The sequence below is a fragment of the Pseudopodoces humilis genome, chromosome 8 (assembly GCF_049639895.1).
Source record: "Pseudopodoces humilis isolate 2021_Gansu_Grassland_sample_001 chromosome 8, ASM4963989v1, whole genome shotgun sequence".
Taxonomy (NCBI): domain Eukaryota; kingdom Metazoa; phylum Chordata; class Aves; order Passeriformes; family Paridae; genus Pseudopodoces; species Pseudopodoces humilis.
In genome coordinates this window covers 29,903,354-30,022,427 of record NC_142207.1, presented here as the reverse complement: position 1 = coordinate 30,022,427, position 119,074 = coordinate 29,903,354, and the positions used below count along the sequence as shown (strand labels likewise).

The following is a 119,074-nucleotide window of genomic DNA, read 5'->3' as shown; positions in this document are numbered from 1 at the left end:
ATTGTTGCAGTTCAGATTCATCATTTGTTTCCCTCCCCAAGCCAGTGAGATCCAGAAAGGAGTCATGGCAGAAGGTTAAAACCTGTTGTACAACTCGGTATTTAAGCTGCGTGCCTTTTGCATACAGTAAAAGCATCAGGGATTAATGAAAGCATTTTAATGGATTTCTGTGTTCCTGAATCATAGCAGAACCATGAGATCACTATGGATAGCCTGACTACCAGATTTTTAGGCTGGGTATATAAGTGATCCTCTATTTTATTGAGTAAAGTTTTTCCATGCATTTGAAAAATTACCTGGTGAATAAATGGTGGTTTTATGTTCCCCCCCCTTTTTTTTTTTACACTGTATAAGATACATGATAAGGCTAATCAAAAGAGCTTTGACAAATACAGAATTCATCTTAAATTTTATTACAGATTCTATCTTTTTTCTGAAAAAGTGAAGCCACTCTAAAATGTCATTTCACACCACCTGTACTCTCTGGATTCACATTCATTCCCAACTGATGATAAAAATGTGCCTAGAAATACATTCAAGAAACACCATCAAAGTAAAATAATCATCTGTTTATTTGAAGGTAAGGTCAGAAGACCAGTTACATCTGTCTGTGACATGTAGGTTATCTCTTAACATGTGGGACAATTGCTCTGAGTGATGCCTAGAGCCAGACTGCTCAGTGCACTGAAAGGTGATGTAAAAAATGGCTGGAAGGGTAGGACAGAGCATGGTCTTGGCCATGAGCAGTTTGTGACCTCTGCAGCCACTGTGTTTCAGTAAAGCAATTTAAACTAAGCTGAATCGGAAAGAAGTTAATATTTCTAGTCATTCTTTTAACAGCTTTAATATACTGACCTGATTTATGATCCCCATCAGATTTCTCTAAGGAGAAGCTGTAGGAAGCTTCCTTTACCATGGTTCTTGAGGACTGCGGGGACCATGTTGTAGGCTGGACAAAAGGGGTTTCTTTTATCCCGTATCTCGTATGCCATATCTGTATCTTACCCATGTGGCTTTATACAGCCTTATTATAAAAATGCTGCAGTCTGAATTAGCTTTATTCTGCCACTAAATTTCCAGTGACGAAGGCTTGGAGTAAAAGATTCTTAAAACTTCCCTGCCACAAGTCCACTACAGCATTTTGAGTACAGTGGGCTTCGGTTCTGAACACAAGACTTGAAAGCTGTTACTTAATGTTGCTAATAAATTTATTGATGAAATGTCACCATATGGATCACTGTTGTGCATGCAAAAAATAAAATCAGTGTGTATGGCTTGTAGTTCTCTTTTCTTCTCCCTTTAAGTGCTAAGGAGCTTGACTTCTCCCTTGGTAATGAGACCCCAACTTCTTCCTTAGTAATGAGACCCCAACTTCTCCCTTGGTAATGAGACCCCAACTTCTTCCTTGGTAATGAGACCCTTTGACTTCATTCTGGCATTGTCCCTGGGCCTCAGGCTGAGTTTCATATGGTTCCTTGAAAGTGCTCTGCACTGTGGAGGGAGCCATAAGGAGTATTTAATGCAGATGCAAATCAGATGCAGCAGAGCACAATAGCCCTGTTCATTGCTCTGTTTACAAAGTCATTAAAAAATGAGTAGAGTGACTTCAAAATAGCAGAATGAGCAGAACGTGTCCAAACTCCATTAGAAACTGGGCAAACTGGACAGAAATTCACATTTTCTTATAGAGTGATAATTGTTTGTTATAGGGACCATATGGAGCTGGACAAGAATAGCTGAGATGAGACTAACAGTTTTAGACGTGAGCTTTCTTCAACCAATCATCAAATTGGTTAATGGCTTTTCCCCCCCACCATAATCAAGATAAAGCAGCTGCAGTGAAACACTGCAGTGGATAACTCCAGGAAAGACTTCCCATGTGCATGTAAGTTTGTCCATTTTGCAATGACAGCAAAATGTTCAACATTGTTCTAAAGCAAAGGGCAACACCTGCCTTTAGGCAGACCTTGGTTAGTGGATTGCAATTCTTTGTACAATCTTTGACTGTTTGCAACAGATTCAGGGCTTGTAAAAATGCAGGCCTGGAGCATGCAAGATTTAATACCTAGCACTGTTCCAAACAGACTGTTTTAGGGAACTGGGGAGAATTCACATCTAATTACTACTATGCATATCTTTTTTTCAATTTTCCTGATTTAGTTTCAAAGCATAGAAAACACCATTTCCCCAGCCGTTTCATTGCCCAAGTAATTTTGATTGTTAAAATACATTTTGTATAATTTCTCCACTTAGCCCTACAGTGCCCCCTTTGAGCATCTCTTTTAATTATACTGAATCAAGCTTTTACTGGCTTAAAATACCCAAGACTGAATGCCAGTAGCAATGTGTTTGGCTACTGCTTTACTCTAGTTCTGCCAAAGCAGAAATCCCCTAGGCTATTCACTCCTGATTTTTTTTTAAAAGTATTTTGGGGGGTATCAAACCTTAAAACAAGAGATGCATGATTCAGTGTTGGCTTTGATTGACTGTCAGACTCATTCATCAACACATCTTTCTTCCTATAAGCAAAAATAGTATAGAAGAGACCCAAAATAATGGAAAAAAGAAACAGTGCTTGCTTTAGTGATGAGAATAGAAGGGATTGGAATTGGCTCAGCATGGAAATATAATGGTTGTGAATTGTAAGCCTTGCAGATAGTGTTTACAGCTGTAGAGGATGTTTTCTTGTAATCTCATTCTTGCCTTTGTAGTTATTACATGGAATAACTTATTCTGTTTGCTCAGGAGATGTCTGTGTTTGGCATCCTGCGGAGTGGGAATACGTAATGCTTTTTTCATTTTCTAGGAAGCATACACTGAAGGAAGAGAACAAGACAATGTTTAGCACATCCTTTGTGCCAATAAAATGAGTTACTATACATTAGTGTTGTGTTAGAAAGCAGCTATAGATAAGTGATTAACAAGGGAAGGGGCAGAATAAGGAAATGCTGCTCAGGATTTCTTAACACAGATACTGGAAGAGAGCAAGCAAATGAGCAAGGTTTTTATTTTTTAAACAAACAAGAAACCAACCAAACAAGCTTGTTTTTTGGTTTACTTTTTAAAAGCCTGAACTGAAAAAATGTGATATCTAAGATCAGTCATCAGCTTTACTTAAAGAAAAAAAAAAAAAAAGGGAAGACTGTAGGTATGTATGGTGTCCCTAGTTAAATTACAACTGTTGTAATATTAAATTAAATGGGTGATTATGTCTCAAAACACCAACTCTTAAGGGAACACCTGAAGTGAGGATTGAAAGATGATTTCAGCTTGTGGTAGGAGTCCTTGTTATGCTCCATTCCACCCTGACTGTTGTCTTGGCCATATCAAAGGAGGTTCAAGAGTCATTCTGGGGCTCCCAGCCAGCATTCCAGCTGCTGTAGCTGGTATTCTTCCAAGTTTACAAGTTTAGCTGGCATCTGGAAAAAGGGATGCCCTTCCCCTTCCCCTTCCCCTTCCCCTTCCCCTTCCCCTTCCCCTTCCCCTTCCCCTTCCCCTTCCCCTTCCCCTTCCCCTTCCCCTTCCCCTTCCCCTTCCCCTTCCCCTTCCCCTTCCCCTTCCCCTTCCCCTTTATTTCTGTGAATAAAATGGGAAACTACAAGTTGAGGAGAGCAGTTTTTGCAGCCGTGCCATGGTCTTCTGCTAAAGGGGACAGCTGAGCTGTGTGTTCCAAAGGAAAAATTTGCTGTTTCAGTGATACCTGGATGTTCTTCTGCTGGATAACAGTGTGGTGGTGAATTTAACCCTGTATGAAGCAGGGGCATGGTCTTGCACTTGGGCTTGGGCTTCAGGAAGTTGGCCTTGCTATATGCTTTACCTGAAGTACAGAGATAAAATAGTTCTAAACAGAATGCTCTGAAACATGTGTCTGCTTTAAAATATCCATCTAATGTGTAAAAGGGATGATTATGGTAACAATGACATTTCCATCACATCTTTCTGTAAGCAGCTTGGAATCTTCGTGATGTGTTTTATTTGGAGTGATGGCAGATAAGAAGAGCATCAGAAAAATCCCCAGGCTTTCCTGAGGAAGTGTTAAATCAGCCACAGGATCAAGCTAAAAGGCAATGTCCTTCATCACCTGATACCTGCAAAGCCCCAGGGTAAGTGCATGATTTGCAGAAAGCAGTTTATTTGCTGAGTAGGAATTCTACCAAATTTCCTAGAAGTCTGTTTGGAGTGAAGACTGAAAAAGCAAGCAGGATGACAGGCTGCAGAAACAGCTTGAGTATCACTGGCAAGTAAGAGTGCACTTGCCCCCTAATTAGTTGAATCGTGCTTGCAGAGTATAAGGTTTTGTTTCTGCAGATTGCTAAACATATTAATTACTATTTCATACCCCTTTCCACACACATTTTTCTGTTGCAACCCTTTTTGAAAAGCTTCAAAGATTTAACTGCAGTAGTATTACTGCAAAAGTGAATAATACAGATGCTGAGGGATCTGGTGCAGTAAGAAAGGATTCTTCCCCGAGGGGAGGAGTGGGGAGCTCCAGTGTAAAATATTGAATATTTCAAGTGATGTGTCCATGATTAATTCGTTCATGAGGAGCTGTTGTGCAACAGGACACTGAACAGGTCAGTGAGTAAGCATTTGAAAAGCCTTCCTTTAGTAGACTGGTAATTATTCAGGGCTATTATAATTTTGCAGGAGATATTTCACTGTATCAGCTAAACCAGTAGATATGAAAAGCATAAGCTCAAAAGGATTAATAAAAATCTAATGCTAGTAGAAATAGTTTCATTATTAAAAAATTGCACAAAAGCCTTTTTATTTTAAATTAAACACCTGTATGCTTTTTGTAACAATATTGCAGCTGTAATTGCAGCTCCTGGCATAATCAAAAGACAATAAAATAACTAATCAAAGGATAAAAAGAAGCTCTATAAATTCAACTCATAAATGAGGTGAGCGGACTAATTTTCTGAAGGGGTTGTTTTTAAAACTGATGTGATATTTGGTTCTGGCTTTCAGTATGGCTTCTAATTTGGAATCCTCTTTCCTAGCATGAACAATAGCAAATCAGTACCTCCAGTTGTCTTTGACTTGTTACCTTTGGTACAAAGCTTCAGCATCTCTTTTTATCTTTAAATATACAAGCATTTTAGAGTGAGGATGTGCCTTTCTGTTTTCCAGTAAGAGTTGAGGACAGCTTCCTTTAGTCTCTGGGTTTACAGTGACAAAGCTCAACATAGCTGGCTGAGGCAAAATTGCATCAAATCCTGAACATTTTGCAATCTAAAGTCCAGAATTCAAGTCCAGCCACTGCCACTCAGGGTAAGCTCATTCCTTCTGGCCTAATCAATGCTTAGCAAATAAAATCTGGCTGTTCAAAAGATTGAGGACATGATAAACTCAGACGCTTGCCCATATCACAGTGTGGGTGTTTAAAGAAGACTGAGTTGTTCATTAACATTGATAGCCTTTAAAAGAAATCCTTCCTTGTGTCTAAGCTTGATTAAGGCCTCTTGCCTCTCACACTGCACTGTCTAAGGGTGAGCAACTGTAAAGTAATCAGGGTTGATATCCTTGTTTCTGCTCTGGGGGAAAAAAACCAATTTTCTTTATGAGCTTTGAAATCTCACAGTGGCAACAGTTGGTGAGTGTTTGTATGAAATGTGCAGTGGTCTCTGCAGTGCTCATTTGTTCCTCTGAGCCCCTGTCTTCTGGAATTTCTCACATGGAGAAGTTATCTGCTCTTTAAACAAGAAAATGTAAATTAATGTCTTGTAGGAAACGTGCTGAATAAGGATCTCCTACAGACCTAGTTCTGTATGTAGGCTGAGACAGTTCCTGGACTCGAGCCATTCATTTTTCTCTCTACAGTCAAGAACATTCATTATAGCCTACGTAGCTTTACTGAAGTCTAACAGCTTTGTTTGCAGTAAAGATTCCAGCCTTTTGGAGACTTTGCTATCTTTTCTGCTATGCTATCTTGATATAGATACCAACCCTAATGCTTCCAATGAGAAAAATGTGTTTTAGCCATCCTTTCACCAGATCACAGAATCTTCCTTGCTAGATATGGAGCAGTACAGCAAAGAATTTTGACTAGTCTGGACTCTTATTAATTTTGTGTTGAGTAAATGGGTTGGGTAAGAGGAGAAGGCAGTTTCCCTCATCAGTTTCCCAATATTTATAAAATGTATGTCAGGAACAATCTTTGTGCTCTCTGTACAGCTCATCTAACTCTCACTGGAATGGGTGATGTGCGGGAGGTTTTTTATCTCTTTCCCTCAGGACCCCCACTGCCTTTATTTTTTTCAAGGCAAAAAAACTAATTCATCCCTTAAGCAGCCACTTCAGAGCTCATGGACAAATTATGCAGAAGAACAAGCAGCTTTTAGCTGTCTTCCCTCTCATCTGTGCTTTCCTGAAGAGAATAATCATAAAAACCATAAGGTCATGGCTGAGCCCTTTATAGTGGTGTGTGTTATATTAAAACAGTAAATCACTCTCATGAATGAGCTTTTTCTGTGTAGAAGCTGTTGGGTAATTTAGTCCAAAGTCAGCTGAACATCTCTAGTTACTTCAGAGATAGCGTGTCCTACAGATGGTTTCAATTAATACTTGTTCAGGGCTGTCTAAAGCAAGTAGCCAGTCTGATTGTTTCGTAGGGGTTAGTTAGAAATATCTCTATATATGCACATGAAATGTGACCTTCAGACCAGTTGTAGTCTGCGGGGTAATACCCCCAACATGTGTTGGCATGGGGTTTTAATTTATGTTCTCTCTTCACCTTTTTCATCCCATATTGGAAGTGGGCACAATACCTGGGGCTTTTGTGGGATTGTCAGCGCAGAACCTGTGCATCTGTTTGAGGGAATAAACAGTAATCTGTGTTAAGCAGTTATTATGGATTTTACAGAGAGTATTTTCAGTTCAAAGCCTGGCTCAGGCCAATTCTTGTTCTTCAAATGAGCAGGCATTTAGGAATAGCACTTGAACATGTTTTAGGATCTTCACTGGCTGGAAGAACTTCTCTGGAGAAGTAGCAGGGCCTTTTTAGTTAAACCAGTATTGGAAGTAAATGTGGTTTATTATTCACATGATAAAGATGTTTCTTAATAAGTGAATATGAAATAAAGTGAATGTATTGAAGAAAAGACAGGCTGTAATAATTTATTGAGGTGATCTATGAAAACAAATGGTTTGTAATACATATTAAAGGACAAGACATGCATAGGACTAAACACCATAAATACATAGAATTTGATAATAATGTGAGAATGAGAATCTATATATTTCACAGAATAATAATCACAGAATAGCTAAATCATACACAATCAGTGAATCAATGGAAATGTTCCTATAAATTACACTTTTTACAGAGAGAGACTGTTTAATTTGGTGACATTTAATAAAGTGTATTCTTGGAATCAAGCAGGCTATGGAACAGCTCGGTAGCAGCATTGATGAGGACGCAGTTTCATCTCTGTTGCCTTGCTTCTTTCAGCAGAGCTGCAGTTGGTTCCCACTGGCCTGACTGGGCTGGGCTCAAGATCCTTGCTTCAAGAAAGCTCTAAATAGCTTCTCTTACAAGCACTGCATTCACCTGTGATGGAAGCAGAAACACATACATATGTTATGAATTTGCTGCTTCTTGGCAAAAATTTGCACTCCTAAAGAGTTCACCATGTTGCAATAAAGCTAGAGAACAAAGAAATTGCTCTTTGCCCGCATATAAGACATGCGTAATCCCCAGTGAGGAGTTAACATTTGGGGAGCACAGGAGGAGCTCTGCTGCTGGCAACATCTGCCTGGCATGTGCAGTCACATCCTTCACAGCTGAGTTACCTTTCATGGGCATTTCTTGCAATGAAACTGGAAGAAATAATTGTTCTTACGTGTCCTAGATAAGTTGATCTCTTTTCTTTAGCTGGCAGGGGAAGTGGAAGGCTCTCAGGTTTACAGAATTAGTAAGCAGGGACTTCCAGAAGCATCTAATTTTGAAGTTCTTTAGCTGTCGATTTTTCCATGCTGTGATTCTCTTTCTTATTCCTACTGTTTCCAGCATTGCTGCCATTTATAGACTGGTGCATAGCCAGCAAGGAGCCTGGCTGAATTGTCCATCTGTCTACACTTTTGCTTGGACTCAAAAGGGTTTGGATCCACAGCTTAAAACTTGCAGTCAGTTCCCTTTTAAACCCTTCTTTAGGAAAATCACACAGGTGAGGGAATCATGCATTAAAGAAAGCACGTGCATCATAACTTCTTTGTCTGTAAACTTCCTGGATACTACTCAGTATTAGTATTTAGGATGAGACCTCTTAAAAAGTCATTTCTCTTTTCAGCTTCTGTTGGCTAAAGTACTGCAGCTCCTTTTCTAACACCCCCTTCTGTCAATTACTTATGTAAGGAGTGGGTGTGCATTTAAAAATTTCTAGTGGAAATTGCAGACCAGTTTTAAATAGTGGGGAAAATAATAATAAAGCATAACTCCTCAACAGAGTTTCACATCATTTCACACTACCACACAAGGATGGTCATTCCTAGACACTAGCAACTTGTTACACCTCAGTATGTGGCATGGTATTATAGTAGTATTATAAAATATACTTGGGTTTATTCTGAAAGTAAGTTTGCATATACCTACAGTTCAATTTTAATGTCTTTGTGTTGGGTAATTTTGTTTGCAAGAAGAGACATTTCCCTGATGCTCTGTGCATTCAAACTGAAGATTTTTCTCTTGCCACTTAACTTGCTGAGCGATCTGCCATGAACTTTTGGATCTCGCAGGACACTGGGTCTTTTCCTTTCCTAATTACAGTTTCTATGACTTGCTTGAGGAGATACTTGTGAATGGATGGATGCAACTATGTCTCAAAAATATTTCTTTTGCAGAGGGAGGAAAGATTAATTTGTTCTACTAGGAAAAATGGGACTTTCTCCTCTTCTGTAACATCAATAATAAAATCCTTTGAGGGAGTGGGGAAATATTACTTAGGAAGTCTGCAATTTCAAGACTTACCTCTGGTAAAACTCTTCCTTGAACTCTTGAAATATGTTCTAAGTTTACAGAATTAGCAAGATGGCAGTTCAGAAGGTTCTTGCAGCTCTCATGTTTGTAATTCTTTATTTTTTTGTCGTTTTCATAATTTTACTGGGTGTACTTATTCTTGAACTGAAAAGCAGAATTACTAAGTGAACACTGCTTCTTAGATCCTGTGCTTAATTCTAACACACAAGGTAAAATCTCCCCTGGGGTGACCTCTTCTCTTAAATTCTAGTTCTAGATCTTCAAGCTGTTGTATACAGGTCTTTGCTGCAAAGGAGAAAAATACTGTGCTAATAGGAGGCATATTGCTGCCTGTGGATAAAAAGCCAAAGTCCCTCCTTGGCAAAATGAGGAGACATTATGGCAAAATGGAAAGCTGACAGTGTTTTGACAGGTGAAAATACAAATCCTGTATGAGATCCATCTCAGGGAAGGCAGATGATCTGCCTCAGTTCTGAAAGAACGGATGTTTTCCAAAGCACCTGAGAAGCATTCCAGCGAGTGTCCACTGCTTCTTCTCCTAATTGTGTGCAGTTTAATTTGCCACAGGTGGGTGAAGGATGAGCTGTGCTTTCTGGGTTTCTTAGTCCAAAACCTGGAATTCTCTGGAGCACTGGCAGCTTGTTTGTTGAATCATTCACTTGTGTACAGCCAGAGCTCAAACCTGTGGCCATTTTCCATGACAAAGAAACCAGAGACTGTTGTTGTTAAATCTCCTGCTCAGTCTTAGAGTAAAACTTTCTGTTGTTTTATGACTACCGGGGTTTTTTTTGCCTGAAGGAGAAAAGTGTTCTAACTGCTGTAGAGTATATTCCCACCAGTCCTGGTACACTTAGAACAGAGGTGTAGCTGCCTCTGTAATGTAAATGCCATACATTTCATGAACATGAAATTTTTTTTCACTGACTATAGGAAAAATGGCTAAGCATGCTCTTGTGGCTAAGAGTGGGATTAGAAACATGGATATCTAAACTGCTGTATTTATGTTTTATTTTTTTGTTGAGTTATTCTTGCTGACTCAATTTCTTCATTTATGAATAGGAAAAAAATTGATCTTGCCTAATCTCTCCATATATGAAAATTGTATATCCAAAGAAATATGAAATAATAAAATCATGTAAATCAGTAAATATCCTTTTGTATGAAAGAAAGATTAAGAAAAACAAGGGTTGATATATTTTTCTTTTCTTTTTAGCTATTGCAAACTAATTTTGATTGATAAATAGTAATACCTATCTTAAGTACTGATTTGTTAATTCTGGTATTTAAATTCATAGTTCAACCAACTCAATGCATTTGAGAAACCTCCCATCCAGTTTTAATTGCCATCACTGTGTTTCTGGTGAGCTATCCTCATCCTAGCACCATGAACTGGGACTAGGTTCCCCTCCTGCCTTGCTGCAAATCCTGACAGACTGTGCAAATTGCAGTTCACTGTCATTTTGTTCTCTGAGATGGCTGGGTCAGCTGTTCTTTGCCTCTCTTCCTGGCAAGGTTGGCTTGGAGGTGCTTCCAGACATTGACTAGTGCTTTTCTGATTGCCAGGGGCTATCAGAAGCCATTCCAAGGGCTGTTGTGTGTTTGATTGATGGTTTGTCACCCTAAACCATACCTTAAATCTCCAGAGTTTGGCCCTTTCAGTCTCAGCAGCAGGCAGTTTCACAGTGGGTTTTATACCCAGCTTCTTGCCTTGTGAAGCTGTAGACTTTAAGGCTGCAATTAAGAAGTAATCATCCTGTGGAGACATCCAGAAAAAGAAAAGAAAAAAAAAAAAAGGAAATTTGTAAATAAGCAGCTCTTAAATTGTTCTGACGTACATGGATGTCTGTCACAGCTTTTGGTAAATTGTGATGCAGGACCTGCAAAAAAGGGAAGCAGACACATTCCCATTTTCTCTCTGAAATGGCTGTAGGCTGGTGGTGAACAAAGCCTCTGCCTCTGCCCCTTCAGGGTGACATCTGTGTGCTAAAGAAAGCATATTTAATGATTCAGTAGTTGGAAATTCCCCTTAAATATCCTCCAGGTTATACCTTGTATTTGAGAGAGACCCGAATATGTGCTGAATACTGATTATCCCTGATCTCTTACATGGCTCAGGATTTACTACCTGGCTATGAGAAATGAGTCATATCTTACAGAAAATAATTCTTGGTCTAACTGATCATCTGTGACCAGGCATGTCTTTTAGTCTATTTTAGATTTTTTTTTTTAAATTTTTTATTATTATTTACTGCAGATTGTTTCAGTGGTAATTATGTAGTCCAGTAGATGTAGTAAAATGAAAAATATTCTAGATGGAATTGGACACTCTTTGCATTGCACTAACTTGCTTTAGGGGAAGAAGACAGGTTTTGGGACCTGTTTCTTTCCTTTGCTTGCTCTACAAAGCAAAGAATGTAAGATACAGTGATAGGCTGGTAATTCACATTTTATACTGAAATTGGAAAATTGTCTGCGCTTAGGGATGGATAATATCTTCTTTCATGCAAACCTGAAACACGGTGGGGAATGGAGTGCTGGAAGGCTGGGGAAAACTCTGGATAATTTTTGTTTAGTTTCCTGGAGGACAAGGCAACTTCACAAAGGTGCTTAATATTATCTGTGTTACAAATGCTAGAAAATATCACCAGCTGTCATGGATGGAAGTTCTATTTACAGGAATCTAAGCATCAAATGGGTATGAAGAGTGCACCTGAGAAGTAACTAGTGTTACCCCTTTTGGAGCACAGTGGTAGGAAGGAAATCGTGGAAGGAAAACTGCACTGCTTTATTCCTGTGTGACCCTTGGATCAAACAGAGAATTTTAACCTCTGAGGTAGAAAATTTTGCATTTTCATGCCAATGTGATGACTTACAATAATTTCAATGTGTAAAGTTGAAATATGTACATTCTGAGTGAAATGCTTGCAGTCACTGTCTTATGATGTTTCTTTTTATTCTGTGTGTGTTGTAGATAAATAGTGTTGACTGGGCAGTAATTGCTTTCCTTATAAACTTGAATTTCGTTTTCATTTAGCTTTGGAGTAAAAGGAAATTGCTTTTTTTTTTAATATATTAATATTGTTTCCCTTTGTTATTTGGGAAAGAATGCAATAACTATCTCCCAGAAAGTAAGTTGAGTCATGAGCAAACCACTTACCTGAAGTAAGAAAGAGGTGAAAAGACAGGGTCATGGTGCTGCTCAGGAATGGTTCTTACCTGTGCCTTTTTCCTAAAGAAAAATTAAGCTAAAAGCTAAATTATCCTCCTGAGAATACCTGCATCGGGCTGTCCATGCAACTGAGTTTTGACCAGACCCTCAGCTCTTCAGCAGGAAAAATATTTTGTTGAAGTAGTTTTTGACCACTTCTAATGAAAGCAGTAATTAATTTCACAGATACAAAAAATTAATGGCAAGACAAATCTTAGGAGCTAAGCATCTGTGCTGAAAATAATAAAATAGTGATGAGTCTATAGATCAGCAGGGCTTCAAGGCTCTAGTACCTGGGATTCACCTGAGAGCTCTCCAACACTTGTACAGTTACAGATTTGAAAATTATGTGAGAACACAATCTCTCTCTATAAACAGAAGGACTACCAAGGAGATGTGTATCTGAAAATATAAGTGTTGACTTTGAAATATCTGAAGTGTTTTAATGAGGAAGGCTTTTAGAAGGCATATGACATCTTCACTGTTTGGTTCTAATCACGTTGAATCTGGTGATACAAGCTGGATTTCTTCCACATGCTAAGGAGTTCTGGTTGTGTATCCGCAGTTCGGGTCCTCTTCTCACTGTAGGTTTAGCTTCGGGTTGAATGGAAGCTTATTGCTGTCTAAAAACAACCCAGCTTGGGAAAAGCCTGCTTGCAAACATGAGAAAGTAACAAAATGTGCTAATTGGTTTCTAAGGAAAAAAGCACCAGCAGTGAAACTTTTCACACGGAGTATTTTGCCAGGAAGTGTGTCAGTGTAATACACAGACCTACACTCTCTGCATCATCTGTGAATGGGGAGTTTTCACGGGGGTGGGGAGAAACCTCTGTCCCTTGCCCTCAGTCCCTGAAACACGGTATGAGCCCCTCTAGGGTTTTTTCTTCCCACCCCCGCCTCTCTTTTCATACGATGGGGCAGTCGCTCTCCATTGTTGATGGCTCCTGCGCTTATCGGGGCAGGACTGGGCAGATAAGCTATGTTATGTCAAAGCTTGCTGTAAATACTTTCGGGCGCTTACACTCAATTGAGGAAATACTGAAAACATTATTGCAGAAACCGTGTGGGAGATGTTTGGTTTCACACCAAAACAGGCCAATTTCTCTTTCTGCGTAGTTTTTGACGGCTTAAGGTGAGGGTGGAAGAAATGAACTGGAGAACTGCAGAGCAGGCGAGTCTGAAGCGCGGGAGACCAGGTGAGGCGGGCGGCGGCACGGGGGTCGCGGGGGCTCCGTGCAGCCCGGTGTCCCGGAGCAGCCCGGTGTCCCGGAGCAGCCCGGTGTCCCGGAGCAGCCCGGTGTCTCGGAGCAGCCCGGTGTCCCGGAGCAGCCCCGGGAGCGGGTGCAGCCCGGTGTCTGGGAGCAGCCCGGTGTCTCGGAGCAGCCCGGTGTCCCGGAGCAGCCCCGGGAGCGGGTGCAGCCCGGTGTCTGGGAGCAGCCCGGTGTCTCGGTGCGGGCCGGGGTTCGATACAACCCCGGGAGCGGGTGCAGCCCGGACCCCGCGCACGGAGCGGTGCCCGCCGGGCGGCGCTGCGGGCCCGGGGCGGGCGGACGGGCGGCGGCGCCTCCGCCCCTGTCGGGCGGGCGGGGAGGGGCCGGGGCTGAGCCCCGCTCGCTCCGCTCCGCTCCTCTCCGCCGGCTCCTCGGCAGGGCAGCGTCCGCCGGCGGCTCGGGGCGGGAGGCGGCGGGCGGTCGCGGGACGGCGGGCAGCGCCCTTCGGTGGCAGAGGTACAGCTCCCCCCGGGAATCCCCGGCTCCCTTTGTTCCGCAGCACCGGGGGCTCCGGCAGCCGCGGGGATGGGGAAGGGGAAGGGGATGGGGAAGGGGATGGGGAAAGGGATGGGGTGGGCGCTGCAGCGGGTTGGGGCGGTGGTGTGGCGGCTCGGAGCCGGCTCTCCTGTGAGGTCGTGCCGGCGGTGCTGGGTGCGGGTGCCGAGCGCGGCAGCCCCGGCGCCTCCTGCGCGCCCCTTCCCCGCTCTAAACTGCGGCTTCGGGACGCTCTGCGAGCGTGAGGCTGCGAGAAGCGTCTGGCGGATGGCAGCGGGCTTGGGACAGCTTCATTGAGGCATGAACACGGTGCGCACACACGCGGGGACGGCCCGGGGCTCGCTCCCTCAGATATGAGAGTGTGTGTGTGTGCGTGCCCTTTGTGGGAAGAGAGGGTGGCATCTGTTTCTTCTTGTTTAAAATAATTACCCTGTGTGCGCGGCTTCGCTGAATTCAAAAGAGCGGGCTCGGCTGTGGGGCTCAGGGGAACCGTGGGAAGAGTGCTTGGTAACTTGGAGCAGGATGATGGATTCTGCTGTCGGGTAACACTTGGAGAGGAGACTTGAGGAAGGGCTCTCCAGGGCAGGGTCATTGTCCCAGAGAACTTCCCTGAGAGGACGGCATGGTAGAGCCTCCCAAGGAAGATCGCCTGTGTGCGCCCATGGAGGCTGTTGGGATTCGGTGTGGGACATCTGCTGTCGCTGTGTTTTGGGAAGGGCATCCCTTTGTTCCTCGGAGTGGCCAGACTCCCTGCTGGAAAACAATGGCCTTCCTTAGCAGAGCCACAGGGAGCGGGGCTGGCGGCACAGTCACGAAGTGGTCCAGTGCTTGCCTTGCCCATGGTACCTCTGTGCTCACGCGTCCGTGCTCACACGTGCTGTTTGCTTTTGCCGGTAATTTAAAGCTTTGAGATTTCAGACCATGTCATTGAGTCACTTGCTGTGTATTTAGGGCCGCTATTCTAGGGGACAAATGTAACAGTAACGAAATAAAAGCTAACTGCTCTTAAAATTTGTGTCAGAGAAACTATTTAAACTATATCCAGATTGGAAATGATCACTGGCGTAAAGGTCAGGTAAAACTCCTGACTTTGCGATTTTTGTGTCGAATCATGAGCCTTCCATATCCGTCTGTCCTATTGTTAATTGTGAATTAAGGCTGGCAACAAGCTGCCCATCCTTCCCTGGATGAATCATCACTTTGTCAAGCTCTGTGTCAAAAACAAGGCATTCCCCAAAAGTGTGCAGTGTTAGAGAGCAGAAATAGTCCAACCCATCTGGTAAAGTAAAGTTGAGTCCCTGGCTGATTTTAAACATATGAAAAGTAATGACATTCTTCTCATCACGTGCTTCTATTTCCAGTTGTCCCAGACCCGAGTTTAAGAATGTCTTCAATTTAGTGCTTAATGCAATGTGCTGCCTCCGGCTTAATTTTGTGTGAAGGTGTAAGGGTTGGAGCATTCCCATTCTTCCCAAAGTAAAATAAAGTGGTCACTGCTTATGTTGGCTTGTAGCAGTTACTGGCGTGTTAGGCTGCCACAAGTTCCTCCATGTCCTTAGGATGTTTCTGAAACACCTATGTGGTGTTGGATATCTAAAAGGCTTCTGGTGCACCTTATGAGCACCATAGTCAGATAGATGTGAAGGTGAAAGAACTCATGAAAGTATCTTAAAACACAGAAGCTTGCCTTTTTATCTGCCTGGGGGTTTATTGGTTGTTCTTTTGTTTGTTTTTTGTTTGTTTGGGTTTTTCTAAATTTTTTTTGGTTAGACACTTTGTTAAGTCACACCTGTGGGGAGGAACTCTGTGGAAATGATGACAGGGGCCAGTAGTTTAGCTCTGTTGTGTTAGCCCTTGCACACATTGTGCAAGACTTGATCTAATTTGCATTTAGAAGGGCAAATGTACATTGCAAACCTACTAGTGCTTCTGGGGGAAGGGAAAATAAAAGTCTGGCGAATGAGGAGAGGAAGTGGGAGAGAGCAATTGGAAACATAAGCCATTAATTTTTCCCACTGTGCAGTCTTAAGAAACTGCTGGCAACATACTGGAGATACTCTGCCTCATGGAAGTGTCAGGGACTTGCTTCACATGATTCTCTGAGATCATCTGGTTTCCCTGAGCTCTGTGGGAACAGAAATTCCTCATGTTGGAGTCTGATCTCATCTTCCTTCGGCAGCAGTAGTAGCAGCAGCTTGGGAATTGGAGAGGAAGGTGAAGAAAGTGCCAGTGGGACAGTTTGGAGAAAAGTTTAGTTCTGGTGTAGGCCAAGCTTGGACACTGTTTCCTCCTTTCATTTGCGTTGTGTGGTCAGAGCTGGGATAAATGCTGACATATCCACTAAAGTTCAGTGCCCTTTCTGACTGCTGAGCTTACTTAGCACAGCTCATATATGGGACTGTCCTATAAATCTTATATTTCATTCATCTTTTTTTACTGTACTAATGAACAGCAAACTGAAATGGAAAGTAGTGACTGTATGCATCAAGCTTGGGGAATTTCCTGAGTTTTATTAAAGACAAAAATAAAGGGTTTTTCCCTCCCTTATAGCTACATACTTAGTCTATTAAATTCTCAGAGCCTTCTAAGTAGCCTCTTCTGTTTGTTGTGAGACTACTGGCAAAAATTTTAGGAAGGCTGAAGTAGCAATGACCAGCCCTGGAGTCTGTAACTTGATCTACAGCTTTTTCTCTTCAACTGGGAAAGGAAGTAACAGCTCTTGTTACACCCTTATGTAACCTCTCCATTCATATCCTCCAAAAAAGAAGGAAACCAGAGTTTGATTTCTGGTGTATAAGCTAACATCAAGGCATGCTTTGTCATAAAGAAACAGTAAAGAATAACATTAATTTTCTTCTGTTTTGCAGTTCCCAGAATGAAAAAAAGCCCCAAAACTCACAACGCATTCAAAAGTTAAATATTTTGATTTTGCACTGATGGGATAGTGGAAATCTCTGCAACTCTTTGTCATATGCTGTGAAGCAGCTGTTAAAGAGGATACTAGAACTGCAACAAGGGTCTTTTTGTGAATCTTTCCTGGTCTATTTGAGCATTAGTCTCAAAACATTCATCCTTTGCAGTTGTGCCCCAGTTTGCTTGTGGTTTGGGAAAGCTTGGGTCTTCTGGTGTGTATTACTCTAGATTTCGGTTCTAAACAGTGTGGAAATCAGGATCTCTCTTTTTTTTTGTTTTTTTGTTTGTTTGGTTTGTTTTGCTTTTTTGTTTCCTGATAGCAGCATGGCTTTTATAGAAAACTGTACAGGAAGTTAATATTTTTGCCTCTCCCAACTCCATTTTACTTGGAAATTTCCCATTTGGTATCACCAATTAAGCTTCTATCCATTTCTTGATATATATATTTTAAGTCTGGTAGTGAAGTCACTGTGGGGTTGAGACAGTTTCAGTGAGAAAGACTAGTACTTAAAAATACAGTTTCAGAGGCAAAGAAGAATTATCAAGTCCTCTTTCCAGATGCAAACTGGTTGGGGAATTCTCCTATGCAGACTGTAAAGCAGGAGTTACAGACTCCAGAGGCCAGAACAACATCTTTTTTCCAGTGCTCCAGCTTTTGAGAGGTAAGCAATCGAGAGGTGGTCTCCAGCCTAAGTGACCAAATTTAACACTTCAGCAGACAAGCTGAAGGCTCAAGATAAGGAATCCAAATATCCGGAGTCCCAAGGAGTGAGGGTGAGAAATGTTTACTGTCCCTAAGATTTTCTTTCCTTTGCAGGGGTGGGGAGTGGGTTTATCTTTGGCTCAGGTAACCGCCTTGTCTCTGGCTTTGTGAAGTGCTGCCCTGGAATTGCTTCTTCGGTGTGGGTGTACTAGTAAACTTTTTCTTGTTCTCCCTGTCTTGGAGAGGCAGCAGCCCTTCCAAGGGTCTTATATTGGCAGAAGTCTTTATGTTGTTGGGCAGGAGGACCATGAGAGCAGAAGACTCCAGGAGGAAAGTAAGAGCATATATCAAGGAGAAAAAGAGGAATAAGTTGTGAGGAATAGGTGCTGAGTAACAGAAGTGTCGGTGGGTGTTGTCCTATCAGAAGTGCTTGTTGTGGATTTCTTTATTTTCTAAATGGAGGCAGCAAGGAAAGACTCCTTTTTCCCTGCTGTAAGCAGAAACCAGTTTTTGAAAGTCTGTGACCACAGCCTGGTCAACACTGGTACAAGTTTCCTGGGCCCACAAATATGTGTTGTACGTCAGCTCTCTTGCTGTTTGCTTTATGCTTCCTTTTCTGTAATATTCTATAATTTTTATAGCTTGTGCACTCTAAAGTGCTACTGGGGGTACTTTGAATTGCAATAAGAGTACAAATATAAAATTACAAATAAGAATAGTTAAACTGTAGGTTTTGCCACAATGGAAAAAAAGAAATAGCAACCCATTACATCCTGAAATGTTTTGTCACACCCTGAAAAGTTTCTACTCTTTTATATGCATTTTCTTTATGGAGTCTGTTCTCCTTTTGTCTACAAGTGTGTATTGGTGTTTGAAGATCTTTAAAAAGACTGGGCCTTAAGGTAACCATCAGTTTTTATGCACAGTGGAGCATATGCAGTGTCCTGATACTGTGCTTAAATCCTTGCCAGTAACCTCAGAAATGAGGAAACTGCTGGGTGATGAAGTGTTGTATCTTGGGGAAAGCACAAGCAAAGAAAGTTACGCTTACTCTCCATGTTTTAATGCCTTTGTGTTAAAACAATTTGAAGCACAATTAAGGGTATCCTTTTAGATCAAAGAGGTATCCTTAAAGCCCTTATTGCATAAGGACTCTGTGGATGGCACTGCAGTGAGAAGTCAGCTCTGCTTTTAGGAGATCTGTTAAAGGGAGTGAGTTGCTATTAATCCTCTCCACTGTTCCTCTATGAAAGCAAATAAACAACTTAATGTAGAGACACTGATGAAGAGATGAAGTGCCATTTTTTCTGGGTCTCTGGGAACCAGTTCACTGTCCACTTAATAGCTTGGCTAGATCTTCATGTCTGAGGGCTGAGAAAAAAGCTTCTCCTAGCAGAGCTCATGCTTACCTGATGTGAAAGAAGGGATACCTGGCATGTCTAACTTCCAGCAAAAATAGCAGCTGCTCTACCTTTTCATCAAGAGAGTCTTAGAGACAGGGCAGCAGAAAGGTGGTAGAGGTTAAAAGGCAGATTGTTTTTGGGAATAATTAAGCCTACAAGATAAACACGTGGTTGCTTGAGTGTCTGGAGACCCTTGCTAACTTTTATGTGTGTGAGTAAGTCTGTGACTGATGGAGAACTTCAGGTTTGTTGTACAGAGTAAGTAGGGAATTCCCTGTGAACCTTTGGAGAAGGAAAAAGACTTGTGGAGGGGGAGAAAATGAATCCCTTTCTCTATGAAGGAATATTCCTGTAGTGATGAGGAAATAGTGCTGTTATGATGTACCAGGAATCCTCTGTACAGCCTAGTTTAATCCCTGCTCAGCCAAGATGGGCTCAAATAGGAGAGGGAGCAGAAAAGGGTGATTGGGATTGTCAAGGGGGATGGAAAAGCCACTGAGAGGGAAATAGGCAATACTGGCTATGCATTATTTGGAATGAAGTCCATTGAAATGAACCTCTATCAATACTTCCCTGTGAGGAAGAAAACACATTTAAATTTAAAAACAAAACTAAACCCCAGCAGCATTAGCAAAAGCAAAAAGTGGGTATTAGCTGATTAGGAATAAATTTAGTCTAGAAATAAGGCATTTCTCATGGAGAAGGCATGAAAATTAAATTAAAAATGAAATGAAAAATGAAAAGAAAAGTGGCTCTCTGGAGCAGTGCAATGTAGTAGTCATGGCTGTAGGATGTGGTGGGTTTGAACAGAACAGATACAGCTACAATTGCCATTGTTCAGCTCACAGGCTGTCAGGCTGCCCGAGTTAAAAGGGCTCTGGAGATTACCTTCAGTGATCAAAGAGTGCAGGGCTCTGTTGAAACAAAGTTCACGCCAGGAGAAACCCTGGAAAATCTTTTGGCAAGCAAGGTTAGAGCTGGACCTCGTTGTGCCTTGTAACAGGTTTCTGGAACACGGGGAGCTTGTGTGTATCTCCTGTGAATAGAACTTTTTCTTCCTAAAAACTGCCAGATGATAGTTCTCACTGAAACACAGCGAGGAGAGACTTAGCTGTGAGTGTGCGCTGAGTTTGCCTGCCGTGGGACCGGCTGTTTTCTGTCTGTGGAAGGGAGTTGCTTTCTATTGATGTTTTAAGAAGGTGTCCCTCTCTAAGTCTGTGAAGTGTTATATTTTATTTGGAAAATCTCTGTTTATTGTGCTAGTTGTTAATGAAAACACCGTCTTGCTGGATTTTAACTTCATGGATATCTGGGCAAGAGTGATTACCACGTGTTGAAATGCAACTTCATGAACACCTCTCATTGTCTGAAATATCTCTTGATACAGTACACAGGAAGAGCTGGAGATACATTGATTTAGAAATTGATGACTTTTATCCTCTGATTTCAGGTGTCTATCTGAAAATTAGTGTTGAGGATGAAAATGACAAAATTGTGGATATAGGTCAACTGCTTGAGACAAACAGAACATGTAATTTATTTAAGCCTCGTCTTCCCTTAATTAGATTTTTTTTTATCTTAGGGCAAATAATGTTTCCTGTTTCTGCAACACTTGCATCCAAATTCTTTTGTTCCCTTCCTTCATTAAAAAATAGCAGTGTCTTGCTGGACAGAAACTGATGTACAGAATAGACAGTGATGGCAAGTGGTAGGGTAAAACCTTGCACTTCTGTTTTACCTTGGCAGCTACTCCTGGGAGAAATGGGACTAGTCGGGTCTGACTTCCTGCAGGTTTTTCTCTTGTGATGGATTGACTTGCAAAGAAGTAATAATTTCCACTTGAAGCTTTTTCTGCAATCAGGGAATTTTGCAGAGCAATTTTTCTGCTCTGTGGTACTTAATGAGGGGTTTGTTCTCCTCGCAACCCATGTCTCTGATGGAGTGCTTGTGCTCAGATCTCTCCTGCCTGCTTTTGTGTGGAAAATCAGCTGTTCTGTTGTCCTTTACTCCGTCCTTTCAAATAAAATTCAACATTAGACGTGTCTGAGAGAGTAGATGCATAGACCAAGAGATGTGCAGCTGGCATAATTTGTCTTATTTTCATAAAATACTAGGCTAAAAACATTCCAAACTTTATTTACAAATATTTCAAGGACCCTGACGGTGAGGTTTTCGGGAGGGGAAATTGCAGTAGGCTAGAAGATCATCTTTGGGGTGGTATTTGGGCAACTTCTTTTCCTCCTGTTTTAAATGGAAAAGGACGGGGAAATTTTTGCTTTACCCAGACTTTTACTGCTTGGAAGACGATGTGAGTGCATGAAAGCTGTGGAAACTGTGAGTGCTGACTGCTTTAGGAGTTAGGGTATGCTCAGTTATTGTGGCTGACTTGATGCTGGGTAGATACAGGCACCAGCGCCTCTTCTGGGATCTGGATTTCCTGAAGCTCCTGATTCGGTCTGTGTTCATCTGTGACCGGTTTTAAGCCTGGTTCAGCGACTGTTGTGACAACTTTCTGTAGCTGCTTTTCCATCTGCTGTTGGCAGCTGAGTGAAGCTGTGGTGTTACCTGGCCTGCTATTTCGTTTTCTGCATATCTGCAGGGCTTATCACCGACTGCTTAACAGGCAACAAAGCATTTCAGCAGCAGATTAGTGCTCTGGTATTTTAACCCTGTAGTATTAGGACATCTCTTAGTACCTGCCTTACCAAGGATGTACATTAGTGTTCACTCCAGTTGCTCCACTCTGAGCAGATCTTTTGCCTGGATCAGGGATGTGTGGTTCCCGTGCTCACTGCAGGAAAGCAAGGCTTGCTTTCTGCCCGTGTGCTTGTGTGGAATAGAAAGTAAAAATCCTGTTTTAGTCAAAGACCTCGATTACAGCTGATTGCTGGATTGTTCCCAAGGCACCGAAACCTCAGTTGAAAGAAGTGATTTGACTTTGTGAGGGCTGATTGATTGCAAAAGTGTTTTGTGGGGATCTGCTACTGAGAGCTCTTTTGAATCCGAGCTCTGGTGTGGTGTCGTGACAAGCTACTGGTGTGTGACATACAGCAAACAAAGAAGATCCCCTAATATAAATAAATGTTACCTTGGTTTTCGTGCCCCTGTTCTGCAAACGTAACCTTTGTATTGGGCAGGATCCCCCAAAATTGGCAGAAAACCTTAAGCGGCAGCTTGAAAGGTTAAGATAATCAGTTTAAAAGGGCACCCACTGCTTAGTGGAGTTTGGGTATCCAGTAGTAAAAGATTTAAATTTATTTTTTTTCTGAAAGAATGAGTGTGTTTTCTATGTGCTCATATCCTGTACTGACAATTTTTTGAAGGTTGTGCTGTCCAAAGAACACTGCCAGTCTGAAATCTAGTCTTTGGTTTAGGGGGAGAAGGCACGACCTTTGACAACTTTTGGCTTTGCAGTCACATTTTGTTCCTTATTTTGAAAAAGTTTTAAGGAAATCTTAGTAAGGTGTATGTGCCAAAAATGGACCCCCTTTGTTACTGAATACTTTATCCCTTTCTGTAGATGTGGACCTGGAATGATTATAAAACTCTGTGGCTAGGCAATGACTAAGAAAAGCCTAAATATAAGAAACCGCCATGGATCCTGTTTCTGCTGAACTCAGTGGGAATTTAACCAGAATTTTGGATGGTAAATAGCCTTGGAAATGAAGACCTAGATGCATTGAAAATGCCCAAGGTGTTTTCCCCATTAAAAGAAAAAAAAAAAAATAAAAAAGGACTCCAGAATAACCATTTACAGAAAAGGCCACTTCACACCTATAATCTTTGAAGCCTCTCGATATAATCCAAGATGTAAAGGAACATTTGCAGGATAAAAATGGAGTAGCAGACATATTTTGACTATTTTCACAGCTGCTAAAGAAGAGTGCCTTAGCAACGTTGAAAGACCCAAATGTTTTTCCCAAAACCTGGTGTGACTGTGTGACTGACCCAGATGAGTTAAAGCAAGGCAGAAAGTTGACTTAGGAAATAGATCAACCCCAGAGTGCGATTACTGGTGGCAGTTATTGTGTTGTGGTTGCAAAATAATTATCAGAAGTAATTTGAAGACATGTACTGCTGGGACTGTAAAGGAGGAATAATAGAATAGATATACCCCACGGTCTCGTAGAGCAGGTAATATCCATGCTAATGTTATTCAAAACTACTGGGGAAAAAAAAATAACAGAAAGTAGCCTTAGAGAAATGCAAACACAGCCCCCTCAGGCTGCTGAATTCGTATTTTTTTTTAAGGAAGAGAAGGAGGGCAAAGCTGTATCTTCTGCATACATGGCTCATTTGATTTTGGTTTTGTGGTAAGGTACTGTGCACCTTTTCAGTGATACCAGAGTTGTTCATAGTCTCATCATAATATGAATAGAAGCATGAGAGAGGCATCTCTCTCACTTTAGGGGAGATTACTGCTTAGTGTGGGTTGTAACCAAGCTGATGTAAAAATAAAAAACACCTCACCCCCACACCAAAACAAAAACCCCAGTACCCCTCCAACAAGCCCCAAAGAACTTCAGCAGCAACAAAACCTCTCAGTTCTGCATTTATGAGGAACCCGAGTCCTGGTCATGAAGAAAGTTTCATCCACTGTTAAGGTCACGAGGAGATGATGTTCCAGCAAACATTTTGTACATGTCTTAAGGCAGTCTAATTATCACACTATCAGTTTTTCTAAGCTGCAGTTAAGTCTCCATTGTTAAACTATTAAAAGATGATATTGCCTCACGTGGTTCAGCTGTTTGTTCAACAGTACCTTAATTGGCCTGATTCTTTCTTGAAAATTACCCAATCTTTAGATAAATGCGTGGTGTTTGGTAGCAGAGGCCAGCGGAACATTTGTTTCTCCTATGGAATTCTCTGGTCAGATCTTCTGTCATCTAAATTGCAGTCACTGGTGCGAAACTGCCCTAATCTGATGTTGCTGAAGGGCTGTTCCCTGTTAGCTGATGCTGAATGCAAACATTCTTGTGGTCCCAATACAAATACACCCCCTAATGATGCATTTTACTTTTGTAATTCGCCAGAGCTGTTTTTTGTTAAGTGCTCAAGGAATCCGGCACACGTGTGCAATGTTCAGTGCCCACGGAAATTTAAGAGATGTTGCACAAGGCTTCAAATAACAGCTCTTGCTTGGTAGGTAAGATGTGAGAAACATTAGCTAACTCAAAAGGTCCGAATGATAAGCTTTTTCAGTTTGGAAAATACTGATTTGTTCAGTAGGACTGCGAGAAAGAAAGGAATTCAGAAGCTATTCAGACACTGGCGAAACCAAAAGGAAAGATGGAGAGTCAGAGGAAGCATTTTAGTTCTCTGAATGCTTTTACTGATGTTGTAATATCTATTAACATTCCAATCCTGCAATCTGTCCATCACATTCCTCAAGTCCATCTTCTTGCAGGACAAAGTGGTGGGCTGCAGCATGGGGCTGTTTTCTGCATGTGCCTTTCCACAGGGCATGGATGTGTCAGAGCAACAACTGAGAGCAGTCACAGCTGGGAAGGAGGGTGCAGGTGTTCCTGGCAGACCGTGGCCAGGCAGCAGATGGGAGGGGTCTGGAGGGAAAGCAAGGGTTTCCTCTGGATGATCTCAACGTTTTTTCACACATGCTGATGTCGGGAAATGTAGCTCTGAGTGAAAAGGGCATTGTAACAGTTCAGCTGCAGAGTCTGCCTGGGTTTGCCTGGAGAACCAGCACAGGGTGTTTCCAATGAACTTGCACCTTTGGGGCATCAGTCAGAGGCTGGTGAGTCACAAGGTTTGCTGGGCAGCAGAACAGGATGAATTTAAATCCTGCCTCTTGCTAAATTGGTACTTAGGCTTGTCATGAGCAGCAGCAGGAGATGATGGTTGCGGCCCCTCTTGGTTTTGTTTTGTTCGAGTAATGACATTGTATCCCTGGCTGCTTTTTGCAGTGGCCTGTCAATGTCCCCACTCTGTGTGGGCTGATGATTGCTCCTGGACAGAGAAAACTGGGAAGGGGTGGGCAGGCATAATTACAGCCTGACAGGGGCTCAGGATCAGACCTGGCACATGAAATCAGTTTGAACTCCACTACTGAATTACTGATGTTGCACATTCTCCCTGTTAAGACTTATAAAAGAAAAATCTACAGTGGTTGCCGTGAAACCAAAGGCTTGGTGTTTTTAAAATTATTTTTAATATTTTTTTAAAAATTTTTGTTTTTAATTTTCAAATAATCAGAGCTTGAAGCATACATGAGTGCATCCGTGTCCATTTTGATAGTAGGGAAATTGTCCTCTTGCTACAATGCCTGGAAAGAAAAAAACAAGCCACCTCTGCAGACAGTGATAGTTCCAGAGCACCAAACTCTTTAAGAGTGACCTAAGGACCGCACAGCTGTAGGAAGCTGCTGACAATTGTTGCTGTTCTGCTGTTGGAGGGTGATGTGGAAAACCTTGGACAATTCCGTAACGTGCTGTATGCCAATAACAGGGCATTACTTCATTTCCCCTGCAGAGAATGTGTGCATTTAAATGTGCAAGGCTTTGGGGGTTTTGCCTATTCTCTGCATTCTCTTCTATTTATAGTTGTCATTAACCCTTGTTTCAGAATGGCCAGTGATAGGGTTGCTGTGGCTGTGGGAAGCTGTGGTTTTTAATTTGCCGTCCTTGTGCCCATAAGGGGCAAGAGGTTTTTAGATTCAACTGGCCTGGCTGGATGGCAATCCCAGGCACTGCAAGCAGTGGATACAACAGTCTGTATTTTAAAAGGCTCTGTGTGGCGTGGGAGTTTGTGGATAAAAGCATTTTAAAGACATAGCCTGCCCAGCACTTCTCCTCCCAAGCATGTTGTCCAACATAAAACAGATCAAACTGTGAAGGATTACTGAATAGGCATTTAATTTTTTTTTTTTCTGAGAATTGAAACACGTTGCAAATGTTCTCACTCCATTGAATTAAGGCTTAGATATAAGACCAAAGGGAGGAAGAACAGATTTGACAACTGCCTACAGAAAAAGGAGGTATTTTGAAGTGCTGCTGATCTTTCCTTTAGGGACAAGAGGGTAAATTTAGGAGAAGCCTAAAGTGGTAAATGGGTATGGATGAGACCAGGGAATGTTGAAGGAAGAATCTGATCCTCCTGATTCCTTGGGCACTGGGAGCAGGTTCTGGTCCCATCCTTCTCATAGATCTGGTTCTTGAAAATGGTTCTTGAGAAGCATTCATCTTTTTAAAGGTATACAAATACATCCAAAAGTAGAAGCCACTTGCTTTTATGTACTGCTCTCCAAACTGTGGTGAGCACGCTGTCAGCAGTGCTGATGTGAAATACTAACAGCTGCAAGGCATCTGAGTATATGGCAAATACTTGGACATGGATTTGGATTGAGTTTCTGGGCTTTTTTTGATGTTTAGCCATGTAATGTTGCAAGGATTTGAATTTTTTTTCCCGTGTAGTGTGCTGATTTTTGACATTTTTTATAAAGCTACTTCTAAAATTAGCATTTGGTATTTTGAAAGTGCTATATATTGATCTTCTACTATATTCTTCTAGTAGATTAATTTCAGTTATTAAGTCCTATTTAATTGATTACTATATGTTTAAACATGGTTGTTTTCTCTTAGCAGTGCTTTTTTCCTCCATTTTTTACCTCAGATAGACAACCAAATTATCTCACAGGCTGGATTTTCTTTTGTTAGCTAAACCAGAGCAGGGATTATGATTGGATTCCACCAAAGCAAAGGCTAACAATGCTGGTATGGCAGAATAATCTTGAATCATATGTAAGTGCAGGAGGTGATCTTTGATGAATTGTTGCAAAGGCTAGGCTATTGAAAATGGCTTTGAGCAATCAGTGTTAAATAATTTGTCTCAGCCTGTTCAATTTTTTCACCAAAACTAGGGTTTCTAGTATTTTCTAACTCACAAGTTAATGAAAAATATTTCAATCATAGAATGCTGTAAATTATTGTGGAAAAAAACAAACTGAAAATTAACCTTTGACCATAAAATTGAACTTTTCCAATATATTGATAAGTCAATATATGTTTACAACTTTTTGATCCAGTTTATAAAAGTATAGTGTCTTCCTACCCCTCTTCTGCAAAACATGCCACTTTGGGAATACATGGATGTTTTTGATGTGTTTGGCTGCTCTTGCTCTTAAAATTCCCAAGCAGTGATGCATGAAGTGTGGTAGGTGGTATGTAATTTCACAATGGTAAATGAGGTATTGTACTTAGAACTTAAATTCTAGGTTTAAATTGCCCTTTTTAGAATTTTTGTGTTGCCTTTTTTAATATATTTGGCCACAAACCCATTATTTAATAAGTTCCATACTTTAGAAAGGCTTTATTTTTTCAGCCTTCAAAAATTATTTGAGCATTAGTTGATGTATGGGAAGTAATTAGGTCACTGAAACAAGATTGGTAGTTTAAAGAATTTGTCTTAATAGGATGCAGAAGTTGAAGTGATACCTCTGAAAAGATTCTACAAATGTTTAAAATTTTTTTGGTGATTCGGAGAGGTGAACTTTTAAGAATGAAAGTCTTTTTCTCTACAAAAATATTTGTCCAGTGTTTCTGTTTAAAATAAATGCTCTTTTGTTTGTTTAGCAGAGTTGACTCAGCTTTGGTTGGTTACCATAGTTCAGCACTGTTTTTGCATTTCCATGTGAATTTCTAGTAATTCCCAGGCTTGGTTCAGGTTTTGGGGATCTTTTTGTATCGCTTTGTTAGCTGCCTGTGGAGCTGCACTTCTCTTCGTTGAATTTGGAAAAACATCAAGCCAGACTTAAGTCTTGATCTGAAATCCCTCAAACGTCACTCACTGATGAAAAACATCAAATAAATTTTTGTAAAGTAGTGGCTGCAGGCAAAAGGGAGAGGTAAAAGACTTTGCTTGTTTTAAATTAGTCATCTGATGGAGGGGTACCACGGCAAGGTAGCACTGATTACATAAGTAATAGCTGCTCAATGGCATTTTGGGAAACAAGGAAAAGTATTTAGAACTAAAAAGTGCAGGAGTGGTAGGCGGGACCAAGGACAGCCTGATAGCATTCTGTAGCTGGGAGGTGACAGCTGACTGGTGAAGTTGAGCTGTGCTTTGTGTAGCTGTGCAGTAGCTGGTCCTTGGTTTGTGTGGTCAGCAAAGCTGTTCTCTCACCTCTGGTTCCTGGCTGTTTGCTGGCTGCTGCTGTGAGTCTGTCCAGTTTTCAGCCTCCTCACGAAAGCTGAAAGCAGTAACTGTGTGCCCAGAGTTCTTGAGGAGCTCAGTAATCTCCAGCGTTTGGATTGGAGGGACAAAAGGCTGGGAGGATCAAATAAGTGCCAAGTTTTAGCCTGACCTTGGCTTCTTTGTCTAAATGACTTCCTTTATCAGACTTGCTTACTTTGTTTTGTTTGATCCTGGTCCCCTGTTCAAGCCCAGCTTCTGGCTTTTGCCACTTTGGTTATATTGATTCAGTGTCTCCACTTGTCAGCTGGATTGTTGCTGCCCCATGAAAATATTCCCTCAAGCAATAAAATTACAGGTAAATGAAGTAATTTGGTATCTTCATGTAGCCAATACCAGCACTGTACTGGAATACAGGCACTCCAGAGCCCAGGGTTCGTGAACTAAAATCAAATACTGTGTTTTTTGTCTCTGAGTGGGTTCAACAAGTTGGCTTCCATTTCAGTATTAATGGAGTTGGAAAAATGCAAGTAAAGGTGAAAAAGAAATTCAGATTAGGGTTATTGACAAATTCAAACCCTAGTTTGGAGATCCTGATGAAGCTTTTGATAAAACACAGACTTGCATGCACTCAAACATTGTGTTGAAGTTATCCAAATACTCTGGTTGGGATGCCCACTGGAATCTTCATTCCTGTTTCTAGGAGTTTCATGTATAGTGGACCAGAAGGCATTGTTGACTATTTTAAGTTAAATTTCAGAATCATGTGGACTACCTGGATAGATGCAATGACTGAGAATGTTCCTTGGAAACACAGTTTTAATGTGGTGTTCTTTTAACTTTTATTCCTGAAGTAGTGTTACTAGATAATGCCTGTGAATAATGAGAACAACCTTGGGCTAACCTTTGGTGTTTGTAATAATCTTTTTTATTTTGTTTTTCCCAGGACAAAATGGCCAAAATGGAGGTCAAGACATCGCTTTTAGACGACATGATAGGGGTGGGAGATATGGTTCTCCTAGAGCCACTTAATGAAGATTCCTTCATCAATAACCTGAAGAAGCGCTTTGATCACAATGAGGTTTATGTGAGTATATGTTAAGTAATAACATCCTATGGGGAGCTGTGCTGTCATTCTTAAGATATGTTTATTTTTAAGGATACACACTGACTCAGTGCCTGAACATTATCTATTGTATTAGGGATGTTTTAAACCTTGTGCTGTAGTGTCTTTCCTGTACTGCATTCTTTGCATTTGATCTTTCCCATCTGGGATATTTTTCCTTTTTTCTTTTTTCCCATTGCACGGCATGGGGGACCTCTGATTATCATAAAGAACAGTTCCAGAACTGCTGCTGACAGTAACTTTGATGCTCCTGTTGTTAGAGGGCATTGCAGTTATAAATAATTCAGTTACAGGGAAGGCACTTTCAGGATGTTTCTGCTGAAGCAGAAACAATGCATGCTTGGAATATGCTAAGGGTAACTTAAATATTGTCTACTATCTTTGATTTGCAAAAAGATTGTGTTTATTAAAATGGTTGGATTTTAAACTAAATACAATGAGCTTGGATATATGTGGAAGCAATCCAAGTCTTGAGGCATATTAATCTCTGAGTGATGATCAGTAGGAGAGATGTTGTGAACTGGCAGTTGAAACACAGGCAGGGAATGAAGAGGCAAATGGTTATTCCAGTTAAACCTTTCATTTCCTGCTTCATCTCTTTGTTCCACTTTGGCTAAAATGTGCACGGTGTTATATCTGTTATACTGCTTAGGCTGCGTGAATTTAATGGTTTGTAGAGACTTTCCAAGGCTGCTGGCAAGCCTAAATATTTAAGCCAAAGTATATCTATGATCTGCAAGCAATCATGTCTGCAGCTTACTAAAATCAAATAGGTGTTCTTTACTTAATTATAATGTAGCATTCTATTTTTCATTCTTGCTAAGCATTTGAACCATCATGGTTTCATTAAACAGAAAGGAGAAGGTATGGGAGGATCTGTGCTATTTTTGTTTGCTTCTTCTGTCTCTTAGTTATAGTCTGTGCTTTTGTACCTCTGCTATCCATTGTCTGCCACATCTCAAACAATTTTCTCGTTCATCCACGCCTGCTCCCTTTTCTGGAGACATTATGTTGGTAACACGCTGTTGCTCCTAACTGCTATTGTATCATCTCCATCAGTTTGCTCCTTCAGGTTGTACTGACAAATTAAACAATAAAATTAGAATAAGAAAAGGCTCTCAGTATCCATGAAAACCTTGTTGAAGATGAAACCTAAACAATGTATATTTGTGGAAACATTTCTTCCTCAATGTTTAAAAAAGTTAACTTTTTTTTTTTTTTTTTGTTTTTAAACTTCTGTTGTACCTTTGAGAGTTACATTTGCAAATCTTTGTGTCTTAAATTTTCCTCGTTCCTTGAAGATGGGTTTTGTTCCCTATGGATAACCCTTGGATGTTAATAGAGGCAAGTAGATATCAGACTTCTCTTTTCTGCTCTTTCATCTTGCTTCTGGTAAATCCTACATTCTCAACAACTGCAGTGGCTGCCTCTTCTGGGATTCAGGGTTTTTTTTCTCCAGTCAGTGGCTTGTATACTTAACATGTTCCACATAAATTTTAGGGTTAATATTCTATTCCTGATGCCTACAGTAACAGTGGGTGATACTGAATCACCTCATTCCATTTAACTCAAGAAAATATGAAGGAAAAGAAAAGGAAAGAGAGCTGTTTGCCTGGAGATTAAAGGAGGCAGTAGTACCCAGCCCAATCTTTGGATCATACTTGAAAGTTTTATTTAAAGCATTAAAGGCCTTTTAAATAAAGGCTTTAAAAGGTGTGAGGGCACCCTGGACTTGCAGTTTCTTAAGAAGGATTGCTATAAATCTTATGGGAGTGGATTTCTCAAGGGGGCTTTTTTTGTTGTTTTTTTTTTTTTTTTTTTTCCTGTAAACTACATCTTTCTGCTTAATTCAGACTGGATAGTTTTTTCTGGAAAGAAAATGGGATGTTTTAATGGCAAATGGGTGTTTTGTTTTGTAATTGTCTGCTGTTCTGAGCTAGCTGACAATGTGTGTTCAAACACACAGTTCTTTGAGATGGTGACAGAGAAGTTTGTATTTCTGCCAGTTTCTGATTCTGCTGCACCTGACACTGATGGGCAATGAAATTGTCTGTATTATGTGCTTTGGTAGGTGATACCAGGTGACACATTATCCTAGCAATGTAGGATCCTTTGGCTTGCAGGTGGGAAAAGCTGTTTTTTCAAGGATTCACTGTGTGTGAATCTGCAATACAAAGGCCAAATGTTGCAGATCTTTGCAAGTATTAGAACATTCACTACATACAGTGGTGGAGAAAAAGAGATGTTCATGCCTGTGCCACATGCTGCTACCAAGTATGCAAGTTACTTAGCTTGTGATTTATTTACCAAACCACTTGAGGAATATTATCTTCTCTCCATATCAGCTGAGTTTTGCTGTCTTGCAAATTTTCACGCCTCTGTTGCATATTTTAGAAAACTTGTAAAACAGTAACAGTTGGAATAGTGCTCACTGTAACAACCATGTTTATTTTCAAGTACAAACTCTTCTCTACCTTCTCTTTGTTGCCACCACTCATGGCAACTACACTTTGCATTTCTGGTTTTAGACTTTGATGAGGACAATGGAGCCTCTGTTACACCTGGAAGTAGGGCTTGTTTTACTGTGTAAAATCTGTAGTTTGCATCCTGGGGAAACCAAATTGTGCTATTCAAGAGCTGCTGCCGGTGCTTAACCAAGACTGCAGATTTCTGCTGCTCCAACAAGCTACACAGAGAAATTGACCTCTCAGGATCCTTTCAGAGGGCAGTAGGAATGGATTTGTCCTTTAATGGCTCAGCTGTGGGCTTAAGTTCAGCCCTCATGTCAGTGTTCCACTGCAGGCATTGCCAGAAGTTGTGTCCAAGTTTAAAGAACAAAGTCAAGCTGCAGCAAACCAGGCTTTACCCAACATGGTTTTCTAAACTGTTTCCTGCAGACTGAAGGCTCTGTCTGTGCTGCATATGTTAGTTTTAAAAAGGAGTTGCAGTTGTGTCCTTCAGAAGGGTTTGTTGTGAGGAATGAGACCTGTAACATGGATAGCTTTGAAGAGGCTGTAAGGTTGGCCAGATGCTGTGCGGTCGTGTCAGCCAGTCTTGGTAGGTAAATGCACAAAGGGGACCCAGTGGAGAGATGGGCATAAGCCCTTCAGTAAAGCCTGTTGTGACAGGGTGAGGAATATTGGTTTTAAGCTCAAAGAGTGTAGATTTAGACTAGATAATAAGCAAGATTATTTTTTTTTTTATGATGTGGATAGTAAAACATTGTAACAGGCTGTCCAGGGAGATGCCCCGTCCCTGGAAACATTCAAGGTCACCATGGAGATGGACTCTGAGCAACCTGATTTAGTTGGAGATGTCCCTGCTCACTGCAGAGGGGGTTGGACTACAGACCTTTAAATATGCATTCCAACCCAAACTCTTCTGTGATTCTATGAAATGTGAGAGTCAGATCGAGCCATCAGTGAACAATGCCAAACCTCTCCCCTCCCCACAGCCAAAGATGACAAGATAGTTGGGCTCATTCCACTAGAAGATTTTTTGCCTTTTCTAGTCTCTTTCACAGTTGTTATGTTTGATATTGGAGATCTTAGTGCCAGCTCCATTTGCCCCTTTGAAACTCTAGATCTACTCCATAAGAGCTCCCTTTACAAAAGCATTTAGATCTGCATCCTCTGATGGTCCTTTTGTATCATCCCAGGCACGTTTGCTGTAAACCCTTCAAAAGCATTGGCAAAGTTTCATGCCATGGTGCAAACAGGGCAATGAGTTCCCTTCTAAGAGGAGGGAACAGACTGTGGCTTCATTGACCTGTTGTTCAATTTTATGTGTATTTGGTGGAAAGTTTAATAGACTTGGGTGTTGTGTTACATACTAGAGCGCAAAGCTGGAGGCTGTGCCTATAAAAATAAGCATGAAGGCTGGTGGAGCTGGAGTTAGGCCAAATATTCTACTAAAGACCATCAGATTCTGCAGTAATCTCATGCTGAGTGGCTTTGTGCAGGGGGAAGGGTTTGTTGGGTAACACGCATGTGTTAATTGGAAATGGGAATCTTAGAGTTTAGTCATGTCTGGAAATGTCTGAGGTATGTCTGACCAAGAAAAATCTCATTAGAAAGCTGTAATTGTTTATTATATTGTTTTTGCAACTCTTAAACTTTACATTGATAAAATTTGCATTGCTGTTCCACAAAAGTTCTTTTCTGTAACTGTTGGTAACAAAAGCCTGTGGGAGTATTTCGTTAACTTTATGAAGTAAAATGTGGCTCATGGGCAATGCATTAGCAAGTAGGAAAGAATCCCACAATGTTGATTATTTGAAGGTTTCAGGGAGCAGTTTGTGTGGTTAAAATGTGTGACCTGCAGACCGCATGGAAAACTTTAAATACATTCGTAAAGTTCAGTTTGTGTGTGATTGATGAATTTTTGACTTGTTCTGTTGAACTCCCTCTCTTAAGGTTTTTTTTTTTAAGTTGGCTGAAATATGCTCACCCAATCCAGTTCAGCAATTACTTTTCCTTTGCAGTTTGGGATGCTGACAAATGTGAGGGGGCATATGCATTTACGGTGACTCATGAATGGTAGAGATTTTGGATAAAATATAGTATTTGTATTGGTCTGAACTTATTTTTATGTTGTTGGGTTTGTTGGTTTGTGAGACATGTGTAAGTGTCAAGGGAGGTGTGAGGAGTCTGGAGGGGGGGTGGAGCTGTGTAGGCTCGCAGGAGTCAGACTTTAGAGGTCAGATATGGCTTTTTTCTGCTGCCCTGCACATTTTTCCCCACAGTTATGTTGTTTCTTGAAGTCTTCCCAAATTTGCAGAGGTCAACATTTTGTTCCTTACAAGAAAATGTTTGTTTGCTTTTTGTTCTTACAACAAAACAGAATCTTTCTCTGATGTCAGCATTAAATTTGTATTTTCTGGTGCTTGGAGTTTGTGGGCTGCTTTGGGCAGCAGCAGTCTTATGTTACTGAACATTTGTTGTTTTATCACTGAAACATTAAATATTTGGCATTCCAGGGTAATAACTCTGTTTTATCTGTTTGAGGTACCATCCTTGTGGCTGCCTTCTGCTGGCATGGCTGTTGTGGTGTGCTTTTTTCATAGACTGAGCTGTTTCCTCTTGATCTCAATTGTTTTAATATGCTTTAATATTTTAGGGTTAGACTTTTTTTAACCTGCCTTTACTCCACTCTGTGTCTGTCTATACTATTGATTCATCCCATTTGCAGCTACCTTAGATTGTTTAGTACTTCACTGAATTGCTGTCAAGCACAGTGGCTTTGTTCCTGCTGTACTTGTACCTGGTATTCCAGATGCTACATTTGCAAGAACAGGGTAGGGAATTGAATTATGTGAATGAGACCAATTGTCCTGGTCTGCATCAGCCTTGTGTGACCATCCTGTTGATGCTGTGAAGAAGAGAGACTTTTGGTATTAGGAAACACAAATGCAGCTTACTGGGAAGTTCTGTGTCATAGTAGTAGCTGAGTGACTGTTGAAGTTCAATTTTATTCTCACTTTCATTACCTCCTGATGCCAGCATGATCATGTTCACCTTCAAAATGTTGTTGTTGAGGCCAGGTGGGGTCCTTTGTTGGGTTTTGACAAGGGTTGCTCTCCCCTGTGGATTTTGGGTACATCCTAGCTGCATGTGTGCTGGCTGGTAGCAGAACTGTGCTTTGCAGGAGTCATTCCTCCTGCCACATCTGACCCTGCTCTCTTGTACTTTCATGTGTTTACTTGTGTTTATCCAGTGAGTCCAGCCTGGGCTGCTGACCTTCCTTTGGGAGTTTGAGGAGTGGCAGGTGTGGCGGCTGACCAGTTTCTTAAAGGCAGGAGGGTTTGAGGGCTGGATCAGAGCAGCCATCCATCCGCCTGTGATGGGAGCCCAGGGGACCTGAGTTTCCTCCCATCTCCTTCTCTTCCTCCCTTGGGGAATGCCTGTGTCAATTTGAGCAATTTTCCCATCAGTGCCTCAACAGTTTTGCCCTTTGAGGGAAGCTACTGGGTTGTAGTAATAATATTGTTGCAGCTGCCGTAGGCTAGGACCTTGAAGCCTGCTGCTTCTTCAGATGTGAAGAAAGGCTTGTGTGCCCAAGGCACATCTTTTGCTGTGATAGCTTGTGGCCTAAGAAGTATTTGGCCTCCCTGCAAATCTTGCTTTGCTTTGTTATCTAGATAAAAATCCTGTAGGTCCTCTGGCCCTCCACATCAGCCTGCTCCGGCAAAACAAACTGTATAACTTGCCCAGAGTCAGGAGTAAAGATTTTCACAGCAGGTTGGCTGCTTTCTACCTTGAAGTGCTTTGTGGGAGGAGAGTTATTTATCTCAAGGCAGTGCTTTGTTTCCTTTCCTTTTTGTACAGCTCCCACGATTCTGAGCCTCATGTTTGAGGCACTGTTTGTAGGGCTCCATGCAGTATTTGCGTAGAGGAGTAACAAAACAGTAATGAGGATCAGAGAAAACTGAATGCATTTGGTGGGTTGTGTGTAGGGGTCTCCTCTCCTACACACTTTTTTTTTTTGCCTCTGATGTGATACTTTGAAAAAAGAGGAGAAAGTGTAGGAAATGCCTCCATTTGTAGTGTTAGCTTTGCCTCAAAATACTGTGTATTTCTTCACTAAGGTGATGATGACATTTGGGGCATTTATTGATGGTTTCTGTGCATGTTGTATGAAACCAAAACACTAAAGGAAGATTAATGGAAGACTGATGAATGAAAAGTAGAAGCAAGAGTGTCCAAGGGCTGTAAAAACGTGGCTTTCACCCTGAAGAGCATAGGTTAGCCTTGGCTGCAACATGGCAGAAGGTTCCCCTTCTCTCCCCCCACATTTCACTCATACAGAAATAATGGAACATTTTGGAATGAATGCTCTCACTAATGTTTTCACCAGTGGTTTCTTGGCACAAACATATCCAATCTACAGCTACTGATTGCTTGTGAAAACAAGTCTTTCTCTTTTGAAAGGTGGGCAAGCACTGATGTTCCGGGGTGTTTGAACACAGTCTTGAAAATTCCTCATGCCACCTTTGGATCGACTTCTTCATTGCTTATTTTCAGGTTTTTCCAATATCTGTATCCTGTGTAGGAACTCTTTTTGTTTCTATAAATCATCCCAATGTAGCCAGAGAGGAGACCAGCAGAGAGGATTAGTCTGCTTCATTAATAACAACACTCAAGTCCATCATAACGATATTGAGGTTAGCAGCAATGTTCCCTGAGCAGGGCAGAGATTTCTGTGCCCTCAAGAAGCTCAGAAGAGAAACTCAATAATCTGCGCTCATGCATCCTCTTCACGTACTTGCTCCAACTTGCAGTGTGGGTGTCTTTCCCTGGCAAATGATCTGCTCTTACTTCAGGGCTTGGATCTCAAACAGGCTGCAGTGTGGTTAAGGGCTTGGTCCTGGCCAGTGTGGGCTGCCCACAGCTTGTCCAGGCTGCTGCTGCTTGCACGGTGGCTTGCAGGATCAAGCCCATATTGAAGAATATTTTAGTAATGTGGTTATTCTCTTTGACTTAGGTTGCCTGTGTTGTGATTGTTTGCTCTGGGATACAGATATAGGCTTCTGCCTTTGTGTGACCTCTTTGAGCTTTCTTTCTTGAGTCATTATATCAGCCATTAATGTACTTTGTACAGGACTATTATTTTGTCTCCTCAGTTTCTTATTTTCCTTGATAGTTTTTCCCTTCTCATCACTTCAGGACCTCATCCACTGCTCTTCTGGGTAGTTTTTTTTTACAGCCTTTACTGTTCTGTCCAGGTTTCACAGGGCTGCCTGTGCTGGTTAATAAATGCATTGAGCACATAGAGTAGCTTACCAGGATTGGGGTTTTTTCTCTTACAACATACAGACTTTGTCCACTATATTTCTGGGACTAAAATGCTGTTTCTGGGAAGGTGGGCTTGAGCAAGAGGAGAATAGTCTGCATTTGTTCAGAAATCCAGTGATATATTTCTCTGCTCAAGCTCCCAGCTCACTGAAGCACAAGCAGTGTTAGCTCAGCATTGCATCAACATTGAAGTGCAGCTGCTCAGCTTGGATCACAGGTAGAGTTTATTTTGTGTGTGCTGCTGTGAAGAGGTGCTGGCAAACCTTGGAGTGTTACAGGATGAAATCCATGTCTGTTTGTTTGTTTGTCTTTTTCAAGTACCCAGCCCATCCCTCTCCACCAAGCAATGCAAACACCTCCATTGCCGTACACAGGAATACAGTAAATCAAAGCCCAGAAATATCAATGGGCTCAGGTAGTTTTGCTTTTAGTGTTGATGTTGTTCTTTTCCTTACTCTTTTCAAACATAGTCTCTTGCAACTTTGTGTTTCCAACCTGAAAAAACACAAAGCACCAGAAGCACAGTGCATTTAACTATTTTGTTGTGGCCAGCCACAGTGTAAAACAAATTTGATCTCACAACATGATTGTTCAAGTAATAGGTGATATTTTAATACAGTACTGATCTGGCTGGTAAAATGGGACCTTTCATTATAGAGTAAAGTCTTAGTTTTAAATTTGCTGGGCTTTGTTTGAGATTGAGACAGCACAATAAACTTAGGACGTGTAAGTACAGGCTTCCTCTGCCATCTCCTTGGCCTCAGCTGTTCCGAACATGCAGCAGCACATGTGCTTATGAGTTGGCAAGATCCAGAACTGCAGTAGGTCAGGCAAATACAAAGGAAAATGAGTATTATATTAGAAATATAATTTTCATGTGTCACATTAAAAAAAACCCCACAAAACCAAAACACAGCCATGTTTATCACAATAAAAACAGTGCTGGGCAAGTCTTGGTTTTGGATTAATTCTAATAAAACCTAGTCACATTTTTCTTTGATCCTTCTTTATTGTCTCCTATTTCAATAAATTGTTTTGGTAGCATGATCTGAAACTCTTCAAAGTTGTATGAACCAAATGATTATTTGAGCATAGCCATTACTAAAGGAATGTGCATTATATACACCTGGAGTATTAAAACTGGCCTGCATAAATGGAAGAATCCAAACTAGCAACCTTATTTTACTAGAATTTGTTTTCTATTTCTGTGCTCCAAAGTTCAACAAATTAAATAAACAGAGAGAAACCTTGTTGCCCCCTCTGAATTTAGTGCACTTGCCGGGTACATTAGCACTTGGGGCATTTTACAGCAGGACTGACTTGTGTGCAGCAGCAATTTCTCTGGGCTGTTACAGGCTACAAGATGTAAGAAGCAGTGGGTTTGTTTTTTAGCAGAGCTGACAAAAGGGATGTAGGGTACAATTCCAAAAGGCTTGCAACAAATCCATGTAGATGTTTAATGATTTTAACCTCTGCAGAGGGTTGCTTTGCAGAGATTGCTGCAGATCCAGAAAAGCTTTTAAGGATACAGAGTGGGCTTTTACGATAGCCCCAGCTGTACAACTACTGTGCTGCAGCCTCAACTGGTGTCAGTAGTGTTCCCTGGTTTCTGCAGATGCAATCTCCTCTCTTCCGGCCCTTGGGGCATTGCAAGTCTAACCTTGACAGGAGGAAAAATAGCTTTATTAACATACTGTATCCCAGGGTGTGAAATATTCTCCCATAAGTTGTACTAGTGCTCTTCTGAAGGATCCCCTTCTTGGGTTGGCCTGCATTGCCTCTGTCCTGTCTATCAGATTTCACTGCTTGTGCAGATTTCACTGCCTGGCTGCAGAGGTGTCTGGGGGCCTTTCACTGGGCTCACTGTAATGTTTCTGCAGCCTTCCAGCTGGAAATGTCCAGTTTATAGCAATACCTTTCCCTAGCCCTTGACTGGGAAGAGGCTGCTGCCTGTATATTCCTCACACGCAGCGAGAGCCTTGTTACCACCTTGCTATTTGAGGCTTTTTCTTAAGCCACTCTGCTTGGGTGAGAAAGGCTCAGAAGGCCTTGCCTGGTGCCTGTAAACTTGAAGAGGCCCTAATATCTTGCCCCAAGTGCTTACATTGGCTTCCAGTCATAGGGGGAGAAAGTTGGGCATCAAAGAGTCTTGGTCATTGCATCTGGACCAGTGTTTAGAAGTGATGTGTAACAAACATTAACAGCTTTTCCAGCTGAACTGGAATTCGGAATTTTCTTCCTGCTTAAGGTGTTAACCCCTTATCTGAACAGGAATGAGTTATATGTGTTGTTTTGGTGGAGAATGCAGAATGTGTTGTCATTTAAGGTGACAGAAATTTGAATGCTCTGTTCTGAAGTTGATGTTTTAGCCCCTTGCAGTGTTGCCACATGAGAGATGCACTGAGAAACTGAATTTTTCACACAGAATTTGCCTTTGTGAGTTATAATAAAGCAAAGTAAAGTTGGGAGGAAGGAGTATTATCAAGAGTCTAGTTAGCAAAACTTGAGGATACAGCAGATCTCATCCTAACTTGCATAATGAGACCACGTCAAACCAAGAAAGAAATCAAATCTCTTGACTTGTATTCTGTGCATCCATCATCACGAGGCCACTCTTCTTTCAGTTTTGTCCTTAAGCAGGGAAATTCAAGAACCTCTTTTGTCCCTGGGGTGCTGTGGTATGGTCTCCCACTACTCTTGGATGTTCTGCTTTCAGCACTGGAATGTTTCTGTGCTTGTCACTCGCTCAAGGATTTAAGCCATTTATTTTGTTTGTTTATAATAGAGTTCTGGTGGGAAGACAGATGTTACGTGGGAAAGCTATTTTCCGGATCTGTTTATCCCTGTTATGTGGAATCTCGCAGACCACCAGTAGCAAGTAGCTATTAGGCATCAGCTTTGAGAGATTGGCATTTTCAGAAGAGGAAATGTATTAGTTCTTATAAGCAACTTTGCAACAAACCAAATGACTTCTTGGCACACTTTGGCTTGGTGTTTAAAATGGATTGGAGTATGTCTTTGTTTCAATACAGCCATTTGACCTTTTGAAATATTAGTATTTTAGGAAATGGCTCGGATTTGTTTGTATCTGGCAGTAAAGAGCTGACTTGAATTCTTAAAATATGTTGTCTAAGCAGCATTTAGCTATGAAGACATGGTTCTAAATAAATCTCATTTAAATGCCTCTATTCAAAATTAAAAATCAAGGTTTTCACTTTCAGCCATCTTTCTTTGTCTTGATGTCCCAGGGTACTTCAAGGAGCTTGGCAATTAAATTGTATGCTATTATGGCAGCAGAATAGGGACAAGTCTTTGTGTTCCAAAGAATTCATGTTTCAAAAGATAATGTTCAAGATTTGTCCTTCATCTCTCTTCTGCTTGATACTTTGCAACACTGGTTTCACAACAGGCTGAGCTCACAAATTCCTAAGACTTAGGAGGAAACAATTTATTTATTAATGTTTTATCAGAGAAGAGTCCTAATTGGGGTATCCGTGCACTTGGGAAGACCAGAAAGCTTCTTACTCTTGGGCATTTGTTACTCTTGCCAGGAATCTGTAGACTTCCAAATTGCCAAGGCCGTATGTGTTGAGAGAGAGCAAAGTAAACCCTGTAGAAAGGCAATTTTAGCAATTCCATCTTGTTCAGCCAAAGAGATTAGACATAGTTGGAAAATTATTTCCTCCATAGGGGGAGGATGACCACAAAACTGGAACAATTTTTTTCTTTATTTGAAGAACATTTTCATGAGCACACACTGTGGAGTGTGCTTGACAGAAGCAAAAGCACTTTGGTTGTTTCTGAGCCATCCCAGGAGTAGGAAACACTACAAGGAGGAGTTGCAAGAGTTTCTGGCGGCTTCATGGCCACTTGTTTTAGCGCTGCAGTCTGTCTTATTCCATTCAGTTTGGGACAGAAAATGCCATGTGAGTTCACGGTTTGCCTGTACATATGTGTGCAATGGAAAATAGGAAATATTCCTCTCCTTGCTTTCTGCTCAGGACCAGATTTAGTAGCATTTAGCAGGAAATTGCTTTAGGCATGGAAGTTAGATCTGGAAGGGTTGCAACAATTAATATTTTTCATTTTTTTTATTGCAGCCATGGCTGTAATTTGGCTCTACTGAATCTGCTGATCAGTAGCTTGGGCTCCTCATGCCATTCTTGCCACTTAAAAGTGCAGAATACAGTATTTTCTCTAAGAAATGTCATGGGGAAAAATCCAAATAGTGACTGTCAGGTGCTGAGATACCACTGCACAGAAGCCCTTTAGAATCATAGCACATTTGAAAAACAATTGTTTTGTTTTTCGTTTCTTCTGCAGTTATTGCAAATATAATCCAATGGGAACCTGTGGCTTTTGTGTAGAGCACATACATCTCCCAGGGAGCACTGGTTACTGGAAAACCATGTTTCATCAGGTGTTATTTATTTGTTTCACAGTTGTGGAAAGAGATACCAAACACTTGGGGTTTTATTAATCTTTGGTCAGTAACTGCAGGCAGGATGGAATGGAGTTTTGGCATTTTTTGCCACTCAGTGTATTTGATTGGAGCTGGAGGGAGGCACAGAAAGCTGTGGGATATCTGACAGTAGGCTTAAGGATTCAAGTTAATTGTGTCATGAGCAGACATGGGAGTCATGGTGTACAGAACTGGTCTTTCTTCAGGCCAGCAGTGCATGGGATCTAACAGAGTGAAACAACACATTTTTCCCTTTGCTTTCCAAGGGTGGTGGTGAGTACATTTAGAAACTGGAAATAAAAATTGCACTTTGTGTCTGCTGAGGAACCATGGCAGGACTTTGGCTTGAGCCCTGACAGTAAATCTCTCCTTTGACAGAAACCTGTCCGAGGCTGTTCCCCTTCAGGTTTCTTCTGTGCCTGAGGCTTTGACAAGGTGACATAAAGTTCCTCCTTGGGAAGAAGGGCCCAGTCTGATGCCAGCCTTGCCTTGTGGGGTTTGGTGTGAGTGGCCAAGGGCTGCAGCAGAGCTCCTGTGACATTTGCCATGCAGATGGAGTCAGTTCTTCGTGAACATGTGTCCTTTTGCCAACTGAATTAGTCACAGAAATATAGTACTTTTAGAAAATATTCATAAGAGGCTTTCAGTTATGCAGTAGCAGCTACTTGGTACCCAACAGAGAGAATATCTAAAAGGTGTTTCAGAATTTAAAATCATATTTATTCATTGCTACAATTAGGCCCTTTTTGTTGTTGTTGTTTGTTTGTTTCCATGAAAGTATTAAATAGGCAAATAATATATAAGCAGCAAAAGTATGTTAAAAAGAAAGACCTGCAATGATTTTCTCTTTTCCTTCAACAGACATACATTGGCAGCGTGGTGATATCAATAAACCCCTACAGATCTCTACCCATTTATAATCCAGAGAAAGTGGAAGAGTACAGAAACCGAAACTTTTATGAACTCAGTCCTCACATGTAAGTACAGCAAAGAAATTTTAGTTTTCATTCTGTCCGGGAACAGATGGTACCAGCTGTCTCTCTCCTCAAAAGATCTGTTGATTAAAGCAACCAAAATGAAAATCACACCACCACTCCCCCAAAATGAATTTTTATTAGCTCAGCCATATTTTAAAGTGAAGTTAAAATGAGTTACTCTTTTTCTTTCATGCACTTAGGCCCTGGTATGTGCATTTCAGAGCATTTCCCACCCCTCTAACTGTTAGCAGTAGCCAGCATTACAGCGCTGTAAAGTAAGCAATCTGTTTTCAAGGAAATCTGTTTCTTTCAAAGTCCAGACTGCCTCCTGGAAGCCTCGAGGTGTTAAATATATTTGAATCATATAGTGTTACTTTTGATATCTGAAACTCTTTATTTATCTTTGTGCAACACAGAAAAAAAACCAAAACCCCTCTAATGATGAATGCAGGAACATGTTGGATATGTCTGAATGGTAACTGTAGGAAAATTAAAGCTTGGTCTTCTCTGTGCTGGGTGGAAATGAGCCCATTCATAGAGGAAAGCCAGAGCACCATAAATGCATAATGCAAACTTTAAGACTAAAATAGGATGAATAATAGGACAAGGTGCTGTTTGCAGGTGTGGGTAGTGTGGCTGAGAGTAAGGTACGAGGTCTTCAAGGTCAGCATGTTGCAGTAATCATTTTATCTTTAGTAGGGGTCAGGCTGAAGCCAGCTGTTCCTCACTCAGTGCGACACTGGGAAGAAGTGTTTCCAGCTGGTTGTGAGGTTGCACCTGACTCTTCAGCCACAAATTCAGGAGGCTGACTTGAGCAGTCAGTGGCTGGATAAGTGTCTAAACAGGGCCATACATTTATGCATCATCCTTCAGTGTTAACTTTTAGGTTAAATGAAAATTATGTGTAGAAAGTGTTCTGGAAGTTATTTGGTTCTGATTAATTTTTTGCCTTAACACTTCATCTGTCATTCTCCCAGATGCATAGTCTGAAATGCAATCAGACCAATAATCAGATCAAATAAGCTTCTAGTAATTCTTGGACCTCTTGGTTCTGAACTCTGGCTAAATTGAGGTTTTCTTTCTTGACAGTTTTGTTTAGCAAGCCCAATAGCTTGCTAAATTGACACAGTTCCTTGCTAAAAGAACTTTCTGCTCTGCTAATTTTGTTCAGCTGCATAAAATTTGCTGTCAAATGATGGAGTATTTTAAAAATTAAACTTGTAAGTTAAAGTTTGTCTGACATTCTGGAAGTCAGTATGTGTACTTGCTTACACCTTGAATCAAGTACGTAGTAATATATTGATCTCCGCATTTTTCTGTCTCTCTTGAAAGATGGTTTTCCAGAACAGAAATGGTCAAGAGTCATTCTTGTGTGTATTATGAGAGTCTGAACTTGGTAGAAAAGTATTTCATAAACATCATTCATAACCAATGACAGTAATGGTATGGTCAGGTTCCTACTTCACAGCAAGGACTTCTGGAGCCCAAACACTAGAAATCTACTTTTAGAGCAGGTGACTGAAGTGAGAAAATATTGACTTAATTTTTGTCAGGATATCTCAATTGCTTGATAGTAATGGATTTTCCTTGCAGTTTTGGATGGAGTCCCAAGTCAAGAAAAGTGTAAGCCTAATTTGTTTTGGACAGATATAATCTCTTCACAAATTTTCTTTATTTTGTGTTGCTTCTGTGTGAAAGTTTTGTCTTTTGACACTTGCTAAGTGGACAAAATATCTTCAATAATAAAGGATTAGGAAATCATCTTTGTCATGGTTTCTATTACGGATACATAATTTCCAAACTGTAGAAATATAAAATGATCTTTATGGTGACCTTGCTTCCCTTACCACCTGTCTCTAGATGCTTATGAGAATTGCAGAATCAAGAGAGTCACTTTTGGCTCTGCTAAAATTGGTAAACTTCTCACCATCTTCAAGAGATATTTGGATGGTACTGTAGGTGTATAAAATAAGAGCTATGTAGGATGCCTTATGGCATCTCTGGCAAGCTTAAACCACTTTTCATCCCCTCTAATGTGGCATGCCTCATGATGTATCTAAGGATTTGTGCCAGTCCAGTTGTCCACTCTGCAAATGTGGAGCTGGTCCTTGGATGCTGGTTAACAGATCATGAGTTGAGCTTGCAGGGTGGCTTGGGGCCAGGCCTGGGCTCTTCACCAACGCTGTGCTTGCCTACCCTGCTGGTCAGGACAGACTGAGGACTGACAGAATTTGGGGTAGAGCTGGCATCATCCCGTCCTTGGAGCTTGCAGCTAATTCTAGGGTTGACTGCTCTGGCAGCAGTAGGCCACTGCTAAAAGCAGGGTTCAGGCATGTCTAGGGAGATTGCTGCACTTCCACAGAGACCTTGCAATCTTCAAGCTGTTTTTTTTTTTTTTTTTAGCTGCTCAGGAACTTTAATGAGGAGATGCTGTGAGACAAATTGCAATTTGTGATGTTTGTTCTGCCACGGGGGTAAAACCCCCCATTGATTTGTGGAAATGTACATACTTGTTTCTCTTTGATGTGTAAATCTCTGTTGAACCATGGACTCTTCAGAGGAATTGATTGTGAGTAAGTCCACAGCACCATTTAGGTGTGCCTTGGGAAAGACTTTTGGCTCCCATTGTGTGATCCGGAGCAAAGTAAAATTCTTGACTGTTTAGAAGGAAACTAATGCATCCAACCTAGAAAGCGTATCTAGAAATAAAGTAAGATAGACTGTGTTTCTTATTTCAACATCTCTTTTGTATAAATAATATAATTTTGGTACTAGCGGTAGCTAGAAAAATGCAAGCAATTAACTAAAACAAAATTTCTGGCAGTGGTTTGATTGGAGATTGCTATAGAAACCTGGTCAGTATGGCACCAAAACTCTTCTATCTCTGTTGGTGTAACAGCTCAAGTTCTCTGTAGTTTTGGAGAGAACATTCAGGTTTGGGGAGCCCAGGATTTAAGTGTCAGCATCTCTAGAGCAATCTGCCATGGTATGTTCCCAAAGATACAGCTCTGGGTAGGAGCTCCTGGAGAACCAAAATCGCATTTTATTTATTTTCCAGAGGTTTTGTGTGAGCCTCTGTCTAGGCTGGAGCTACTTGTGTGTGCCTCAGTGTGATGGGTAGGGAGGCTGTGCTTGAGAATGTCAGCTGTCCCAGTTAAAGAGCAGGCTTGGCCAGCACAGGAAAACAGAAGGAAAAAGAGAGAGAAGTTTATAATGACAGGAAGGAAATCCATACCTGTGGATTTCCTGCCATGTATGGTCACTGGAGGAAAAACACTTGAGGGAGTGAAAAGTCTGTTCAGGTGTTTTCTTAGCCCTAATCTGAAAGAGGAGGGAGGGAACACCTTGTCCTCTGTTCTGTGTTTCCTCAAGAGTGTCTGTGAGAGTGACTGATGCTTTCAGTGACGCCAGTTAATACTTAATTGCAGGGCTTGGACAGAGTTTGTTTTTCTGGTTTTTTCTTAATTTCTTTTTTTTTTTTTTTTTTTTAAATGATCTCTGGAAACTAGAGTAGGGCCACAGTCACACTTTGAATGGGCAGCCAAACTGAATTGCTGAAGGAAAGTTTCTGATCAGGTGATTTTGGATAGCGTTGTAGCTGATAAAATTTGATCCAAGAGGTTTTATTTTGATAGTTCATTCCTCCCTGAGTGCACTACTGCACCACTGTTGTTGCGGCACCGTGTAATATAAGTGTTATTTTTCTAGGTCTCCTGGAATCCTTGTTTTTATACTCTGTGGCTATTTGCATAGGTGTAATAGGAAGTTTACCAGGCTTTTTAATTGCTGGCTTGTTTTTGTTTTAATGTTGGTAATCTTGCTGGTTTTGTCTTTATCTGTAAGGCAGGATCAAACTTGTCTCTGACTTGGCAGGGCAGAGTATGACATTTCAGTGTTCAGTTTGCTGCTTGATTTGTGCAGCTCTTACACTTCTGTTCTGCCCTCTCAGTCCATGTAATTACTCTTTCAGTTGATATAATTGCTGCTTTGCTTACCTTGTGGCTGAGCTAGTCATGGGAGCAAACCAAGCTGTCTGTCTTGCTGTTTTACGTGGATTGTCACTGGTGACAAAGGCAGCTGCTGCCATCTTTGTAGTGAATGCAATGGGAAATCAAATAGATTATCGTCCCACATATTTGTAAACCATCATGCTGTATCACTTTCCTACCAGTAACAGATTTGCATTAAGGGGTTGGAGAGTAGGTGCTTTCTTGAATTTCCTGTTTTAACCTTGTCTCCTGGCTACTAAGAGCTCTCTGTCCCTGGCAGGGAAGGAGGCACGTGGCTTTTTGCTCCCCTTTATGGTGTGAGATGCCCTACCTGCCTGCTCTAGAAGAATTACAGATTATTTTGATTGACAAAGTCAAATTGGCAGCTGTACTGCTAATGGCCAGCTACATTTAAGTAAGAATTCAGTCTCTGTGCATTTTTTTGGGCTATGCACTGAAGTTTTTAGAGTGACATTAGCAATCTGGAGATGACTTTTATCAGACACTTACTGAATTCCACTTAGGCAATTCGCAGTATATTTTATTTACTTATAGTTAAATATTTAAAATGGACATTTCTGAAGTTTTCCGAATAGTTTTGCATGTAAAACTTTCAAATTTAGACTTAAATGTATGCAGGCAACTCCAGAAAACCAGCTTGCCTTTATATGGGATACAAGCACATATATATCAATGTGATACCTGTTAAAATGCAATAATGAGGAACTTATTAATGTTCCTCATTTCAGGTATTGTCATGTAGATAATTATTGGGATAAGTCATTATCCTGTGGATGTCTGCAGTTACTCTGACAATGGATACAATTTGGTGTTTCCTTTTCAACTTTTGAGCCAATGTAAATGCTGAATATTGAAGTTTTATTTTTGCTTCTGGCTCTTTTTATTTTTTTTTTTTTTTGCTTGTGTTAAAGGATTGGATTTCTTCAGGAACACCAAGGTTTCAGTAGCTCTTTTTCCTCTATGGTGTGAAGCAAATATTTTTGTCTGAAGGGTGTGATAAAGCCCCAGCTGGGAAGGATAATTTTTACATTTAATTTGTATGTAAAACTAAGTTTTTACCCATAGGTAGCAGAGTAGTAAGATGAATAGTAGCTGTCTTTATTTGATGAAGATGATGGTGGGGTGAGAGCCTGTGACATATTTAAGTGTCCTTTGTTGCCCCAGTATGTTTATTTTAACATTTCCGTTTCAGTTTGTACTTTCCCAATCTTAATTTTCTTTCTTTTTTTTCCTTTTTTTTTTTAACCACCCTCTATGGCTTTCTTCACCTTGCAGTATCCGATTTTACAGACATTTTGTTTTTATTCTTTATAATTCCCGACTTCTCCAGGGACTCGGTCTTTGGACTTGTTCATGTGGCTCAGCAGAGTTCTGCTCTCGGAAGAGATTTATGGCTGAGGGAAGATGGTCACTTCAGAGGTTAGCTGGCAGAATTGACCACTGGGCAGGGAGGGAACATCTGTGACTGGTGGAAATAATAAATAGCAGTTAGGGAGAACTGTCAGTACCTAATTGTTAAACCCATGCTTGGAGTGAATTGAAAGAAGAGGGGGGTGGAGCCCTACAGAGAACCTTGAAGTCTTATTTTGGTAGGGGTCAGACTTGTTATTTTCTTAACCTCTGTAGAGAGGCAGAGCTGGGTGTGGTGTGCCCATGAATGCAAGTCCCTCAGGCATAGAGGCAAAAAGGGGATGAAGCATCACACTTGCTTCAAGAGCCAGAAAGACTTCATGCCTGAGAAGAGCTTCTTCTATTGCCGTGTTCTCTCACACCAGTCATGGCATGCACAGTTTCCTACGTTTTACACTTGGCTGGAGACCTCAGGAGTTTTGAGGAAGGCAGTTGTGATGTGGCCATATGGAAGTGAATGACCTCTGAAGAGCATTTTGCCATCTTGAGGGCTTAGGGTATAAAGCAGGGTTTCTCCCAAATGCAACAACAAATTTAGCTTTTTCCTGAAGTTTGAGCAGGGCTGTTTTAGTGGGTTTGGACAGCGCATAACACAGCCAGCTCATCCCAGTGCTCCAGAGTTGGATACAGTCTTATTGACAAGAACAGTAGTTGCTTGTCTGCTGCTGGTTTTAGATTGCATGAAATTTTCTAATAATGCAGAATAATACAGGACCTGATTTATGGCAGGATGTGTGGTTGTAAGGAAGCTCCAAAAATGCACCCAACAGCCAAAAAGTATAAGCAGCCTGAGAAAGCAGTGTACATATGAATGTTGTGCTTTATTTCAATTTTCAGAATATTCTGGAGTGACATTTAGACTGGATTCCAAAGTTTGGTGGAATGAGCCTTTCTGTTGGTCCTCTAAGTAGCTCAGCCTAAATTAAGAAATGAAAAGGCACTTTAAATTCTTTTTGCACGGTGCTGGTGCTGTCATTCTGCCTCTGCTGTCCAGGACATGGGATGTCCAAGATGGGAACAGACGATGCTGGGTAGTGGCAGAGCTTTGTGCAGGTGGGCTGGGGCTGACAGCACTGCTTGCACACAGGCTGTGTGGAGCCAGGCTGGATTTCTGTGCTCTTGTGGCATTTAAACACTTCCTAGCCTAGGAAAGAGTATATATAGAGACCTCAGGGGATATAAAAAGCATCAAGGCAAAACTGCCTCCCAAAATACCCCAGAAGATGGAGAGTGCTGACTGCCTCTGGTCCCACCCTCCCCCATCTCTCGGTCTCTCAGAAGCTGCAGCAGCATATTCTGCCGTGACAAAAGTTTTCAAAAGCACCAGTTCTGCTGGCTCACAGACTGTTTGAGTGTCCACAGCCACAGCAGCTGGCAGTGCTGTCAGTCACAGCTCCTGAGGTCCCACTGCCAGAGGGCCCCTCTTTGGGCAGGACTCACTTGGCTGCAGGAGAGCCTGCTCATCCATCAGTGTCTCCTTTGGAGAGCTGTGTGTGGTCCTAACCAGCACTCACCTGCCCAGTGGGCTTCTAGAGGAAGAGGAATGCAAGGATTTGGGTACCTTTAAAACATAGTGAGTTTGTAAGGGAAGCACTTGAGATCTGTTCCAGATGCTTCTGTAACTCTATAATTGTTGTCATGGTGTACAAAGGAAAATAATCTTGGAGCATCCTTCATGAATTAACTTCTGGCTTAGAACTGCAACAAAATAACTTTGTTTTCAGAACTGTTTTCAAATATTTACTCATACCCCTGTACACAACATATTTCACATTTGACTTCAGTCATGTTGGGGATGGAGAGTCAAATGGTTTTGGTTATCTGTGACAATCTCTCTCTCTCTCTCTCTCGCTCTCCTTTTTTTTTTTCTGCATGTGAGTGTATTTGTTATAGTCTGTGTTTATTTGTAAGCACAGAAAAATTTGGAACTTGGCTAGATTATTAGACTGAAGATAATTAAGAAAAAAAGGAAAAAAAAAAAAAGTGCCTGAATATATGTTGGGGATGTGTGTAAATTCTTCAGTAGTTTAAAGTAATGGTAACTTTTTTTGCCAGGTCCCATTTCTCCCATTTTCTTGGAACTGGATTGTTCTGTCTACCGTTCATATTATGCCATTGATATTTTTAGGACATAAAATAATGAGATTTTTTTAAAACTACTTCACATTGTCACATGAAGTAGAATGTTCAATGGCTTCATTTTTCCTTTCATTAGAATTGTGGGACTTTTTGCACACTGAAAATAATGAATTGTACTTAAAAAGGAGACATTGCTGCGTTTCCTTTCTTAAGTGCAGTCTGAAAAGTGAGGACAGGTAGAGACCCTGTCAGAAAGGAGACAAAATCCCATTTTATGCACTGTGCATACATGGACCAGATTTCTCATTATGCCTTTCCTGCACTGGCAGCCTGGTACTCTCTTTAAGATCTGGGATTTCAAATGGCAAGTAAGAACAGCTGTTGTTCTTTCATTGGAAGTGTCTCATTGTGTTTAATGGTTGTCTTTTTTGCTTCTTTTTTTTTTTTTTTTTTTTTTTTCCTTTAAGCAATTCAGAGTGCACCAGAAAATGCCCATCTGCTCTGCTAGGAGCCTTTGTCATGATTTTTGATGCAGCATAAACAAGATTGATGTTAAAAGCCTTAAAAAAATGCTAGTCAAATTTCAGATATTGTACCACTGTTAACAGCAGATCATTTCCTATTCAATCTCTTTTTGTCAGCACCATTATGCAAAATACTGTTTTATTCAACTCTGGGTACAGCATGGTTAATGTAGTTTGGGTTATTAAGGATAAACTTTTTCATGTTAGGAATCAGGAAATACAGTCTTAATATTTACAGTCTAGCACGCTGAATAATCTTGTACTTATGTTTTGAATAGATAAGAGAGCTGGGACTCAGGTTTACAAACAAAGGTCTGAACTACAAAGACAGTTTAATTGTGGTCATTTCAGTAAATTAGTTTAAATCTGCATTTTTCTTCCATATAGTTTCCGCTTTACGTAATGCAGAAATGATTTTTAGTTGCTAAACCTTATGGAGTTCAAGCTGCAACTGGTCTTAATTACTCCAAGATGATTCTTAGTGAGGATGAAAACAAATATGTGCAGTTGACATCCTCTTTGAGCATCAGCATTCCAGCCAAGGATGTAGATGCAGTAGATTGTTGCTGGAAATAGTCCACATGGGAGGAATTGAAGTGTGTGAGCAGTCTAAAGGAGGCTTTTCATTTCTTGCTTTGGCCATTCATAGAAAGATAATTTTGGACATATGTCCACAAATCTCATTCACAAACTTGAGCAAATGCCATTTAATAGACTAGACAGACATGTTAGCTCAGTGTTGTACCTGAGCTAACAAGCTCTCAGAAGCTCAGATAAGCTTTAGTGCCTACTTTGCCCAGGGGTTCATGGCAGGGACTATTTGGAAAAAGAGAGCTGGGAGGCAGAAATTAAGTTGTGTCAGGCTTCTTAACTTCTTAACAAACTACTTGGTTTGTTAAGAGAACTTAAGAGTTACTTTCAAAATCAAAAAGGATTCAGTAACACCTCTGAGCAGAGTAGCAGCATAACTATGTAATTACATAGCGTTGACATTGCCTTTCAGATGTTTTCCAGATAAGTGAATTACTTTTATTTGCAGTTCTGTCACTTGTCTCTGATAAACTTGTGGGCAGCTGTGTTCTAGCCTTTATAACAGAGCCTAGCTTTCAAATCTGGTGGTTAGCAACTTAGTTTGGCTTACAAATATATTTCTTTACTTTAGAATAAAGGAATAAATTTATTTTTCTCTCTCGAGTTAGCAAAGTAGAACGAATTTGTTTGGAAAGCACTGATAGTTCTGCAATAAAATTATTTGCAGTGAGAGAAGTCCCTGCATGAACACATGGTATCTATAAACCCTGCATGGTTCCAAAACTTGCTGTATCTCTGCTGTCACTGCATCAGGAGGAAATGACTTATTTCTGCCTTTTGGCTTCAGGATGCTTCCTGGGGCTGCAGGAAAGAAAAGCAGGATTTACTATTTGCTAAGCAGGAGAATGTTTTTTTGAGGCAGAGACATGGAACACTATTTGCTAAACATTTTTTCATGTGAAATCATAAGAGCAGTGCTCTGCCCTTCAATGCCCCAGGAAAACTCCACAACCAGTGAAACTGTGAAACCCTATTGCGGTTTCATTTGTGAGATGAAGAAGTCACTGGAACTTTTGAACAGAGCAAATCAGTGCTCTGCCACTGTCTGGGAACAGTTCACACTGTAAGTCCCAAAGATACATCCTACTTAGAAATTAAAAAGAAAGGAGAAAAGTGATTCATTGTCTGTATAGGAAGAAACAAGTTATAATGATCACTGTTCCTATATAACCTATAGGATTATATGGGATTATAGAGTCTTGTCTTCTAAGTATCCTACTTAACCTGTAGTCTGGGCTTGTTATTTCTGAATATGAGATAGTGAATAATTTTATGGACCCCTTTTTAAGCACTATCTGTGTTTTTAAAATGAGGAATAATTGGTTTGCATTGTTTTATTTTGATTTAAATCTTATTCTTTGTAGCCAGCTAAGACAAGATGAATTACATTTTTTTGGGGGGAGTTTACTGATACCATGCTATTCTCATGGTGTAGCAGCATAATCAAAGCATTTCTTGTTCTGCAGAAAAAGATTTTGTTTATGTAAAATTTGGTCAAAGCTGAAGTGAACACGTGTGTTTGGCAAGTGAACTTCCCTGTGTTTCAGACACATGCTGTATTAGGTACAGAAATTAATTCAGTTTTCTGTAAAAATATTGAGAATCTCTACATTTCAATGCAGAAAGAGAATGACTTTTCTCCTGCCCCTTTTCTCTTCTCTGTCCCACCAGCCATTCATTTTCACAGATATGCAAAAGCTCAGAGATGCAATTTAAATCTGCTTCTGTGTAGATGAAACAGTAAACTGGGATTTTAAATAATTTTGTGCCCTCTAGGTAATCTCTGTCAGAAGCCAAGCATGGCAAATCAGTTTGCCTCTCTCTTCCCTTACTGTTCAGCTGTCTGACCCCTTGCTGCTGCATTTGAACCAGGGAAGTGGAATAAATCCCAAAGTTTTCAAGCCCATCCTCAGGGACTTCAGAAGCTTCAGAAGGTCTGTGGATAAAAATGAGGAGCTTGCCATCAGCATTTCTGCTGTGCTATGAAGCTGCTTCTTCCCTGGTGTCTGCAGGTTCCTGTAGTGCATTTGGGGTGGCAGTTCAGGGAAAAAACCTGCAGCTTCTGATGCAGAATAGGGTACCAGGAAGCTTCAGCCTATAGTTTTGCAGTAAGAACACAGAATGTAAGGACTTGGCTGGTTTAGGCAGTAATTAAATCAGGCATGCAATTGCTGATTCATCCTAGCAAATAAACATGTAATTAAATCTGATTTTTGATTAAACAATAGAAAACACTTCCTGTATTTCCCTTCAAGGATATCCTAGCCCAGTAAAACTATTGACTTTGTAAACAGGAATGCCTTTTCCCTCAAGAAACCTGACATCTTTGCAGTGCACATGACAGCAGACTGACTTGGGGTGGGTGTGTGGGAGGCCTGTCTGTGTCTCCTGTGTGACCGTGTAGGAGCTGGCATCTGCCTTGGCTAACACAGCCTGGTGTTTGGGGTGAGGGAGTGTTTGGGTGACAGACTCACCTGGTTAATGCTGTGGGACTGGGACTTACTGGTTCCTGCTGGACTGAACCCACAGCGTGTTAGTATGGGTGAGGAAGTGATGGTTATGTTCCATCCAGCTGGCTGGTGTAATTTCAAGGAAAAGGAGACTAATCAAGAGGGAATCCAAGCCAAGCTGCTCTTCTGAAAAGCAAGGAGATACTTGCTTCCCTGCCCCACCTTGACTTACGTGTATCTTCATTTTGGCAGCGTGAACCTGCTCCAAACAGGAGTTTGCTATTTTGGTTCCCTTCTTTAGGCAAAGTCACGAGTCATGTTTGTGTGCAGCTGCAGGTGTTTGTGGTGTGTACAGCTTGGTCCATGACAGCTCAGTTTGGTGTGCCCAGCTCAGCCTGGTGTTCCATGGAAACGTGTCAGGGGACAGTGGATGGGCCTGTTGCCTTGGCTATCTGCAGCACCAGGGTTCTGCAGGGTTCTGCCTGCTGCTCCCCTCTGCCACCAGCCTGCGTTCCTTGGGGGACCCAACCTTGGGCCCATGCCCACTGCGCTCTCCCTGTGGTCTGCTGGGTGTATTTCACTGCAGCTGACAGGGCTGAGCTGCTGGGATGTGGCCATGTGTATCAGGCTTGCTAAAACTCAGAGAGAGACCTTATTTTGTAGTCTGGATTGGCAAGTGGCATGGCCATCCTCAGTTACAGAGATCCTGTTTTGCAGTGGTTGAAGGAAAGTAAGGCAACAGCTGGGTCACAGGCTCTTGGTAAAAGGCACTTCTTGTTTTCCATCCTATTAATGTGAGCTCTAACAAGATGTCTTAGATATTGTTAAAATAGGCAGAAAATCAATGGCTGCATTTTTGGCTTTTCTCTGCAGTGCTGGAGAAAGATCACTCCTGGTTTAATTTTTTTTTTTTTTTTACTTACAGTAAAAGGAAATTTATCAAAACTGATAAAGCATCCCTTAGAGTGGAAATGTGTACCATCCTTTAAGAGGAAAAAGAACCAGTCTTGGTGAGCTGGGAGCTTCTGCAGGCACAGTATTTTGGGAAGAATCATTGTCTGAACATTGTCTGTAGGGAGGTTTTGGAGTTGAAGTTCATTGAACACATCTTAAATCTGCTTCAGTCTGAGAAAGACAAGATTTTCAGCAAGAACTTTCTTCTTTTTGTCCAGACCTCAGATTATTGGTCTGAAACAAGTCTTCTGCTAAATCTGCAGTGTGTGTATGAGTATCAGAGGTTATATGATATTCCCAGTCTACTAGAAAATAAATCTTTCTGGCTTAATATGTTATTAATAATAGCCTGTGTACTGAAGTGTTTTACTCATGAAAATTGAGTGGCTTTGTCCTCTTCCCCCTTCCTTTTTCTCTGTCCTTTCCCTTCTGTAAATGACGGCTGCTTCTTACAAATCAAATGGGCTGATTTGCACAGCTTTGGGCTTTATTCTGCATTTAATAATGTCACAGTGGCTCACGTGAATAACCAAGTGGGAAGGCCTGTGCAGGAGGTACCCTTCTGCTGTGTGTATTACCACACAGTGCTGTTGATAAAACAGGTGTCTGTGCTCACCAGGAAAATAAAAATGAATATATGAATAGGAGCAAAGGCTTCCCATCTGTCTTAGTACACCTCTTTATCCTGGTGTTTAAATTTGTTGCATTTTTTTCCCCCAATCGGCGTTTCTGAAAGAGCAGCTGCTTGCCTGTGAAGGTCTATCCTAGCTGATGCTCCATCAATTCAGCTGTTACTTTATTCACTCCAGTGGCAGGCTAATCAACCTTTTCTTTTCAAGTGTGTCAAAGTGCTGAACATGAGACAGTTTGTAATTATGGAAAATGGGAGTACACTTTTTTATCCTTAGGGCAATTAAATGATTCTGCACTATGAGCTAATACTATAAATAATCTCTTACAGTTGTTTTTCCTGAATGGTGAATTTTCCACTGGGCTTCAATGGGTGGGGGAATATATATTGCAAATAGTGATGATTTACAACGTAAAACCTCAAAGCACTTTATAAAATCTGCTTAGACTCTTCCTAGCTTAGGATTTTCATATTGAAACAAACTGTAATTCTGGTGTTTTCCCACTGCATGTCATGAGAGAAAGAAATAATTTCTTTGCCTTTACCCTGCTACTGAGCAATTCTGTGCATTCAGAAAGAGAAGGAAGGAAATTATATGATGATCTTAAGTAAACTTTAAATAATTAAATTGCATTTTATGTAAAATTTATATTAATAGTGCATGCACAATTTAAGTATTACTGCTGTTCTTTTTAGTCTAGCATTGTTTATAGTTTTTGATAAGCATCCTGGCCTGTAGCATCCTGCCAGTGTGTTTAGACATGTTTGGGCAGAAATGAACCCTGGTACCTGAGCAGTTGAGCCCTGGTACCAGGACTCTGCTTCATGAGGAATTGGAGCAGTCAAGAAAAGAGGTTTTCCTCATTTCCTTTGAAAGTAGCAAACAAGTTGTCAGCCAATAGCCAAGATTAAGCAATAGATGTTCTGAAATGGGAACCAAGGATCTCTGAATCAAAGCAACAGCTGGTGAAGAAGTGAATTCACTCTATTAATGCATGAGAAGAGCAATTGGAGAGAATTTAAAATAGTGTTTACTAGTTACTTTTAATTGAGAATGCTAGGGAAAATGAAAGAAAGAATGAAAATGGTAGCACAAAGTACCAGTATCTGGCAAATACTGATCCTGGTGAGTTTGGCTTATAGGAAAAAGATGGTAGAAAAGCTGCTCCTGAGAAGTAAATTTCTGACTATAAGAGTGAGATTTTTATGGCTTTTGTAACTGTGAGTGCAATCTGGAGTGTTCAAGTGCAGCACTTGCTGTTTGTTTCAGGGTGAGCAGGTGGGAACCTTGCTGTTGTGTCTTCCTGACCCCAGCGTACTGTTTGAGCACAGAGATGCTGTTGAGATGCTGGAAATTGCTAGAGCCTTTTGGAAATCTCCCTTGGAGGGCTATGCTGCTTCCCGTTGTTAAATTTTTGGGTTAGGACTTTGCGAAGGATCTGGCCATCTGGAGCCTGTGGCTGAACTTTCTATAAAGAGGCAGAGCCTTCTTACTGAGCTAGGTGTGGGCGGCATTTCGATTTCAAATTGCTTCTATACTTAAGTCTTAGCTAAAAGAGAACTCCAGTAAATATTTCTGTGTTTGTTGTGGTAAGAGAATGTCATCTTCCTCCATGAAAACCTAAAAATCAAAGGAGAGCTTATTATAAGGTATGGTAACTGATGCTGCTGACGCACTCATCAGCTAATTCGAAACACATGGTTTATAACTGCTTTTTAAACTATTCTAAAATTTTACTTAGGCTCTGTAATTGTGAGATGGCCCGAAGAGTGGTATGTGGTTTAAATTCATGGTTGCAAATGTTGACTTCACAGAGCCATGTCTCTTCATGTTGCTAAAAGGAAAAGGCTAAGATTCCTTGTGGTCTATAGACCATTAATATGTGTTCAACTTAAATGACCTTAAATGAAATTATTTTTTTAACAAATAGGGAAGAGCATGAAATTCTGTTTTTTTAACAAGAATTTGAACTAAAAGACTCAAATTTGGTTTTGTTTGGGTTTTCTGTTACTGTAAAGATAGATGTTGATAATAGATAGGAAGGACTGTGAGGTGTAATGTTGAGCCAAGACAGTCAGCATGACATCTGAAGAGATCTCTCTTTTTCTTTGAGATAAAGATCTTTGTTCAGACTGACAGAAATGTGCTATTGCTCTTTCGCAGTGCCAGACAGACGAGTCTTAGTTGTTTAAATGGACTGACTCTTGGTTATTCCTTCTCCAACTGGATTGTTGGAACAGTGGTTGAAATATCAGTGGTAGATTTTGCAACACTTCTACTGGGTCACTTTTGATAAGTACTTATGCAAAACTGCTTTTGAAATGAGTTGACTTATTTTTTCTCTTGTCTGTAGTAGATAATATTTGATACCCTGGTGGAATATTAGGCTTTGTGGGTTGTGTAGATTGGATAAAATGGCACAAAATCTCTGACTAGATTGGATTGAACCAGAACTGGATGAAATCCCCCTCTTTCCTCCAACTTCAGAAACCTCATTTCAGTGTTAGGCTCTCAGTGTTTCTGTTGAGGAAGGAGAAAAAGCATGATTTTGTGTCTTTAACTATGCAGTGCAGGCAGAGTTAATAAATACATCACACAGTTAAATACATTTTGACAGCGGCTGTTGAGAAACTTAAATTCAGCGTATTAGAAAAGATGAATGGGTACTAAGCTGATTAACTCGTAACTCAGTATATCAACAGAGAATACTTCCTCTGTGCTTGATGCTGATTTCAAGTGTGAAACTACTGCCAAGAAAATTGTTTCAAAAGTGAAAAACTAGTTGATGGCCAAGCTTGTTTGAAGGACAAGAGGCACAGAATGAGCCATCTAGTCTGTAAATTTGAAAAGTGTCTCAGAGTCTTATCTTCTTGCTGAAAGACAGTTTCCCTCAGTCAAACATGTGGAAATCACAGCATTATTGTTAAAGTTTGTCTCATGTGGCCCATGAATACTCAGTGCTGTTTATTTCTTTCATCTTCATCCTGTTGCTTTTAAGTTTTTTCCTTGCAAAAAGGAAGGTGATCTGTGCTGGAATAAGTTTTTCTGAGTGTTGTTGTACTTTTCAAATTGCAAGTATATCTGCAGCAACTTTCAGCAAATATTATTAATTTCCTAAATGTGTCCCGTAACAGCGTCTGGTAAAGTGTTATTGCTACTGTAGTTTGGATTCCAAACAGTAAAATGGGTGCCAGAAATTGTGTCATGGTCTCTCAGCAGCAGCAGCAGAATATTTTATAATTTTTTTGCTAGCTCTCCAGCATGTTGGCCACATCACAATGTGACTTTGTTGCAATGCTAAAAACATTACAGCCTGCTACTCTCTCGTAAACACATTTTCACCTCCAGCTGAACTACTGAGTTCAAGTGCTTCAATCAGCCAGCGGTGTTAGGGTTTGAGAGATCAGTCTTGCTCCGGGTTCGGTGGGATGCGTATCAAAAGGAGTTAATGACCTTTGATCACGGGTGTTAAGTGGATGGTCCAGCCATCTGTGCAGAGGGGAGAATGGTAATTTAGTGCCTTGGACAAAGCAGGCTGGAGAAAAGCAGTGAGAGAGGTGGAGCCCTGGGCGGGTCATGGAGCTGGGCAGGCAGATGTGCAGCAGGAGAGAGGATGGGAGGGACACAAAGAGGGTGGAAACCATGGCGTGAGCATCCTTGGCAGGCCCTGGAGAGGGAGGGGAGGGTGTTATTGCTTAGGAGCAAAGGAGCTGCAAGGTATTTCATTTCCCTGTTTTCCAAATCTTTCAGAATGCCGCTTATTTGGTTACCTGGGTCCCTTGCAGGGGGGCTGGGCTGGTAACTGATGTGACCATAAAGCCAAAGAGGAAAACAAAACCAAAACCCAAATAAGCAAATGTGAGATGAGTCTGATACAGGTGAGGGATGAGGAAGTAGAAAAAATGGTGTTGCACATGCACCTGATAATAAATTGGAGACATGTCATGCTCTTCATGAACTCTTTGGGGAGAGAAGCCTGAAGCTAAGGGACAGTGGTAGCTCTAAGTTGGGACTAATTTTAGTATTTGTAGGTTTAATATTTGAAACTTTCAAACGGCAGCAATAGGAGCCTCTAGAAGAGGCCCTGTGTGTCTCCCACTGCTTGCATTGTGAAGTTCCTGCTCCCCATAACTGCTGTCATGACAGAGCTTGCTCTTTTCTTGCTTGTAAAGGAGCTGTGGATGCCTGTGGAAAAATAAAAAGCACCATATACCTATGTTGTCCCAAACAAATACATGATCTGTTTGTTTTATCAGCTGAATGCAAAGCTCCTGAACTGTTGTAAAATAAAGGATCAAGTTTCTAAAAAGTGCATTGAACCTGCAATGATTCTGCATCTTATGTTGACCTGAGAGTTCATTTCTGTTTTTCATACGTGGTTTGTTTGCTGTAAATAATAAACAATATCCATTTTTGGATATGTATATATAAACACTAAATATCTGACTAGATGCAGTAATCTAACAAAGCTCTTGGTCTGTTGAACATCTGTTTATTTCATGTAAAAGTATGCCGTGTTTGGATATCATATTTTTTCTTTAATTGGGTTATGCACGTGTGCCTTTTTATTTGGATTTTGTTTTCATGTCCTTTTTCAGATACTGCTTGTTTAAGTTTTTCCAAGGGAAAATGCTTAGTTTCCAGAGTACCTCATTCCATTAATTGAAAAGTGCAGTTGAAAGACAATCTTTATTATGTCTTAAAATTACTACTAAAGAAAGCTAAATATAAGTAAAACATCTGCATTTCTCCAAAGTATATGTTGCTACATGGCAGCAGAGCACATCTGGATTCAAACTGCAGCCCAGGACTTTCAGAGTCATGATATCCTGAGCTCCAGGAAAATACATTTTTGGTACAGGAAATCTGTTGGTTCTTATTATATTCTTTAGGTTCCCTACATGACATCACGCTTATTGGATTAAGAACACAGTTAGTAGGAAATAATTCTTCATATTCATGCACAAGTCCAGCTCTATCCAAAGGCTTAAAATGCTCAGGTTGTGAGATTTATTCTTACTGAGTAGAAATTGTGGCTTATGGTGTAATTATTATTCAGGGTTCTCTTTCCTTTATTTTAGAGATACCTTCAGACAAGCCATGCCCTGATGTTGCATTGACATTTTTTCAGTGGAGAGTATGACATTTTGTTCAATGAAGAAGGATAGCTACACTTCCATTAAATTCTATTATTTTGTTTTGACTTGGCTGTCTTTAGGAAAACTTCAAGATTCTTTGCTTGTTTCTGAAGGTCTAAGTAAGCCTCTGAGAAATAGTATCCATTTGCTTCAGAGGGTCTTTATATTCAGAAAAGTGAATGCTTCACCACTTATGGAACATTAACACTTGGAGACCTTTGGTTTTTTGTTGGTTTTTTTTTCTTCTCCCTAGGTGTGTGAAGGTCAGATTTTAATTACTGTCAGTGTTTGGTAGGGTTTTTGTTTTGTTTTGTTTTTTTTTCCTTATTCTCAATTGTCTCTTTCTTTCTTTGCAGCTTTGCTCTGGCTGATGAAGCTTACAGGTCTTTAAGGGACCAAGACAAAGACCAATGCATCCTTATTACAGGAGAGAGTGGAGCTGGGAAAACAGGTAAGGAGCAGTGAGGATCTGATTAAAAACCATTCAGGGTTGTTCAGAGTCTTGCAGAGGGAAGCTGGAGTGCATAGGAGTTTAGAGATGTCAGTAACTCTTTGTGTCTGGGCATTGCAGAAAGTCAGTGCTGCCACACTTGCTGCTGCAGCTATGGACTTGTGTAAAATAGTGTTTTTTCACACTGTCACCACGTTGAAGTCCCATGTCATGTTAGTGCAGTGTCCTCATCAGTATCCAGAGTTGTACCAAAGCAATGCTGACTTGTCCCGGAGTATTGCAAGGGCCAAAAAACATCTAGGCTGTCCTGGTGGGAAACTTGAAGACATGGAAAACTGAATGCTCTTGAATTTTCTAGACTTGATACTTCCACTTGTCTCTCAATAAATACATGCCTTTAAAAACTGGATTATGCTTTTTATCTAAGGAAAATAAATAACTGTAGCTGATTACTTTGGAAATTTTATCAGCCTTTTGCACACTGTGCTCAGCTGCAGAGCTAAGATTGGCTTGTGTGCCAGAACACTGAGTTTCTTAGGCAAAGCTGACATTTCCTTGAAAATGACTGCTAGTTTTTAAACTGGAAGGTTAGAAACCAAGTGAGGATTGTGTAACTGCAGTACATTTTAGGTAGACCTTAAAAAAGACAGAAGCCAGTTATTTTCAAAGACACCAATTTAAAACAGAGGTGACTTGCAAAAGAGACAGCGGGTAGGAAGGCATACATCTGTTTCCAAGTAATTTGAGAGATTTTGCCTTTGCATCTCAGAATATGTGGGGCTTTGTGTGCTTATTCTGGGCAAGACTCAAAGTAGGTAACAGGAAGTTGCTTTCCAAGGCTTTTGTGTACATATAAAGTGTAGGCATCATCTTTGGTGCTCTTTGATTAGTGGCATCCAATTGAGAGGTATGGAAGTCATGTAATATAATCCTTATTTACTGTTTGATGACAGGAAAGTATGTTCAGTAGAAGTGTAGACTGAAAAACCCAAGTTCTTATTAATATGACTATTTGAGGGTCTGTCTAGAACTGTCTAGAAGTTCAGACTTTAGCAAAGAGTCCTGCACTGGTGGTGTTTAATGTCTCGATTTCCTCACAAACTGTGAATTATCAAGTACCTCATACAACTGGGGTACACTTATTATTGATTTATTCATCTGAAGGGTGAATCAGAGGTTGAGCTGTTGAACCTCTCTATGTGTAAATAATAGATTTAAATTTGTATAGAGATTTTGACTGTTCTGTAATTTTATAGCCATATGGGAAATAATATGAATTATTCCTTTTTTATAAAGGTAAGTACAAAATAGGGGGAGGAGAGGGTAGGAAGTTTCTGGAGTGAAGGAAACAAACTTCTTAGTATAGATACACTATATAACTGTGTTTTAGATTTTTGGTAATGAGAATATTTGACATTTTTTGTCCTGGAAGAACTGAAACGGAACTGGCATCAGCTGGGTCTTTTTATTTACTTCCAATTCTGTCCTTGTTTCTCTGTGTGTTTTTAATGTTAACTGATAGTAATATTGGGCAAGAAAACGTGGTACATCACCAGAACAAGTGGTATATTTAAATGTTTTGAAATGTTAGGGTGATAACTCTCTTCCTGATGTCTTTCTTGGGCCAGAGTTCCTAATAAGAGAAAGGGCCTTTATTTTCCTTTACTGATGTTCAAAGCCTGTATTGAAGTCATTGTGTGTAATCTATTATAATAGCTTTTTTTCTGCTTTGATGAATGTTTCTCTCAGTGATTGAGTGCCTGTGCTTAAAGATGTTGACTGTTTTAGGAAATATTTCAAATAATTTGGTAATTCCAAGCTCTGAAGGGAACAGAGTCAAAAATGAGAGCTGGGTTTGAGACACAAATAAAGGAGATGGGAGCCTTCTGAACACACCTATAGTTTTTGCTCCTTGCTTCCTGTGTGGCAGGTTTGCTCAGTTTCCTCTACAGCATGGGATAGTGATATAATGCTAACAAACAAATTTGGTTAAATAGGAAAAAATAAAAATCCAAGGGATAACATCTCGTTTGTCAGTTCTTTCCCAAAATGAGACCCTTAAATTTGTAACAGATCTCTGAAGATCTGTTACAAATATAATGATTTTGTTTTATGACCACAGTCTTGAATTGATAGGGTTTCCAGCTGTTTGTAATTACATTGTGTATCAGCCGATATTGCCTCAAATTTCACTGTCTTGCATCATAGTAGCCATCACAGACTCTTTATAAACAAAATTATTTTCCAGCTGCTTTTTCCTGACCAGCAAAAACTTAAGGCTTGGATGGATTATATAATTTTTGCTTCTATCATGGGTGATTGTCACTCATATAAACCCAACTTCGAGAGTACAAAAATTATTCCAGACTTTCTTAAAAGCATCTCCAAATTAATTTTATTGTTTAAATGAATGCTTCACTTTCTCTGTTGGTTTTACTTCCAGACTGCAGCACATTATGTGATGTTGCAGTTACTCAGTTGCTTGTAGATTAGAGTTGTAATTACACGTATAAAAGTGTTGTGTGTTTGCACTTATTGTGTATCTGCTGATATAAACTGATTGAATTTTATGTCTTGAAACTGCCTGAGCCTGTTTAATTTCAGGCTAGATTAAAACATTTCCAATGTGTCAGCAGGGGATAATGTTCTTCCCTTGAAGAATACCTCTTACTGAGGCTAAATGGAAAAGGAGCAGGTAATGTGCTGTATCTTCAGTGGTGGCTTTTTTTTTAGCTTGGGTGGAGGCTCTTGGTATTTAAATCAAGATAATTAGCTGGTGTAGTGGCATGGGTTTCAGAGCAGGGTATGCTCCTTCTGCATTTCCAGATGGTACAACAATGCAGGTGAAAACTGAAATGAATGTGCTCACAGTTCCTGTCTGGCATTGAGAAAATGTGATGGAGATTTAGTCTGTAAAATCATATTACAGTCTTTTTGCCAATGCTTATCACTGTTTTATTTGTCTCTCCCCCACAGAGGCAAGCAAACTTGTCATGTCATATGTAGCTGCTGTGTGTGGAAAAGGGGCAGAGGTTAATCAAGTAAAAGAACAACTTTTGCAGTCAAATCCAGTCCTTGAAGGTAAGAATCTCACAGAGTATGTGCCAGCATATTAGCTGTGTGGGTGTGCTGGTGTTCCAGCTGAGCTGGTTTGGAAAACTGTGTCTGATGATGTTTCATTGTTATTTGGTGTCCAAAACCATAGGAGATGCTTCATGTCAGTACATCTGCAAGATTTTCTTCAGTTGTGTGTAGGTTTTCTTGGGAAGAAGATGGTTTCCCTCATGAAGGAAGAGCTCAGGAAGTTAGGTCACACTTCCCAGCCTCCTCCTGCTGCTCTCAGTGGGCTTACCCTCTCTTAACCCTGCCTTGATGATGCTTGTCTGTATCAAAAGACTTGACTTCAGTTCAATCCCTCTGATTCATTTCCTTCCAAATTATATTGTTATAGTCTCAAGTAAACAAACAAGTTCTGTAAGGCATTATTTCTCTTTTAGGAAAGAAAAAGGGTGAAGAAATGATCTTAGAAAAAACTAAGCCAATCCATATGCATGCCTGTTGTTCCCTGAGACTTATTGTTTCTTGGGTCTGGTGACTATTGGCCTGTTCTTCCTGACAGCTGCCATTCCTGCTCTCCCATTAAAGACTTTTATTTTTTTAATTAGTAATTTTAATTTAAAGATGTTCATTGCCAGAAACAGGATCTTCCCTTTTTGGTTTTGTTTTTTTTTTCTGGAGATAGGATAGATGATCCTCAAAGCTCGCAGTTCTGTCCCATTATCTAATAATTGCCTTCACAAGTTCCTTGGTTAGCATTGACTTATTTAGATCTATTGTGTCGACTCCTGGCTCAGTCTTTCCCATAATGTACAAAGCTGTTGTGGTGCTGAGACAAAGTCAGTTGTCAAAAGGCAATTTTGCATTATGGCCAGATCATATGTGGTGTTTGCAAAGACTGTTGTGTGTCAACGTTATGTTTATTGCCTTGCTTATATGTGATGAATTGGAGCCTATAGGAGACAAGGACTCTGCAAGTGAGGACAGAGGGAAAAGTTAAAAAAAAAAAGGAAAGGAAATGCAAGAAATTGAGCAGAGAGCAGTGGGGAACTGGATGGTTAAAACATGATCTTCGTCCACAAAACAGAAATTGTAAGCAAAGACTTTAAAGAAAGGAGATGAAATGTTGACATTTAAGAATAATAGAAGTGCTGGATAAGCCTTTCTTTGACGATCAGCTGTGTGTTCCCCTTAAAGCTGAATGGGGGGATTGCAACCTGCCATTGTTTTGGGTTCACAGAGAAGAGCTGTGCTGTTTTATCACTGTTCTGGAAGCAGATTTCAGATCTAGACAGAAATGGCATGGGGGGTATGGAGGCTTTTCTTGCCAAAGCTCAATTGTTCCTGAGGGGTTGCCAAATGGGTTTGATTTCTTGTTGGTTTGTGAAGCTTTGTTTTAATGCAAGAGGAATCAGCTAAGCTTACTGAAGGCTGCATTATCATTTTAAGGTACTGTTTGTTCTACTTGATCTGCTGGTAATGCCTGTTTAGCTTTTTTGGAAGGTTGGACACTGGCTTGTTCCATAAGGAATAAAATCTGAGCAAGCATGGCTGCTTATACAGGTTTTAGACAAATGAAGCATTTGTGGTTAGATTTATTTTTCTTTGGTTATGTAGTTCTGTTTCAGTCAAATTGCAGTGCAAGAAAATGACATAAATGTTACATATGCATAATTTATTTTATGGGATTATTTTTATTAAACTACAGTTGCTACTGTAAATTAACTTTTAGAAACAATGAACTTTAGGAAAACCAAGGAATGTGTCTCATGCTTTATAATGGAACATTTGTGCTTGACTCCATGCAGTTATAAATGACTTTACTGTTCAGCACTGTGTTTAAGAAAATGCAGTTCAGAGATTTGGTTGTTGAAAAGATGATTTATTGCAGGGCATAAAGATTTTAAAAACAATTCTTTCACTTATCCCGGCCTTTAGGATCAACAAACTTTTCATTTTGGCTCTAGTTCTTGGTCAAGAATAAGTCCACTCATGCAAGTTTGTGGAAACCTAAAGGCATGTATTTATTTCTGTCCAAAAAACATTGACTTGACTTGAACTTCAAATATATATATATATATATATATGCTATTTAAATAAATACTGGGATAAATAAATTCTCTTGTTGGAAGTAGAAGTGCTGTGCCTAATGATGGAGGGGACACTCCTGTTTGACTCCATGTGCTTTGACAATGTGTGAGTTTTAGAGCTTGAATTGTCCTCCAGTCTGAGTTCTTGTCCGTGCTCTAAGATGGTGTCTGTCCATCTGAATGCAGCCCTGGGAAGTCCTTTCTCATAGAATTTTCATTGTCATAAAACTTGAGCTAAAGAAATTCGAACCAAGCTTTTCAGAAAGTTAGTTTAGGTCAAACTGAAGACAGACTTTCATTGTAAATCTGACTGATTTCAGCTGATTGACATTCAAGTGTCATTCTGTAATTTCCTCACTTCTGGCCTCCAGCTTTTAACATATTCTGGGAACTAGGGCACATTTTTCTGAAATTAAGAGGAAGAAGTATTTCCTGGATTTAAAATTATCTGGATAATAAAATTATGAATTTGTTGATTCCAACCCCAAAGATACATGCTTAATGTGGGTACAGTTTTGTTGTGGAACCATTTCCTCTTGTTTTTCTTTAGCTTTTATAAACAGGGCAAGTGTTGAGACACAGCTTCTTTGGACTTCTGTAGGTTCTTGTAATTTGTGATCATGTCTGTCACATTCTGTCCCCAGTGACTGATGCCCATACAATGAACAGGGCATTGTTTCTCAGAAGTCTGTAGTTCCTTTAAATATATAAGCAGACCTAGGTATTTTAGCATTTAAATATTTTTTTTTACTGATAGATTTGCTTGTTGTATTTGTTTTTCTCTTTCACCAGCTTTTGGAAATGCCAAAACTGTGCGGAATGACAACTCCTCTAGATTTGTAAGTATTTTCTTCAGTCGTTTTTGAGGAGTGTGCTGTGCTGTTGGCTATTTCTGTTTTACCATGTATCAACCATCAAGGCATCCATAAAGAGGGAAGGAATAATCTGGGGAGCTTTGTTGTAGCTGTCTGAGGACCGTGGTGCTTGAAGAAGGTAACCAGCTTCAGCAGCGATCAGTATTTCATTTTGTACACAGGAGCATGTTCTCCCTCTCCAGTATGTTAGTAGGGCACTATTAGAGATACCTCTTAAAAGACATTTCAGCTCCTTGCCAGAAATCTTGTTGGTTTCTGATATGGGCATAGAGTTCAATTGAATATTGAAGCAGAGGCTAAAAAAGAAAAACAAAATTAGGATATGGCAGCCTGTGATTGGATGAAAACATAATTAGAGTGCAGCTGGATTCTTTAATTTTCTGGCACTGATGGCTTTAGTGTCAGAGACCATGTGTCCAGCAACTGGTCTGCTTAGCAAGTAGAGCTTTCCATGTGATCTTGTTTTCCATTCATATGTATTTTTTTTTTGGTTAAGATTACTACTTTAGATTCCCATTTGCTTTCCGTAATGTTTCAAAATGTGTTTTCAATTTTAATTTTAATATGAACATTTGTAATGTTATTTTTTTTTTGCTTAAATTCTTTATAATCAACTGGTTGAATTTAACCTTTTTTGGGCATGAATCTGAATGAGAAATTATCAGAACTGACAGCTAAAAAACCAGAAAAGTTGATGCTAGAGTTGAGAGGTTCAGAAGTGTGAGTACTTACCATAGTTTCTCCTGCTAAAATCAGAAAGCTGAATACAACTCTGTCATTTGCTCACTTGTGTCCAGAAGAGTAATATTGTGAGATGTGTGAAGTTGACAAGAGGAGGGAAATCGATACACTGGGAGAATGGTGTGTTGTGAGTTAAGGCAAATGGGTAAAAGTGCTGGACATTGTGAGACTGGAGAGTGGCTTTTTTTTCCACTTGAGAGATTTCCTCCTCTTGCCTTATAATTCTCAAGAGTTGATGATGTTCCACATGTCTGTGAATGTTCCTTCTGCAGCTCATTGCCTCTGATTGTGAACAGAGCAAATCTTCATCACAAGGGCAAGACCAAAATTTGGGGCACCTGTAGAGTTTTTTTTTAATTTATTTTTTTAATAGAAAGGATAGGAAGACTGCAATTATCAGACATGACACTACAGAAATGATGAGCAGACAGCCCATAAGTCTTTCCAGGACAAAGTAGAACTAACAGCTATTTTGCCTTTCAAGTCCTTGCTTATAAACACTGAGCTAAAAATACTTTTGGAAACACCCAGCTGTCCCAGTCCTTGGGAAATTAAAATTTAATTATCTGATTTAATTTTTTTATTTCTGAAATTTGAATCAGCTCAGAATTAACCTTGAACAAGGCAGTACAGGAAGGAAAATAGAGTTTAAGTAGAGTCAAGCCAATCTTGACAAAATACCCAGTAAATTAGAAAGTATCTTAAAGTGAGTCAGTGTAAAGTGCTTGGTTTTTATGTTCTGTAATAAAAAGTAAAATAGAAAAATAAAGAAAACCCCATCTCTTCCTAACTGTGGTGAATAAGTATAAATATAAGGATTTTCAAGGTGCTGTTTTTGTCTTAGAATCTTAGATTTGGGTTTGTAAGGGCATTAAAGACCATCTCATTCCAACCCCCTGCTGTGGGCAGGGACACCTTCCACTGGACCAGGTTGCTCAGAGCCCTGAGCCTGCCCTGCTTCTCTGGGCAGCCTGTTGCAGTGCCTCACCTCCCTGACAGTGAGCAGTGTCCTCTGTTAAGTTTGTGCCAGAGGGTGGAATTTGGCTGAATTACTACCAGCACCTTTTATCTTCCTTAACTCCCTTGCCAATACGAGCAGCACCGCTTTTGCCTTTCCTGCGCAGTCTGTCCTTTTTGTCACTCTTAAATGTAGCTGTTACTACATTAAGCACTTGTCAAATAAATTAAAACGATCCAAAGACCGGAGTGATCTCCTGTGATGTGGAAAAGTCAAGTAGAAGTCAAGGAAACGCGCTGCGCCAGCGCGGCTGGGATTGAAATCGCTTGTGCTGCCCATGAATTGTTGCCTCTGGTCTCCTGAGTTACAAGGGAAAGAGTTCAGCGGGAAGAATCCATCACTTTTACAAGGCAGGCACACGCTCAGGGACAGACGTCCCGCGATTACGAGCAGCGTTTGCTGCCAGCCGCTGCTTCGGGCCAGACTGAGTGGCTCTCCTTCAGCCGCCTTCAGCGCTCTGAGAGCTCCCAGTGAGAAAAGAAGGCTGCCTGCAAGATAATTTCTTCCTGCATCCTTCAGGAAATAAGCATGGCAATACCTAAATGGCTACAGGGATTGTTTGGTGTTCTTGACGCTCCGATGGAAGTTTGTATAATGTGCATTTTCTTCATAGAACCTCAGAAACTGAGCAAGTTACTGGGCTGCTTTACAGACCCAATTAAAGCTGTTTTCATAAAAATCCCTGGCTGTGATAATGTCTCAGAAGATTTGAATAATTTTCTGTTTTTCAAAAATATGTCAGGAGTTTGTCAGAACACTCTTCTAACCTCCCAACCAACTAACTTAATGTCTTGAGCAGTTTTTCTTAAACAGAAATGTTAATCTTAAAATCTGTTGCTTTCACAGGGAAAATACATGGATATCGAGTTTGATTTCAAGGGTGACCCACTTGGGGGAGTTATAAGCAACTGTGAGTATTACTTTTGGTATCAGCATATTCACAGATTAAAATGTTTTGTATAGAAAGGAAGAGGGTTAAATTATTGAAAAGATCAGCTATGTTAGTTTAATAGAATCTCTCTCCATCATGTGATAAATTCTGCTTTTTAATTTTATAGCTGTTGTGGTGCTGAATAATGTACCTTAGAGTAAGTGAAAACAGACTTGAAGAAGTAAGCATGAATATTGAATTTACTGTGTTGTTTCAAAGGCACTGAGTTGTGTGTGTGAGTCTGTACATTGTCTCTGAGGCTGGTGGCAGATGCATATGAATATCTGAGGGTATTTTTGATTCTTGAATCCCTGGAATCTGTTGTGTTACTGGGTTTGATGGGTCATGTATTTATGGCAGATGCTGTCCTGTAACTGGCAAGGGTGTGCTGGAGATCACCATGAGATGAGTATGTTTACTTGGAACCAAAGCCATCTGCATGAATTTATCCACTTCACAGTGTAGGAAAAGGTTTATAATGAGAGAGGATGAACAGCTCTTGAGCTTAGCGAGGCAAAGGTGGCCTTGGAGCTTGTTTTGTGACACCTGTAGCAATTCAGGAATTCTGGCCAGCTCTCTGTTGGGAAGGAAAAGGCTGGGAACTGAATGGCAGCCCAGAATGCTTTGACTTGCTTTTCTTTTGAGGGTTTAAGTGCAGCTTTTGAAACAAATTCCTCCTCAGTACTATATAAAGCCATATTTGTTTGGTTTTCTTATTTTTAAAAGGGGAGGAAGAGGGCAGTGAGTGACTATACTAGGTGTCACTGACCTAGCCTTGACTTCTCCACTCAGCCAAATTAATTGCTGCTTCTAAAGATGTGACTTTTGACACCACTGGCATTTTACTGGTTGTGAAATATTGAGACTCACCCAAGGTGAACTGTACTCACCATATATAACATAAGCATTTTAAAAACACTGTAAGGAATGTTGCACATAAATGTAGGTTTTGGCTTTTTTCAGAGGGCAGACATTTTTTCTGGACCAGGTCACCTTTTGGAACTGTGCCTGAAGAGCCTGATTTTTGTAACAGAGTAGATCTTGAAACTCAAATTAGTCTTTATATAAGTGTTTATGGCTATCAATGAGCTTTGACATTTGGCAGTTGACAAAATTACAGGACAAACTTAATATAGTCATAATAATTAAATATGAAGAAAAAGGTTTTAAATGGCTGTTATTTGTTTCTTTTTATTTCACATTCAAAATAGATACATAAAAATGAACCCTCCTTTGTGAGAGTGGACATTTAGCAGTCTGTCTTTGAAAGTACTGCACTGAGTCATGTAATTAAAATATTGTGTCATATCAAAAGACGATCCAAATAGTTGCTCTGTAGTTTATCTGCCCCATAAATCTCTGCATGGTGTAATTATAACATTACATGTAATTGCAATGATGTGATGACATATGTATCAAAGGGCAGACATATTTTTGGACCTTTCTAAAATATGCCTATTTTAGGCATTCTTTCTGTCTTGTCACATATAATAAATATATAATAGCAAGGAGATTAATGTCAATTTAAGAATAAAGACCTGATGTGTAAGCCCTGTTGTGGAAAAGATGTTACTTGTTGAACTATGAAACGCCTCATCCTTGGCAGGGTCTGTCACAGGCAAATATTGAGTTCCTGTAGCAGCACGTTAATATAGCTCATCTTTGATTAAATGTTTGCAAAATTTGGTAGTGCATCCATCTCTCTTTAAAAGAGATTTTAAGTTCTCTGCATTTTCAAAGCAATTTGGTTGTGTTGCCTTAGATCTTTTCCACAAATCTGCAGCATTGCATTGCAACACAAACATTTCTTTTTCTGTGAGGCATCATCATTCTGAAGATATTGGGGGCCTAAATTCTTCTACACCCCTCAGAATTTACTCTGGTTTAAATCAAAATCAGAATTTGTCTTCCTAAATCATCAAACATGAAGTCAAGTAGTGCTGAAGTTTCCTATCCTTAAAAGGGAAGGTATGATTATGAAAATGTTAATAAATATTCTTTGATTTCTGACTGTCTGTGGTCTGAAGATGACATCATAATTCTTTAGTTAAACGTCAGTAGTTTTCTGACAAGCTTGATTTCCAAACATTTCCAAACATCCTGCTGCCCTTCAGTGAGCTCCTGCTTCTTAATGAAAGGGATTAACCGAGGAGAGAACCTGGCATAGGATGGAGTTAGAGGGTGAAATTATCATGACAGAGCACGCTGCTTTTCTGCCTGTGCAGTTTGCAGCCAGTGGAAATGTCCAGCTGACAGATCCTAAATGTTTAATGTGCCATAAACAGAAGGGTAAACCTTTTGAGTAAAATCAAAATGGAAATAATGAACTGGAAGGGATTTGTGGCATCTATAAATTCAGAACTGGTATGTACCCAAAGTGAAGATAATGTTGTGTTTGAACAGTGTAAAATCTGTGCAGTCTCATTTCATCTACATTACATGGCAGCTCAGATCTTCCAACTGTGCTGGTTTCCAAGGAAATTGATATACTGCTACATCATCATGAACAGTCATGAAAATAAATTAGGAATAGAGAATTTGAAATTATTGTGATTTATGCAAACTTTAAGTATTTTCTTCAGTCAGGATTTTTTTTCCCCTTGGAGTTCAAGGCAACATTTGTTGCATTTGTTTGATCACTGCCGGCAGGTGTGGGGGTGAGTAGGAGGGTGAAGAAGGCTGACTGAGGCGTGCTGTAAGCCCGAGCTGTTTGTCCTGCCTTTTTGTAAGCTTTCTGTGAAGATCCCAGCTCATTTTCCTAATGGGTGGGAGATGCTGGAGCCCACATAAGGTGCTGGGTCCTGGTGCCAGCTGCCAGCCAGCACATCCATTCACAGGTGACCTCTTTCATGTGCCTGGGCTTAGGAAACCCAAACTACTCCTGTGGGCATTGCTAAACCCGAGACCCTTGCTGTGTTGGCACGTGGGACTGTAGGCATCCCATCACTGCTGAGCAGCAAACATCAGTCCCTACTTAAAGGTGTGCTGCTGCTTTACAGGGCACCTGCAAACAGGAAAATGGCATTTTCATTTTCTCTCTCTGAATCGGGTCTGAGGTGTATTTGCTCTGTTGCAGTGGACAGTCCTGTCAGCACTTGTGCACTCAGAGGGCTTTTTTCTCAGAGCATTTATGAGTAAAGGCAGTGTTGGAGTGTTGCTTTCAGCTGGGTGTAATACTGTGGAAATAAATTACAGAAAAGGTCAATACACTTCTTAGTTTTTTATTATAACTACTTTGTTAGTGAGGGTGAGAGAGAGGAGAATGGTAGTTTCTTTTCCACCTGTAATTACAGACTAACACATATATAAAAATAGGTGCATTTGGTTTTGAAGTAATAGGTGCTAATTGCAACAGCTTTTTTCAGCTCTAAAATATGACTCTTTGTCCACAGATGTTGCATCTGTTTCATACTTAAGGCAGTGTTTGTGTGCACACTTGATTCATTAGTTTTGTGTACGCTAAATTTGATGGCTGAAGGGGTTTTGCACAGTACAAAATGTTTCACACTCAAAATGTTTCACACTTACAATCATTTAGACCTTTTGAAAAGCATGGATCTTCCAATATCTTTCCCAGAATTTCTGTAAGTCTTAAATTTTCATGTTTCACCTGGAATTTCCTGCTGAAAAATACCTGGATTTTAGCATTAGGTGATCTTTCCTAGTCTGCCAAAGCCCTTCAGTGATGTAATGATTAACTAGGAGACAACATTGGTGCAGGTTGTGAAGTAAAGGATATGCAATGCCTGATCTGGGAAAGCCATTTTCAATCATCAAAATATCTTTAAAGTCCAAATAACAGGAGATTAAGAAAGGGCCCTGTTTTGCCATCTTTTCCAACAACAGTATGAAAGAAATCTATGATGTTTATCTAAGGCAACAATTTTTTTTTTAAGCTAGCAAAGTGATAACTTTGCAATTTATTCTTTTTTACAGCTTGTTCGTTCATTTTAAAAATCAAAAGTAATTACTCACTTACTGAGAAATCTACAGTCTGAGTTGTTACGTGATTGCTGTTGGAAAGCTCCTTTGCTTAGGGGAATATTGCACAAACTGGACAATTAGACATTATGGGAAGAGATACCCATTCTTGTTGGTTTTCTTTTTGTTTCTGTTTTAAATCTTCACTTGTTGCAACATCTCCCTTGGTGTTCCTCTTAGCACATTTGCTACCATTTAGGCAATGGTTTTGCCTAAACTAGGAAGAGTTTGAGAAAACAAACTACAAACTATATTAAACATTTTGATTAGCTCATTTTTAAACATCATTCATCACTTGAGCAATCAAGATTTAACACTTAAAATTATGTAGTCATTGTCAATGCTCATACTGCCCATTTAGTAGTTTGACACAATTATGGATCAGTTTATCCAAGAGAACATTACTATGAACTTGGTGGGAATAATAGGGAAAAGTTAATGAGAAACTTTTTAATCAGTGACTTTTTATGATGAGAGCTAGATAATCAAGGTAGGAAAAGAGAAAATGTAACGTGGCTGTAGAGCAGCTAAAAGGCTCCTTGGTAATGGCCAGCTGAAGAGAGTATGACTAAAATAAACTTCTGGATGATTTAGAATGTACCAAGGTAGTGTCATTTTTTTTTTTTTGTTTTACTGTTTACTTACTCCTTTCTTGAATGTTGATTTAGTTTCTAGTATATTTAGAGAAATACAAATATCCTAAATTTTTCTGCATCACTCGAGTTCATGGGTCAAGTAACCAAAATAAATTGTGTAAAGTTATGTGTTACTTTGCAGAAGTATTCAGAATCTTTTATTTTTTCTTCCTTTTATGTTAAGTCAAATTGTTTAGCAGAGTGCTTGCACAGATCTCTTGTATTTAAACAGTGATATCTAGGAATAATAAAAAAATCTTCAGGACCTGAGGCCTGTAGCTAGATTTTGAGTCATCTGAATTGATGGGTGTTCTGACAGAAATGTTTCCAAGGTTGAACTTTTCCAAGGCAATTTAATTTTTCCTGTTGCTTTGGTGCATGCAACAAGTGAAACATTCCCATTGCAGCAGAAGCGCTGTTAGATAATGCAGTAACAATTCCTAACCCATAAACACATACGTAGTTCTGTATGTGCTCTCCTGACAATTCTGTGCAGTCCCTATACATAATTCACATTGACAACGTAGCAAAATGCAATGCAGAGAGAGTTTGGGGGTTTTTGGTTCTGTGGATTTTCACATAGATGAGCACCATCTGTGCACACTGTCAACACCATCACCGAGGGGCCACGTGCAGCAGTCGGAGGTGCAGCTTTGTCTTTCCTCTGAGTGCTGGAGCCACAGACCTGGCAATTGGGCTGGGGTTAACACAAAAGCTACTGGCAGTGCAGTGAGTGGGTGCATTAAGAAAAATATATGTGGTTGATTCATTAAAATGCTAATTAGGGCAAACAGAGGGAAGAAGTTTTCTGAAGAAGTGGGCAGATGGTCTGGATCTGTCCTACAAGTCTGATTTCACTCTGCATGTCAACAGAAAGAAAAGGGAAAAAAGCCCCAATGAACACAGGTTTGAAAAATAATTGGCAGCAGCTGCTTTGTTAGGGAAAATACCTGATTTTCTGACAGTGACTGCTTTTTTCCTCAATTATGAAGGCTGACAGAATAGGCAATGTTAGGACTTTTGAAAACTGTGAATTGGATAACTTTGCTGCTTCTGAAAGTACATAAATGAGAAAAACTGGTGAAAAAAACAATTATCCTCCTAAACATAACTAATTTTACATACATTCAGGAACCTGTTTTTTAAATCTGCTGTAGGCATGCATATAATTAGAAGGCTTACATACAATATTTTGCCAGGATGTGTAGCTGGGCTTTTATGACAGCATTTGAGTAAATTTATAGGTAGAATATTTTTAAACCCAAATAAGCCAAACCACATTGCTTCAATATCCTTTGAGAATACAGCCATTTCCTGGAGTGTGTGTAGCCACTGTGGGAGCTGAAGTTGTTTATTTTTTTGAGATTAAATTTGGCTGCAATCTGTTCCAACACTTGCCTGGAGAACCTTCACAGCCAGCACAGCTCTGAACTGCCTGCTGCTCACCTTGCCTTTCCCAGCCCATATATTAACACCTGGATGGGGGGGATCAGCCACTCTCAGCCTGTAAATACTTGGAACTTGTCCTACTATTAGCCAATCAAGATTAATAATACTGTCTGAATTTTGTCAGTGTTGTCACTGGCTAATTATTGGAGCAGAAAGTAATTTTTGAACCTGACTTGCTGCAGTTTAGCGAGGGAGCTTTAGGAGGAGGGACTCGGAAGACTTGTGTAGGTCTTAGCCAGAGCAGGGTGGATCTGTCCCAGGGATCCCTCCATGAGCAGAGGAGTGCAGATGCATTTCTATTTCTGCTGGCTACAGGCAGAAATACAGTGCCTGTGCTGCCCACTGCAATTACCTCCCTTCTAATGGAATAGGAAATAAAGACCCTTCTGAAGGCTCTAAAGTAACTTTCACCCACAAAATTACACAAGTTCCTTTGCTGTGTGCTTGGAATGAGGCATTGAATGTCTCTGTCTCCATGTCACTGAATATATGTAGCTTAAGAGAAACACATGGGAATTACGTGTTTGCTATCTGGAAAAATGTAGTTGTGCTACTGAGAAATGAAGAAAAAAGCATAAGTTTTGTACAAAACCAGCAGGTCACACTGATACCTGTCTACATTGTTCTCTTATTGCATTCCTCTTCCTTCTGGAGTGCTGTGAACCACAGCCTTCCAGTGCAGTGCAGGCTGAACAAGCTTTGAATTGTCACCTCTGTGGTAAATATGATGTTGAGTCTGAAGTGGTTGCAAGGTGTTACAAGTCAGTCTGCTTATGCTGCCTGCCTGGATTCCTGTCCTCGTGGGCAAGGCTTAGGAACGTGTCTGTCGCTGAGAGCAGTCTTCCTGTCAAGCTACTCCATCAGTGCAGTGATGCTTTTCAAAGTGCTGCTTTTCCATTTTGGTTTAAGTATATCAGCTTCTGTCAGCCCCACTGGGAATTATTTCATAGTCTGATACACCTGAGGATCACAAAGTGCTGCAAGATTGTTTGTTTTAAATGCTTTCTTTTTTAGGTCTCTCCTTTTCATTTACCCATCTTTCATTCCACTTAGCCTGGTAACATTTTGCCTCTCTTCAAACTTTCACCCACAGAGTTATCCTCTCCAAATCTTAATTTGGTCGTGGTACTGTAAATCAGTTAACATTTTTGGAGCACATTGCCTCCCTGTCCTGAATTCTCTTTGCAGCTCATAGACTGCAGCCTTTACCAGAGCACTGGGCTTGCCCCTAGCTCAAAGAAATACTTGAGATGCATGATATACTAGGATAAGGTTCATACCAACCATCTTCTGGTTTGCTGATGGTGATATAAAGCAATGAAGTAGGAAATGATGGAGGGTCATATTCATTTTAAAGGGTTCTGCTCCAGCAGTCTGTCCCTGACCTGTGAGATTTTTGTTTGTTTGTTTAGATCTGCTAGAGAAGTCTCGTGTTGTGAAGCAGCCAAGGGGTGAAAGAAACTTCCACATTTTCTATCAGATCCTGTCTGGTGCATCGGAAGAGTTTCTCTGTGAGTATTGCTCTTGTGCCATGTTCAGATATGAGTTTTCTTTATACTTAATGTGCTATTCCACATACATAATATTTTGTGGGAAGTGTGATATGGCCTCATTTTTCAAATTATTGGTGGTAGTGTCATTGGTAATATGTGAAGTCCACATATGCTTTGATATTATCCAGATACCTGAGTCAGAATTGGCTTAGCAATGAATTTTAAACAAATTTAAAAACAGATTCAGAAGGCCAACAATTAGAAGATCCTTGAAGAACATCCAGTAATAACAACCTATTCCTGACAATATTGATTCTGGGATAAAATTGCTACAAACAAGAGTGCTATTACTAATGACATTTTTATTTGATTTGTTAGGCAAACTCAAGCTGGAGAGGGACTTCAGCAGATACAACTACCTGGGCCTTGATTCTGCCAGAGTGAATGGAGTGGATGATGCTTCAAACTTCAGAACAGTCAGGGTAAGAAGGAGCAGGGGCTGGTTGTGCACTCAACAGCACTGCAGGATTCTTATGGCCCTTGGGCTGTCTGTTCATGCAGGGCTGGGCTGGGAGTGCCATCTTTTCTGAGTGCTGGCACTCTTCATGCTGGGATAGAGCGTGTTTGCACAGGGAAATGTAGATACAGCTAGGAAATAGGATCAAGTTTCTGGAGTATTCTTACAGGAATACAAAAAAAAAAGAATTAAAAAAACCCAAAAAAATGTCTCCCAAACAAACAAGCAAAAAGAAAGCAAAAGAAGAGGTAAAAAAAAGCCCAGATGCTTTGGTCAAATCCTGGGAGAAGTTATACTTTGTAGTGGCTTAGGACAACAGTGACTGAGCCCTAGGGACTAGGTGATGCTGTCCAAGAGGAAAGAAAAAGAGGACTGGGATGATTCTCAAGATGATTTGCTGTCATGTTTTTGTTTGGTTGTACTCAGGAACAAGATGAATACAGGACCTTGTTACCCAGTGTATGCAAATATGGATTCTAAAAGTGACTGCTCTGATAAGACAGGAGTACCTGTTCATCTGACTGGGAAAAATTGGGTTGGGTTACAAACTAAATTAAGTGGCTAAAAAAAGTACAATGTTTCAGAAACCCAAATATTGAATGAGTCCTAGGAATGGACTGGACCGAATGCCAGCTCCATTTTCACACCTCCTGTGTATTAAAAAACTTACTTAGCATACTAATTATAGCATGTACTTTCAGTAGCAGAAGTGTTCATAAACCATTTGTAATTAAGGCAGATAAATGGGGGATTTTTCAAGTATGATCTGTTTAAATGTAGATGCTTTTATCTTATAATTTTATTTGTCCCCTTTCCAGAATGCAATGCAGATTGTTGGGTTTATGGATCATGAAACACAGTCGATTTTTGAAGTAGTGGCAGCCGTTCTGAAATTGGGAAATATCGAATTTAAGCCTGAATCTCGTGCAAATGGCCTAGATGAAAGTAAAATCAAAGATAAAAATGGTAAGATGAGATTAGTGATGGGAGGAAAGCCACTAATTTGTCTGAAGTCATTATTAATTTTGTTGTTTCTGCAGACATACAATATCCTTACATATGAATTAAATTAGACTGTTTCCAGAGCTCATCCTCAGGCAGCTATGGGCTGCATTCTGGGCAATTTCAATCATTCTGTTTGAAATTCCAAAAATTATTATTTTTTTTCTCCCCACTTTATTAGCACTTTATTCTAAAATGTTAAATGGTCCTGTGCCTTTATGAAGCTGCTTGTTTTTTCTGCAGTGTAGGATTTTTGTTCTTTTGCAGTATCTCTGTCTTTAGTGTCAGATTCGTTTGGTGATATTTTTGCAGCTGATGTATTTTGAAAGTTCATTTTCATCTGAAAGCTTTTCATTATGAAAAATAGTCTGCTATAAATGGAGGGAAAGTTTCTTCTCAAAAATAAGTGGATAGAAAGTGCTTTCAAAACCAGTAGCTCTGTTTCCTTGCTTTGTGCATATTTTTAAAAACTTTGCTTGGCAGGGTGGTGGGGAGAGAGTGCGAAAGGGGAACACTTCTGTTGTAGAGCATTTTGGGGGAATATCACTTTTTAAAAGCTGGTAGTTTTGGGGAAGAAAAGGCAATAATAAGAAAGGGTTCATTGTATTTACAGTTTGCTTTTTCTTGCTAGAACTCAAGGAAATCTGTGAGTTGACAGGTATAGACCAGTCTGTACTGGAGAGAGCTTTCAGCTTCCGGACAGTTGAGGCCAAACAAGAGAAAGTTTCAACAACACTCAATGTGGCTCAGGTAAAAAGAGGTCCTGATTTAAAAGGCAAGAATAATTTTAAATAGCAATTTTATTCTGCGTGACTAAATCATAACTACCCTGATAAAAACTACAGCTAAAAGGCTGCACTGAATAAATCACAAGCATAAGTGTGTTTTTTGTTCATTTGGTTTCTAAATGTTAAGAGATAGGGGGTGCTTTGGTTTTGTGTGTGAATTACCTCCAAAAGATGAGGGATAGGCAAATGTTGCAGAGAATGAAAAACCAAGCAGTCCTGCACAAAGCACATGTTGCAAGTGCTGTGGCAGACTGTTTCCATTTAGGAAATGTAATTCTATGTGAGTTGTAGGCCCCGGGCTGCTGAAAAACCTTTTCTGCCAGTGTGAATTCATCTCCCCATAATGCTGCAGAGCCAGGCTGGTTGCCACCTGTGTCTCATCAGCTCAGGCTAGCAGGAACGTGGCTTCTCCAGCTGCAGCTGCTCCAGTCCCTTTGCCTGGGATTGGGATGGGGGATGTGAGTCTTCAGTGAGCAGCTGGAAGAGCAGGAATCGAGCTGGAGTGCCCTGGTTGTGGATGCTCTTCCAACCAGCCTGTGGCCAGGAGGGCAGAGCAAGTGCTCCCTGTGCTGGTTTTACTCAGTTCATAGCACCTTTAAGACATGCCAGCAGCAGGAAAATGTTTTTTTATAAAACATTTATAAAAAGTTTATAATGTTTTTCTTCTTTCTTCTCTTTAGGCCTATTATGCCCGTGATGCTCTGGCTAAGAATTTATACAGTCGGCTGTTCTCCTGGCTTGTTACCAGGATTAATGAGAGCATTAAGGTATTGTTGTTTTGTGCTTGGAAAAAAAAATAATAATAAAAAAAATCAATAGATATCCTTTAAATTAAAGTGGACAGTAAAACTGTATTTGCAAATTTCATTTCTCCTGGCTGTACACTGTTACACACAAATAACCATATCACAGTTCAACAAATTGCTCTCTGCTCTTTAAGCATATAAATATATTCACATTAAGTGTATTTTGGGAAATCATACTTAATATTTTAGTTTTACAGTATTTGACAGTCTACTTATGAGATACATTCATTTTCTTGCATCCCAAGTATGCAATGTGCAGATGAATGATTCAATGTTTAATTTTGTTTAAGGCACAAACAAAAGTGAGAAAGAAGGTAATGGGGGTGCTGGACATCTATGGCTTTGAAATTTTTGAGGTAAGACCTTTATAATGGTAACCATTTAGTGAGAGAACTGTTATTAAAGCTTAACAGAGTTGTTAATAAATTTGTAATCGGAATATATGTAATTTGACTCAAGTGTGTCATGCCTGACAAAAGCAGAACAAAACAAAAAACACACTAGAAAAGTAAGCCAGAGAGAGATGGCTTAACATGTCTGGCAATTGAAACAAAAAATTATGAAAGTCAAACTTGTGCTTTTGCACCATAGATAAATAAATATTTATGATGGATAAATGAAATATATTTTGTTGTGACATACATTCTGAGCATAGGAGAAACTCTGGCACTGTCATTTCTGGCCTGAGGCATTTGTGGATGTCTTTGAACAAGCTGTGTATCCTGAGAGGGGAAGAAAAAATCAACCACCCAACAAAAACTATACATTTTTTTTCCTGTCAAAATTAAACAAGAACTTATATTGCATTTCATCTCAATTCACTTAGATAAATACTCTGTACCTATTCCTAGCTAAAGATCTGTGGGTCACTGCTGTTTGTTTACAATAGTATTTTTAGACTGGTGGTATTTTGAAACAAAACAATCCGTGAGGAGTTTTTAATTGGGTTAGAGAGCACCAGGGGTAGAGCATTTTCATAAATCTTGTTCTGACAGTTTTTGTTAAGAGATTTATAGATCTTGGTTGGAATCTGTATGCGTTTAAACTAGAAACTCATCTGAGGAGAAAAAAAAAATCAGTAGAAAACATGCAGTCCTGACCCACTTCCCTACATCCTTCTTAGAAATCTGGGGAGGGTGTTTAAGCTGTGTTGAAAATGGGAATAATCCAGAAAAGAGTAATTGTTCATGTGAGGGTGGTGTAAGTTTCATTGCAGAAGCAAAGCATCCAACCATGTGCAAATCAGAGTAGCTCTGTGAAGAGGAAAAGGAAGGCTGAGAGTTGCCCCAAGGGCTTGCTGAGCCCTTGTGTTGTTTGCATTAAACACAAGAGCATATTTATGAAAATACCGTGCAGGAGGTCAGGTGGCTGAGCGGGCATCTTGGTGCCACATCTGTTGAGAGCCTCTCTTTGGAGTAGCTTTTAGGAAGCTGGCACTGGGATGGTGCTGCTGGCATCCTCCTCAGGCAGGACTTGTTTATTCTGGCTGCCCTGTGTTTGGTTAGGTTAGACATGCACAGGGAGGTGGGAGACAGAAGCTTGCACCAGCACATGAGCCAGCTGAAGGGTTGTGTTTGTCCAGAGACCAGGCTGTTTCTCACACATAATTTTCATCTTTTATACATTCAGCATCTTAGAAGGTCATAAGTAAGTGGCTGAGTGCAGGAGAAAAATGAAAAAAAACCCCAGGGCTCTTTTCACTTATCTGTCATACTGAATTACAGCGTGGCTTTCTTGAAAACTTAAAAATAATGTGGGTAGTTACTGTTCACTCCTTTAAATGCCAAGTGTTGGTTTTCCTGGAAAAGGTGGGGAGGGTCTTGCCTTGTGACTTGAGGACCAAATCCATCAGTACATTCATACAAGGTGTGACTCTCTCTCATGAGTTAAGACCTGTGGTAAGCATAGTAGCCAAGCAGCTTGGTGTTCAGCATCACAGAAATAATTGAATTATTGTTTAAATTTAATAATATTAAAGCAACTAATCAATAAATAAAATTTTGATGCTATGCAGCCACATAAGGCAAGGAAAATTTAATACTATATTAAGATTTATAGCATAACAAATACAGTGGAATTTAGAGTGTTTTGCTGTGTGGTACATTTGTAACATTCAAGAATATTAGCTGAGGTGTAGCTAATGACAGTAACATATCCATCTAATTATAAATCAGTTAAAATCTATGACTAAAAAGGTGCAGTTCCCTCTTGAACCCAATTCTTTAGTCATATTTTGATTTTCACATCTTTTCCTTAAAGTTAGAACTAGTGTCAGCCCTACAAAGAATATTTGTTGGCAAAAATGCACTTGAAAGGCTTCATCTCTAAATCTGAGCCTTTTAAACGTGCAAGCTGTTTGATGTGCTGAGGCTATGAATCATGTTTCTACTGGGGAATCAAGTAAGTTTATTGTTAGTGCATGGTCTTTGACCTGAAATGGCCTTGTACCCTGCAGACAGAACGTATCAAAACCCACAGGAGGTGTAGCAGGAGTGTTTTATATACATGCAAAATATTTACGCAGGAAGCTCAATACCATTGGAATAAGCAACAAGGAATTGTGCAAATCACTGAAGGGTGATTTTTACATTAAATTTTTTTTTCCTGTGTTTTTGAGGTTTTTGTTTCCTAATGGGCAGAGCACAATATTTCTCTGGCCTTTTTTTCTGTTCAGGATGATTCTTTGGATCATCCTACAGTTCCTTGTGTAAGAAGAGTGAATAAAGAAATACAGATTTTCCATTCTGAAAGATCATACATTTCACCTTCTTGATGACAATAGCAGTCTTGTTCTATTTTATGCAAATTGAAGCCTTTAAATGAGAAATTTTTTTTTCATCCATTTTTGAAAGAATCATTTATTTACGGTTCACTCTGGTTTCTGCAATTTTCTGCAATTTAAACTGAAGTTAATTTATAAGGGTAACTGGAGGTTTCTTGGAAATTAGCAGAGAAACAATAGCTAGAGTATTGATTCTGCTGGCACATACTCTTTAGGATTTGGGTTTTGCTAGTATATTTATCAAACACAAACCCCATTTTTCAGACAAACACAAAAGCCATTCAAGAAAGTAGATATAAGGACTTGGCTGTCTAAAAATTCAGATTATGGAATTTAAATCTATCAATAATCCTCAGCCTCTGTGGGTTTGGCAGATGTCAGCAGCAAGCTTGGCTATGCAATCCACAAAATAGGTGCTGTAAAGCTGTGTTTATTTTTGAATCCTGCCATGCCTTTTGTGGTAAGCCAAGTGCTGGGACTGAATGTTTGCAAAACGAAAGGCTGAAATTTTGGGTGGCTCTGTGTGAATTGTCTGTGGGCAAGGATTTAGGGACTAGGATTAGCGTGAAAATGCAGGCTGGAGGGCTGGGCTGGTTGTGTAACTGTGCTGCTGGAGTTTGGGCAGTGGCCTGAAGCCTGACACTAATTGCTCCAAGTATGTTTATCCACATTTTTCAGCGGCTGCGTGCGTAGTCAGTGTGATTTGAGATGGGGCAGGAATGATGGCTGGTGGCACCGGGAGTTTTAGGATCAGTTTGGTTCCAGGCTTCCTGGGCTTGGTTTGGGGCTGTTCCTGTTTTATTCCATGTTTGATTGTGTATTTTTGGGCAGAAAGCCGTTTCTGCATCTCTGCAGAGTGTGGGGGTGGGGCGGAAGGGTGGCTTTGTGATCAAGAAGTGAAGGCTGTAGGAGGCAGATGATGGGGGCCTGGCAGCGCTCGGCAGAGATGAGCAGAAGGCTCTCTCCAGTTGCTTTGGGTCTTGAGTTTCCTGTTGTGGGCATTTCCTGTGGAGACAAGAAGTAGGGTATGTAAAAATGAATGTCCTGGAGCGAGTGTGAGCATTTCATCCCACCCAGCCCTTCAGAGATAGAAATGTCTGTCTGTGCTAGTTGGCTGAAAGGCTTTATTCTGAATATCCAGGCGCCACTCTGCAGCTGGTCCATACGATGAAGTTAATGATTTGGAGTGCAGTTTTATGGAAGTTAACGCTGCCAAACAAGGCTTGTTGAAATTTGCCAGGCCTTGAGAAGACCGTTTGAGAGTGTGAGTACTTTCTGCTCAGTCCCTTGGTGGAGCAGTTCCACGTTTTTCAGCCTGACAGGAACCTGGGAGGCACTGGTGATAGGGTTGCAGAGAGCGACCGCTTCCATTCGGTTGACCAGAGGTGATGTGACTGCCTTGTCTTTTGGGACAGCATCTGGCCAACTCCTTTTGCTCCAGGTAGACAGGAATGTGCAAAGACATGGCAGAACCCACCACATTCTGTGTAAAACCCACCAGTAAATAAAAATGTCATCAGTAAGCCAGCCAAGCCACTCAGCAGTAAAACCAGGTCCATTTCTAACAGTCTGTGATGCATTTTGATAGCACTTCTTTTTATTTAAAGCAATTAGCTTGTTTCTTGTGCATAGAAGTCCCTTGAGGTGACAGAAAGAAGATTGGTCCTGCTGCACGTACTATGTAAGCTGTCATCTGGACAAGAAGAAAATGATAGTATCTCTATTGAGGGAATATGTTAGAAATATGAAGAATGTTTTCTTCATATTAACAAGTTCATAGTTGTGTTGTCTGTTTTTAGAGAGAGGTAACCAGATAAGAAGTAATCATTGAAAATGTCTTTCTGAGGTGTTTAAGGCATGAAAAAATGGGGGAGATATTTCCAACTTCACCCTAAACCTGTACAACAACTTGGTCCAGTTGCTGACTGGTTGCTTTGCCTTTTTCTGTCCTGTTGATTACATGAAGGACATTGCAGTTTCAGAGCATACTGAGCTCTGAAAGAGTGCTCCTGGATCAGGGTCTTCCTCTAACACCCCAAAGGATTATTTTACAGGAGAAGGATCTAGTTATTTGCTAGCAGGATGACAGATTAAAAAAAAAAATATCCAAGGAGGAAATTGACTTATCAGGATGTATTTTTTTTTCCTTCCTTTTTTTTTAAGAATCTGGGAACCCATTCTTCATGTCTCGACTTTGGCTTTAACTCATCCATGGATATCTGTTTTGTTAGTTGCCCTGTTCTCCAGACCATAATTTCCACCTGCTTTTTCTACTCAACCTTGCAACAGATTTTCTTTTTGAAGTTGTTCAACCCTTTGCTGGATGCCCAGAAGTTTATCATATGCTGGCAAGCAGCATTGCCAAAATGTGTGTACCTAGCCCTCTGCGTTTTCTGGCAAACCCCAGTCTAGTGGGAAAGAGGAGAACTGAATTTTTAATCTATAATTGATCAATTACCTCTGCTGGCAAGTGTTATGTGAGAGAGGAGCTTTACAGAAGCCTTGGTTGGCAGCATCTTGGTTGGACTCCTAGGTGCCAGGGAGGTTTTAAAATACTATAAAGCAATAATTTCCTTAAGTGATGGGATGCTCAAAGCAGAGGTGCATCCCAGGAAGTTAACCACCATTTAATTAATCTTATTATACCAGAAGTATTTAGAGAGTCTTATTTCACAACATGCAATTTTATGAAGTAAATCTCATTGGCTGGCTGTTTGCAACAAAGGAAATACTTGAAATGCTGAGCAAAAAATACACAAATGTTCTGCTTCAGGTTGTGAGAATAATGTTTTGCCCTACAGCAGCTATTTCTGTCTCAGCAGAGGAGTGGTTCTGATTATGCAGGAGTTTCTTGCCTTTTTGTAATTCCTGTTGTTCCAGGACTTGAATTTATCAGGTTGAGTTTGTTGAAGTGATAGTACCTGCGTTTTCCCATGAATCACACCTGCACTGGATTCACTGTAGTTTCTTGCCCTTTTAAGTCCAAATTTGGTTCAGAGCTGTGTGCCTGGACAGCACAGCTGGGAGCAAGCTGGATTTCAGAGCTCCTGGTTCTCTACCTGGCACACAAAGAGGGCTGAAGTTGGTTGAGCTACACAAATATGAAAAATGGACAATCCCCGCACCTTCCATGAGGTACACTGAAACGTGGCTTGGTTTGCATATACTGGAATATTTATAATTAGAAGATGTGCCTCTCTGGTTCTTTGCCTATAGAGATATTTACACAAAAGCCCAGAGCAGTCTAGTTTACAGGAAATATGCTTGATTGCTTAAATGTTTGTATATGTAAACAGAAACGAAAGGGATAAATATTGATAACGTGCCTTTACTGAATTTGCAAAAAATTTTGAAAAATTATAAGTGAGTCATTATAAGTCATTATATGCCAAATATAAGTGGGTCATTGCTTTCTGAGATTAAAATAGTATATTTTTTCATTTTCTTTAAATGCAATTTTCCCATTTTGCTGATTTTAACTTCCTAGCATTTATATTCCTTAGTTTCATCTCATAAACTCGTATGCTTGTGTGGTCATACATAAAACCCCCTATCCCCAGACACCACAGTAGCATATAAATTGAATTTGCTGGTTGGTTTCACTCTTCATTCCACCATTCATCTCAGTGAAGTGAGTATGTTGGTCTTTTATCATCATTACTTTTGCCATCTGGCATTTTCTCTAGGGGCTTGATGGAGCTACTTGGGGTCGCCTGCTTATGTTAGGAGGCAGTCAGAGACTTCTGATGCCTGAAACTGTGTTGCTATTTTAAAAACCGGACTTTCTGGGGCTATTTGTGATAGAGCAGAAGTACCAGTCTCTGTATGTCTTTTTCCCCTCTCACACTGAGGTAAAAGTTCATTTTAATGACATCAGTCCTCTGTACTTCAACAGTCTCATGGCTTGAAATGTTTAGTGTTTTCTTTTAAAAGATGCTTTTCCATTAAATATATCTCATGTATTACTTTAGCTGTACTGCCTTCACATAATGCATTTGAAAAAGTGTTGCTGGACACCTTTTTGTCAGTGTGGTGCAGACTTGAGCAATGTGGAGATTTTTGAATCTGAACAAGATTTCTTTGCCTCTGAACAAGAATGGTATGGTGAAAGATTAAGAAGGAAGAGGAGACATTGAGAAACACCTGTGAAGGTGTGATAAACCTGAGTCTCTAGGTTTGGATCAACATCATCTACTTAATTTGGGGAAAACAGTGGAGAAGACACAAAAAATAGAACACTTCAAGTTAGACTTTATTAGGCAGGTGGAAGTTAAGAATTTATTCCTGCCTAGTGGTAAGGTACCCAGTTTTCAGTTTTAAGCAGGTATCTTAGTTGCCTTATCTTTGGAAATTGTTGGAAGCTGGGCACTTAAAAAGTGAATTTGAATTCTGTGTGGGGAGAGAAGGTTAGAAAGTATCTAATGTTGAGAGGCAAAGGCCCTGTTTTAGATATTTTGTGTTCATAAATCTAATGGAGATATTTCTGCCTGAAACCAGTAAGAGATTTTTAGCTTCTCTTTTTTTTTTTTTTTCTAGAGAAATATTTTTGTCTGTTTCACATTGGTATTTTAGTGGTATAAAAATGTATAAAGTCAGCAACAAACCATGTATGTTTTTTTCAGATGATTCCATGGATTCCAGGAATCTTTGAAGTTAGGTAGTTAGGTAAAATATTAAGGACAAAAGAATATTTTCTTTAGGACTTTCAAGCAGCTGTATGTAATAGCTGTGGCTCACAGATAGAACTTTATAGCTAGTATATATGATCACTTTATTTTTGCATGGAGAATAATTTTTTTAGAGTTCCAAACTTGTTATTCATGAAATACCAACCATGAAGGTTGATAAAGAATGAAGCTGATGAGCAAGACACTGTTATTTGTGAAGTGAGAACCATGGTGAAGTAGGCTTTGATTTTTGTCAGTGAATTTTTCTACTCCTCTAAATTTAGTGTCTGATAAAAGATTCAGAGGATAAGCTGAGGGTGGTTGGTTGAGCTGTATCTATAAATTCAACATGACTTTAAGCCTATCTCAGGTGACATTCTGTTTTCCCAGCACCTTTATTTCATTTGAGAGACTGTGTACTTTTACATTCCCTGAAGGTTTTATTTTGTATTCCACAGTTGTTTCAAAGGCATAGTTAGAAAGCTGCTATTAAAATGCAGGGATTGAAGTGATTCCCTCGACATTAAAAGTAGCAGAATTACAGCCTGGAAGAGAAGCTGACACCTTGAGAAGATACGGTCTTAATTTTTATTCTTTTCCCACCTTAAAATTTCCTAAGAATATTTGGTAGCTCTTCCTCAACTTTTGGGTCTGGCTGCCCCTTTGTGTCACTTCATACAAGTGGTCAACATGAGGAGTCTGGGTTCCTCCAGCCCCTGTCTCCTGAGTGGGTTTAGTGATGTGCTATCACTGATATAGGTTATTCTCATTCGTGAATGTATATGCTTTGTGGAGCCCTCACATAATTAAAAATCAGAGATATTAATTATTATGAATGAGGATAAATGCACAACCTCTGTTGCCTTCCTTAGAATTTCTTAGAGCTAAACACTCTGTTTTGTTTCATACAGGGTTTTTTACACTTTTCTGAAGTGTATTTAATTTACCAAATATCTTCTGGTCTGCTCAGAGTTAAGTGTTTTGAGAAGTTCAGTAATTTCATACGTTTTCCCTCATTTTCTTTGCCATAATTAACTGTCTTAGCCTTTTGCTCTGTGTTATTCATAAAGAACAACATTGCTGCTGCTCTTCAATAACTTTTTTCCTGGAATAGCAATTTTCAGTGGCTTGGCAATGTCAAATAGAATTTCAGAGCTCAAAGTGAGCGATTTGTGAACTCTATGGATTTTGGTTTGCCTTTTTTTTTTTTTGGCAGGCCATAAATATCACAGATACACAGCAAATCAGGAAAACATCTAGCAATTACTTTAATGTATTGTTAATGACCTTTCAGTTAGATGGTTTAGCTGGATTTTCTGTTCAGTTTCCATCCTCTCTTGATGACCAAGCCTGTATAATTTGTGAGTAAATAGTCCTGCAGCCCTTTTAATCAGAATAACCTGGTCTTTTGGAGAAGCAGTCTCTCAGAGGTGGGTGGCACATGCCTGGCAGGAGGGTGCAGAGTGTGTTTTACCCTTTCTCTTTGTCTGGGTGATGTGACAGTTGGGGTCCTTTTCCTTCACACTCAATATATCTGAAGTGATGGCCTTATCTGGATGTGTCAAGTAAACTTACACTCATTCTTCCACCAGTATTCTCTATTCCCTTCCACATTCTCTTCTTCTTTTGCAGACATTTGTATGCCCAAGGTTATAAAAATGGCTTTTAGAGGAAAAATTACCTGGTGATTTAGAGACAGGGCAATGCAAGAACGCTGTTCTGTGTTAGGCTCTGATGTGTCTCAACCTCTTGGTTTATTTTATAATATTTAGACAGTACCTAAAGATAGACTCACCTACATATGTGAGCAAGATGTGATACATAACATTTATGTAGTACTTTGCATTTTCAGTGATACAGAGATTGATCTACTTGGTATGCTAAATAAATGCTAATAGATATATTCTTTGTTGTTATAGAAGTAGAATAAGTACTGACTTCAGTTTATGTAATTTCTTTTTCAACAGAATGCAGTAAGTATGACTTGTTTGCAGTGCTGATTTTGCTGCATGCCAAATTTTAACTCTCATCTAGAGCTATGCAAGTTTTGCAATCTCTGAGTGATAATTGCAGTTGGTGAGAGGGGCAGAATTTGTGGCTGAGGAATTTTGGTGATCAGCTATGATTTTGCTTCATTTAAAACTAAAATGATAAAAGTAATCTGTGCTACCTCAATATTTTCTAATCTGCTTGTGTGTTCTTAATCTCATTTAGCAGCCAGATCCTTAATTCAAATATTCAAATGATTGCCCTTCAGTGATAAAAATTCTATCAGCATAATTTAAGCTTCACAGGTATTGTACAGCAGATTATTTGGTAGTTTAAAAAAGGCAGTGTCACATCACAGGCTGTGATGGGGCAGTCAACAAGCCTCCTTCCTGTGCCCACCCCTCCTGCTGGGGTCTGCTCCACTCCCTGGTCCCTTCTGCAAAGGGTCACACATCTGCTTGCTCCCTAACCCAGTTTTAGATGAATTAGCCTGTTAGCGGAATTTTAGTCAATGAAGCTCTTTTGTTTCCCATCATTTCAAGGGCCAGTTTGTTGGCAGGGAGGAGGTGGATTGACCTCTGGAGCCAATAATCTCTTAACCCAGGCTCAGCTGCAACTGGAACAGCAGCTTGAGCCTTGTTCTGTAGGGAAATAGGATGCTTTATTGGCTGCTGAGTGGAAAAGAGCTAATGCTACTGTCATGGTTTTGTTTATCAGACCCTGCAGGAGACTACATTTTACATATGGGGACAGATTAGTGCAGGCAAAACTTTATTTGTTTATTCCCTGACACCACAGGTGTCCTTATGACTTGTTAAAAGGAATCAGTGTGGAGGCATCATGAATAAAACCTACAGAGGTTTTTGCCCTTCCCAATGGACAAAGCCTCAGGGAAGGATTTGGTCTAAAATTTCTAAACTAATTGTGATCTCAATCAAATATTACTCCAGCCATCACATCACAAAACTGGAAGGAGTAGTTAATGCAGCAGCTTGTTGACCTGCAGCTGCTGCAGTAACTCACTCCAGCTGGGTTCCAGGCTGTTTACACAAAGCAAACTCAAACATGTTTCATCTGACAGGACAACAGCTTTGAACAATTCATTATCAACTACTGTAATGAGAAGTTGCAGCAGATCTTCATTGAACTTACCCTCAAAGAAGAGCAGGAGGAATACATCCGAGAGGTAATACTTGACTGGATCTTTCCTTATCCTCCTCCCACTGTCCCTGTAAAGATACACAGACATGCAGGCTGGAACCATTTTTCAGGCAACAGAGGCACTTTTTGACCACAGGACTGACATGGAGCATGTTTGTGTGGTAGTTACATCAAGCAAAAAATGTTGGTTTGGCATTTGTTTCACATTATGAGTTCTCCAGAAAACAAGACCCAGCTCTGATTCATTCATTGGCAACAATGACTGGGCGTTCTGAGCAAGGGCTAATTGGTTTATTGGAGCACTAATGTCACTTTCTGGTGTTAGTGCCATTACCCTGCAGCCTGTTGTCTGGGATGCACCCCAAGAACAGCCACAGCCAGTCCTTCCTCAGAGGGAACTGGGTGGCAAAGGTAATAGCACACAAAAGAAACTGCAAATTAAGTTTTGGTTCTAGTGTTCTTTCAGGTTTGTATTGAAGGGAGCCCTGTGAGCTTCATGGATAAATTTAAGATGTCCTGTGGAGACCAGCCTCTGGTTTTTGATGTTATTCTGCGAGTGAACATCAAGCTAAAGTTTTAATAGGTTTTAGCAGTGCTCCACATGATACACAGAGCTCAGACAAAATAGCAGCTGCCAGCTGTAAAAACTGGCACACACTGTCTGTGCTCAAACTGGATGATACCACTTTGCCATATAAACATTTTTAAAAATTACATAAAGTTTCTGGCTTATGATCATGAGTATAACATGAAATTTCAGCATCTCTTTTTAATTTTGCATTCAGTGGTGAACCATCATTACTGCAATTTGGTTCTTGAATGATATTTCAAATGCTCTGAGAAAAGTAAACTGTAAGAAGTACCACAGAGTGCGAATTAAGAATGAAATTAATATTTTCCTTCTTTCAGTCCTTTGCCCTACCAGTGCTACCTCGTGATGCATTGGCATCTCATGCTGGAAATTTTATCGCTGATGTTCGAAAAAAAATTGAGATATTAAGAACATCTGAACAACAGTCATACTCTGGATTTTTCAAATGGTCTTATCTAAATTTAGCCCTCTTTCTTCCTCCCATTAAAAAAAAGAAAACAAAAAAAAACCCCAACAACAAAGAAGTTAGAAATTTTGATCTCAGGAGCTTGCAGTGACATGGGCTGATTTCCTTCTGGCCAGTGGGAAGCGTGGGCAGCACGGGAGGAGCCTGGCCTGGAGCCAGGGAGTGCATGGGAAGCTGACATGGGTGGGGGAAAGGAATGGAGAGCGACTCTGGCAGCCGCTCAACGACACTCATTTTGTGCAGATAATGTTAGTAGTAGATCATTGCCTTTTTTTTTTCCTTAATAAATGAATTGTTGGTAAGCATGAAGGATTAAATTTGAAAGTAGTACCATGGTTAACTGGAATACTATTTTAATTGCCTAGAGGAAAAGCTCCCTTCATTGTCTTCCTGTTCACACATGTATTTATATTTTCTTATAGGGGATTGAATGGACTCATATTGAATATTTCAACAATGCTATAATTTGTGACCTAATAGAAAACGTAAGTTGAATTCAAGAACATCTCTGGATAATTTTTAATGCGTGGATTTAATTTAGCTGTAACATTGTATGCATCCTCATGCACTAAATTTTGTGAAACACGCCGTTCATTGTATTATTCATCTTACTTTGTGTGGTAGAAGTTTATTTTACTACAAAGGTTCTTTTTTATAAGCTATGTTACTTTTGTAGAAATATTCAGCAGTACCTACATAAAAGAGCCCCCAACAAACCCAAATTAAACAGCTTTTAAATGTTTACATTTAGGGCTGTTTTCCATAGCAAATATCACATGCTGCATTGTAATTAATATTTCTTTTCGTATGGAAATCAGAAAACTCAATTACATGTTATTGAGTGTTTGAGGTACTCAAAGTACTTGTATATACTGAGAAGACTTCAAATGCAAGAAAGATAAAATTCCTTAACAATCAGAAAAGAACAGTTTTTAACCATTAACATAAAATACATGGTGATTTTACCATACACTGGATACTTTCAGTATCCAGTCAGAGTTGCTTGTCAGAATTTTGTTGTCAGAACAACTGATAAGATGTTTCAACGTGAATTTCAGGATTCAGATCTCATAAAAAGTCTTTCAAAAATGCAAGTGCTAAAAATCAGTTGGAAATGGCCATGAGGTAAAAAGATCCAAACTCTGAGATGGCTCGAAGAATGTTTTTCTGGGTAGCAGAAGTCAAACAAGTGAATGGTCTCTTTTTTGTGCTGTGATGGAAACAAGTACTAGAGCTCTTGTTTTGAAACTTCAGAACCAAACTGGAATCCTGGCCATGCTGGATGAAGAATGCCTGAGACCGGGAACTGTTACCGATGACACCTTTTTAGAAAAACTGAACCAGGTCTGTGCCACTCACCAGCATTTTGAGAGCAGGATGAGCAAGTGCTCCCGGTTCCTCAATGACACCTCCCTGCCTCACAGCTGCTTCAGGATTCAGCATTACGCTGGCAAGGTACCTGCTGAAGGGAGCACGTGGTGTGTGTGGGGGGCTGGTGTAGCTGATTAAAAAATCCAGACCTCTCTTAATCTTTTCTGTCTTAAGCCTAAAATCTGTGATTTGGGCTAGAAGGCTTTAAGAGATCTTGGAATGGTTTTGCTTGAAAGGGACCTTAAATATCTCCTAGTTCCAAACCACCTTTCACTGGAGCCCCATCCAGCCTGGTCTTGAACACTTCCAGGGATGGGGCTGCCACAGCTTCTGTGGGCAGCCTGTGCCAGGGCCTCATCACCCTCACAGGGAACAATTCCTTCCGAATATCTCACCTGAACCTGCCCTCTGTCAGGCTGAAGCCCCTCTACCCCTTGTCCTGTCACTACATGCCCTTTTACAAAGTCCTGCTGCTCTGGCTGAAATCAAAGCAGTTCTCCTTCCATCAAAGGAGAAAGGTGCTACATTAGGTCTCTGGAAATAAATCATTGCTCACAGTGACAAAAATTCACTCACATTTGTTGGTGACATATTTTGGAAAACATGCTCTTTGTCACTGAGCTAGCTGCAGTTCTTTGTCACATTGTTGAGGAAATGCAGTTTTTGTACATGTGAACGAAATGAGTTTGATACTCTGTGTTTAAACAGATGGAAGAGAAAGCTATACAGAGGGCTTGCAAATGTATTTGCATTTTACAGTATAAGCAGTATGAATAAATACAGGTCTAACAACTTTCAGGGTGTAATCCATTATGACTTTTTATTAAGAAAAATCAAAATAATTAAATTTATAGACTGAAGACAATTGATTAAAAAACAAAACTAAAAGTAAAGGTAGGGTTGTAAATGTAAATTATACCTTGTCTGAATCTGCTGAAACGATAATGTCATGCAGTAAAGAATATTTGGAAAGTGTTTCATTTCCCTAGGACTGCTTAATGCTTTCTGAAATTTTATCAATCTTGCAATTTTGAATAGGTTGATAATTTTCTCACTCAAAATCCTGGAAATATCAGACTTTCAGCCTTTCAGGCAGCCATTCATTAGCATTATTTGCCAAAAAGAGTTTGTAACGGCATATAATCTGTCAGGGGTTAATACCTAAAAAGTTTTACCTTTTACCTAAAAGGTTAATACCTTTCTTTAGTTGTCAAAAATGTAAGTGAATTGAAAATACCCCAGGACTTTAAGAAGGGCTGTGCACAGATTGTGTCTTAGCAGGCAGTGAGGGTCTTTGATTGTTACAGGCATTCACTTACCCAGCAGAGTGAATTCCTCCTATTTTGGGAGGAATGTTGTTTTTCCATCTTCAGCTGAGAACATTTTGATCTTGTCGCTGGTCAGCAAAAGTTTGACCCTCCTTTTAAGAAATATAAGTAATTTTATGTGAAGTTGTTTTGGTTTTTTTTTTCTCCAGTAGTGGCATTTACTGCACCTGTTAGAACCAGAAACATGTTCTCCAAAATAAAATGCTGCCTGAGCTCCCAGTAACTTGCTGTTGTGTAAAATACATGTCAGTACTATTTTCATTCAGTATTCTGTGTACATAGTACATACCTATGCAGAGCTGAGAAATCATGGATCTGAAGAAGAATCTGTATTACCAGCCAGATGACTTGTCACAATTAATCAAATACATTTCCTACCCTCAAAAATTAAAGAAGCCAGTAGCAATCTGAGATCTGCATGAGGTTCCTCTGGCTGCCTCCTGGGTACCCAGCTGCAGGTCAGAGCTTTGTACTCATCCTTGTTGTTATTGGACTGCTGTCCTGGTAAAAGTCCTTTAAAATAGCAGTCCCCTGGGGGCTGCCCAGCTTGATGCTTGCACTGTGATAGCAAGAGGTGATATTCCATGTCTTGTTTTGGTTAGGCAAATAATGTAAGCATAAGTACTTTGAAAGGAAAGGGTATTTTTGTTGTTTTGGTTCAAAAGAGAGGGAGAAAAACCTCGTCAGACAAAAATAAATATATTGTTTTGGAGTCTTGGCAGGTGGTGGTGTGTCAGAGTTATCATGGAAAAAGGGTTTCTTCCACTTCAGAAGCCAGAATTGATTGACACAGGGAACTGTTGGCAGTATGAGAAAATGCATCTTTCTCAGGTAGCATGTTCACAGACATTTTATCCAACAAAAAGTTGTCCAAATGTCAGACTTAAAATGAAAGCTGAAGTATGTTTTGTTTCTTTTGGACAGTGCATAAGAAGGAGAAATCAATTTCTTGGGTCAGTTTTGAACTGGTCTATGTTGTAGTTCAAAACCTGCGCTGATGAGACTCTTCTCTGTTGTTCAGGTTATGTACCAGGTGGAAGGATTTGTTGACAAAAATAATGATCTTCTGTACCGTGACCTCTCCCAGGCCATGTGGAAGGCCAACCACTCCCTTATCAAAGCACTGTTCCCAGAAGGAAACCCTGCTAAGATCAATCTGAAGAGACCACCAACGGCAGGTTCACAGTTCAAGGCTTCAGTTGCTACCCTGATGAAAAATCTCCAGACAAAAAATCCAAACTACATCAGGTAAATTCCCCAGTGCCAAAGATTTGGTGAATTTGTTTGACGAGGTTATGAAAAACCAAAACAAATCTTGATGTCCAAGGATGAACTATTGAGATGTATGGTTTAAACTCACCGTAATAGTTGTTAGTGTGCACAGCGCAAAGAGATGTCCCTTTTGGTTTTCCTTTGCAGGTGTATCAAGCCCAATGACAAAAAGGCTGCACACATTTTCAACGAAGCCCTGGTGTGCCACCAGATCCGGTACCTCGGGCTCCTGGAGAACGTGCGGGTCAGGAGAGCGGGCTACGCCTTCCGGCAGCCCTACGAGCCCTGCCTGGAGAGGTACAAAATGCTCTGCAAGCAGACCTGGCCCCACTGGAGAGGGCCAGCCAGGTAGGCAAACAGCAATATTCCTACCTCTCCTGAGTGAAATTCCCATCTTCCACATGTCCTGAGTTTTTAGTTGTTGTGCATACATTGCAAAAGGAATATAGTGCAGGCCTTACTGATTTGGGTCTGAAAGAAAGAGTGTAAGAGAGAGATTCTACAGTGGATTCAAAATAACTGGGAGGTCTGGAATGATCAGGAGGGCATTTATCTATAAAAACCAACTTTCAAAGTGTAAGAGCACTAATTTTTTCGAGACAGCCATATAATGTTCCTCTGTCCTTTCAGGAATAACTTTAAATAACGATTGGGGAATGATTATGAGGTAATGCCTCTTGCAAATCAATCATATTAAATATACTTTTAAATTGCATAGTATTTATGTATATTTTTGAAAATAATGTCTGGGATGAGCAAATAAGCTTATATTATTTCTTTTTACATGTGGCCACCAAAAGCATGATTTAAATATCTTTCATAATTGATTAACATATTTTAGCTACAATTTAAGTCTTTAGGTTTTCAAGATAATGGTAGCAGTGCAGTATTGGTAGCAATAGCATTACAATAATCATCACAAAGATCTGCACAGTTCCACTTTCCTTTTTTTCTGTTGGTGTTCATAAAAGGCATTTGAATAGAGTGGAACACGGACATTTGTCTAACTCGTCAGTCTTTGTTTCACATTTTGACATTAGTGTGAGCCCTTCTTTTTTCCTTTCTTCTGTTTTTAAGTAAAATAATTATAGATGTAAGAGGAAAAAATAGGCCATTGCTGATGCTGTAAAATAAAATTTGCTTTTTCCTTCATCAAATTATTCTGAATCTTTACAGTGATTATTCTTGCCTTTAGCTGAATAAACCACTGGGTAAATGAGTTAGGTTTTCAATCTTTTGCCAAGCACTATTTAAAAGTTTAAAATAGGCTTTCATATACTTTCCATAAATTAAACTGTGAATATGTAAACTAAGAAGTTTTAGAGCTGGGGGTCATGTTTGTGACGCTCATTTACTCCTTCTTAGAGCTGGAGTAGAGGTGCTGTTTAATGAATTGGGAATCCCTGAAGATGAATTTTCATTCGGTAGATCAAAGATATTCATCCGCAACCCAAGAACAGTAAGTGAAAAATGCCTTCTGCAAAATCAAGCCCTCTCTCATGAGGACAGCATCATTCACTACCTGGTTCCTACAGATTTTTCTGCATGCTGTGCTTTGATATATTGCCATGAATGTAATGTTAAAAAAAACCCCACTTTTTAATGTTAGACCCATTAAAATCAATGTGAATCAAGATTCTACAGCAGTTGTCAGCTTTAATATAATAAAATGTTTGAGCACTGACATGTGACATTTTATCTGCCACAAATCTTGTTGGTGCACCTGCCTGTAGCTCTGGAGATGAATAAAACAATGTGTGACTGAAGGGGGACTTCAGTAAAGAAGAGATTTCTCTTACAAGAGCTGTGCTTATGGGTTTTTTTCATTGTCTCTTCTCTCCTGCTGTTTTTTTTCCAATGTCAAACAAAACCCTCAAAACCCCTACACCCAGCTCTTCAAACTAGAAGACCTGAGAAAGCAGCGTTTGGAGGACTTGGCTACTCTAATTGAAAAGATTTACAGAGGCTGGAAATGCCGTACTCGTTTCTTGTTGATGAAAAAATGCCAGATTGTGATCGCTTCCTGGTACAGGAGATATGCAGTAAGATACCATCCTCACTACATGGGGGGCTCTCTTCATTGTTTAATACATATAACCTTCGTAGGATATTTTTCCTCAATATGTACAGGGAGCTGTTGAAAGAATTCAATTTTATGTTAATACTTAAGTACCAATAGTGGGAATAAAGAAGATTTAGTTTCTATAGACTACTGTTGAGTGCTTACACTGTGCTTGTTTTTATAAAATTAAAAACCTCACCAGAGTCCTTTCACTCTGGGAGAGCAGGATTCTGTGGCTCAGCTGGGAAGAGTCTTTTTCATTCAGCTAAAATGCTGTGCTTTCCAATGCTTACAGTGCTCTCAGAACATATGGTTAATGTGTAAAAAATGTTCAGTAATACACAAATGTGCACTTCTGTGGAATTCAGTCATTCCTAAGCCTTTTTGTGTTTTTGCCTTATTTGGAACATTTGCCTTAGACTCAAGAATGCTGCCCCTAGGGGTTTATTTTAATTGTAACTCTTAAGACTCATAATTTGGTATCATTATCAATCCAGTTCATCCTAAAGCAGTTTCAGTTCTGTGTGTGGACTGGGTGTTCTGTGCCACGAACTGAACAGCGCTGTTACACAACTCTTTCATGTCTTCTTGGCAGTTAGTAAACAATGCTGACTTACATGATAAAAAAAGATTTATTTGTTTTTAAAACCACTCTTGAACTTCTCAGCTGCATTTTGTTATTGCTAGAGAATAGCACAAGCATGTCAGAAACCTTGATAAAATATGGAAAGTCTTCTTAAACTGCAGAGTTGATAAATCCCTGGTTTTCGGTTGACTCTTGAAAGCCATCAGTGTTTGGTTCACTTCTTTTGGATAATTAGAGGGAAGTGTAGCTCATTAAGAAAAAATATGACTGAAGCATACTTTTTTACTGTAAAAACTCTTCTCTCTGACTTTGTGTGACTGGAAGCCCCTTTCCTACAAACAGCATCATTGTACCTATAAGGCTTCATTACGATCTCACACAATCTTAATGAATTTAAAATGGACTTACTTCAGCTACATTGGCACAACTTTAAATATAAAGAAATGAAAACAAATACACAACCAAGAACTGCTGATTTCTTAACTGTAAGCCTTTATTGGGTGGCTGGTGAAACATGGCAGCAGTTGTTTTATTGGTGATGATAGAGATGTTTCCTCAGCCTCTTCATGTGGATGGAAGGCAGTGTTCTCCTAACCCAACATGACTGGTAGGCACTGTGCTTTGGAAGGTTTCATGGGAAGTTCCTGGAATGAATAAAGCTTTTATTGAGCAATTCCTTGTGCTGGAGGCTTGACTTAAGGATCTGCAGGCACTTATCTGTCTGTTGCCTTGCAGGGCATGACGGACAGCAGCCATGGCACGAGGGTGGCCCAGAGGGGACCCTCTCCAGCTTGCTCACAGAGATTTTCACTGTCACTGAGTGGGCTGAATATCAAGCCTAAAAGCCCTGTTGTGAAGTCTGTCAATTTAGTGTTACACTAAATGCTGGGCTACTGGAGAACTGAGCTTTTCAGAAGGAAAGTGCTCAGCTGTCAGGAAATCTATTTTTCAACCTGGCATACTTAAATAGTACTCCAACATCTCATTCAGGAATCCATGGTTTTGGTTTTTTCCCTCTTCCTAAGTTATCATCAGCCATAATAAAGGCAGTGTGGGTAATAGGAACAGCTCATGTCTTATGAAAAGGAGGTAAAAAGCTTAGCCAACAAACCTGAGCATTTGTGACAGCTTGTGTTCTACTCTGGTGGTGGGAAAGACAAATAAAGCTATTACTGTTAGCATTTAATCTGCATTTGTGCTGCTGACCATGAACTTAGTGTTTCTGTAAACAGAGTGACATTGTCCATGCAGCATTGTTGATGTGCTTTGTTTCCCCTCGAGCTGAACACAGAATCTACACTCTAATCTGCTCAGTCAGAAATTGTTCACTTTTTACATTTAGTGCTTGTCTCCTCAAGCATATTGTCAAATGTTAGTAATGAAAGGTTTATTATGCAGTGTTTAACAGACGTAATATTCTGTTCTAAGCATCACATACTTATTTTCAATACAGCAACAAAAAAAATACCAGAGGATAAAAAGTTCGGCTATTACAGTACAGTCGTACATCAGAGGGTGGAAGGTGAGTTTCCTGCTACTGAGGCTGTCTCTGTTTGGTGAGGTAAGGAGCAGGTCAGACAACGCTTTCCGAGTGCCCTGAGCCTCCTGCCTTTCACACCTTCTCTCCTTGGAGCTGTGGCTGTGCCACAGCCATTATTAAACACTTGTGTTTGCTGTAGAAGAGGTGAGTTCAGGATATCTGCATGTGCTGCCTGGGCTATAAATCCCTGCAAACGGTGCAAGTGGGATGCTGGGACCACACTAAACCTCTGGGTTATCCTTGAAGCATCTTCTGCCAAGGAACTGAGAAGGCCAGCAGCTCCAGAGAAGGATGCTCTGGGGCTCTGCCACTGACCTTAGGAAAAATGTAGTGCTGGACTGCTTTGGAAGAAACAAGTTGTGGTTGACAGTTATTTTATGCTTTACAGGATTCCCAAAGAATGAATCCAACTGAAAGCAGGATTAAAATAAAGAGTTTGGGTTGCCTGGGCAGTATGTTACCTGGGTGAAATCCTCAATTCACCTCTGTCTGCTAAGCAGAGGAGTGAAAGTATACTTATGTTAAGAAAGTAGTTTATTGCTGTGCCTCAGTTTGCCACAACTTCACTTCTTTTCTGAAAGGTTTGTACTTTGTGAAGGGATAATCAGGCATCCCAGTAGATATTTAAGGAAAGATGCTTTAGTAGGAGGTAAAAATGAGATTAACAGCTCGTATGAAAGCAGGCATGATGCTTAAAGCAACTACTGCTGTCCAGCTTCAGAAAAAACAAACCTGGGCTTCTCTGTTTTCTTATTAACCTTTCTTCATCCTGCTAAAGGTGGCTTTCCCTGCCAGTTAGGGAAGAGAGAACTGCCTTTCGTTCTGGAGTCAGTTCCCTTTCTGTCAGACAGGGAAGGAAGGGGCTGCAGTTAGCAGCTATTGGTGTAAATAATCTCTCCTGCCCAGAAGGCTTTAAAGTTTGCCAGCAATAAGGTAACATCATCAGATTTTGCTGTTTCTCTGGCTTTTTACTTTGTCTTTATTATTTTGTTTAAATGGGTTAAAAATATCCTTTCAGTCCAACTATTGATGTGCTGTCTTTTCCCATGAGCATTATTTGAAGAAAACTGGGTTAAAAGCATCATCTTGAGTTATGGTTTTCTGTTTGCCATTGGAGAACAAGCTCTTTTGCAGTAGCATTACTGTGCATGAAAGCCTGGTATGACAGCAGCCTTTAGTGTGACCTAAAGCCAGACAATTTACTTGTGATTTATTCTTTATTGCACTCTAAATGGATTAGACATTTACTGTATGGAGAAAAAAAATATTGTTGCCATTGTGCAAACAGACATATAGATATCTTAGGTAATGCAGCAAATCTGGGAGAAAACTGAGCATTGAACTAAGATCCCGTAACCTGCAAGTCCCAAAGTCTTGCAGCACAGAATCCTCCCTGGAGCAGCAAATATTAGGCTGAGCAGCATTTGTGAATGTATTTGCTTGGGGATTTGGAGGTGGTGTTCTTTTTGTTTTGCCTAGATTTACAAGTTGCAGTGTCCTACCTCAAAAATATAAAAAAGTTAGCTATTAAAAAAAAAAAAAATTAAATTTTTTTACAGGCTCGGAAAGTTCTTCGGGAACTCAAGCATCTGAAGCGTTGTAATGAGGCTGCCACAGTAATTGCTGCTTATTGGCATGGTACCCAGGTAAGAAAATGGCAGCAGACTGTGCAATTGTGTGTCCCTACATAGAAGGAAGAAGGATATCCCTCAGGATAGTTATCTGGGAATATTGTCAGTGGCTTAAACCGCTTTGACTGCTTCAACTGTTATTTTGGTTTCTCTTTGCTGCTAACATGTCGTAGCTGGTGCAATCTGGGAAGCTGGGACACGCTTTAATATTTGCTGTTTGAAGTGACTGGTTCCTTGCTTTCTTTCTTGCACCAATGGGAACTTGCAGTAACCTTTTCTTTCCTAAGCTTTTCTATATCCCCTTTTCAAATGCATCACAGGCACGAAGGGAACTGAGACGACTGAAAGACGAGGCTAGAAATAAACATGCTATTGCTGTTATTTGGGCTTTCTGGCTTGGATATAAGGTACTTCATGCACATATCACATGCCCCCCTCCCCCTTTCATTACTCAACAATATCAGCATTTAATCACTATTTCATAGTGACAATTAATGACTAATACAATTCACTCTTAAATAATAGAGCATGATCATAGATTCCTTCCATTTCCATTCATGCCACACCTAATAAATCTGATGGCACTGTGTGTGCCAGTTTTTTGTAGAGTAGGAAATTCTTTGCATGGCAACCAAGTACAGATTTGCACTAACAAGGCATTAGACTAGATTAAAAATGACTGGACTACAGTAATCTCAATTTAGGAAATGGATTTAACTACATGTAAATATGCAAAGCATGGTTTGTGGAGGGGGGCGAGAAGGTCTGGGATTTTTGGTGTGTTCCTCCCCATGCCCCCAACAAGTGCTTTCAGTGACACTGTGTTAGTGATCCAGTTGAGATTTTCACCATATATTGTAATCTGTACCCTGGACAGTCTTCACCTACAAGTTCAAACCAACATTATTAAGTTCCATTAAATTCTAGCTATGATTGGTTTAATTTTCTGGCTGTGATTTGAACCAGTAAAAAAAAAAAAAATTAAATAAGTACAAGTAAAGCAAAATTTTATGATCTGATCTTTTAGCAGAAAATGATGTTAGTTTGCAATTCTAAACTTACAGCTCTAGAAAAATCCCAGGAATTTCAGCATCAGCTGTTTGTTTTCAGAAGCAAAGTCCCACTGAAAGATTCTCGCTAATCCCCAGCCTGTCGTTGTGGGATATGTGAACATTTGAAATGCTGTTCACTAGAGGTCAAAAATATATTGGTTTCAATTAATAAATTCCTAATTTAGTTGAAAACCATAGATGTGGTAGATTTAAAACATTTTTCTTTTTGCTATTTATGTAGTGGGTGTGTTGTTAGAACACCTTGCCAAGTGGATGGAGAAATGTGCTCAAATTACATTTGGAATATAATGCTGTGTTTGACCTTTGCTATTTTGGTAAAAATCTATTAGATTTCCAGCAAAATGGCAGCCCTGGGAATCCAAACAAACATGTACAGAATTTCCTTCATACTAGAGAGTCTTTGGAACTTTTCATTTCTACCTTGATATTTAGGTAATGCTCTAATTTGACAGACACACCGTTTCCTCTACATTTGATTAAGCACAACACATTGAGAATTTATTTTATTTTTAACCAGAGTTCCTTTCACCAAAAAATTGCTCAGTATTGCAGAAGAGATATTTGTTTTCATAGTTTTAAGATGTTCCTTTGAATTAAAAGGTACATCCAGTGGATGCAATAGTGTTAACCATGTTGAAGCTCCTCATTTAAATGTTTAGTAGATTTGAATATTTTTTAACATGGTTTAGTAGTTATTTTTATGAACTGGCTCACAGGAATTTAGTGAAAAATTGTCTCCTTATTCTTTAAATAGAAATAATCTAAATATAATGATATATATGTATATAAAGATAATAATCTAAATTGAATTAAGATTATAAAAATAATTACAGTCTCTGATAAGAGAGACAACTTGTTATTGGTGTGATCTTTTATCTTTTCCTGGGGAAATATTTAGAACAAAAATTTTTAAAAGTTACCATCAAAAGTTTCTTGCTTTACCAAAGAAACCCACGAGCAAGCTAACAAAAACAATTAAACAAGAGTGAGCCTCAAGTACTCAGTTTCCTTCCTTTTCACAAGATAGACAAATACTTAGCTTTGCATAGTTGCTTTTACATTGCTGTGCAGTAGGAGCTTTTCTGCCAAGCAGATGAGTGAAAACACAATCTCTGAGTCCACATCTACTGCAGATTAACCTTTCCAGCTGCACCAGAAGAGCACAACTGGCACAGGCTGGAATTGCTGCTGCACAAGTCTGGTAACTTACAGCTTGACAAGTGCAGGAACAGGGCTACAGCTGCTCTGAGCCTGTAATACTGGAACTCTTCCCTTGAGTGTTGTCATCAGATAACTAAATAAAAAATGTGCTGGTATCTCCTAAAATGCGACATTCTGTTAAGTTGCCCACACATGCCTCAAATTGCTTTCCTAAAATGGAATGATTGATGAAAGGTAGGAAGGTGCCTATCTCTTTGTGCATGAGGAATGTGCTAGGTTTGATGGCTTTACCCCTTGATTCCACAGACATTTTTTAACAGGCTAGAGAATTTTATTTTATTTTTAAATACATAAAGATCAAAATAAAAATTAACCTTCAGAATAAAAGCCCTCATTACAATGCTAGAAAGTCATCATGACACATTGTTTCAGAGGTGATTCTGTCCTACCCAGGCAGTTGCCAGTGGAAGAAGTGAGTAGATAGTGAGATTTTAGCAAGCCTTGATTTTCACATGCATCATTTTGATCGTGAAACTGCCGGCAAAGCTCTCCCATCAGAACCAAATTATGGGATGTGTGCACAGAGGTAGAGGAAGGGCTGACAAAATTCCCACCTGTACATGCCACACCAGCAGCAGTGGGGGCTTTTTTGCCCTCCTGTGTGGCTTCACACCAGCTCACAGGGCACGCTGGGTGCCGAAGGTCCTGCACCCTTTTCCCTCCTGGCTGTTCGGTGTGGGACAGGCGTTTCCCCGCTCATCATCGTGCTGTCTGCATCGGGCTGTCTCTTTTGTTCACTCTCTGAACCTTCTAGGCTCGGAGGGAGTTGAAACGCTTGAAGGAGGAGGCTAGGCGTAAGCATGCTGTGGCAGTCATTTGGGCTTACTGGCTTGGACTGAAGGTACTTTCTCCAACACTCCCGTCTGTCAACATGAACCCAGTAAAGCGTGGCACACCTTACTAACACTTAATAAACAAGCAGTTGTGTGGGCTCACTGGAAGGGATGTTTTTTTTACACATTGTTTAACTTTGTCGTGGGCTTGGCTGGAAAAGTCATAAGGTGAAATTGCCTCGCTTACAGCAACATTGAGGCATTGGGGGATTTTTGTCATATTGGGAATTGCAGCTTTCAAGAGAAAGACAAAAATCAGATTAAAGGGACTCTGTTACAGTTGTTGACTTTAAAAACTGATCTACCTTGGCAAAGGTCCTATCTGGAAAGATTACAAGGATGTATTTTCTTGTTGTGACCTCTGCTTGTTAGAATGGGAAGTGGGGTGGAAGTGTCTGACTCTCGCTGCTGCTCACAGTAGACTCCTGATCCCAGTGTCGAGGAGGGCACAGCGTCAAGCCAGTGGTCATGTCCTGTTGCATCCAGCAGCCTTTTTAGGGCTGGCATTGCACAGAGCTACCTGTGGCATGTGACAGCCAAGAATTCCTAGAGAAATTGAGATGCGCAAAAGTGTTTTGTTTTCCGTCCCTTGCTTTCAAGGACTGGTTGGCAAAAGAAAACACATCTGTAATCTGGAGAAATGGAGTTCTGCTCTGTAAATAGACTATGAAAATGGCATCTTCAGATGTTTCAGGTCTGTGCCCAAATGATTTACATAACACAGTTTTACAGACACAGTCCTGAAGAACTGCGTAAATCTGAATCTGTTTGGTTTGGCTGGGAGTGACTTCTGCTAATAGTTGTAATTATTGTAGACTACAGAGGTATGAAAGGAACAATTCACTTGATAATGCAGAGTAAAGTTCAGCTCTCATATTCTTGTTCTTATCCTGACAGTGATGAAATGGGAAAAACAGTTAAAAACATAAAGTTATATATAATACATGTTCATTTGTATTAAAAAAAAAAAAAAAAAAAAATCCATTACAATACATACACAGAAACCAGAGCTGGAAAATGCAAAGAAGCCATTTTAAGAAGTCATTCTGCAGATCAGAATCACACTTTAGGTACTACTGCCAAAGTAGGTCTGTTTTTATGATTTTAAAACAAGGATATGTCCTTCCTGAGAACTTAGAGGCCGTTTTATATCAAACAGCAGCATTTAAATGCAAGCTGATGACTCCAAAACCTTTAATGCACATTACAGCAGGAATACATTTCTGCAGTCTGTGGTGTGGTTTTCAGTGAGTTCATAAAATAGTGTAAGCTACTCTTCCAATTTCCATCTCACCTGAAATACACAGATTTTTCTGAATAAGAATATAGTCTGCCATTCCAATCTTTCACTGTTACCACAGGTCGTTTGAAGGCAAAGTGTTTTCACCCAAGGCATGTGAGGCTGAAGAATTAAAGCTGATAAAAATGATGGAGATTAAACCATTAAGTTGTGAGGATTTTGTTGTTTAGTTTTTGAGGTTTTTTTTTAATTGTATACCAAGTAGATTTTAATAGCACTTGTGGTACTTTCTGGATTTAGGCTTTTCTGGAGCAGCTTGCATTTCTCAGTGCTTGCTTTGCAGCTTCCCTGCAGCAGCAATAGGATGCGTGGGTGCCTATTAGTCCCTTCCTTCCAAATTAATTTGCACACCTTGCAGCTCGCAAAGAATAATATAAAGCAAGATCATTAAGGAGAGTCTGTAGTGAGATTTTGGAATGATTGTGGTTGGAGTGGCTTTGAGTGTGTTAATTACTATCCCTGAATAATTAATAAAGGATGTACTCTTAATTATAGAGCACTAAGCCTTGCAGAAAATGAGTGAATAAGGACACTGATATTTTTTTCTTATTAAGTGAGAAGGGAAAAATGCGCTGAATTTGCATGGAATGACAACAGCTGAATGCTGCCAGTTTTGTTGATGCATCTTAATGTGTGATTAAGCAAAATCTGTTTACCTATGGGGTGTTTTTTGTCCCCAAATGGTGACAGATTCTTGCTTTCCAAATGCTGGTTTATCTTAAAATGCATGAATCACTATGAGGCAGAAGGTGGTGCCAGGGTAATTTTTTTTCTGTAAGTTGAAGGGGATTTTATTCTATGGGTTTTCCTTTATATTCTGGTTACAGAGAAGCCAGCAACACACAGTGAATTAGCTAAAACCACTAAATTTTGCTCTGGGGTAAATCATGCAAAGCCACGATGTTTTCCCTGGGTTTTGCCCAAAACCCATAACAGGTGTGTTGCCGGCTGTGCCAGAGTTTGCAAAAAAAATTTGGGGGATGTTTCAGCTGACTTGAGGTGAGCCTGGGTGTCACATAAAACTGCAAACCAGTTGTGCTCTCCCTAATTGCCTTTTCTGAATTTTGATCTATGCTAATTAGCACTGACAGAAATACAAGAGGCAAAACAAGTACTCTAAAACTTGCGCTTCCAAGTATGTATTAAAAATATCACCTGCAAAAATTGTTTTGATCACTCCCTTGATTTTTTATTTTATTGGCATTCAAATAAATTCTGGGAGCAAATATCAAGTATTCTGACATTAAGCAACCTTTGTGTTGATTCTCTGCTCTTACCAAGCACCAAAATCTTATTTTTCTTTTGGAATGAAGGCTGCCTGTGTAAAAAGAATTTTTTCATGCAGAAGACTGCTCTGAAAAAAAAAAAACCTTTTTATTATATCAAACTCCATGCATTAAGAATTTTAAAGGAGAAAAATCTGAAAATTTCACCAGTTAACTCTGTAATTAACATCAAATCATTGTCACTTCAGACACAAGAAAATTGTATCATCACTGCTGATGCCTTACTTTTTCCAGTCCAGCTTTATGCAAAAGCCTATTGAAAATAGATTCATGCTGTGAATTTAACAATATTTGAATAATTTGCATTTTTTTGGAGGGAAGTGTTTCAAACTCCTTGATAAGTTTGCAAATAATTGCACTCAGGTCAGCTGAGATATCTTTCAGACATCGTGGTCCATGGTCTGCTTCACGTAATTTAAGTGTGACCAGGTGATGTTCCTGTTTCAGGGAACCCTTTGCATGTACATATGCTTGTTTTAATGTTTCCTACCATAGAGTTTGTTAAAAAAGAACCTTTGCAAACAAATTCATTCTTTATATTCATTTTGTGGGTTTGTTTAACTTTCCAGGTCCGTAGAGAATACAGGAAATTCTTCAGAGCCAATGCTGGAAGAAAAATTTATGAATTTACCCTTCAGAGACTCGTATGTATATATCTGTCCAAAGCACATGCACACTTTCTGTGTTTTAAGTTTTTATTTTCTATCAAATGTAACAGTTGTGTTATGATAGTCTTTGTAAGGAAATGTCCAAGCACACGGAGAAGTGACAAATTAATATTCTGATATAAAGAAAGGATAGTGATAATGTTTGAAGGTGGAGGAATGGTATGAGGTATTGGGCACATTTCTGTGATACCTAAATCTGCATTTCTCAATATACCTGGCTTTAAAAATCCATATTCTGGTTTATGAGAGCTGAGAGTTGCAGTTTGGTAACTGTGCTTTTTAATCACAGAGCATCTGCTTTTCCTTGCATACTTCAATAACTCTGATATTTGAACATTAATAAAACATCTTGCTTCAATTTTATCACAGATGCAAAAATACTTCTTGGAAATGAAGAATAAGATGCCTTCTTTATCACCAATAGATAAAAACTGGCCAGCGAGGCCTTACCTTTTCTTGGATTCAACTCACAAGGAACTAAAGAGGATTTTCCATTTGTGGAGGGTAGGACACATTCTGGTCCAGTCTGTGCAGAACTTCCCATGATTTTCAACAGTTTTGTTCACAAAGGGTCTATTTTTAGCATGTATTTCTTTTGATTCCAGCCAGGATAATTTTATTTCTTTGGAAGGAGTATGTTTTTTGATCATTGCCTTTGGCCTGCAAGGGATATAACTATTCTGGCTACTCCTTTCTGGGGCTAGGGAGAGAGGTTTGCTTCCTGCCATCAGCCTGTTAATTAATAGCTTGTAATACTTGTGTCCATGGCCAGGACTCAGAACAACACTGGAAGTGCTGGGTGGAATTTTTTACTTATGAGCTGTGGTTAGCTGAAATTTGTTTTGGATCTTTGGACGGAGAGAACGGCGAGAATCTGTACAAGTGCTGATGGGACGTTTTACTGATCTTGTGGGCTGTGTTTTCTGGGGATTGTCAAGGAACAGTTTTTCTTTCTGAGCCTGCAAAACTCACCCTCTCAGCTGCGTTTTTTTTCTTTCTCTCTGCCTACATTAACTTCCAAAACTGTGGAAGTGTATTTATGTTTCTGTCAACCTTTTTAGCGCACTCTTCCAATGAATGGTATCTCAGAGGTTAAGCTCATTTCGAGTGCAACATGCTTACTGGAGATGCTTTATATATTGTTTCTGGTGTAATTCAAAAGTATCTAGAATGGGTGAGGAGCAAAACACCTCTCCTGTTTGTTATCAGTGGCACGTAGGATGGAGCTGAATCACTTCAGAAGCATACAAAGAATGTGCATCTTGAGCAATAAGCAAACATTAGTCGGTGGTGCTGTGAGATTTGGAAAGACAATTTTATGGTTTGTTTAATATACTCTGTTTTGTAGTGTAAAAAGTACAGAGATCAGTTCACAGATCAGCAGAAGCTTATATATGAAGAGAAACTGGAAGCAAGTGAACTTTTCAAGGACAAGAAGGCTTTATATCCAGCCAGGTAATGACTGATACTGCTGCTTTTAGTGTACAAGAAATTCAATATCCTTACATAGATTTGGGAAACCAAACAAGATTTTGCTATTTTATCTTAAGCAGGAAAGTCCATTTTCCTTGTTTGACAACATCCCTCCATCATTTGCCTTTCCTGTCCTGAAAACTGACCTCAGTTAGAAGCAAACTAGATGTTGCTACAACCTCCAGTGCTGTGACAGCAAGAACTTCTGTCCAGAATCCATGGTGGTTTGTTGTTCTAACCCCCCACAACCTGCCCACACCATACAAGTTTAGGGAGCTTGCAGAGGGGAACAACTTTCACCCTTTCCCCTCATTCCCATCAGGCTGTTTCCTGCAAAGATACTTGATAGAAATTTCTATTTCTATTTTAGAATATTTGTTTCTTTTTTTTTTTCCTTTAATAATGTGAAATTTCTGCAAATAAGTTTTTCCGTTTCTCAGATTTCTCAGATTATTGAGTTCTTTAAAACTGACAGATTCTTGTCATTGCTATCTATAGAGCCAGCATTATTCAAGAAAGTGCGGTAGTATCTAATTTTATTTAAGGAATACACTTCTTCTGGTATTCAATAAAACTGACAAAAGAGAGATAGGATGTACTTGAAGTAAATTGGCTTACATTTTTTTTGTGAATGTGAGCTTATAAATTGTGTTTTTTCTTGAAAACAACCATCTCGTCCATCTCGAGAGAGTTTTCTCTTAGAAGCTGTGGTTTGAGCTGAGCAGGAACAAATAGAATGAGAAGCAAGGTTCAGCAGAGGGAAGAACAGGAATCTGCAAGAATTTATGGGAACAGTTCCATGCATGGAAAAGCTCTGCCTGTTGTTTGTGTGTTTCCTTGGTTTTGTTTCGTGTCATTTTTTTTATTGAGACATTTCCTGTAATGGTCTCAGTATACATTTCTCTTTTTTGCCCTTCTCTAGATCACTTACTTAATGGCTATATATGCTGGCTTGTGGTTTGTTCCTTATTTGCTTTGGGATGTCTTTTTATGCTGCTGGGGGAAAAAAAAATGATGGTGCCTTTGGACTTTCCTATGAGCAAGCAGGTTTTTTTAGGTTTTAGTCAGTATGCTTCTGCTCAGCATAGAGCTTCTTGGAAAGGAAGGAATTCTGCTTATATCCCTGGTTTGGGACTTTTTACACCAAGGCTGAACAATGAAATAACATACAGCAAAATATATACACATATATACATACGAGTCATTTTTATCCAAGACATTCTTAAAGTGGTACACGTGACAGAGGAACTGTTGATTCATTTCAGTTTTAGGTATAACTTGGTATTGTTTGATCAGGGATGAAATCCACAGGGTTTTGATGACCATTGTTTCATAATACTAATTAATAAAAACCCCAAAGCTTCAATATGGTGGAAAGTTGGAATGCTTTCCCTACCCTGCATTCATTTACAGACATTTCCATCTCTTTTTGTCTGGTATTCAGAGCTGATTAGCTCTGTTTGTTGGGGTTTTTTTTTAATCGGCCTAAGGGTAGAGAAAATTACTGTATAAAGTTTCTGATTAATTAGTATGATAATGGTTCATAGGATGTGGCTAATTTTCTGTCTGTAGTATAATTATTTAAGGAGAGAGAGGGACTTGTGGTTACTAAAATCCCAGTACCCTTCCTCTTCTTTCCCATCTCTCTGTGTGCCAGAGATGCAATTGCAAAGGCAGTGCTGTTCCACATAATGTGTTGGTTTCTCTTGGGCTCCAGTCTTGGCAAAGCTTTGCATTAATGCTTTGACTATAGTTAAATCATTTTTAAAGTGACTTCCAAAAAAGCAAGCAGAGACTGTTCATCAGTTCTTGGCCTGCAGTGAAGCCCTTATTTTAACACCCTGAGGTGTGTAAAGATGGGGGAATTTGCAAGTGCAGCAGATCTTGACAAGGAGCTGCTACATATTTCACAAACAACAGCAGATCTTGAAGGCAAGTTCATGTCTGTCATGAGGTGTCATGCCTAGCATGTCAGTCCTGCTTAGGTCTTATTTTCTGTTTTCACAGAGACTCTTACTGGGTGATTTCAAATCACAGCTGACTGCATGTGCAAGGATGTTCATGTGTCTGATATCCAAAGCAATTTGGCCCTTTTAACTGGAAAATGCTTCCAGAGCAAGGAAAAACCCCGTCCTATTCTGTCTTTGGTGATAACTTCATCTTCATTCACCATCACTAAAAATGATATTTGGTGCATCTTCTCATGAAGCCTGTGATGGTGTCAGGTTGGCTTCTTCCCTGAGGTTCATGTTTAACTGGTGTTTCCTTTGCCTTTCCTTCGGGCAGTGTTGGGCAGCCATTCCAAGGGGCTTACTTGGAGATCAGCGAGAACCCCAAGTACAAAAAACTCAAAGATGCCGTGGATGAAAAGATCATTATTGCAGAAGTTGTGAATAAGATCAATAGAGCCAATGGGAAGGTAATCACATGGATTTGATTTATCCAGAAGGGTAGATCATTTTTGTTATAAATACATTGAAAGTGGGGCTCATAATAGTCTGAAGACTTTTAAAATAATGCATATTTTTAGGGGCAAGACTGGAATGTTGGTTTTATATAACTTGGTGATTTTAAACATCTCTTTTAAATTTGCATACTAAAATCTTGTTTTGTAGTTTCCAGTGACTTTTCCAAACAAAAAAGGTATGTCATCAACTGGTAACAGGCTGTACTGTGTCACAACTAAATGTAGTCTCTGTACTCAGCTAAGATCTTCTATTTGCCAATTAAAGAAAACAGACATTTAGAGAATATTTTATTCAAGTATTTAGAAAACTTCTCAAAGTTCACACTGTCAGTCAAGCTTCTGATTATTACATTATATTATCTTTTAAAATTATGAGTGGCATACTTGCTAGGTTTGCCTGTCTTCCAAAGCTCTTTGGAATGAAGAGGCAAGTTTCTTGTATCATTTGAATAAAGTCGTTAAATATGGCGGGTACCTCTTTATTCTGCCAACATAGAACACATTTTGCATTTAAATTATACTTATTAAAACAGGAAGTATTATTCTGCATTAGTAAATTTAATTGCTTTCACCATATCTGTCTAAATATTAGGAGTAGTAGATCTCAACTTCTCAGATGTAGATGTCATTTATGCATTTGTAGGAGTGAAATTAGGTTGCCCGTTGTTGATGCTAAGTTAATTTTCTGGTTTAGAAGAAACTAATTAAATGAAGACAATATCTTTCCTGTACTTGCATAGACTACAGCTCTCAAGATTAAAAAAAATAAAAATAAAAAAAATTAATGAACTATGGTTCCATGTGCTTAAGGCAGCTACTTCTGAATTCTAATAAAGATTTTACTCCTTAAAAGTTTACAGAAAAAAAAAACATCTGTACGTGGATTAAGTTGTCATTTCTCTTTCTTACTATTTTTGAAGACAAATTTAAGAACACCCATTTCATGCTTTAAAAATATTTGTCTTTTGAAAATATGAGTGCTTATCCTCCTAAAGGGTAATTCCAATAGATAAAGGGAGGAGAACATAATTCTGAAAACTACTTATGTGATTTGTGTTGCTCTGCATCATAGTTTTGGTGAATAATGATCTATATAGAAACTTAAGTGTGTGGTGATTTTCCTGCAGATTTAAAGAGCATGAGAAATGAGGTTATCCTGATTTGCATAGTTTCAGAGTTTCACTTTCTGAATTTTACAGCTGTAAGCCAGTAATTAAAGGAGCTGTTTATACCTAAGCATATGTGGCAAAATGAGCTAAGCTTCTCAGTCTATAATTAGACACATAAATAAATTTGACCTGATTTTAACTGAGCTGCAGCTTTTACTTACTGAACATCAAATTTGCTAATGTGGGCCAAGCTTTTTAACTCTGTGAACTCCCTGGAGTTCAGTAGGTGCTCGATGGAAACCAGCTCTCTCCTCATGTAGGCAATGATCTGCATTTTTGCATTTTCACAGGCTGCATCCAGGATTTTCTTATTAACCAAAAATAATGTTCTTCTTGCGGATCAAAAGTCTGGGACTATCAAGTCAGAGGTCCCACTGGGAGATGTTACCAAAGTGTCCATGAGCTCCCAAAATGATGGATTCTTTGCAGTGCACCTCAAGGAGGTTGGTTACCACTCCATCACACAATAATATGACTGTTTTATGTGCAGTGATGTAAAACCTATTTGTTAATTATCTCGTAGCATTAACCCATATGGGTTAGCTTGTAGGCTTGGAAATTTATTGAACTTTGCCATAGCTGAAAAAAACTTTGATTTAAAGCTACTGAAGCCAAATGAGAACCATTTATTGTATTATGAATGATCATTTAACTGTGAAAATCAGACTTCATGTTTCACTGCATTCTCTTCAGGATCAGTTTTCCACTTGTAATACGGATCAGGTATCTTGTGCCAGTGTTTTCCTTACATATACTGGTAGAATATTTCTCTCTCCTTTATGGGATGCCAAGAAGTCCATGTTGAGACACAGTTAATTTGTCACTCAGTTCTAAAGAACTTAGTGCTACATTAGCCTCAGCGCACTGTAACCATTGCTCTGCTAAAATCATTAAGCTGTATTCTAGCCTAAATGAATTTGAAGACTGTTATATACAGTGTCATTTCATACTCACTGCCATCATCCTAATCCTGGTGTTGGTAATTGGCTTTCGTTCCCTTCCGCAAGTGTTGGAAGCTTGCTGTGGTGTATCCAGACAAGGGTTTTGTCTGTACAGATTTGTGGGAAAATGAAGATGACCCTCCTTTAGGGCCAGAAGGGATTTTCTTTTACCTTTTTCACCTGATTTGTAGATTATTTGGGTGCAAATGCTATTTTTATCCTATACTCTGCACTGGAATCCCTTTTTAATTTACAAGACAAAAGATTGTTGTTTCCTTAAACTGGGAAGAGAAGACTCCTTGTAAACCCTCCTGCTTGGCTGCCATTTAATCATACTCAAGGTTTTGGTAGTCCTAAGTGCTTTCCTTCCTGTTTCAGGGTTCAGAAGCCGCCAGTAAAGGAGATTTCCTGCTCAGCAGCGATCACCTTATTGAAATGGCCACTAAACTTTACCGCACTACTCTCAGCCAAACCAAACAGAAGCTCAACATTGAGATATCTGATGAGTATGTTTCTTATTTGCTTAAGAGTACATTTGCTCCAATGCAGCATGCTAAAAAGTCAAGTATCTAGTGTCAGAATAACAAAACACTTGTGTAGCTAATGCTTCTTTTCTCTTGACAGAATACTTGCAAAGAAGGATCCAGTTTTCAGTGTGTACTCATTTAAAACATTAATTTTGGCTTTTATGTCCCTGAAAATCATTACAGAACATATGCTTTTATTAAAGTAGTTTAAAAAAGGGCTGTGAAGCGGAATTGCTGATGTAGAAATAATCAAGAGCTACTACATTTGAGAGAACAATTTTGCATGTGACTGAAAGTTCACAGATTGCTATGAGATATTTATAGATTGGAGTGGACACTAGGTGCCAAGTTCTTCTTAAAACAACCCAAAATAAGAATACAAAACCCCTCCCTAATCCAATGTAGCTTTATGAAGCTGTATCTTCTCTTTTGGAAGGTGTAACAACCTATTGTTGTTTGGGGGGTTTTGGTTGTTAAAAAGCTTTCTTTGATAAAAAGTTTGCATCTCAAAATAGTATTTCTTTCTGCTTGGTACAGTTTCATATTTTGGCCTTAAATAAGGACTGCCCTTGTGGTGTTTTTAGCTATGGAATAAAGGTGTTTGTATGTGTGTGTGTGAGAACTAAAGTTTGCTGGGCAAGAGTCTCCCACTTAGTCCACCTTTGTCATGTGCCACTTTTGTTCTGTGAAGTGGCCCCTCTTTTCAGTAATGTTGATTTGGTGGGTGTATGCACTTTGAATAAAGAAGAAAATTTGGAACTCTTTAACAATGGTGAAGTAAATTTCCTGTAGGCAAAAAATTGAACCTTTTAATCTGGCTGTACCATACTGCATGTGTTCTAGAGTCATGGTAGTACAGTTTGTAGCTGTTCAGATTTGAGGATTTATTAAAAGGCTAATTTTGCTCTTCCCTTGAAAATAAAATCTGCCATATTCCTTTGTTCTGTTACCAGATGTCATTTAATTTGCTCAAGAGTGTGTGTTCTTTAGTCTCTAAAAGAGTGTGGCTATCCCCAGTAAGTTTCTAGTTTAAGGGGGCAGGGGGGGCTACAAAGGAATAAACTACTAAAGCAAACTTAAAGCATGCATTGCACTAGTCTGGACTGCCTGCTTGCCTTAGGTCTGGAAAAACAGCCTGCTTTCTGTTTTCAGAAAAGGGAGTCTTGCTTTTTGGGATGTGGTTTTTGTTTCTTCTCTTGCAGATTAAAAACATTCATGTGTGTATTGCTATTGAGTTTATCCAGACTAAATAATTTTAAGCTGTTTGCAGTCCCATCTCTGTTGATGGTGAAGCAGCAGGAGTCTTCTCCCTGCTAGGGTTTTGACACAAGCACAACTGGGGATTGAGGAGAAACTGTGGCCTTATTTTTGGCTGCTCTTCTTCTTGGGAAGAGAGCTGATACAAGAATGCTGTTGGCACATTCAAGGGCTGTATTTAGGAAGAGACACACTGTTCACACGCATAATACTGGAACAGTGGCTGTAGGAAAATGCAGCGTTCCTGAGACAATGGCTGTAAGAGCTGCACACATTTTTGGGGTGCCTGCATGGCTGGGAGTGCTGAGCAAGCTCTGAGAGCCTGGGCTGTGCAGCAGGAAAGCAGGACCGAAGGGCAGCTCGGCGCAGCAGAGGCCACTTCCTCCCCTGAGCTCTGCCGTCAGCTTGATTTGTGGTTTCCGGCTGCAGAGCAAATTCTTTGAAGTTTTTGGCCTCAGCTGGAGGACTTTTTAAGGATGCTAAAAGGGAAAATCGGCTGTATTACAAAGGACTTTTTAGGTCAGCAGCCACTGCATGTGAGCCAAGAGGCAGCACTGCCTTGCTTTTTGCTTTTAATCTCGCTATCCAGATCCGTGAGAGGTTTGAAGCTCCACAGGAGCATGTTGGTTTCTTGTGGTGTTTGTTTTTTTTAAAAGCAATTCTCCACAGTGAAATTTCCCTTCCAGTAAAAAGCAAAGAGTCAAATCCAGATTCATTTACCCTGAACTGTAGAAAATGTCTAAATTTGGAGATTGCTGGGCAGGAAGTGAATTTTCCCAGTTGACGAGCAGGGGGCTATAAAGGCTAACTAAGGATTAGACATATGAGAGCTGCTAAAATACCAGATGTACTAAATTAAGCATAAATCAGAAGAAGAGAACTCCCGATGTTGCTACAGAAGAATTGAGCTCCCAAGAAACCAGAAAAGTCCTTTCAGCTGACAGTGAAGTAGTTGGAAATAGTCTTTGCTGCATTTCTGGTACATGACAAATTCTGTTTCAAACTGCTTTTTATCCTAAAGGGATAGCAAGCTAACTCGTAAAATGTCCACAGTTATAGGCAAAAAGCAATAATTAAGAGATACAACCTGAAGGATATTCTAGTCATACCATAACCTATGGCTTTTTTTATTTATTCCCCAACTCTTTTTTATTAAGAGAGCTGAAAATGACATCTTTTGGAGTGATGCATAGAACCAACAGGAAAAGACTTCTGCTTCTCATGTGTCTCTTTTTTTTTTTTTTTTTTTTTTCCCCTCTCCACACTTAACTAAAATTTTCACTGTTCTCTCTCTTAGGTTCCTGGTCCAGTTCAAACAAGACAAAGTGTGTGTGAAGTTCATACAAGGCAGCCAGAAAAACGGCAACATCCCAACTTGCAAGCGAAAAAACAATCGGCTTCTCGAAGTGGCCGTCCCTTAACTGCAGCTGGTGACTCTCCCTTTCATGGACTTGTTTCTTTGTAATTGTGCAATTTTAGTGGTTTGGTTTTGCTATTTTTATCCCTTTCTGGAGCTGTTGATGGCTAATAGCTTTAGAAACCCTTGGCAAAACATTTGATCGATCGACTTTGACATCTTTTCGTTCATGCCAGAGTTTTAACCTTCAAAACTTCAGATTTTTATCCAGTGAGGCATTTTTACCAGCTGGCACATATCTGTCATACAACCAATCATCCTCTTTGTTTAGCAGCCGTATTTTAGTGCAGCATATCATAAACCCACATATTAATGATAACTTACTCGTATTCCTTAGTCTAGAGATCTGCTTAACAGGAATTATACACGGCCTTGATGCTGGGTGGCCATTTGTGCCCGGTGTCCTTTTATCCCAAGCTGTCCAAGGTGTCTGACAGGCTCCTCCTGTCCTGCCCCTGTGCAGAGCAGAGCCTGATAAAACAACTCCTGCAGCTCACACTAGGACCTATGTAACTCAACCTTCCCGTCAGTACAGCACAGAGACATCTAATTCTGCAAAATAGAAGGAATAGATGATTGCACAAGCAGCTACATGCATAATTTTATAGTAAAACATGCAGAAATTTCGAAACAGCGTTGTTAATTAGGTCATATGTTGTTAATGACTTTATAAAGTAGAGATCAGAGGAATTAAAGAAGCTTTTTCTTTTTTTCATGGAAGCTATAAAGTTCAAGGCATATTTTCTGTTCTGCTTTTAAATTATGAGTTAAGATTAGAGCCTGAAAAATGCAATAATATTCATAACACAAGTAAATGCTAGTTATTTAAACAGGTAGTTATCAAGTGAAAGGCTTGAGCCTTTCTTTTAAATATTGGCATGTACAATGTGCAATAAAACATACGTGACATTTTGTGAGATTATTTATAATACACTTTTGTGTGGAAGAGAGAGGATTGGTGCAGACTGCATAGACAATGTAGGGGTTAAAATAGAACTGTGTTGTTAATTTGCAATTTTTAGAGTGTACACTACAGTTGTCAATTTGGGAAGAATACTTAGAATTAAAAAAATAAAAAAAAAATCCTTAATTTGGGGTCTGTATATAAATTGGTATTACGGTAATAAAACTGTTCTAATTCTGTGCTGTTTGGTACTCCTATGTTATAACCATATTTTTGTACTCCAAACTATTTTATATAACTCGTGTGCCTGATGTAAATGCGTGCACAGAAAATACAATCAAGGGCCGCATTATAAACCTTCAGTGTAACTGATTGCACTTAATCTTTTATAAGCCAGAAGCATTAGCTGAAATCCTTGAGAGGAGAGATGCTTTTCCAGAGGGAAGGAACTGCTCACGTGAAGGGTTTGTGGGATGTGACTGTGATTTGTCGATGCGAGGACAGCGGAGAAAGCGCGTTGTATTTTTACAGTCTGATATAGGACAGATTAAGACCCTGGCTATCTGATGTGCAGTGCTGGAAGTCCAAGCATAAATAAAAGAAAGAGAAAGAAAAGTTGAGAGTCTGCTTCCTCTCCCGGTGGTGATGTAGCGTTCGCGGCTGTGAAGGCTGCCCTGGGTAGCTCAACGTTAAAGCAGTGTTTACTACAATAGGTGTTCAAGTGCTAATGGTTATTAGTCTGAAAAATACAACTGGTTTGGGTTACACCACACTCTGCTTCGGGATTAAATGGTTTTTCTGTGATTTGGATACAAAGCAGTTGTTTTAACAGGCTGCTTCTATGTTGCTGTTAAAAGTCCATACACGGGACCTTGAAAGGTGGGAGTAATCAAAAGATGTATTTCCCAAACTGACAAAAAGCTGCCTCTTCCTCATAATTGCAGTTCAAACCCTTCTTCTAATAAGTGAGTCAGGTTAATAGTTTAATAAAATT

General features: G+C 39.8%; 1 protein-coding gene across 5 annotated transcripts; it reads left to right on the top strand.

Moving 5' to 3' along the window:
• The first annotated feature begins 13,365 nt into the window (after positions 1-13,365).
• MYO1B (myosin IB) lies at positions 13,366-118,695 on the top strand. 5 transcript variants are annotated; one of them, XM_088058780.1, is made up of 31 exons: positions 13,366-13,384; positions 29,064-29,204; positions 42,360-42,475; positions 60,620-60,714; positions 63,691-63,795; positions 66,654-66,700; positions 69,342-69,405; positions 76,904-77,002; positions 77,363-77,466; positions 78,320-78,467; positions 79,135-79,253; positions 79,972-80,058; positions 80,388-80,453; positions 90,617-90,721; positions 92,177-92,239; positions 93,009-93,209; positions 95,475-95,701; positions 95,873-96,073; positions 97,091-97,184; positions 97,618-97,767; positions 99,827-99,895; positions 101,473-101,559; positions 101,865-101,951; positions 104,593-104,679; positions 107,827-107,901; positions 108,295-108,429; positions 109,274-109,380; positions 111,685-111,817; positions 113,325-113,477; positions 114,354-114,481; positions 117,057-118,695. In XM_088058780.1, exons 2-31 carry the CDS (start codon positions 29,070-29,072, stop codon positions 117,178-117,180), a joined length of 3,411 nt encoding a protein of 1,136 aa, XP_087914906.1. In that variant the 5' UTR covers positions 13,366-13,384; positions 29,064-29,069; the 3' UTR covers positions 117,181-118,695. The 5 variants fall into 5 exon arrangements, with proteins under 5 accessions (XP_087914906.1, XP_087914904.1, XP_087914903.1 ...); XM_088058778.1 differs by lacking the exon at positions 13,366-13,384 and adding an exon at positions 13,782-13,915; XM_088058777.1 differs by lacking the exon at positions 13,366-13,384 and adding an exon at positions 24,603-24,725.
• Positions 118,696-119,074: the final 379 nt, after the last annotated feature.

What these genes read in the sequence shown, in the direction of transcription:
- MYO1B (XM_088058777.1), top strand. Translation starts at nt 24,690, where the DNA reads ATGAACTTGCACCTTTGGGGCATCAGTCAGAGGCTG. An exon ending in CGTACATCAGAGGGTGGAAG is followed by an intron (nt 99,896 to 101,472) that starts GTGAGTTTCCTG and finishes ATTTTTTTACAG; the next exon opens with GCTCGGAAAGTTCTTCGGGA. An exon ending in CTTACTGGCTTGGACTGAAG is followed by an intron (nt 104,680 to 107,826) that starts GTACTTTCTCCA and finishes TTAACTTTCCAG; the next exon opens with GTCCGTAGAGAATACAGGAA.